A 123,308-nucleotide genomic window follows, 5' to 3' on the forward strand; every position below is an offset into this window, starting at 1 on the left:
GCCCGCGGAGGGAGAGTGGGACGGTGTGGGTGGATGGTTTTAGTAGGAACATGGGCCTCCACGGCGTCAGTAATTACCGTCTGAAGGAAGGACGAGGCGCGGATGATGTCGTCAGGATGGCGATAGGTAAGAGGGTGGCTTTCGACCTGCGTGGAGATGGAGTCCCGGTAGGCATCCCAGTTGGCACGGTGATAGTCATGGACGACCTTGGGAGGGGGTGCAGGTTGCGGAGCCGGAGGGGGGCGGTTTGGAGACGTTATGGTGAGAAGGACAGGGAGGTGATCGCTACCTGTGGGGTCAAGGACGGCGACAGTGATACGCCCAAGGAGGTTGGCGGAGGCAATGACAACATCGGGGGTGGTGTTACTTTCGGGTCGGGTGTGCTGGGGTATGGGAACAAGGTCACCCTGGATTGTGGAGAGGAACTGATGCCACCGCCGAAGGGCAGCAGGAGTGCGGCTATGGATGTTGAGGTCGGCGGCAATCACATAGGTGGAGAAGTTGTGGTCAATGTGTGAGAGGAAGTCATAAGGAATAGGAGCAGTGGAGCGGACATAGGTGGTGGCACAGGTAATGGTGAGGGAGGGGAAGAAGACGCTAAGGATAAGGTGTTCAGTGGGGTCATTGAGGAGAGGTTGTGGCCGGACGGGGATATGCTTAAGGTGGCCAATCGCGACTCCACCCTGCGCACGAGGACCAGGAGCATCAGTGCGGTGGAGGATATAGGGGGAGGTGCGGATAAAATGGTGGGGCTGGAGAAAGTTTTCGTTCAAGAGGAAGGTGTCGACCTGGTGGTGGGAGAGGGTGTGCATGAGGAGGTATTTGTTGGAGCGGAAGGAGCGAATGTTCTGGAAGAGGATGCGAGACTCGTGCCGCGCCATGACGGGAAGGAGGGGGGGAAGACAGGGAAGGGAAGAGACTTAAACGAGGGTGTCGAGGCGGGTGAAGGTGAAGTGGGCTTGGTTGTGGGAGTAAGTGGCAAAGGTGTTCAGGTGGAAAACAGAGCGAGCAGCAGGGGATATTTGTTGGAAGGTGTGCGGGCGCTGAAAAGGGTGAATGTTTTGGAGTACAACGGTAATGAACCGGATGATGTCCTCGGCCGTGGGGGGTGGACGGAGGGAATTGTTAGGATGGACAGGAGGATCGACGGGACGAACTGGGACTGTAAGTTCAGGGGTGGCTGGAGGGGGTTTAGCTTTACACTTGTGGGAGTATGTGGGATGGGGGCCATTGCAGGTATTACAGGAAGGAGGAGCAGCGAGGTTGGGGCAGTTCTTGAGAAAGTGGGAGGCCTTGCAATGGGGACAGGTGGGGGGGGTTTTTGCAGTTGGGAGTCAGGTGGTCATTGTACATCAGGCACCGTTGGCAACGGTAGGATTGGGGGGGGGGGATTTGGAGGATTCAACAGGGTGGCGACGGTGGTATATCAGGGCACCCTGGGTGAGGAGATGGTCTATGGACGGGGCGGACTCTGAAAATACCCGCATGAGGTAGGTGGGACCAGAGGCATTGTGGATACGGCGGGCAGAGCGGATTTCCAAGTCCGGGTGGGAGTTCAGTTCTACCAACACTTCATCCTCTGTGATCACCGGGCTGAGCTTGGTGATCACAGCGGTGTAGGTGGGGGGGGCGACGGGGGGGCTGGGGCTGACGAGGAGTGGAAGCGGAAAGGAAGGGTGTCAGAGAGGTGTGGGGGCCAAACATAACTCGTGGGAGTTTTCGCAGGAGGTCTGCGTGAAATGATGGGGACGGGGACTTGATAAGGACTGAGTCCCTGCGGGGAATGAGTTGGGAGATGGGAGCACCAGGTAAGTACTTTCGTATTTCCTTGGTGAGGGTACGAGCGTCGAGGAACTTAGGATCGGGAGTTGACAGGACAAAGGTGTGGAGGGTGGGGGCCAAGATAGGGGTGGCAGGAGGAGGGGTGGTGTCCATGGTGATGGCAGGGGGAGGGGGAGGTGGCGTTGATTTTTTGTGGGAAGTGGCGGGAGCAGAGTCGGTAAGGACGCGATTTTGGGGTTTTTTGGAGACCGGAGGCTGGGAGGAGGGGAGAGGGACGGGGAGGAGAGGGAGGTGGCGGGTGGCAGATCCCTGTGGCGTAGTGGTGGCACCGGGAGAAGCAGCTGGTTCAGTGGTGGCGATGGTGGCTCGGCGCAACGTGATGCGTGTGGGAGATGCAGAAGACGACGCGATGGGGTCGGTGAGAGAGGGGAAGCCAACCACCTGAGGGGCGGCAGCAGAGGCGGCAACAGAGGCGTACGTGAGGGCGGGGGTAGTAGTGGGAGCTGTTGAGGGTGTGGAGGCTGGAGGAAGGGTGTAGAGGTGTGGGTATACAGCAGGGGAGGAGATAGGGGGGTGGGTAAGTGGAGGAAGGGAAGGGGAGGTGGAAGGAGGGAGGCCAGAGGCGGCACTCCAGGAAGTGACTGTGGGAGAGGGGGAGGGGGAGGTGTAGATGACGGTGGAGGTGGGAGTACTCATTGCAGACGTACGGCGACGGACAGACGGACGTGCAGCAGGCGGCGTCGGCGTCGGCGATGGGCAGCGACGAACAGCAGGCGGCGTCGGCTGCGTCGGCGGCGGCGAACAGACGGACGAACAGCAGGCGGCGGCGGCGGCGGCGGTGGCGGTGGCGGTGGCGGCGGCGGCGGCGGCAGCGGTTGCGACGACGGCGACGGACAGCCAGCAGGCGGACGGACGGACGGACGGACGGACGAACAGCGACAGCAGCGGGCAGACAGACAGACACACACACACACAATCTTCGAAGACGGAGATTCCACCCTGAGAGTAGCCCAGGTTTTGCAATCTGACGCTTTCGAAGGAGGGGATCCAACCCTCTAGATCGGGAATCCGATTTTTTTTTTTTTTTACTTTATTGTAATTTTATAACCTGTACAACAGGCAGGCTGTCAGCAGCACACTACGCTGCTCTTCAGCCATAGAAGACACGAGCAGCAAAAACAGGGAGAAGACACATAAGGCACAGAGCGGTGGGCAATAAAACAGGAGACACATAGAGACAATCACGGAGCCGTTCACACTCGTCGATAATCCACACTGCTAGCTGATGAGACGACGCACAACCACTGAAGATGATGATGGCACTGGTGAACGATGGAGGGGACGGTGAACACTAAACACTAAACACACAAAACACTGATGGCGGCGACCTCTGGCGCGCGAATGTCCACGTAACGTGTGCGAGTCCGGGGACCTGCCAAGAGGGGTAGAAGGGGGAGGTGGGGGAGAGGGGAGAAAAAGGATGCCAATGGCTGAGGAGTCGGGGGCAGGAGGAGGGGAACAGGGGAGGGGAGGCCCGGGGGAGGAGGGGGGGGAGAAAAGGAGGAGGGAGGGAATAGGGAGAGGAGGGAGGGAGGGTGCCCGGAGGAATAAGTACAGGAGGAGGGCGGGAGGATCAAAGTTGGTAGGAGGGGTAGATGGAAGGGAGGAGGGCATCATCAGGGAGGGGGAGCTGGTGGAAGCCACCTTGGGAGAGGGTATGGAGGGTGGAGAGATGGAGACCAGGTGGGACGTGGGAATACAGGCGCGGCAGCGGGCGGGGGTGGGAGAGGATCGGGGAAATGAGCGGGTGAGGAGGATCAAGTTTACGTGAGGTGTACAGGATACGTATCCTTTCAAGGAAAAGGAGGAGGTGGGGGAAGGGGATGAGATCATACAGGATCCGCGTGGGGGAGGGGAGACGGATGCGATAGGCAAGGCGGAGAGCATGGCGTTCAAGGATTTGGAGGGATTTATAGAAGGTAGGGGGGGCGGAGATCCAGGCTGGGTGGGCGTAACAAAGGATAGGGCGGATGAGGGATTTATAGGTGTGGAGGATTGTGGAGGGGTCCAGACCCCACGTGCGGCCGGAAAGGAGCTTGAGGAGACGGAGTCGGGAACGTGCCTTGGCTTGGATTGTCTGGAGATGGGGAGTCCAGGAGAGGCGACGGTCGAGGGTGACGCCAAGGTACTTAATGGTGGGAGTGAGGGCGATAGGACGGCCGTAGACTGTGAGATAGAAATCAAGGAGGCGGAAGGAAGGGGTGGTTTTGCCTACAATGATCGCCTGGGTTTTGGAGGGATTGACCTTGAGCAACCACTGGTTGCACCAAGCGGTGAACCGGTCAAGATGGGATTGGAGAAGGCGTTGGGAGCGTTGCAGGGTGGGGGCAAGGGCGAGGAACGCGGTTTCATCGGCAAACTGGAGGAGGTGGACGGGGGGCGACGGCGGCGGCATGTCCGCCGTGTACAAAAGGTACAGAAGGGGGGAGAGGACGGAGCCTTGGGGCACACCGGCGGAGGGGAAAAAGGTGTAGGAATCGGTGTTATGGATGGTGACATAGGAAGGACGGCGGGAGAGAAAGGAACCGATCAGACGGACGTAGTTAATGGGAAGGGCAAAGGTTTGGAGCTTGAAGAGGAGACCGGAATGCCAGACGCGGTCATAAGCGCGTTCGAGGTCAAGTGAGAGGAAGATGGCGGAGCGACGGGAATTAAGTTGGTCGGAAAGGAGATGAGTGAGGTGAAGGAGAAGATCGTCGGAAGAGAAGGATGGCCGAAAGCCACACTGGGTGACGGGAAGGAGGCGGTGCTGGCGGAGATGCTGGTGGATGCGGCGGGTGAGGATAGATTCTAGGACCTTGCTGAAGACCGAGGTAAGGCTGATGGGACGGTAGGAGGAGACGGCGGACGGCGGTTTGCCAGGTTTAAGGAACATGAGGATATGGGAGGTTTTCCACAGGTCGGGGTAGTAACTGGTGGACAGGACTACATTGTAGAGCCTGGCCAGGGTGGAGAGGAAAGAGACAGGAGCTTCACGAAGGTGACGGTAGGTGGCACGATCGTGACCAGGAGCGGTGTTGCGTTTTGTGCGGAGTGTATCAATGAGATCCTGTGTAGTGATAGGCGCATTGAGTTCTGTGTGTGTAATGTTGTCCAAGTACTGGAAGCCAGGAGCGAGGGGAGGGGAAGAGGTGTCAGTTCGATCGCGGATATCTGGGAAGAGGGAGTAATCGAACTGGGGATCATCGGGGACGGAAAATACATCGGAGAGGTAGGAGGCAAAGTGATTGGCCTTACTAAGGGAGTCAGGGAAAGGGTGATCATCATGGAGAAGAGGATAATAGGGGGAGGGTTTAGTTCCGGTAAGGCGACGGAAGGCCGACCATAACTTGGACGAGTTGATTGGTAGGGTTGCATTTAAACGGGTGCATGTCTGTCGCCAGTCCCGGCGTTTCTTAGCCGCGAGCAAATTACGAACGTGTCGCTGGAGTTGCCGGTGGCGTCGTAGTGTGTCCGGGTCACGCGTGCGGAGGAAGGCATGGTAGAGACGACGGGATTCACGGAGGAGGAGAACGGCCTGTGGGGGTAAGGTAGGACGGTGGGGGTGGATGGCGACAGTAGGAACATGGGCCTCCACGGCCTCAGACAAGGTCCGCTGGAGAAAGGAGGCGGCATGGGTGACATCGTCAGGGTGGTGGTAGGTGAGAGGGTGGCTATCGACCTGGGTGGAAAGCGTATCCCGGTAGGCATTCCAGTCGGCTCGGGAATAGTCGTGGACATACTTAGGGGGAGGGTCAGTACGAGAGTCGGGGCGAGGGCGACGACCGTCTGAAACGGTGAGGAGGACAGGGAGATGGTCGCTACCAATAGGCTCCAGGACATCCACCGTTATGCGGCCAAGGAGGTTGGGGGAGGAGAGGATAACATCAGGAGTGGAGTTGGATTCAGGACGGGTATGCCGGGGGATGGGGACGAGGTCACCTTGAAGGGTGGAGAGGAACTGATGCCATCGCCGTAACTGGGCAGCGGAACGACTATGGATGTTGAGGTCGGCAGCGATCACGTAGGAGGAAAAGGTACGATCGACGTGGGAGAGGAAGTCGAAGGGAATAGGAGCGTTGGGGCGGACATAGATGGTGGCGCAGGTAACGGTAAGGGCGGGGAAGAAGAGACTAAGGATCAGGTGTTCGGTGGGGTCGGGAAGGAGAGGTTGGAGCCGAACGGGGATCTGGCGGTGGTGACCAATGGCAACTCCGCCACGCGCAATCGGGAGGGGATTATCGGAGCGGTGGAGGAGGTAGGGCGAAGTGTGAATGGTGTGGTGGGGTTGGAGGAAGGTTTCATTGAGGAGGAAGGCATCCACGCGGTGGGTGGCAAGGGTGTGCAGGAAGAGGTTCCTGTTGGCGGGTAGGGAGCGGATGTTGTTGAAAAGGATACGTTGCTGTCGCGCCATGACAGGGATTTAGACGAGGGTGTCGAGGCGGGAGAAGGTGAAATGGGCCTGGTTGTTGGAGTAGGTGGCGTACATCTTGAGTTGGAATATGGAACGGGCGGCGAGGGAGATCTGTTAGAGGGTGTGTGGGCGCTGAAAGGGATGAACATTCTGGAGGACGATGGTAAGGAACCTGATGATGTCCTCAGCGGTGGGGGGGGGGGGGGGGGGGGACGAAGGGAATTGCCAGGAGGGGTGGGGGCGTCCAGGGGACGGACAGGGATGGTGAGTTCAGGAGTGGTTGGAGGGGGTCGGGCTTTACACTTTTGGGAGTAGGTGGGATCGGGGAGATTGCATGTATTGCAGGAAGGAGGGGATTGGAGGTTGGGGCACTGCCTGAGGAAGTGCGCTTGCCGACAATGCGGGCAGGTGGGGGCCTCACGGCACTCAGCTGTGGGGTGCGCGTTATAGCGTAGACACCTCTGGCAGCGCAGGGATTGAGGAGGGGAACGGGAGGGGTCGACCTTGTACCGCTGGTTAAAAAGGAGGGCACCCTCCTTCAGGAGACGGTCAATGGAGGGGGCGTGCTCAGAAAAAACCCGCATAAGGCGGGTGGGGCCGGCAGCGTTATGTATGCGGCGAACCGCACGCACCTCCAAATGGGGATGCGCCTGGAGCTCCGCCAACACCTCCTCCTCCGTGATCACTGGACTAAGCCGAGTGATCACGGCGGTGAGAGTTGGCGGGCGACGCGGAGGTTGGGGTTGGCGGGAGGGAGGTGGTGAAGGAGCAGGGGTGAGAGAGGCATGAGGGCCAAAGCGGGTGACAGGGATGCGGGAAAGGAGGTAGGTGTGGAGGGTTGGGCTGGGGGAGGAGATGAGGACCGAATCTCGGCGAGGAGTGAGGAGGGAGATGGGGGCACCAGGACAATGCTGGCGAAGGAAGAGGGTGAGGTTCCGGGCTTCAAGGAGAGAGGGATCAGGACGGGAGAGGAGGTAGCGGTAGGAGGAAGGGGGAGAGGAGGAGGATGAGGGGGCAGGGACAGGCGGGGAGTCTTCCCTGGCATCATGGGTGGGGGAAGGAGGACGAGGCGCATCCTTTTTGGAAGCAGAGGAAGCAGGAGTGCCACCGGGGCGCTTGACGGCGGTGGAGGAGGTGTGGGGGATGGGAAAAACGGGAATGTGGCGGGGAGGGGCAGCTCCCGGGGCCGGAGTCGGCGCCGGAGATGGTGACGGTGACGGTGAAGGCGAAGGCGACGGCGACGATGACGATGACGGTGGCAGTGGCGGCGGTGATGGCGAAGGTGACGGGGAGAGCTGGGCGTGGGCAGTGGCCCGACGGGCCACCACCCGAGCCGGAGCTGCAGTGACAAGCTGGGGGGGGGGAAGGGATCAGAACGAGAGGAGCGGGTGGTAGAAGCAAGAGAGGGGGCGACAAAGATAGAGGGGGAAGGGAGAGTGAGGAGTGGTGGAATGGAAGGAGGGGGGTGGGACTGGGCACACCAAGTTATAGTGGTGAAGGCGGCGGAAGGGGAGGTATAGACAATGGCGGTGGTGGTAGTAGTGACAGTGGTGGTGGGGGCGGACATGACGGGAGAGAGAAACAAGAACGAACAGAACGAAGAGGAGAGGACAGAAACTGGGGACAGACAAAGACGAAGACGGATGAAGACGAAGACGGCCGTAGACCAGGGTCAGGACGCCGGCGATGGCGGCGACCAGGCGGCACCGGATGGCGGCGGCGGCGGCGAGCCCCCGCAGGCGGCGACGGCGGCGGCGTCGGCGGCGATCAGCAGGCGGCGGCGGCGGCGGCGGCGGCGAGCACCGGCAGGCGGCGACGGCGGCGGCGGCGGCGAGGACCGGAAGGCGGCGACCAAGCGGCGGCGGCGGCGGCGGCGGCGGCAAGCAGACGACACGGCAGGAATCTTCCACGTCGAAGGCGCACCCTGAGAGTAGCCCAGGCAGTGAAACTCTTCGATGAAGAAGAGAGGGAATCCAACCCTCGAATGGGGATTCCGATTTTTTTTTTTTTTTTACTTTATTGTTATTTTAAAACCTGTACAACTCAGGTAGGCTGGCAGCGGCACACTACGCCGCTCTTCAGCCATAGCGTTTTACAAGAGTATAAAACATGGTGAATGACAATGAACAAAGTGACGGGCAAAAGAGAGAGGTCACAGAGACATAAAAAACACGGAGTCGTTCACATGTGACGATAGCAACACTGAAAACACGTTGGCACGGCGCACAAAACACTGATGAGTCCGACGGCACAAGTGAACGTAGGAGTGGGACGGCGGACACCAAAAACACTATATGACGTCACACACATGAGACACAAAAGGCGACGATCTCCGGCGCGCGAATGTTCACTATACGTGTGCGAGTCCGGGGACCTGCCAAGAGAGGAGGAGGAGGAAGGGGAGTGGGAGAGCGAGAGGGGAGAGCAGAGATGCCACGGGCAGGGGAGATAGGGGGGAGGGAGGGAGGGGAGAGGAAGCCCGGGGGAAGAGGGGGAAGGGAGGGGACAGGGAGATGGAAAAAGAAGGGAAGAGAAGAGAAGGGAGGGAGGGTGCCGAAAGGAAAGGACACGGGAAGTGGGGGGTGGGGCAGGGTCAAAGTTGATAGGAGGGGTAGATGGAGGGGACGAGGACATCATCAGGGAGAGGGAGCTGGCGGAAGCCACCTTGGGAGAGGGTATGGAGGGTGGAGAGATGGAGACCGGGTGGGACGTGCGAATACAGGCGCGGCAGCGGGCGGGGGTGGGAGAGGAGCGGGGAAATGAGCGGGTGAGGAGGATCAAGTTTACGTGAGGTGTACAGGATACGTATCCTTTCAAGGAAAAGGAGGAGGTGGGGGAAGGGGATGAGATCATACAGGATCCGCGTGGGGGAGGGGAGACGGATGCGATAGGCAAGGCGGAGAGCATGGCGTTCAAGGATGTGGAGGGATTTATAGAAGGTAGGGGGGGCGGAGATCCAGGCTGGATGGGCGTAACAAAGGATAGGGTGGATGAGGGATTTATAGGTGTGGAGGATTGTGGAGGGGTCCAGACCCCACGTGCGGCCGGAAAGGAGCTTGACGAGACGGAGTCGGGAACGTGCCTTGGCTTGGATTGTCTGGAGATGGGGAGTCCAGGAGAGGCGACGGTCGAGGGTGACGCCAAGGTACTTAAGGGTGGGAGTGAGGGCAATAGGACGGCCATAGACAGTGAGATAGAAATCAAGGAGGCGGAAGGAAGGGGTGGTTTTGCCTACAATGATCGCCTGGGTTTTGGAGGGATTGACATTGAGCAACCACTGGTTGCACCAAGCGGTGAACCGGTCAAGATGGGATTGGAGAAGGCGTTGGGAGCGTTGCAGGGTGGGGGCAAGGGCGAGGAAGGCGGTGTCATCGGCAAACTGGAGGAGGTGGACGAAGGGCGACGGCGGCGGCATGTCCGCCGTGTACAAAAGGTACAGAAGGGGGGAGAGGACGGAGCCTTGGGGCACACCGGCGGAGGGGAAAAAAGTGTAGGAATCGGTGTTATGGATGGTGACATAGGAAGGACGGCGGGAGAGAAAGGAACTGATCAGACGGACGTAGTTAATGGGAAGGGCAAAGGTTTGGAGCTTGAAGAGGAGACCGGAATGCCAGACGCGGTCATAAGCGCGTTCGAGGTCAAGTGAGAGGAAGATGGCGGAGCGACGGGAATTAAGCTGTTCGGAAAGGAGATGAGTGAGGTGAAGGAGAAGATCGTCGGAAGAGAAGGATGGCCGAAAGCCACACTGGGTGACGGGAAGGAGGTGGTGCTGGCGGAGATGCTGGTGGATGCGGCGGGTGAGGATAGATTCTAGGACCTTGCTGAAGACCGAGGTAAGGCTGATGGGACGGTAGGAGGAGACGGCGGACGGCGGTTTGCCAGGTTTAAGGAACATGAGGATACGGGAGGTTTTCCACAGGTCGGGGTAGTAACCGGTGGACAGGACTACATTGTAGAGCCTGGCCAGGGTGGAGAGGAAAGAGACAGGAGCTTCACGAAGGTGACGGTAGGTGGCACGATCGTGACCAGGAGCGGTGTTGCGTTTTGTGCGGAGTGTATCAATGAGATCCTGTGTAGTGATAGGGGCATTGAGTTCCGTGTGTGTAATGTTGTCCAAGTACTGGAAGCCAGGAGCGAGGGGAGGGGAAGAGGTGTCAGTTCGATCGCGGATATCTGGGAAGAGGGAGTAATCGAACTGGGGATCATCGGGGACGGAAAATACATCGGAGAGGTAGGAGGCAAAGTGATTGGCCTTACTAAGGGAGTCAGGGAAAGGGTGATCATCATGGAGAAGAGGATAATAGGGGGAGGGTTTAGTTCCGGTAAGGCGACGGAAGGCCGACCAGAACTTGGACGAGTTGATTGGTAGGGTTGCATTTAAACGGGTGCATGTCTGTCGCCAGTCCCGGCGTTTCTTAGCCGCGAGCAAATTACGAACGTGTCGCTGGAGTTGCCGGTGGCGTCGTAGTGTGTCCGGGTCACGCGTGCGGAGGAAGGCACGGTAGAGACGACGGGATTCACGGAGGAGGAGAACGGCCTGTGGGGGTAAGGTAGGACGGTGGGGGTGGATGGCGACAGTAGGAACGTGGGCCTCCACGGCCTCAGACAAGGTCCGCTGGAGAAAGGAGGCGGCATGGGTGACATCGTCAGGGTGGTGGTAGGTGAGAGGGTGGCTATCGACCTGGGTGGAAAGGGTATCCCGGTAGGCATTCCAGTCGGCTCGGGAATAGTCGTGGACATACTTAGGGGGAGGGTCAGTACGAGGGTCGGGGCGAGGGCGACGACCGTCTGAAACGGTGAGGAGGACAGGGAGATGGTCGCTACCAATAGGCTCCAGGACATCCACCGTGACGCGGCCAAGGAGGTTGGGGGAGGAGAGGATAACATCAGGACTGGAGTTGGATTCAGGACGGGTATGCCGGGGGATGGGGACGAGGTCACCTTGAAGGGTGGAGAGGAACCGATGCCATCGCCGTAACTGGGCAGCGGAACGACTATGGATGTTGAGGTCGGCGGCGATCACGTAGGAGGAAATGGTACGATCGACTTGGGAGAGGAAGTCGAAGGGAATAGGAGCGTTGGGGCGGACATAGATGGTGGCGCAGGTAACGGTAAGGCCGGGGAAGAAGAGACTAAGGATCAGGTGTTCGGTGGGGTCGGGAAGGAGAGGTTGGAGCCGAACGGGGATCTGGCGGTGGTGACCAATGGCAACTCCGCCACGCGCAATCGGGAGGGGATTATCGGAGCGGTGGAGGAGGTAGGGCGAAGTGTGGACTGTGTGTTGGGGTTGCAGGAAGGTTTCATTGAGGAGGAAGGCATCCACGCGGTGGGTGGCAAGGGTGTGCAGGAACAGGTTTTTGATGGCGGGAAGGGAGCGTATGTTGTTGAAAAGGATACGTTGCTGTCGCGCCATGACTGGGATTTAAACGAGGGTGTCAAGACGGGAGAAGGTGAAATGGGCCTGGTTGTTGGAGTAGGTGGCGTACATCTTGAGTTGGAAGATGGAACGGGCAGCAAGGGAGATCTGCTGGAGGGTGTGAGGGCGCTGAAAGGGATGAACATTCTGGAGGACGATGGTGAGGAACCTGATGATGTCCTCAGCGGTGGGTGGGGGACGAAGGGAATTGCCAGGAGGGGTGGGGGCGTCCAGAGGACGGACAGGTACGGTGAGTTCAGGAGTGGTTGGAGGGGGTCGGGCTTTACACTTTTGGGAGTAGGTGGGATGAGGGAGATTGCAGGTATTACAGGAGGGAGGGGATTGGAGGTTAGGGCACTGCCGGAGGAAGTGCGCCTGCCGACAATGCGGGCAGGTGGGGGCCTCGCGGCACTCAGCTGTGGGGTGCGCATTATAGCGCAGACACCTCTGGCAGCGCAGGGATTGAGGAGGGGAACGGGAAGGGTCGACCTTGTACCGCTGGTGGAAGAGGAGGGCACCCTCCTTCAGGAGACGGTCAATGGAGGGGGCGTCCTCAGAGAAAACCCGCATAAGGCGGGTGGGGCCGGCCGAGTTGAAAATGCGGCGGACCGCCCGCACCTCCAGCGTGGGATGGGCCTGGAGCTCCGCCAACACCTCCTTCTCCGTGATCGACGGACTGAGCCGCGTGATCACAGCGGTGAGGGTCGGCGGGCGACGCGGGGGTTGGGGTTGGCGGGTAGGAGATGGAGAAGGAGCAGGGGTAAGGGAGGCGTTGGGACCAAAACGGGTGACGGGGAGACGGGAGAGGATGTCAGTATGGAGGGTTGGGCTGGGGGAGGAGATGAGAACAGAATCTCGGCGAGGAGTGAGGAGGGAGATGGGGGCACCAGGACAATGCTGGCGAAGGAAGAGGGTGAGGTTCCGGGCTTCAAGGAGAGAGGGATCAGGACGGGAGAGGAGGTAGCGGTAGGAGGAAGGGGGAGAGGAGGAGGATGAGGGGGCAGGGACAGGCGGGGAGACTTCCATGGCATCATGGGTGGGGGAAGGAGGACGAGGCGCAGCCTTTTTGGAAGCAGAGGAAGCAGGGGTGCCACCGGGGCGCTTGACGGCGGTGGAGGAGGTGTGGGGGATGGGAACAACGGGAATGTGGCGGGGAGGGGCAGGTCCCGGGGCCGGAGTCGGCGCCGGAGATGGTGACGGTGATGGTGAAGGCGACGATGACGATGACGGTGGCAGTGGCGGCGGTGACGGCGAAGGTGACGGGGAGAGCTGGGCGTGGGCAGTGGCCCGACGGGCCACCACCCGAGCTGGAGCTGCAGTGACAGGCTGGGGGAGTGGGGGGAAGGGATCAGAACGAGAGGAGCGGGAGGAAGATGCGGGAGAGGGGGCGACAAAGATAGAGGGTGAAGGGACAGTGAGGAGAGGTGGAATGGAAGGAGGGAGGTGGGACTGGGCACACCAAGTTATAGTGGTGGAGGCGGCGGAAGGGGAGGTATAGACAATGGCGGTGGTGGTAGTAGTGACAGTGGTGGTGGGGGCGGACATGACGGGAGAGAGAAACAAGAACGAACAGAACGAAGAGGAGAGGACAGAAACCGGGGACAGACAAAGACGAAGACGGATGAAGACGAAGACGGCCGTAGACCAGGGTCAGGACGGCGGCGATGGTGGCGACCAGGCGGGACCGGATGGCGGCGGCGGGCACCGGATGGCGGCGGCGGCGGCGAGCCCCGGCAGGCGGCGACGGCAGCGGCGGCGGCGGGGGCGGCGTCGGCGGCGATCAGCAGGCGGCGGCGGCGAGCACCGGCAGGCGGCGACCAGGCGGGGGCGGCGAGCCCCGGCAGGCGGCGACGGCGGCGGCTGCGGCTGCGAGAACCGGAAGGCGGCGACCAAGCGGCGGCGGCGGCGACCAAGCGGCGGCGGCGGCGGCGGCGAGCACCGGCAGGCAGTACGGACGGCAAGCAGACGACACGGCAGGGATCTTCCACGTCGAAAGTGCACCCTGAGAGTAGCCCAGGCAGTGAAACGCTTCGATGAAGAAGAGAGGGAATCCAACCCTCGAATGGGGAATCCGATTTTACGAAAGTGGTACTTGATAGGCGTATTTGTACGTACCCATTGTGAGAACACTCATATTTTTGCCAATTTTGAGGAAAATCATCTACTTTTACGTGTTACGGGTGTAACTTTAAGTAAATTTAATTTGTTTTTAACAGTATAACAATCCTTCGTTTCTGAAATTTATATCCAGAAGTCAAGTAGCGCAGTTCAGGGTGACAGCTGTCGGCAGGTAAGTTAACCGCCAACCTACTCTACCACATGATCGGTAGACGTTTGAAGCTGACATCTATCTGTCTGCAGCTAAGTGTACCGCCAACCTGTTTTACCGCATAATCAGCAGATGGCAGTGTGAACACTTGTTGCATGGTGTCTGCTGCTTTAAACGTGTTCCATTGTGATCAGTGCCGGACAAAGTATCACACTCAGTCTTATTTTAATATGTACTCATCAAATTATTATAAACTGCATTACAGAGCAGGGGGAGAAGAGTGTGTCGGAGAGAAACCGTTGTGTGTTTTAATACTGTTGCAACCCTTAAGTTTGCAAGTGCATAAAATGTTGCTTCGGCATTGAAACTACAATCATCTCCGGCGGTACACCGCAAGGTTACCGCCCTTCGATAGTGCCATTTTCGCGCTAATCGAAGTGCTAGGGGTTACAGGTGCCAGCCAGCCAGCCAGCCAGCCAGCCAGCCAGCCAGCCAGCCAGCAGCAGCAGCAGTTCCCGGTCCCGGCCTGCAGCAGTGGTCCCGCAGCCAGCCAGCCAGCCAGCCAGCCAGCCAGCCAGCCAGCCAGCCAGCCAGCCCTCCGGTGGCAGCAGCAGTCCAGCCAGCAGCAGTCCAGCCAGCAGCAGTCCAACCAGCAGCAGCAGCAGCAGCAGCCGCCGCCGCCCCGGCCCCGTCCGCGGCAGCAGCGTCCCTGCCTCTCGCCGTCGCCGTCGCCGTCGCCGTCGCCGTCGCCGTCGCCGTCGCCGTCGCCGTCGCCGTCGCCGTCCGTCGTCTCCCAGTGTGTGTCCTGTCCTTTTAGTGCTGTGTTTTTCTTTCTTCTTCTTGTCGTCATGTCCGCCCCCACCACCACCGTCACTACTACCACCACCGCCATCGTGTATACGTCCCCTTCCGCCGCCTCCACCACTATCACTTGGTGTGCCCAGTCCCACCCCCCTCCTTCCATCCCTCCCCTCCTCTCTATCCCTTCGCCCTCGCTCTTTGTCGCCCCCTCTCCCGCCTCTTCCTCTCGTTCTGATCCTTTCCCCCCACTCCCCCAGCCTGTCACTGCAGCTCCGGCTAGGGTGGTGGCCCGTCGGGCCACTGCCCACGCCCAGCTCTCCCCATCGCCATCGCCATCACCGCCGCCACCGCCACCGCCACCGCCACCACCGTCATCATCGTTACCATCACCATCACTGCCACATTCGCCTGCACCGTCACAGTCACTATCTCCGGCGCCGACTGCTGCGTCCGTGCCGGGACCTGTCCCTTCCCGCCACCTCCCCATCGTTCCCGTCCCTCATGTCACCACCCGCCCATCTGCCGCTGTCAAACGCCCTAGTGGCGCCTCCACTTCCTCTGCTCCTAAAAAGGCTCCACCCCGCCCCCCATCCCCACCCCAAAATGCCATGGACGTCTCCCCACCAGGCCCCGCTCCCTCCTCCTCCTCCTCCCCACCCGGTCTCTACAAATATCTCCTGTCCCGTCCCGATCCTTCCTTCCTCGAGGCCCGGAATCTCTCCCTCCTCCTCCGCCAACATTTCCCTGGCGCCCCCATCTCTCTCCTTACTCCCAGACGGGATTCTGTTCTTATCTCCTCCCCCAGCCCAACCCTCCATACTGACATCCTCTCCCGCCTCCCCATCACCCGTTTTGGTCCTCAAGCCTCCCTCACCCCTGCTCCCTCCCCATCTCCTACCCGCCAACCCCAACCCCCGCGTCGCCCGCCGACCCTCACCGCCGTGATCACTCGGCTTAGCCCGTCGATCACAGAGGAGGAGGTGCTGGCGGAGCTGAAGGCCCATCCCACCCTGGAGGTGCGGGCAGTCCGCCGCATTTTCAACGCGACCGGCCCCACCCGCCTTATGCGGGTTTTCTCTGAGGACGCCCCCTCCATTGACCGTCTCCTGAAGGAGGGTGCCCTCCTCTTCAATCAACGGTACAAGGTCGACCCCTCCCGTTCCCCCCCTCAATCCCTGCGCTGCCAGAGATGTCTGCGCTACAATGCACATCCAACAGCAGAGTGCCGCGAGGCCCCCACCTGCCCGCATTGTTGGCAAGCGCACTTCCTCCGGCAGTGCCCCAACCTCCAATCCCCTCCCTCCTGTAATACCTGCAGTCTCCCCCACCCCACCTACTCCCAAAAGTGTAAAGCCCGACCCCCTCCCACCACTCCTGAACTCACCGTACCTGTCCGTCCCCTGGACGCCCCCACCCCTCCTGGCAATTCCCTTCGTCCCCCCCCCCACTGCTGAGGACATCATCAGGTTCCTCACCATTGTCCTCCAAAACGTCCATCCCTTTCAGCGTCCCCACACCTTACAACAGATCTCCCTCGCCGCCCGTTCCATATTCCACCTTAAAATGTACGCCACCTTTTCCAATAACCAGGCCCATTTCACCTTCTCCCGCCTTGACACCCTCGTATAAGTCCTTATCATGGCGCGACAGCATCGTATCCTTTTCAACAATATCCGCTCCCTTCCCGCCAAAAAGATCCTCTTCCTGCACACCCTTGCTACCCACCGCGTGGATGCCTTCCTCCTCAATGAAACCTTCCTCCAACCCCACCACTCCATCCTCACCTCCCCCTATCTCCTCCACCGCTCCGATAATCCCCTCCCAGTTGCGCGTGGCGGAGTTGCCATTGGCCACCACCGCCAGATCCCCGTTCGGCTCCAGCCTCTCCTTCCCGACCCCACCGAACACCTGATCCTTAGTCTCTTCTTCCCCGGCCTTACCATTACCTGTGCCACCATCTATGTCCGCCCCAACGCCCCTCTTCCTTTCGACTTCCTCTCCCACATCGACCGTACCTTCTCCTCCTATGTGATCGCCGCCGACCTCAACATCCATAGTCGCTCCGCTGCCCAGTTACGGCGGTGGCATCGGTTCCTCTCCTCCCTTCAAGGCGACCTCATCCCCATCCCCCAGCACACCCGTCCCGAATCCAACTCCACTCCCGATGTTATCCTCTCCTCCCCCAACCTCCTTGGTCGCATTACGGTGGATGTCCTGGAGCCTATTGGTAGCGACCATCTCCCTGTCCTCCTCACCGTTTCAGACGGCCGTCGCCCCCGCCCCGACCCTCGTCATGACCCTCCCCCTAAGTACATCCATGACTATTCCCGTGCCAACTGGAATGCCTACCGGGATACCCTCTCCACTCAGGTCGATAGCCACCCTCTCGCCTACCGCCGTCCCGATGATGTCACCCATGCCGCCTCCTTTCTCCAGCAGACCTTGTCTGAGGCCGTGGAGGCCCACGTCCCTACTGTTGCCATCCACCCCCACCGTCCTACCTTACCCCCACAGGCCGTCATCCTCCTCCGTGAATCCCGTCGTCTCTACCGTGCCTTCCTCCGCACGCGTGACCCGGACACCCTACGACGCCACCGGCAACTACAGCGACACATTCGACATTTGCTCGCGGACAAGAAACGCTGGGACTGGCGACAGACATGCACCCGTTTAAATGCTACCCTCCCTATAAACTCGTCGAAGTTCTGGACCGCCTTCCGTCGCCTTACCGGAACTAAACCCTCCCCCTACTATCCTCTTCTCCACGATGATCACCCCTTCCCTGACGCCCTTAGTAAGGCCAATCACTTTGCCTCCTACCTGTCCGATGTGTTTTCCATCCCTGATGATCCCCAGTTCGATTACTCCCTCTTCCCAGATATCCGCGATCGAACTGACACCTCTGTCCCTCCAATCGCTCCTGGTTTCCAGTACTTGGACAACATTCCACACACGGACCTTAATGCCCCCATCACCACACAGGATCTCATAAATACACTCCGCACCAAACGCAACACCGCTCCTGGTCACGATCGTGTCACCTACCGTCACCTTCGTGAAGCTCCTGTCTCTTTTCTCTCCACCCTGGCCAGGCTCTACAATGTAGTCCTGTCCACCGGTTACTACCCCGACCTGTGGAAAACCTCCCGTATCCTCATGTTCCTCAAACCTGGCAAACCGCCGTCCGCCGCCTCCTCCTACCGTCCCATCAGCCTTACCTCGGTCTTCAGCAAGGTCCTGGAATCTATCCTCAACCGCCGCATCCACCAGCATCTCCGCCAGCACCGCCTCCTCCCCGTTACCCAGTGTGGCTTTCGGCCGTCCTTCTCTTCCGACGATCTCCTCCTTCACCTCACTCATCTCCTTTCCGAACAGCTCAATTCCCGTCGCTCCGCAATCTTCCTCTCTCTTGACCTCGAACGCGCATATGACCGCGTATGGCATTCCGGTCTCCTCTTCAAGCTCCAAACCTTCGCCCTTCCCATTAACTACGTTCGTCTGATCGGTTCCTTTCTCTCCCGCCGTCCTTCCCATGTCACCATCCATAATACCGATTCCTACACCATTTTCCCCTCCGCCGGTGTGCCCCAAGGCTCCGTCCTCTCCCCCCTTCTGTACTTGTTGTACACGGCGGATATGCCGCCGCCGTCACCCCCCGTCCACCTTCTCCAGTTTGCCGATGACACCGCCTTCCTTGCCCTTGCCCCCACCCTGCAACGCTCCCAAAACCTTCTCCAATCCCACCTTGACCGGTTCACCGCTTGGTGCAACCAGTGGTTGCTCAAGGTCAATCCTTCCAAAACCCAGGCGATCATTGTAGGCAAAACCACTCCCTCCTTCCGCCTCCTTGATTTCTATCTCACCGTTTATGGCCGTCCCATCGCTCTCACCCCCACCCTTAAGTACCTTGGCGTCACCCTCGACCGTCGCCTCTCCTGGACTCCCCATCTCCAGACAATCCAAGCCAAGGCACGTTCCCGACTCCGTCTCCTCAAGCTCCTTTCCGGCCGGATGTGGGGTCTGGACCCCTCCACCATCCTCCACACCTATAAGTCCCTTATCCGCCCTATCCTCTGTTACGCCCATCCAGCCTGGATCTCCGCCCCCCCCCTTCCTTTTATAAATCCCTCCAAATCCTTGAACGCCATGCTCTCTGCCTTGCCTATCGCATCCGTCTCCCTTCCCCCACGCGGATCCTGTATGACCTTATCCCCTTCCCCCACCTCCTCCTCTTCCTCGAAAGGATACGAATCCTATACACCTCCCGTAAACTCGATCCACCTCACCCGCTCGTCTCCCCGATCCTCTCCCACCCCCGCCCGCTGCCGCGCCTGTACTCCCATGTCCCACCCGGTCTCCATCTCTCCACCCTCCTTACCCTCTCCCAAGGTGGCTTCCACCAGCTCCCCCTCCCTGATGATGTCCTCCTCCCCTGCATCTACCCCACCTATCAACTTTGATCCTCCCCCCCTCCTGTGTCCTTTCCTTCAGGCACCCTCCCTCCCCCCCCCTTTTCCCTTTTCCCTTCCCTTCTCTTTCCTTTCCCCCCTCCCTCCTACCCTCTCCTCCGGGCTTCACTCCCCCTTCCTCCCTCCCCCTCTCTCCTTTGCCCATGGCATCTCTGCTCTCCCCTCTCCCATTTCCCCTTCCTCCTCCTTCACCTCCTCTCTGTCCGCCCCAGTAGCTGAGTGGTCAGCGTGACGGATTGCCGTCCTCTGGGCCCGGGTTCGATTCCCGGCTGGGTCGGAGATTTTCTCCGCTCAGGGACTGGGTGTTGTGTTGTGTTCATCATCATTTCATCCCCATCCGGCGTGCAGGTCGCCCAATGTGGCGCCGAATGTAATAAGACCTGCCCTATGGCGGCCGGACCTGCCCCGCGAGGGGCCTCCCGGCCAATGACGCCAAACGCTCATTTCCATTTCCACCTCCTCTCTTGGCAGGTCCCCGGACTCGTTCACGCTGAGTGGACATTCGCGCGCCGGAGATCATCGCCATCAGTGTCTCGTGAGTGCCGTCGTGTTTCGTGTTCAGTGTTCCCGTCATACTCCATCGTTCACCTGTGCCATCGCCATCTTCAGTGTTAGTGCGTCGTGACAACAGTTTGTAGTGAATTTTCGTCAAGTGTGAACGGCTCCGTGTTTGTCTTTATGTGTCTACTGTTTTATTACCCACCGTTATGTCACATTTGTGTATTCTTTCTGTTCTATCTTTATCTCCTCAACGGCTGAAGAGCGGCGTACCATGCTGCTGACAGCCTGCCTGTTTGTACGGGTTTGAAAATAACAATAAAGAAAAAAAAAAAAAATGAAACTACAATACGTTTCTGTTACTTCATTTTACTGATTCACGGTGTTCTACATCATCAACGACAATTCACTAACGTTTAAATTCCATATATGAGAGGATCTTTCGTCCTCACACTCAGACTTATTTTACTATGTACTCAGCAAATTATTATAAACTGCATTACAGGGCAGTGGGAGAAGAGTGTGTTGGAGAGAAACCGTTGTGTGTTTTAATACTGATGCAACCGTCGAGTTCGCAAGTGCAATAAAATGTTGCTTCAGCATTGAAACTACAATACGTTTCTGTTACTTCGTTTTACTGATTCACGGTGTTCTACACCATCGACTAGTGATGGGGAGCTCGTGAATGAGTCGTTCAAATGAACGCTTCACTCCAGTGAAGTGTGAATTAACCACTCAATTTCAATGAACTGGTACTTCAAACTCTTCACAAATAGCACACTCCACACTTTTTTCTAGTTCACTCACTCTCTTCCCCTCTCCCTCCCCCAGTACATCGGCGCTACGTCACTCATTCTCCCTTGGTCCCTTCACTTCAGTCCTCCCTCTACTGTCGACTTCGACGAATCGCGCGGTGTTCCTGGGGAACGATAGGGTTAGGAGGGGTACAGTCGAAGAGGGGCGAGGGGAAGGTAGCGTCAGCTGCTTCCTGCAGTGCTGACATCATTACCAGCGACTATTTGTGGAGTTATACTTCGCGTCTACGGGTAAGCTACCGTTGGCAGCACTTGCAGACAAATGAATATTAAAATACAAACGAAGAGGCTGGCTGTGTGAGCACGCACAGCCAACATGAAAATAAAATGCTTACCTTGTGAGTCTGGAACTGAAGCATGCGTGGAATCCACGCTTGAAAGATAATCGTTCATGTAGGAATGATTATCTCGTACACATTATTGAAAAAATTACACTAAATGTCAATTTGAGGATTGTCCTAATTAAATTTTTTAAAAAATACACATATATATTTATGAATAAACATCAACGGATTTGGTGAAACTTCAGAGATTTCCGTTTAAAAACATAATTTGTTCCACTTTTTTCCCTGTCAGGCGATTTCTTCTGTCAGTTATAAGGTGTCCTGCCTTCGAGAACACTCTTTCACATGGCGTGGAGGTTGCGACAATACACAGTCGTATTTTTGCAAGTTCAAAGAGCGAGGGGTATACTGACAGTCGTTCAGACCACCACTGAAGTGGATTGCCTTGTCTCTGTAGCAGGGGCTCTTGTAAATATTTGTCCACTTCCACTATTGCAGCAGCTCTCGGGTGTGGATTACTCTGCAGCCTGGAAAACACTTCATCAAATTCGAGCCAGAGACTGGAAGTTGATTCAGTGGTTGGAACTGAGATTGTTGCAGTAGCAGTGGATGTGTTCGTCACAAATTTCTCACAGTGCCTGATCAGGTTTAATTTCACCTTCTCAGCAGAATTTTTATCAGAAAAACCATGTAATTTGAACCGGGGATCCAATGCAGTTGCTTCCGCGAAAATGGAATTTTCCTCTATATTTCTAAATCGTCGTTTTATGTCTTCAGCTAACTTTTCGGCCATCTGTTGCACGTCTACATGAATTTCAGTGTTATTAACAAAACTGCAACACCATTTTTTCAACGAGCGACTAAGTAGCATAACTTTAGAAGCAGTGACAACATTTTCACTTGACATTTCCTCAGTGCAGTCTTTGAAAACTTTCAACAGGTCACAGGCTTGTGTTACACTTGCAATGTCCTCTGCAGTCAGATTTGGAAGATCTGGATAATTCAGAGTGATAACTATCATTAGGGAATTCTTGACCTCGATTATTCTTCACAGGATATCATAGGTTGAATTCCATCTTGTAACAGTGTCCTGTTTTAGTGTCAGAACTGGCTCTTTTAACTGTTCCTGCATCTTTTTCAGTTTCGTGCAGGCATGCGAACTTCTTTTAAAAAATTCAACATTGTTTTCTACTTTATTCAGAATGGGTTGAATGTGCGGAAGCCCATTCTGAACAATTAAATTGAGTGTGTGCGCAAAGCAGGGGATGTGTTTCCAGGCTGTGAGTCTTATAGCTGCCACAATGTTAGCAGCATTGTTGCTGACAACACAGACGACTTTTTCTTGAATGCCCCATTCCCTTGTGACACGTAGCAGTTCTTCCGAGAGTTTTTCTGACGTGTGCCTTTCGTCGTATTTAAAGCACTCTAGGAGGGAAGACGCCAGCTCCAGGTCTTTAACGTAGTGTGCTGTCACCGACAAATAACTCTCATTTGTAGTTGAGGTACACCCATCCATTGTCAGCACAACCGCTTCCGCAGAATTAATTTTGGCTCTCACAATTTCTTTCATCATGGCGTACTGTTGCTGTAGCAGCGTATTGGAAATGGTCTTCCGAGATGGCATTCTGTAAGCACCATTCAGTTTGCCTAAAAAAAACTTTGGAAATGTTTACTTTCCACTATGTTGAAGGGCAAATAATCCTTTACAACAGTCTGCAGAAGTGCGGAATCTATCTCCTGATTTCTTTTGTTAGAAAGAGGTTTCGGAAAATACATGGGTAATGTTCCGTGATATGGAGGTCTGCTTTCTGATACTGAAGTGGTACTGTTATTTTCTGGCACCAACTGCTGTTCGCTTCTGGCATTTGCTGATGTTAGTTCCGGATTGTGCGGGTTTTTTATCCAAGAAATATCGGAAGATGCAGGAGCAGGGGGCGCTAAGCGTCTGACTGACAATGGCACTGTTGGATGCAGCACTCGAACATGACGCGCTAGATTAAATGTATTTCCTCCTTTATATGAAATACACTTAGAACAATAATTGCACTTTGCTTTCCCATCACCTAAATCGGCGAAGAAACCCCAAATTTCGCTACTTTTACGCGATCGCGAGTTGCTAGCCATTGTATAAGAGTGAACAGACACAAAAACTGCTTTCCAAAGAAAATAAAGAGGGATTTTACCTGAAATCGTACCAATGACTACAGGTGACAGTTTACGTTTTGAATTTGGAGGGTTATTATTCTCAACAAAAATAAAATCTACAGGAAAACTTCTGAATAATTACTTAACGTAGGTATATAGACTATGTAACAGTGGTAAACATACTCATTCTATTTTGGTATAAATTTTAATAGGAACTAAATTGGACTGCATTTCGTTGGTAGCCCTAGTTTTCAGTCCATGAATACAACAAATAAGGTTTCACTTGGCGGATAAAGACTGTTTTGGGCGCTTCATGAGAAAATGTCGAGCAAGATTAAATGTAATCCCTTCTTTATATGTGACAGATTTCTCTGTTTATCTTTCCTTTGACCCCTTCGACCATGCTCTATTTAACTCTCAGACACTGGAAGAGCGTAAAGACGACAATTCACTAATGTTTAAATGCAATGTATGAGAGGATCTTTCATCCTCTCTCCAAAAATTGTATTCCAAATAGCTTTCCCAAACAAAACGTTCGGGTTTAGCTGAAAGCCACCAGCAGGGCCCTCCAACCGCTGAGTCCTGACGAAAGTGGTACTTGATAGGCGTATTTGTACGTACCCATTGTGAGAACACTCATATTTTTGCCAATTTTGAGGAAAATCATCTACTTTTACGTGTTACGGGTGTAACTTTAAGTAAATTTAATTTGTTTTTAACAGTATAACAATCCTTCGTTTCTGAAATTTATATCCAGAAGCCAAATAGCGCAGTTCAGGGTGACAGCTGTCGGCAGGTAAGTTAACCGCCAACCTACTCTACCACGTGATCGGTAGACGTTTGAAGCTGACATCTGTCGGCAGCTAAGTGTACCGCCAACCTGTTTTACCGCATAATCAGCAGATGGCAGTGTGAACACTTGTTGCATGGTGTCTGCTGCTTTAGACGTGTTCCATTGCGATCAGTGCCGGACAAAGTAACACACTCAGACTTATTTTAATATGTACTCATCAAATTATCATAAACTGCATTACAGAGCAGGGGGAGAAGAGTGTGTCGGAGAGAAACCGTTGTGTGTTTTAATACTGATGCAACCCTCGAGTTCGCAAGTGCAATAAAGTGTTGCTTCGGCATTGAAACTACAATATGTTTCTGTTACTTCGTTTTACTGATTCACGGTGTTCTACACCATCGACTAGTGATGGGGAGCTCGTGAATGAGTCGTTCAAATGAACGCTTCACTCCAGTGAAGTGTGAACTAACCACTGAATTTCAATGAACTGGTACTTCAAACTCTTCACAAATAGCACACTCCACACTTGCCGACGTTACTCCTGCTTTGTTATTGTTACAAAGTAGCTTTTTAATTACAATTTTACCCGTCGATAGTACAAGGGAAGTAGAAGATTTAACAGTCGTCGCATGTGCAGCATTTATTTTACTACAGAAAGCTGGTCATCAGAAAAGAAGAAGAAATGACGCCGACGGACGACCTCTCTTTTAAAAAGTAGGGAGCAGTGTGGTGGAACAGAGTAATGTCTACCTTAAAGCTGAATTGGAATATGGACTACTTCATATATATTTTTTTTTTCCAAATGAAGGCTATAGATTTCTAGTAGTTATTGAATTGTGTATGCCCTGAAATTCCCAGAGATAACGCTTCCTTTAGGGAAGCTCTACCTGCAGCAGAAAGATAATAGTCACTCCCAATGTTGCTTATTTCCACAGTCTAACGTAACAGTCGCGATACTCATTGCTGTAAAAGTTGTAAAAGTTGTTACCGTTTGACAGATGAGGCGACACTAGCGCTCCAAGCGGCGAATAAGGTGAACATCAGACGCGTCTTAAGAATAATGTTTGTTTTGCTACCATTTCCTACGTAATTGACGAAATTAGTAGTATCAGAAGGCATATGTATTTCTAAAAATGATTTTAAAATAAGCGCAAGTATGGAGAAAATCCATGAATCGTGTGGCTAGCTACAACACATTCGTGAAGAAACACTTGTGATGTTGGATAGAATTGCAGCTTACCTCGTTGATATCAAAAGAATATAAACACACATATTCACACGTAAGAAGCACAGACATGTACCTCTACATGCAAAAGCGATTGACAACTCATTTATCGTTCGGTAGGCCTACCGTGTTTGTCATTGTCGCCTGCTACCACAAGTACGACCTTCATCTTGGGGACTAGCAACTACCAAATAGCGGATGAAATATGTTGAAAACATTATAATGAGGTGATTACATTACATTTCACGCAAAACCAAATATTTGAATAATTTTCAAACAATCTGTCAGTGAACAAGGTGCTAACAAAATAATGTCATCACACGAAGGAAGCAAAGAAAATTAAGTGACTAACAACAGAAGTGAATGAAATACATACCAAACATTACACTTTTGTAATACACGAATAACTGCACATAATCTAACCACTTCATCGTCAAAGCCGGTCTGTGTTGACGATTCACACGAATCTAGCACTGATACACGGAGAGCTGAACTGGCTGCTTCTGTGTCAAAGGACTGTTTTACAGCTTTAGAGATGGATTGTCGAATCTTTGTGGCAGTTTCCTCTTCATCGTCAGCTGAGGCGGCTTATTGGGGATGTCAAACGGTGTGGGCACTGCATTCCACACGAGTTTATTATTGTCTGCGTTCATGAACTGGTTTTGTTCGAAATGTAACGAACAGAACCTAATATTATTATAAAGGTAAACTGGGTCTTTTTTCATAAGGTCTTCTCGTCTGCTATTAACTATCCATTTTCTGCTCCTAAAACGAAACATTAATCATTAATACACATGTAGTTTGCAAGTGAATCCTGGCGATACAGTTTAGTAACAGGATCCTTAGGAAACGTAAAAAAAGACAGTTATGGTGTCTTCTTCCTGTTGTTGCTGCAATTTATTGTGCTACAAGCTGTCCCGCTTGTAAAAACCATTGTAGAAAGCAAAATAAACAACCACTATTCGCTTTCACGAACGCACCGAACTCACAGTTTAATTTACTGGCCGTCTGGCGCGCTGCTGGCGCGGTAGGCAACAAAATCGAGGCGAAGTGTCGCGACTATTATGTTAGACTGTGTTTATTTCTGCTTATCGTCAATAAAGACAGCTCTTTCTTTTTCACTTTCTAATAGCTGTGTTATGTCCGTCCAAGCGTCTCGCCTTTCCAGTTTGTTCTTATTATCGCAGTTCGTAGGGGGCCATAAACATTCCCGTTCACGATAAAACTTTAGCTTTAATGCTCTCTACATATTCCACTCTATGCTCCAGTATATTCCTTTCAATCCTTGCCACCCTCTACAATGTCATCCATGCCACTGGCTTCTATCCCGACCTGTGGAAAACCTCCCGTATCCTGATGTTCTCCAAACCCAACAAGCCTCCATCTGATGCCTCTTCCTATCGTCCTATCTGTCTCACATCTGTGTTCAGCAAGCTCTTGGAATCCATCCTTTCCCAGCGCATCCATCACCACCTCCACCGCAACCACTTCCTCCCAAACACCCAATGAGGCTTTCGACCTTCCTTCTCTGCTGATGACCAACTCCTCCCCCTCACTCATCTCCTCTCCCTCCAGCTTAACTCCCGTCGCTCCGCCATTTTTGTCTCCCTTGACCTCGAAAAGGCCTACGACCGTGTCTGGCTTCCCGGTATCCCGTTTAAACTCCAAACCTACGCCCTTCCTATCAACTACATCCATCTGGTGGCCTCCTTCCTCTCCCACTGCCCCTCCTATGTTACCATCCATAATGCCAATTCCCACACCTTCTACCCCTCTGCAGGTGTGCCCCAGGGCTCTGTCCTCTCCCCTCTCCTCTACCTCCTGTACACGGCAGATATGCCCCAACCCCCCCTCCTCCAGTACACCTCTTGCAATATGCTGATGACACCCCATTCCTCGCCCTCGCTCCTACCCTCCACCGGTCCCAACGCCTCCTCCAGAATCACCTTGACCTTTTTGCTGCATGGTGTAACCAGTGGATCCTGAAACTCAACCCTTCCAAGACCCAGGCCATCATCGTAGGTCGTACCACTCGCTCCTTCCGGCTCCTGGATTTCTCCCTTACTGTCTGCGCCCGTCCTGTCCACCTTACCCCCACCCTCACCTACCTTGGCCTCACCATTGACCGTCACCTCACCTGGATACCTCATCTCCGCTCCATCCAATCCAAAGCCCACAACCGCCTCCGACTCCTCAAACTCCTCTCTGGCCGGACATGGGGGTTGCACCCCTCTACCATACTCCACACCTACAAATCCTTAATCTGTCCCATCCTTTGTTATGCCAGTCCTGCCTGGATATCTGCCCCCCTCCCCAAATTCTATAAGTCCCTCCAGATCCTTGAGCGTCATGCACTCCACCTCGCCTTCCGTATATGCCTCCCGTCCCCCACGCAGATCCTCTATGATCTCATTCCTTTTCCCCATCTGCTCCTATTCCTCGAACATACCAGCATCCTCTACACCTCCTGCCGACTTGAACCCCCTCACCCCCTGGTTGCTCCTCTCCTCTCCGATCCCCGCCCCCTGTCACGTCTTCACCGTTGTGTCCCCCCTACCCTCCATCTCTACACCCTACATCTCCTTTCCCAAGGTGGCTTCCATCAACTCCCCCTCCCGGATGATGCCCTCTCTCCCTCCATTTATCCGTCCTATCAACTCTGATCCTCACTCCCCCTCCTTTCCTCTGTCCTTTTCCCGGGCTCCCTCTCCCCCCCTTCCATCCTCTTTCTTCCCCCCCCCTCCCCTCTCTCTGCCCCCTTCTCTCCCTCGAGTCCTTTTACATTTCCCTCCTCTGCCTCCTCTCATTCCCTCTCGCGTCTGCCCTTCTCCCCCTTTTATTAGTCCTCTCCCTCCTTGGTTCCCCCCCCCCTCTTCGTTTTTTCCTCTCCTCCCTCCTTGTTTTTCCCCCTTCTCCGAGTCCCCCCCCCCCATCTGCCTTTTGATTGGGAGTGCCATATTTGTGCAGTGTTTTACAGTGTGTTTTTCCAGTGAGTGTTCCGTGTTGTGTCTTTTGGGAAGTGTAGCGAACAGCCATCATACTGTCACTGGGTATGATTTTTTATCTCTTGCGAACAGAAACCAGACTGTCGCCATGTTTTTTTTAATTGTGTGTCTACTATGTTACTTGTCTAATTCCTGTGTATTTTATCAACATTGCCTACCCCTTTTGCTTTCTGTTTTAATTTTCCGCATTTTTACGCCATTTTACACTTTAAATCACCATTTTATCGCCTGTTTTTCCTTGTTTCTTTCTTCTTCCTTTTTTTAAACAAAAGTCTGTAGGCTGTAGAGCAGCGTAGTAAGCTGCTGCCAGCCCGCCCCCTTTGGGGGGAATTGAAAATCAATAAAGAAAAAAAAAACTCCAATATTCACAATACATGCACACCCTTAGCGAGAGCACGCATTGCTTGCAGGGGAGACAGCGCCTGTTGAAATTCAGTTTTTCTGGATAGCCACAAGTCGCGCTCAGTATGTTTTATTGAATGGTTGCGCTCTTTGATTTAATTAGTGTAATTTAATCAGTAAATTCCAGAATTTCTGGTGATGCTCGTGTTAAATTAAAGAACGAAATCGGTCAATAAAACATACTAAGTGCGACTTGTGTGTGCCCTGAAAAATTTAAGTACACACCTGTTGCAAAGACACGACTAATCGCCTACGAACATTCGACCGGGCGTCCACACCAGGAAGGAGTCCCAACGGCAACCAACCGTCAACGCATTGATGTTACCGCCATTAGATCGAAACGCAAACAAGGCCAACAGCGGCTCCAATTTGCCGCCCGTACACACTAACTAGGGAAACTCTCCACCACACTTATCTCAGATTTAGTGGTAACATGACCCAGCGGATAACCCGTCAAAAACTAAACACAGATCAAGCACGAAAACAAGTAGAAGGCATACTGAACTGTGAAAAAAGAAGCAAAATCGAAACACTGAACGGCCCAAGCATTTTCCATAAAAATGTGTAGCATTGAACATATTATATTTTATGGCCATGGCATGTGGACACGGTGTTGGATTGCGAAGGTGGAGAGCCATGTTCCAATCTACCTCGTGCCCTTTTTTTCACAAAATTATGAAATGTGCGTCTGGCCACTGATGTGTCTGTTCTCTGTATCCAAATCTGTGTCGTGGTGTAACGTCCGTTTGCAACAGCGGGATGTAAGGAAGTTACCTCCAAATGTACGTACCTCCTATTTGTTCTACAGAAGTACCATGCGTTATGACTCTTGCGTTCCATGTTGGAAGTTTTTGGTCTTGAACTCCTGTTTTGCTACATAGTTCACACCCGTTTATTTGTTGTTTCCATTCCTGAGAGAGATCTATGCGGCATATCGCCTGCTCTCATTATTCATCGCATTTACTTGCGATGGTAATGTATTCTTACTACATGACTTATATTCTACACTGAAGAGCCTAACTGGTACACCTGCCTAATATCGTGTAGGGCCCCCGCGAGCACGCAGAAGTGCCGCAACACGACGTGGCATAGACTCCACTAACATCTGAAGAAGTGCTGGAGGGAACTGACACCATGAATCCTGCAGGCCTGCCCATCAATCCGTAAGAGTACGAGGGGTGGAGATATCTTCTGAACAGCGCGTTGCAAGGCGACCCAGATATGGTCAACAATGTTCATGTCTGGGGAGTTTGGTGGCCAGCGGAAGAGTTTAAACTCAGAAGAGTGTTCCTGGAGACATGCTGTAGCAATTCTGGACGTGTGGGGTGTCGCATTGTCCTGCTGGAATTGTCCAAGTCCGTCGGAATGCACAATGGACATGAATGGAAGCGGGTGATCAGACAGGGTGCTTACGTACGTGTCGCCTGCCAGAGTCGTATCCAGACGTATCAGAGGTCCCATATCACTCCATCTGCACACGCCCCCCGCCATTACAGAGCCTCCACCAGCTTGAACAGTCCCCTGCTGACATGCAGAGTTCATGGATTCGTGAGGTTGTCTCCACACCCGTATACGTCCATTCGCTCGATACAATTTGAAACGAGACTAGTCCGACCAGGCAACATGATTCCAGTCGTCAACAGTCCAACGTCGGAGATGACGGGCCCAGTCGAGACGTCAGGCTTTGTGTCATGCAGTCATCAAGAGTATGCAAGTGGGCATTCGGCTCCGAAAGCCCATATCGGCGATGTTCCGTAAATGGTTCGCACACTGACACTTTCTGATGGCTCAGCATTGAAATCTGCAGCAATTTGCGGAAGGGTTGCACTTCTGTCACATTGAACGATTCTCTTCAGACGTCGTTGGTCCTGTTCTTGCAGAATCTTTATCCGGCTGCAGCAATGTCAGAGATTTGATATTTTACTGGGATTCCTGATATTCACGGTACACATTTGAAAAGGTCGTGCGGGAAAATCTCCACTTCATCGCTACCTCGGAGATGCTGTGTCTCATCGCTCGTGCTCCAACTATAGCACAACGTTGAAACTCACTTAAATCTTGATAACCTGCCATTGTAGCAGCGGTAACCGATCTAACAATTGCGCCAGACACTTGTCTTATATAGGCGTTGCCGACCGCAGCGCCGTATTCTGTCTGTTTACACATCTCTGTACTTGAATACGCATGGCTATACCAGTTTCTTTGGCCTTTCAGTGTATATTCTTACCACATGAATCATATTGTATAACCAATGTATAGTATGATAACTGACAAAACTACAGAAGGAGAACAGAGCCTGACTGGGAGGAAAGTTGATAATTTTGTGGAAAAAAATGGGACACAAGGGAGATTTGAGTACAGATCTCCAGTATCACAGTCCAACAGTGACCGACAACCACGACGCCATGATACTTGCTATTCGCTTGATGCTGCACATCTTGAGCTTGGATCGATCATTGTTCCGAGCATCGGCAGCCCTGGAGGAAAGTAGTGGAAAGAGGAGAAATCGAACCAGCCGGACGCCTTGGGAGGACGACGTGGATCAGTTGAGCGGAGCAGCGAACAGCCTCGGCGCTGCAGTTGCGCAGTATAGCGCCATACCTAGTGGCGTGCGAAGAGGGGCATAGGAAGCATAGATCCAGAAGGGCATAGCATGCCACAGATTATTTTTCCAGGTAGCTTAATATCTTCATCACATTTCACTCGAAAATAGAATTGTTCAATCCAGTATTTATCATCATTTGGAAACTGCAATGAAAGTACTCCTGCAAATTTTTAAATGTGTCGAAAGTAAATGTCAACCGAGTAATGTTAACAAAACTTTGCGTTTTACTCATGTAAAGGACCATTTGCACAAATTGTCAGCTCGGTATAGTCACTTGAAACTGGCATTTGAGAAAAAAGCTGTTTGGTCGCGTATTTTTAGTAGAAATTCTGCACCTGGCACACAGAAAGGAAATCTCGAAACTGTTCAAATGGTTCAAATGGCTCTGAGCACTATGCGACTTAACTTCTGAGGTCATCAGTCGCCTAGAACTTAGAACTAATTAAACCTAACTAACCTAAGGACATCACACACATCCATGCCCGAGGCAGGATTCGAACCTGCGACCGTAGCGGTCACGCGGTTCCAGACTGCAGCGCCTAGAACCGCACGGCCACTCTGGCCGGCCTCGAAACTGTGTTTATAGGTCAGATTCAATAATCCTTACTAATAAACTAAAGGTATTGGGACAACTTCAGACACACTGATGCAGTTCTTCAATTATATTTGTGATTGGTTGAGAACATGGTGGATACTATGTATTCAATCATTAGTTTTAACAACTGAATTTCTGAAGGTAATTCCCTACTTACGTCGAGTTTAACGTGGACTCCGTACGACGTTGCTACTAGGCGTCAGTTTTCGCATTTAAAAAGAAATATACTGTTGACAGTGCAGATTTTGAGCTCTTTTTTTCTAAATGTTGGCAGGCTCGCATTTTCAAAGAAAATAAAGACATGAATAGCTTCCAAAATAGCAGTGAACATACCAATTGAGGATATAATGAGCTGTTCCTTTAATTCATCTGCAAAAACGACTACTGCAGTTTAGCGTTTCGAACGATTACAAAAGTCGATTCGCCACCATTGTCGTCTTCGATATTGGGTGTACACGTCATAACGACGTCACGCGTGACTTCGCGTGCAATAAGACTCATCAGTGCGAGAAGGTAAGTAAATTGCCAAATTGACAGTGCAGCAATGGTGGCGTGTTCCGTGTGTGTGGCTCCCATAGTAACCGGTAGTGTCTCCCTGCGCATAAAGTTTTCAGTGAAAAGATGTGCTGCTAAATGCACGAAATGGCTGGTGTTTCTTTCTTGAATGTCCTTCCAGCAATACTGAGTTTTTCAAATCCTTTCATGTTGTCAAATCTTGTCTTAAATGTTTGCTTAATATGCAACTATTACACTAAGTAAGGGTGCTTGGAAAGCACCAGACTAATGCCTTTGCACATAAACAGAAATACTTTACTGCTAGTGTGAACTGTTTCTGATGTTTGCTAATTTCATCAGTATCTGCTTTTGAATTTTTATATATGTGTTTAATGTGTTTTTAAAACAATATTCCAAGAGATTTGGAAATGGACTGAATCTAAATACGATTGTAAAATTTATGGTATTTCTTAAAGAGTTTATGTAGTTTATGTCATGTATAAACAAACAGTGTAAGAATTATCAGTTGGTAGGGGTTGATGCGATGTGTGTGCTCTTGCAAGATATTGTCTGTAATTCAAACGACTGATATGAAAACGAGGTGGCCGTTGCAATCCATTATTATATTTCTATTTCTGGAATATTTCCATTACGTTGCCGGACAATTCTGTTGTTTTCTTCTTCTTTTCATTAAGGTGGAGGATTCTCCTTATATTTCCGAAAATCCTTAATTCTTGCAGATTTCGGAAACATGTAGTGAGAAGATGTAAGGGTGCAGATATCGATACTATCCTGAACTAATGGTATCTACCTTTATGCATCTTTGAGCCAGCGAGTTAGAGTCACTGACAGGAAGCACCATCTTATTAGAAGAGTACAGCTTGGCACCCACCGTCCGGTTTGGCGCTAAAGTAGTGAGGCAGTCAGTCGAGCCTGAGTAAGCCTGCAGGGTAGGTGGAAGGTGCTCACGTTACGCGCGTAAATGTGAATTAGCTTTGTGAACAGATTAATTGGTGACATGATATCGCTTCAGGGTTAAGTGAGTTATTTGGAGCCCCGCCTGAGCCTTCTTAAAGAGACAATCGCGAGACTTCGCCGATTTCAGTTTTAACCATCTCAAAACGTATGGAATATTAGTACAACAGAAACCAGCCAATGTTGAAAATGTTACTTTTTTATTTACTTGATGATGAGTTCCGGGGCGGGACCCATTTTCAAATCATCCAGGTAGTCAAACTTGATTTTTCAAAAATACAATGCATGCAGATAACAGTTATCTGTATGCACTGTGACTGTTCATATGCACTTCGTGGCAATAAGGAAGCGTCCGATTCCACGCGTCTGCTTTGCCCCTTGACGTCACCAATATTCTCAACGTTTACAAAATGGCACCTATGACGTCATTACATAAACGACAACAAACACGAAAATGCATATAAAACCAAGACAATCATCTCTCTCCAAAAATACAATCAGACTAACGAGACCAGCGCGGGAAATTGGGGGTTTTTGGGTGGCGACAAACTAAATATAAACACATACAGACACACCACGATCACAAACCACACAAAACGACGACATAAAAACACCACAACATTCCCAAGGTCTGCTACACTTACAATATCGACAGGAATCGGTCACTTCCCTTCACCTACATAGCTCAACCGCAATTGTCGATACCACAAAATAAAAACCAACACCTAAAGCAACCTATATAGGTCAACAGCAACTGACGATACCAAAACACGTCAACAGCAACTCACGATACCAAAACACACAAGGCTACGACCACACATTGGAATCGAACACTTTCCTTGATCTATATAGGTCAACAACAGCTCACAATACCAAAACACACATAGCTACGACAACAAATTGCAGTCGGTCACTTCCCATGACGTATGCAGCTCAAATCCAACTGACGATACCAAAAAAATTGGAATCCAGTACTTCCCTTTAAGATACATAAATCAAACGCAAGTGCCGATACCAAAACATCAACCACCAACACATGCAGTAAATAACACCGACCCAACAACACATAAAAACCCCATCGAACATCATAGCACGCGAACAATAGACCCAAAAAACGACTACTTACCATAAAAAAGTTCTGGCGCCACACACTACCCCCAACCCGCATATTCTGCTTGCATACGCCGCATTTCACTATCTCCGTCACAAGCTCAAAAAGTTACAGAAACTTAGTGTCGGACAACATGTCGTGCCCCATTTCAGCCCGCAGACGCACACTATTAAACTTAGAAGCCATATCCATATCTAACAAAAGAAGCCACAAATTGAATTAAACGACTTACCGCGTGACAAACAGCAAACCAGTAACATCAAACGACACCGCAATAACATAAACGCAACGGAAACTTAATTCTTAACTCACTGAAACTAATTTCCGTTCTTCTATAACAGTCACGACCGATAAATGTACACTGCAAGCTGCTACACCCAAATGAACAAAATACACCACCAGAGGACACCACCAACCGCAAGAAGACGACATCTACAAACATAGCACACTCATAAACTAAACTCCGCACCGTCATGACGTCACACAACACAACACCCTTACGTCACGGCCCAAAGCCGACGGGTAGTATCGGACGCCTGCGTTGACCCCACTTTGAAAATGGATCTCATCTCGAAACTAGTCATCAAGTAAATAAATAAAAAAAGTGAAATTTACGACTTTGGCTGGTTTCAGTTGTACTGATTAATGGAAGTTGCTGACCTGCAATTATTCCAGCATGCTGGAAGTTCGTAAATATGGAATATTGTACTATCGCTTTCACCGGCGGACCACAAGCCATCCACAAAATCCTTTACCGCGAGAATAACAAGAAAGGAATTGTTGTAATTCCTTCCTGAGAAGATTCAGGTAACAGTTATAAGGGCTTCTATCTGTTCCATTTATGTATGCAGCATGGAAGAATGACTGACTGAATGCGTCCGTGCGTGACGCAATTAATCTAGTCTTTTCATCACGATCCCTATGGGAGCAATAGGTAGGGGCTTGTGATATATTCCCAGAGAAATATTTTATAGCCTGTTCTTGAAACTTTGTAAGTAGGCTTTCGCGGAATAGTTTGCATCTGTTTTCAAGTGTCTGCCAGGTCAGTTACTTCAGAGTTTCTGTGACACTCTCCCAAGAGTCAAATAAACCTGTGACCATTGATGCTGCCCTTTTCTGTATAAATTCAGTATCCACTGTTAGTCCCGTTTGTTACAGGTCCCATTCTTTTGAGCAATATTCTGGACTGGGTCGCATGAGTGATTTGTAAGGTATATCCTTTGTAGACTGACTGCATTTCCCTGGTATTCTACAATTAAAGCGAAGTCTGCCACTTGCTTTATCTGTGGGTGAGCTATATTTGATGATTTCGTTTTATATTGCTTCAAATTATTACGTCAAGGTATTTGTACGAGTTGACTGATCCAACCATAACTTGTTGATACCGCAGTCATAGAATACTATGTCTTTTCATTTTGTGAAGAGCACAATTTTACATTTTTGAATACTTAAAGCAAGTTGTTAGTATTTGCATCACTTTGGAATATCATTATAATCTGACTGACTATTTGTGCAGTTTTTTTTCAGACGGTACTTCATTATAGATAACTGCATCATCTGTGAAAAGAGTGAGGTTAGTAGTAATATTGTCTGCAAGATCGTTATTACACGACATGAATGGAAAGGTCCCCAATGCAATTTCCTGGACGACGCTCGAAGTTACTGCTACATCTGTTGTTGACTCACCACCCAACATGACGCACTGTGCCCTCCCTACAAATAAATCATCAAGCCAGTCACAAATTTCGCTTGATACCCCTTACAATCTTACATTTGATAAATAAGCATGAATAGAAAAAATGAGAAGCGTGGTACAATATGCGGCACTTATGCGGTTTAGCAGGTACGGAAAAAATTTATCAATTTTTTTCAAAATTTGATCGATTATAGTCAAATTTGATACGCTGATTACGAATACGATATTTATTTTCGCCCCAGTCAATTATTTACATCAAAAAAATTGTTTCAAATTTTTTTTAAATTTTTTTATTTTTCAATATTTTGTCGATATAGTGAATTCTGATGCGCTGATTTCGAATATAACATCCATTTTCATTTTCCCTTGACCGTCGGCGATATCTTCTGCCCGATAAGCGCGGCGCTGCCGATGACGAAACATTGCGTAATACACTAACTAATCAGTATTTTCAAATCATAGACGGCCGCTGCCGCGGCCGCATTCCAAAAAAAAAAACTCCCAACCTAACCTCAAGTGGGCTACGCTACAGATCACTTTATTTATGAAAATACAAAGTAAAATCACCAACAAACTTTACATATTCACCCACAAAGCTCTCCATGCCAGATACATTTGGAATGAAAAATTTTTTCCGTACCTGCTAAACTGCATAAATTGATCTGTAGCGTAGCCCACTTGAGGTTAGGTTGGGAGTTTTTTTTTTTGGAATGCGGCCGCGGCAGCGGCCGCCTATGATTTGAAAATACTGATTAGTTAGTGTATTACAAAATGAACGTATACTGTAATCGACAAAATATTGAAAAATATAAAAAATAAAAAATTTTAAAAAAATTTAAAACAATTTTTTTGATGTAAATAATTGACTGGGGCGAAAATAAATATCGTATTCGTAATCAGCGTATCAAATTTGACTATAATCGATCAAATTTTGAAAAAAAATGAAAAATTTTTTCCGTACCTGCTAAACTGCACAAGTGCCCAATATGCTTTAAACAAGCACGTTCCAAGCACGGTCTTAAGGGATGGGAAAGACCTACCATATATTGTCTGTAAGATCGTTAATACACAACATGAAAAGCAATGGCCCCAATGCAATCCCCTGGGGCGCATTCGAAGTTATTGTTACATCCGTCGTTGACTCTCCATCCAACATAACATGCTCCCTACCAAGAAACCAATACACTAACAAGGGAACCTCCCCATCGCACCCCCCTCAGATTTAGTTATAACTTGGCACAGTGGATAGGCCTTGATAAACCGAACACAGATCAATTAAGAAAACAAGAAGAAGTTGTGTGAAACTGTGAAAAAATAAGCAAAATATACAAACTGAGTAGTCCATGGGCCACATAGACAACATCAAGGAGCGTGGGAGTTCAGGAACGCCGTGGTCTCGTGGTAGCGTGAGCAGCTGCAGAAGGAGGGGTCCTTGGTTCAAGTCGTCGCACAAGTAAAAATTTTACTTTCTTTATTTTTGCATAGTTATATCTGTCCGTTCGTTCATTGACGTCTCTGTTCACTGTAATAAGTTTAGTGCCTGTGTTTTGCGACCGCATCGCAAAACCGTGCGATTAGTAGACGAAAGGACGTGCTTCTCCAATCGGAACCGAAAACATTTGATCGAAAGGTCAAAGGTCAACCGATTCCTCCACAGGAAAACACATCTGATATATTCTATACGACACTGGTGACGGCATGTGCGTCACATGACAGGAATATGTTGTCGACCCACCTAACTTGTACACTTGGCGAATGGGTAAAAAAGATTCTGCTACCTTGCCCGATTTAGGTTTTCTTGTGGATGTGATAATCACTCCCAAAAAAGTAATGAAAACGTAAGAGTTTGTCACATAAACTGAAAATTCTTCTACCTTGCCCGATTTAGGTTTTCTTGTGGATGTGATAATCACTCCCAAAAAAGTAATGAAAACGTAAGAGTTTGTCACATAAACTGAAAATAAAAAATTAAAGTTCTCACTCGATGGAAGATTTGAACCAAAGACCTTTCGTTCCGCAGCTGCTCACGTTGCCACAAGACCACGGCGCTCCTGCAATCCCTGTGTCCTTGATGTTGCCTATCTTCCTATAAACTACTCAGTTTGTATATTTTGCTTATTTTTTCGCAGTTCCACACAACTTCTTCCTGTTTTCTCAACTGATCTGTGTTCAGTTTTTCAAGGCCTATCCAATGTGCCAACTTATAACTAAATCTGAGGGGGGTGCGATGGGGAGGTTCCCTTGTAAGCAGATTCAGAAGGATGCAGTTTGCAGCAAGTACTGGGAGATGAAGAAGCTTGCAGAGGATAGGGTAGCATGGAGAGCTGCATCAAACCAATCTCAGGACTGAAGACCACAACAACAACAACAACCAAGAAACCCTCAAACCAGTCACAAATTTCGCTTGATACCCCCTCACAATCTTACGTTTGATAAATAAGCATAAACAGAAAAAATTCAGAAACATCGTTCAATATGCCTTAGACAAGCACGTTTCAAGCAAGGTCTTAATGGATGCGAAAGACCCACAATGCTTTAATATCCATGTTACAAGACTGCTACGTAAACAAACAGATTCAAGAGAATTCAAAACCTAGCTGACAAACAAAAGCTGAACGAAATGAAAATGAGCATAATGAGGGCAATGAGAGAAGCATTCGATGACTCTTATTGTAAAATATTGTCACCCAATCTCACTAAAAACCCTAAGAGGTTTTCAAAAATGGTTCAAATGGCTCTGAGCACTATGCGACTTAACTTCTGAGGTCATCAGTCGCCTAGAACTTAGAACTAATTAAACCTAATGACATCACACACATCCATGCCCAAGGCAGGATTCGAACCTGCGACCGTAGCGGTCGCTCGGTTCCAGACTGTAGCGCCTAGAACCACGCGGCCACTCTGGCCGGCCCTAAGAGGTTTTTGTTCTGCCATAACCACAAGTGCGAGAACGAAGAGGAGGAACGCAAGACCAGAGAAGGCGGTGAGGCGATGTCAGCCAATAGCCTGCTGATAAGGACCGTGCCGCACTATGAGCGACCTGGAATTTAAGTGCCGCTCGTGCCAGGCTCGGCCGGACGTTAGTGGAGTATTAGCTCGGCTTAGCCGAGAGTGCCATGAGAACAGTTATCAGTGCTCCACAAACAGTGTGTCAAACTTGCAGGAACACTGCATATAGCCAAGGACTCTGAACTATATTGCCTGTCGCCCATCGCTTGCGACAACATGTAGTACATTCAAGTTAAGTAGTGTCAAATCTGCTTTATAGAAATAAAGCTACTAATGTTATTTGCTTGAAATGTTGTATAGCTTTTCAAGAATGCAGCATCCCTTAGGCACCCTATATGAGACGAAAGGGCAAACCCAACAACTGGCGACGAGTATCCTCCAAACCCAGTGCCCAACGCCCACGGCACTTTTTTTTTTTTTTTTTTTTTTACACTACTGGCCATTAAAATTGCTACACCAAGAAGAAATGCAGATGATAAACGGGTGTTCATTGGCCAAATATATTATACTAGAACTGACATGTGATTACATTTTCACGCAATTTGGGTGCATAGATCCTGAGAAATCAGTACCCAGAACAGCCACCTCTGGCCGTAATAACGGCCTTGATACGCCTGGGTATTGAGTCAAACAGAGCTTGGATGGCATGTACAGGAACAGCTGCCCATGCAGCCTCAACACGATACCACAGTCATCAAGAGAAGTGAGTGGCGGATTGTGACGAGCCAGTTGCTTGGCAACCATTGACCAGACGTTTTCAATTGGTGAGAGATCTGGAGAATGTGCTGGCCAGGGCAGCAGTCGAACATTTTCTGTATCCAGAAAGGCCCGTACAGGACCTGCAACATGTGGTCGTGCATTATCCTGCAGAAATGTAGGGTTTTGCAAGTATCGAATGAAGGGTAGAGCCACGGGTCGTAACACATCTGAAATGTAACGTCCACTGTTCAGATTGCCGTCAATGCGAACAAGAGGTGACCGAGACGTGTAACCAATGGCACCCCATACCATCACGCCGGGTGACGAATACACGCTTACAATGTGCGTTCACCGTGATGTCGCCAAACACGGATGCGACCATCATGATGCTGTCAACAGAACCTGGATTCATCCGAAAAAATTACGTTTTGCTATTCGTGCACCCAGGTTCGTCGTTGAGTACACCATCACAGGCGCTCCTGTCTGTGATGCAGCGTCCAGGGTAACCGCAGCCATGGTCTCCGAGCTGATAGTCCATGCTGTTGCAAACGTCGTCGAACTGTTCGTGCAGATGGTCGTTGTCTTGGGAACGTCCCCACCTGTTGACTCAGGGATCGAGACGTGGCTGCTCGATCCGTTACAGCCATGCGGATAAGATGCCTGTCATCTCGACTGCTAGTGATGCGAGGCCGTTGGGATCCAGCAAGGCGTTCCGTATTACCCTCCTGAACCCACCGATTCCATATTCTGCTAACAGTCACTGGATCTCGACCAACGCGAGCAGCAATGTCGCGATACGATAAACCGCAATCGCGATAGGCTACAATCCGACCTTTATCAAAGTCGGAAACGTGATGGTACGCATTTCTCCTCCTTACACGAGGCATCACAACTACGTTTCACCAGGCAACGTCGGTCAACTGCTGTTTGTGTACGAGAAATCGGTTGCAAACTTTCCTCATGTCAGCACGTTGTAGGTGTCGCCACCGGCGCCAACCTTGTGTGAATGCTCTGAAAAGCTAATCATTTGCATATCACAGCATCTTCTTCCTGTCGGTCAAACTTCGCGTCTGTAGCACGTCATCTTCGTGGTGTAGCTATTTTAATGGCCAACAGTGTATGTGCTGACGCCTTAATTCCCTCTTGTCTTTACATTGCAGGGGCGCTTAATTTCTTTCACAGTTTCTTGTCGTTTTTGCTACTCACGCGCCCTAGCTGCAAGCATTAGATGCCACATAGCTAACGCAGATGTTTCAGTTTCAGACGCAGCAGCTCTGAGCACTACTCAACACGGTGCACCAAATACTCACCAACTCTGCGCGCCCGATGGAACAAGCACCACCTACTACAGCTGCTATATCAAATGTTCAAATGCGTGTGAAATCTTATGGGACTGCTAAGGTCATCAGTCCCTAAGCTTACACACTACTTAACCTAAATTATCGTAAGGACAAACACACATACACCCATGCCCGAAGTAGGACTGGAACCTCCGCCGGGACGCTGCTATATCACCTTTTCGACAGTTTAGTGACCAAGACGAGGAATGGCCCGAGTAGCTGCGCCAGTTCGACGCCCATATGCTAGCCCAAAACATCCCAGGTACTGTAAAACTTCCATATCTATTATCCACGGTAGGAAGTGTAGTGTTCAGATTAATTCAAAATCTCTTTCCTAACGCCACTCTACGTGAACTTGCGTGTGACATTGTTATCACTTCACTGACTAGCTATTATGACCAACAACTGAATGTGGTAGCAGCTAGGTATCAATTCTTTAATTGCAAAAAATGTATATATATATATATATATATATATATATATATATATATATATATATATATATATATATATATAGAGGTGGAGCCCTTCCACGCCCACACCGGCATGATGGCCAACACAAAAGGTCTACTGCCATCTCTGCATAAGGGTTAGTATTCACTAAAGTGAGGTGTCGCAGGATGTGGGTACTGCGATGTTTGCGTACGTCTGGTTAGGATTAACCATTAATACGCGCTCATCTGGAGATAGATTGGTCGAAATCTGACGAAGGGTAGTGGTTTGAAGGGCAGAGGAAAAAAAGTGCCAAGGCAAGGGCCAAGGGAAAAAAACCTCTGCGAAAGTTAGGTTGGGCGGCAAGAGCAGTAGCAGTTGTCTTGCTGCCTGCGATAGGTTGTGTAAGGATAGGCTTTGTTAGTAGTGGGTATCATGCATGTCGATACCTTGACGTTGTGCGTTTGTGCTGCTCGGCGGATGGCGCTGGGTGCTGGTACAGAGTCCTCGTTCAGCGTCAGCATCCTGCAACAGTTAGGTTTGTTATCGATCTTGTGTCCGATAGGTCATATACCGGAGGCACAGTGTGAGGGAATGTTGGCAGATTGTTTGTGCGTCTGTGGGCGAGCTCGTCGGTGTCCCTGCTGTGGCCTGTTGGTCGGCACTAATAGCAGCTGGTAGTTGCCAGTCAGTGTTGCTGATATGCAGGGGCTTGCCGACGTTTGTCGCTGTTTGCGTATGTTAGTTAACCATAGGTGGCTATGCCCTAGCTAGCAGTGTCTTTGGCCGCTTGTGTTTCCACCTGTGGTTGTGATCGTAGTTTCCCAGAGTGAGGATGAAAGGATTGTTCGAGTGTCTCGAGTTCCTGTATAGTCGTGTGGCGTGTTTTTTGAATACTTCCTTGAGGGTATCAAGGCGGTATTCACGGTGAAGATCCACGGTGCGTGTGTAGCGTGGAGCATTGCTAATGATTCGTAGCACCTTGTTCTGTCTGATCTGCAGGCGGCGCAGTCGTGTGGGAGCTGCATATCCCCAGACGGGAGCTGCGTACGTCATCAGAGGTCTAATCAGTGTCATGTATAAGGACCTCGACACCCTCCTATTCAGTGTGCTTTCCCTGTTGAGCATTGGGTAGAGCTGTTTGAGCCTCGCGTGCGCTCGGTTGGCAACGTATTCGATGTGGTCCCCCCATGTAAGTTTCCGGTCCAGCCAGACACCAAGGTACCTGACTTTCTCTCGGAAACGTATTGGGCGTGTATGTAGTGTTATTGGTCTACAGTGTTGGTGTTTGCGCAGTAGTTTCGGTCTGCGTGTGAACAGAACTGCTTCGCACTTGTCGACGTTTACTTTAATACGCCATCGCTCCAACCTAGGCTCAGCTGTTCTGAGTGCTGTCTGTATTCGTGAATTGATGTTCGACGCTTTCCAGTCTTGCGCGAGGATGGCTGTGTCATCTGCGTAGACGGCTAACGTCGTGTTTTGTGTCGCTGGGAAGTCATTAATGTACAGGTTAAACAAGATGGGCCCTAGGATGCTCCCTTGGGGTACTCCAGCTTGGATACCGTGTTGTGTTGATTGTTTATCCTGCACGTTAGTGTTGAAACATCTGTTCGTGAGATATGAGTGTATGATACGTACGAGTCCGTCTGGGAATCCAGCTTCGCTTAGTTTGCGTATGAGTCCGTTGTGCCAGAGACGATCGAAAGCCTTTTCGATGTCTAGGAACACGGCCCCTGTGGCTTTGCTCATGTCGTAGCCGTGTGTTATATGTTCGACTACGCGGAGGAGTTGTTGTGTTGTCGAGTGGTGATTCCTAAAGCCGAATTGCTCCGGTCTTAGGGTGTCGTTGGCGATGCAATGCCTAGTGATACATTTCAGTATTACCTTCTCAACAATCATGCTGAGCGAACACAGCAGACTGATGGGTCGGTAATTTTGTGGGAGGGAGTGGTCTTTCCCTGGCTTCCTGAACATCAGGACCTTGGCCGCCTTCCAAAAGTCAGGGAAGTGTTGGTGTGTCAGGATGGCATTCGTTAAGTGTGTGTGCAAAAAATGGTCAGAACAAATTTATCAGGAGTGGGTAACTGATTTGCAGGGTATGAAAAGGAAATGCAAATTCAAATGTGCTTGCGGTGATATATATTCAGACGTTATGTTGCGTGATGCGATCATGTACAATGTGCCTGACGTCAAAATCAGAGAACGGATTTTGAAACAGTCAGGTCCATCATTTCAGCAGGTAGTGCAAGTACTAGATCAGTACGATTCTGGTGCCTTGTCAGCTCATATATTTGAGCGGCCAGCTACTTGTCAGGTTGAGTTCCTTGCTTGTGATCGCCCCATTACGCACCGACAGCGTGCGTTAGCCGTGCCAACTAAACAACGTTCCACGCCGCATAAGGAGTTTGCTAAACAGACAGCTATACGGGGTAACAAAATTAAGTCTTGCCCTAGGTGTTACGGCACAAACGCCAAGACTGCCCCTCCTGACAAGCTTAGTGTTACGCTTGTGGTAAGAAAGGACATGTACAATCCGTATTTGCAATGGAACAAACATAAGAATTCAGACTACTCACAAAACTCTTGCCACAAGGCCTATGTCATTAATGCAGTATACTCCAAGACTGCAACTAGCAAGCATGCATTTCGTTAGTGATACGCCAGTCAAAAAATGGTTCAAATGGCTCTGAGCACTATGGGACTTAACTTCTGAGGTCATCAGTCCCCTAGAACTTAGAACTACTTAAACCTAACTAACCTAAGGACATCACACACATCCATGCCCGAGGCAGGATTCGAACCTGCGACCGTGATACGCCAGTCAAACGAACTTTTTGTTCATTTACTCATTTGTGGCAAATTTCAATTGGACATGGGTGCCTCTGTCACATTGCTAAATCGTCACACATATGAACTGTTACGCTCCCCAGGCCTGTCTAAAACCAGCACGCAACTGACAGCTTGTAATGGACAAAACCTTCCCGTTCTCAGCACATGTAATTTGCCTGCTATGTATCGCTCGCATACGCAAACAGTGACTTTTACAGAGCTAAAATCACGCAAGTGTGAGAACATATTTGGTCTTGATTCATTTAATTTGTTTGGCTTTAACATTCAGGACAATGTTTTGTCAGTATCCACATGCAGTGCAAAAGACAGTGTAGCTAGCTTGCTAAAAGGATTCCCAGAACTCTTTTCTGAAGGTTTAGGCAGAGCTAACAATTTTGTTGCCCATATTACTATGAAACACAATGATCAGCCGAAATGTTGCCGGGCCATAACTGTTCCCATCGCATTACGGGACGAAGTCGCTGCTGAACTGAAAAGAATAGCAGGTCGCATTCACCTCTGTGTTGACTTCAAGTCTACAGTCAACCCACAAACTGTTATTGATACTTATTCATTGCCACACCCAGAAGATCTCATGGACAAATTAGGCGTTGGACGCTACTTTTCAAAAACTGATTTGCGTGACGCATATCTTCAGATACCACTCGATGAAGAATCTCAAAAAGTGTGTCTAGTAAATACTCATTTGGACTTGTTTAAATATTTGCATTTGCCTTTTGGCAGTGCTTGCACACCCGCCATTTTCCCAATGATATTTGGAACATCTGACTGCACAAGTGCCAAACTGTTCAAACTTGGACGACATTGTAGTAGCAGGTCGGACACCTGAAGAACATATTGCAAATTTATGTGCTTTGTTTCGTGTGTTATCTGATGCCTGACTGAAGTGTAGACTGGACAAGTGCGATTTTTGTAAACCTAAGTTGCAGTATCTTGCTCATGTCATAAACAGTCAAAGTATACATCCTTTTCAGTTGCATTGTTAGCCATACAAGACTTGCCAGTTCCCTGCAATGTCACAGAATTGCAGTCAGTCTTAGGGAAAATGAACAATTATATTCGGTTCATACCGAATGCTGCACAAATCATAGCTCCTCGCTTGCGCGACAAGAATGTCCCCTTTGTTTGGACAGATGAGTGCCAAGTAGCTTTTCAAAAACTTAAAGATACATTTTTCAGTGATCGATGCTTAGTTCACTTTGATCCTGACAAACCTGTTGTATTGCAAGCTGACGCTTCCTCTTAAGGAATCGGTGCAGTGCTTTCGCACAGAATTGGTGATAAAAACATGCCTATTGCTTTCCCATCAAAAGTGTTGTCCAAAGCTCGATGTAACTATTCACAAATTGAAGAAGAGGCTTTGGCTATTGTGTATGGTGTCATCAAATTCCACCACTATTTGTACGGCAGAAAATTCTAGTTAGTAACGGATCACAAGGCTTTGCAGTCCTTGTTTCATCCAACGAAACCGGTTCCTGTACAAACTGTCCAAAAAGTGCAAAGACGGGCTTTCTTCTTGTCTCAATACCAGTGTGATATTGTGTATCGTCCGACAGCTCAACATACTAATGCGGGCGCACTTTCACATCTTTTGATTGGCCCTGTCTTTGACGCTTCTGCTGCATCTTGATGTCACATCGATGCTCAGGATTCTGAATTGCTTCGGTCGTTTCCGCTGAACTATAAGAAAATTGCACAGGCCACGGACGCTGATTCAGATTTGAACATTTTGCTCAATTATAATCGCACATCTTGGCCTCACTCGTTGAATAGCATAAAAAGCTCTGTAGTGCGACTATACTTTGTACGTCAGCACAGCCTCGCTGAACAGAAAGGTGTGAATCTTGTTCAAAATGATAGTGGACAGTCATGTGTGTTGATCCCTAAAGCTTTGCAAAAAGAAGTGTTGCAGTTACTCCACCAAGGACACTGGGGGATTGTTTGTACGAAACAGTTGGTGCGTCGACACTGTACTTGGCACGGTATGGACGTCCAAATAGAACAGATTACGTCACAGTGTCACGCATGTGCGGAAAATCAGTCCGCTCTGCCACAAAAATTCTCTGCTTCACCTAAGTGGCAATCGCCATGGTAACATGTGCACACAGACTTTGTGGGACCTTTTTGGAACACTCGCTGGTTTACTGTGGTTGACTCATATAGCAAGTTTCCTTTCTCTGTCTCAACGAACTCGACAACGTCACGTAGCACAGTTCAGGTGTTATCATCGATTTTTTTTTTTTTTGCCTAGAACGTTTACCTGAAGTAATAGTAACAGGCAACGGCCCTCAGTTCAGGTGCAATGAATTTGAAACATCCTGTGAACGCAATGGCATACAGGATCTCACTAATGCACCATTCCATCCACAGCGAAACGGTGATGCGGATCGTTTTGTTAGATCCTTCAAGCAGCAGATGACCAAACTTCGCTCCGCTCACACTAGGGATCAAGCATTGCAACTGTTTCTTGCCTCATATCGTTCGTACCCATGAGATGGACCATCGCCAGTGGAATTGCTTCACGGCCGCCACCATCGGATACTGCTCCACCCTCCTCAGCATCTGAAGGAAGGTCGCAAGTATTGCTTCGCGCCGCATGATATTGTCTTTCACAGGGTTTTTAGCGGTAGCAGACGGTGGGCGCGAGGCGATATCGCCCGTCGACTTGGCGCTTGCATGTATCTTCTTTCAGGTCCCGATGGCTTGCAGTGCTACCATCAAAATCAACTTCGCCTCTGTCGTATACATGATGGTCTTTCAGTCCATCTTCCTCAAGATTCACAGGTCCAGAGGACAGCGCAGCCACAGCAGGTGCCAGAGGATGTCATCACGACACCGAGGGACGACCACATTGAGATGGGGTATTCTCCTCCTCTGCGTCCTCTCGTCCTACCAATGGAGCCGGACCCACCCACACCGCAGCAGTCGCCGCCATCTTCATCTGCTTCATGGCAGCAGAAGGTGAACGCGTACCCTTCTGGTCGTTTTCCGGGGGACATTTCCGCTAGAGCGCAGGACAGATGGCGGGGTATGGCCGGAAGCTTGACCCCTGAGCCACAGCTTCTGGCCCAACGATGTGTCCACACTCCTGCCTCCTCCACCGTGGTCGCACTCCCTGCACAACGATGGGCCATCGCTTTGGGGGGAAAGAATGTTCTGGCGTAACCACAAGCGCCGGAACGAAGAGGAAGAATGCAAGACCATAGAAGGCGGTGAGGCGACGTCAGCCAATTGCCCACTCACAAAGACCGGCTGTGCCAGGGCCGACCTCTGCAAGAAGTAAATATAAGCGCTGCTCCTGCCAGCCTCAGGCTGACATTAGTGGAGTATTAGCTTCGCCTCGCAGAGAGTGCTATGAGAACAGTTATCAGTGATCCACAAACTGTGTGTCAAACTTGCAGGAACATTGCATATAGCCAGGGACTCTGAATTATATTGCCTGTCGCCCATCGCTTGTGACAACATGTAGTACATTCAAGTTAAGTATTGTCAAATCTGCTGTTTAGAAAAAAAAACTACTAATGGTATTTGCTTGAATTGTGGTATAGCATTCCGAGAATGCAGCATCCCTTAGGCACCCGATACGAGATGAGTGGGCAAGGCCCAACGGTTTTGGTCTTATGTAAAAACAGTAAGCGGTTCAAAACCATCTATTCAGTCACTTAGTGACAATACTGGCGACGAAACGTAATATAACAGACAGAAGGCTGAAATACTTAATTTGGTCTTTCAAAATTTTCACAGTGGGAGATTGTAATACGGGCCATCATACTAAGGCCTATATTGCTGACGTCAGTCTTTGGTTGAATTATGGAACATGTTTTATGCCCAAGAATTATGAAGTTTTTGCAGAACAAAAATCTGCTATATAGGAATCAAGAGAATTGTGCAAACAAAGATTATGTGAAACTCAGTTCGCTCTGTTCCTCCACGAGATACATAGTGCTGCGACATTTGCGACTGGTTTCTACATCTACATCTACATTGATACTCCGCAAGCCACCCAACGGTGTGTGGCGGAGGGCACTTTACGTGCCACTGTCATTACCTCCCTTTCCTGTTCCAGTCACGTATGGTTCGCGGGAAGAACGACTGTCTGAAAGCCTCCGTGCGCGCTCTAATCTCTCTAATTTTACATTCGTGATCTCCTCGGGAAGTATAAGTAGGGGGAAGCAATATATTCGATACCTCATCCAGAAACGCACCCTCTCGAAACCTGGCGAGCAAGCTACACCGCGATGCAGAGCGCCTCTCTTGCAGAGTCTGCCACTTGAGTTTATTAAACATCTCCGTAACGCTATCACGGTTACCAAATAACCCAGTGACGAAACGCGCCGCTCTTCTTTGGATCTTCTCTATCTCCTCCGTCAACCCGACCTGGTACGGATCCCACACTGATGAGCAATACTCAAGTATAGGTCGAACGAGTGTTTTGTAAGCCACCTCCTTTGTTGATGGACTACATTTTCTAAGCACTCTCCCAATGAATCTCAACCTGGTACCCGCCTTACCAACAATTAATTTTATATGATCATTCCACTTCAAATCGTTCCGTACGCATACTCCCAGATATTTTACAGAAGTAACTGCTACCAGTGTTTGTTCTGCTATCATATAATCATACAATAAAGGATCCTTCTTTCTATGTATTCGCAATACATTACATTTGTCTATGTTAAGGGTCAGTTGCCACTCCCTGCACCAAGTGCCTATCCGCTGCAGATCTTCCTGTATTTCTCTACAATTTTCTAATGCTGCAACTTCTCTGTATACTACAGCATCATCCGCGAAAAGCCGCATGGAACTTCCGACACTATCTACTAAGTCATTTATATATATTGTGAAAAGCAATGGTCCCATAACACTCCCCTGTGGCACGCCAGAGGTTACTTTAACGTCTGTAGACGTCTCTCCATTGAGAACAACATGCTGTGTTCTGTTTGCTAAAAACTCTTCAATCCAGCCACACAGCTGGTCTGATATTCCGTAGGCTCTTACTTTGTTTATCAGGCGACAGTGCGGAACTGTATCGAACGCCTTCCGGAAGTCAAGAAAAATAGCATCTACCTGGGAGCCTGTATCTAATATTTTCTGGGTCTCATGAACAAATAAGGCGAGTTGGGTCTCACACGATCGCTTTTTCCTGAATCCATGTTGATTCCTACATAGTAGATTCTGGGTTTCCAGAAATGACATGATACGCGAGCAAAAAACATGTTCTAAAATTCTACAACAGATCGACGTAAGAGATATAGGTCTATAGTTTTGCGCATCTGCTCGACGACCCTTCTTGAAGACTGGGACTATCTGTGCTCTTTTCCAATCATTTGGAACCCTCCGTTCCTCTAGAGACTTGCGGTACACGGCTGTTAGAAGGGGGGCAAGTTCTTTCGCGTACTCTGTGTAGAATCGAATTGGTATCCCGTCAGGTCCAGTGGACTTTCCTCTATTGAGTGATTCCAGTTGCTTTTCTATTCCTTGGACACTTATTTCGATGTCAGCCACTTTTTCGTTTGTGCGAGGATTTAGAGAAGGAACTGCAGTGCGGTCTTCCTCTGTGAAACAGCTTTGGAAAAAGGTGTTTAGTATTTCAGCTTTACGCGTGTCATCCTCTGTTTCAATGCCATCATCATCCCGTAGTGTCTGGATATGCTGTTTCGAGCCACTTACTGATTTAACGTAAGACCAGAACTTCCTAGGATTTTCTGTCAAGTCGGTACATAGAATTTTACTTTCGAATTCAATGAACGCTTCACGCATAGCCCTCCTTACGCTAACTTTGACATCGTTTAGCTTCTGTTTGTCTGAGAGGTTTTGGCTGCGTTTAAACTTGGAGTGGAGCTCTCTTTGCTTTCGCAGTAGTTTCCTAACATTGTTGTTGTACCACGGTGGGTTTTTCCCGTCCCTCACAGTTTTACTCGGCACGTACCTGTCTAAAACGCATTTTACGATTGCCTTGAACTTTTTCCATAAACACTCAACATTGTCAGTGTCGGAACAGAAATTTTCGTTTTGATCTGTTAGGTAGTCTGAAATCTGCCTTCTATTACTCTTGCTAAACAGATAAACCTTCCTCCCTTTTTTTTATAACCGAGCGAGGTGGCGCAGTGGTTAGGACACTGGACTCGCATTCGGGAGGACGACAGTTCAATCCCGTCTCCAGCCATCCTGATTTAGGTTTTCCGTGATTTCCCTAAATCGTTTCAGGCAAATGCCGGGATGGTTCCTTTGAAAGGGCACGGCCGATTTCCTTCCCGATCCTTCCCTAACCCGAGCTTGCGCTCCGTCTCTAATGACCTCGTTGTCGACGGGACGTTAAACACCAACTACCTACCTACCTACCTTTTTTTATATTCCTATTAACTTCCATATTCAGGGATGCTGCAACGGCCTTATGATCACTGATTCCCTGTTCTGTACATACAGATTCGAAAAGTTCGGGTCTGTTTGTTATCAGTATGTCCAATATGTTATCTCCACGAGTCGGTTCTCTGTTTAATTGCTCGAGGTAATTTTCGGATAGTGCACTCAGTATAATGTCACTCGATGCTCTGTCCCTACCACCCATCCTAAACATCTGAGTGTCCCAGTCTATATCTGGTAAATTGAAATCTCCACCTAAGACTATAACATGCTGAGAAAATTTATGTGAAATGTATTCCAAATTTTCTCTCAGTTGTTCTGCCACTAATGCTGCTGAGTCGGGAGGTCGGTAAAAGGAGCCAATTATTAACCTAGTTCGGTTGTTTAGTGTAACCTCCACCCATAATAATTCACAGGAACTATCCACTTCTACTTCACTACAGGATAAACTACTACTAACAGCGATGAACACTCCACCACCGGTTGCATGCAATCTATCCTCTCTAAACACCGTCTGTACCTTTGTAAAAATTTCGGCAGAATTTATCTCTGGCTTAAGCCAGCTTTCTGTACCTATAACGATTTCAGCTTCGGTGCTTTCTATCAGCGCTTGAAGTTCCGGTACTTTACCAACGCAGCTTCGACAGTTGACAATTACAATACCGATTGCTGCTTGGTCCCCGCATGTCCTGACTTTGCCCCGCACCCGTTGAGGCTGTTGCCCTTTCTGTACTTGCCCAAGGCCATCTAACCTAAAAAACCGCCCAGCCCACGCCACACAACCCCTGCTACCCGTGTAGCCGCTTGTTGCGTGTAGTGGACTCCTGACCTATCCAGCGGAACCCGAAACCCCACCACCCTATGGCGCAAGTCGAGGAATCTGCAGCCCACACGGTCGCAGAACCGTCTCAGCCTCTGATTCAGACCCTCCACTCGGCTCTGTACCAAAGGTCCGCAGTCAGTCCTGTCGACGATGCTGCAGATGGTGAGCTCTGCTTTCATCCCGCTAGCGAGACTGGCAGTCTTCACCAAATCAGATAGCCGCCGGAAGCCAGAGAGGATTTCCTCCGATCCATAGCGACACACATCATTGGTGCCGACATGAGCGACCACCTGCAGATGGGTGCACCCTGTACCCTTCATGGCATCCGGAAGGACCCTTTCCACATCTGGAATGACTCCCCCCGGTATGCACACAGAGTGCACATTGGTTTTCTTCCCCTCTCTTGCTGCCATTTCCCTAAGGGGCCCCATTACGTGCCTGACGTTGGAGCTCCCAACTACCAGTAAGCCCACCCTCTGCGACTGCCCGGATCTTGCAGACTGAGGGGCAACCTCTGTAACAGGACAAGCAGCCATGTCAGGCCGAAGATCAGTATCAGCCTGAGACAGAGCCTGAAACCGGTTCGTCAGACAAACTGGAGAGTCTTTCCGTTCAGCCCTCCGGAATGCCTTTCGCCCCCTGCCACACCTTGAAACGACCTCCCACTCTACCACAGGTGAGGGATCAGCCTCAATGCGGGCAGTATCCCGGGCAACCACAGTCGTAGTCCGATCAGGGGATGCGTGGGACGAGCTGGCCGTCCCCGACAAACCCCCATCCCGACCCCCACAGTGATGCCCATTGGCAACAGCCTCAAGCTGTGTGACCGAAGCCAACACTGCCTGAAGCTGGGAGCGAAGGGATGCCAACTCAGCCTGCATCCGAACACAGCAGTTGCAGTCCCTATCCATGCTAAAAACTGTTTTGCAAAGAACGTCTGAACTAATCTACAGAGAGCGCAAACAAATCGACAAAATTTAAACAGTTATTAAAATACAAGATTGCCTAGTAAATGCAGTAATGCTACTACTTGCGCACTGCTGACACTGCTCGGCGACGGAAGGAGACTAAGCGAAATTACACTATTCAGGTACTAAAACACGATGCTACACTCTCAAATACTATAATACGCCTGAAATTTATGAATTAAACAATGCAAGAACCAAAAACACGCAAAGAAATTAACAATTAAACTATGTAACAAATGAGTGAGCTAGGAGTATACGACTTGCTGCTCAGCTGCTTATCCAACGGCGGCAGGGAGCACACTGACTTCCTTGCAGATAGATCTCGACACGTCACTCTTAACGGAAAAAATCGACAGATGTACAAGCATTTTTGGTAGTACCCCAAGGACGTGTGATAGGACCGTTACTATTTACGATGCATGTAAATGATCTATTAAAAAGTGTTTGAAGCTTTTTAAGACCGTTCACAGGTGATGCGGTTGTCAACAAGAATTTAGCAATGCCAGTAGACAGTACCGATTTGTAGAATGACCTATAGATGATTGACAAATGACTCTGAATGTAAATAAATGTAACATATTTTGCATATATAGGAAAATAAATCCACTGCTGTAAAACTACACTATTGATGACAACTTGCTGGAAAAAGTATCTACAGTAACATATCTAGGGGTAAATATCCAGGGCGACTTTAAGTGGAATGACCACATAAAACAAATAGTAGGATCCTGATGCTAGAGTGTGATTCATAGGAAGAATCTATGTAACTCATCCACGATGGGAGTGGCTAACAATGCGCTAGTTTGACTGATTGTAGAGTACTGTTTATCAGTTTGGGATACTTTTCTGATAGGAATGATAGAAGAGATAGAGAAGATCCAACGAAGACTGGTGGGTTTATCATGGGATTGTCTAGTCGGCGGATGCTCAACAAACTCCAGTGCAGATATTAAAAGAGAGGTGGTGTGCATCATGGACAGGTTTACGAGTGAAATTTCGAGACAATACTCTCTGAGAAGAGTCGGACAACATACAATGAGGTGACGAAAGTCATGGACACCTCCTAATATCGTGTTGGGCCTCCCTTTGCCCAGCGTAGGACAGCAACTCGACATGGCATGGACTCAACACGTCATTGATAGTCCCCTGTAGAAATACTGAGCCATCCTGCCTCTATTGTCATCCACAATGCGATAGCGTTGCCGGTGAGAGATTTAGTGCACAAATTGATCTCTCGATTATGTCACAAAAATGTTCGATGGGATTCATGTCAGGCGATCTGGGTGGCCAAACCATTCACTTAAAATTGTCCAGCATGTTGTTCAAACCAATTGCAAACAACTGTGAGCTGGTGACATGGTGGATTGTCATCCATAAAAATTCCCACCATTGTTTGGGAACACGACGTCCATGAATGGCTGCAAATGGTATCCAAGTAGTTGAACAGAACCATTTCCAGTCAACAGTGAGTTCATCTGGATCAGAGGACGCAGTCGATTCCATGTAAACACAGCCCACACCATTATGGAGCCACTATCAGCTTGCGCAGTGCCTTGCTGACAACTTGGGTCCATGGCTTTGTGGGGTCTGTGCCACACTCGAACTCTACAATGAGTTCTTACCAACTGAAATCAGGACTTATCTGACCAGGCCAGGGTCCAACATATATATAGTCACAAGCCTAGGAGAGGCGCTACAGCCGATGTCGCGCTATTACCAAAGGCACTCACATCAATCACCTGCTGCCATACCCCATTAACGCCAAATTTCGCTGCACTGTCCTAAAGGATGCGATCGTCATGTGCCCCATGTTGATTTTTGCTGTTATTGGCGCAGTGTTGATTGTCTGTTTACACTGACAACTCTAGGCAAATGCCGCTACTCTGTCATTAAGTGAAGGCTGTCGGCCACTGCGTTGTCTGTGGTGAAGGGTAATACCTGAAATTTGGTATTCTTGATTCATTCTTGAAACTGTGTATCTCAGAATATTGAATTTGTTAATGAATGTCCCATGTGTCTAGCTCCAACTACCATTTCACGTTCAGAGTCTATTTGTTCCTGTCGTGTGGTCATAGTCATGTCGATAACAATTCACTTGAAGCACTTGAGTACAAATGACAGCTCTGTCAATGCACTACCCTTTAATGCTTTCTGTACACGATACTACTGCCATCTCCATGCAGCTGTCCCATGACTTTAGTCACCTCAGAGTACTACTTCCACTCACATACATGTCACAAATGACCACGAGGAGAAAATTTGAAAAACTAGAGCTAATAATACAGGGGCTTACTGACAATCATTCTTCCCACATGCCATTTGCAAGTGAAATAGGGAAGGAGGCATCACAAGTACCCTCCACCACACACTGTTTTGTGCTGGAGTATGATGTAGATGTGCTATGGAGTCAAATACGTTTCTGAAATATACTGCATTTACTTGACTGCGTTGATAAGTGGGTTTCAGCATGTCATGTTGGAAAAGTGCGAGTTGGGTTTCACATGATTGATGTTTTCGGAATCTATGCTGGTTGGCATGGAGGCAGCCATTCTGTTTGAGGTAGCTCATTATGTTCTAAGAACCTACAGCAAATGGATGATAAGGATACTAGATGGTACCATCACTTTAACTACTACTCTTGTAAGCAGGTGTGACCTGCGCTACCTTCTAACTACTGGGCAGAGTTTTTTTGTTCGAGGGACCTATACTAGATTATAGTTAAAAGAGGAGCTAGATCAGGCACAAATTTGATAGAGGATCCGATAGGGATTCCATTGGGGCCTGGAGCTTTGTTCAATTTTAGCGATTTCAGCTGTTTATCAACACTACTGATACTAACATCTATATCATTTATCTTTGCAGATGAGCGAGAACTAAATTAGGGCAGTACCTATTGATTTTCATTTGCGAAGGAGTATTTGAAATGCGAGTTTCTGCTTTTGCTTTGCTAACCTCTATTTCAATCCCCGTTTCATCCATGAGTATCTAGACATTAACTTTCATACTACTAACAGCCTTTACACATGACCAAAATTTCGTGGGGTTTTGTGACAGATAATAATAAGCTACAGTAGTTGTTCAAGGTTTCACACATTGCCTCTAGAGTGCCAAACATGTATCATTCAGCATCTCCTTACCTCTAACCCTATGGTCTGTTTTATATCTATTGTATAGTAGTCTGTTTCTTTACAGAGACTGTATGCCATGGAGGGTCTCTCGCATCATGAACTATTCTGCTGGGTGCATATCTATCAAATGTACAGTGAACTACTCTTGTAAACCTGTACCATGTTCCTCTTACATGCTCCTCTCTGGAGCTAAATGTTTCAAGTTATTACTGAGGTACTACATTACTGCATGCCCCTTTTACCTAGTTTGTTGAAAATATAACCCTTCTACTTGTGTTAGTTGCCCTGTGTACTTTAGTAATCATTGTAGCTACAGTTGCCTCATGGCCACGGGTACCAGTTTCTGTGTAGACATCCTCAAAGTGTTCAGGTCTATTGGTTGCTGTTAGATATTTCCATCATAAGTGGACTTCCGAGAAATCTGTTCTAGGTAGTTCTCAGAGAATCCATTTTATAGTGTTTTGCAGGATGTCTTGTCACAGCCACAATTGAAGTCTCCTCAATAACAATGTGATTGGGAAACTTATGTACTACTGAAATTTGTTTTTTTTTTCTAAAGTTTTTGGATACATTTGGAGGTGCATCTGGAGGTCATTAGAAGGATCCAATTATGAGTTTATGCCCACTTGAGTGTAAACAAATCATCAGATCCTTTCCGTACTGTTTCTATGGTCAAAAGTATGTTTTTGAAATTATTTATTGTCTGGGAAAAGAAATACAGTCATTGTCAAAATTACACTTCTTTGTCTTTGGCTATCTACCCACTGCAGCCACATTTCTATTATTAATGCAACATGGCACTCTTTTTGTAGTAGGCCTCTTGCAAGACGAGTTTTTAGGTTTCTTGTTTTTTCATTGCTTCTTTTTTATCTTGGCGATGTTTACCATGTGACTGTCGATAGTTACCTATATTACTCACCTGGAAAGCAGATTTCCACGAATAATTACAGTTATTACAGGCAGTTTTTCCATTAATATCATTTCCGTGAACTGACATATATCCTATGTACCAGTGTAAGTCATATTCCTCCATCAACTTTGTTCCCTCATTACCACTACTCCCACATACTGCGAGAGAGAACCTACGGTAGTAGTGTTCTGAAACTAAGAGTGGAATCAACAGTATCAATGAAAATTTGAAAAGCAGCGAACCTGGCTCTGAGTCTCTTCTGACACAAATTTTCATTAGTAATAACATATGCAGTTCTTTTTAGCTTTATCCATTACTAGTGGTAGCAGCTGTGTATGAGGTTAATGGCAATTTTAATATTCAATACAACCAAACCTTTGAGCTACAAAAATATTAAAAATGATGTCTCTCATCCTCAGGTTTACAGTTCAGTACAACTAAGACTCCATGACTACATTACCCTGCATACTGTTGTGGGGCAGATACATAAGTTTCACGCCTGAACATTGCAGATGTAAACCAATTGAATGATGTCACAATCATATTTGGTGACCTCATGAGCAGGTCTTACGTGCTATTCTGCCAAGCCATAGTGCATCATACCACTCTATCAGTTCTGGCTCAAAGCAGACACAGGGACTGGGTGATTTATACTGTCCTGGCATTCAGCTTGCACACAGGGATCATATCAGTGTTAAGAGAATTTTAGCAATGGAGTGGTCGCAGCATTAAATTTTATTCATGAAAATGGATTTTGTACACCCTAACCACATAAAGTGTACGTTTTATTTATTTATTTTCTGATTGAAACAGACATTTGTATTCAATATATGAAACTTTTTTGATAAAGTGAATCTTGATATGGAATCTGATTCAGTCTAATCAGGTGAACGTTCTTGTCTTGTTCCCAGCTTTTGTGAAGGACTGAGACTTTTAAAAAAAAAAAAAACACTGTTTTGACTCGTAACATTTCACTTTTAAGGTGATGTGGAAATTCTAATGAATTGCTAATACCCTGAGGCTTTTATTTTCTTATCGAAGGACCCCCAAGGTTTTATGCTCCATGAAATGCACATTGATATTTCAAAGCTTGTTACCACTTGCAGAGAGTGGCTGCAGGGTGTATACGGGAACAAGGAAAAAAAATTCCCGAATTTCTCCCGGATATCCCGTTTAAAAAATATGCTTTTTCGTGGGCGAAAATACACTTTTTCTGTCCTAAGTAACAGTAGGTTTTCCGTAGATTTTCCCTCGGAACTGTAAAACTTATCAATCCTTTGAATGGTTAACGTTTTATACAATAGCTTAGAACTTCCCGGAAAAAAAGGAAAAGACGGGGCAAAGAAGTTTTGGAGAGACTTAAAAAAAAAAAAGAAGAAGGACAGAAATTTTGGAAAGACCTTTGATTTGCAGCAACATATACGCTGCATATTTTCGTATTACGAAACTATAAATTCAAATTGCACCAAACACTGCGCGTTAGTTTCCGGAGCGTTGAAACCGAGGTTGTGATGTCCTTTTGTAAGCGAGTCATATCTCAAGCCACGAGATCTCGTCAGCCGATGACAGCAGCTATTCAGAGCATAGGACACGTGTTATAGTCAGCCAATAGCAAGATCACTGGTTACATAGCACGAACACGCAAGAGGAAAAGTTAACGGTTTACATTAATGTACACAGTACCGTATATCTACAGGAAAAGCTAAGCTCTAAGATTAACATGCTACAACAGACGCTACGCTTTCACATGTAATATTTATCTTTTTTGCGTGTGTTATACTTTAAGACACATCACACAAATGTGCCAGTAAATTTAAAATTATTACATAAATGTCTCGGCTCGAAATTCTTGTAAGTGGCTGGTCCTCAAACTGTTCAGTTTCGAACACTCTGTGATTTAGATATCCATCCCACTTTCTCACTCGTAACATAACTCATCTTGCGTAAAAAGAAATTTACTTTGAAAGTAACGCTTTTCTAACCACCGTTCGCAATACTATCCGGAGACTGTTAGAAATAGGTTCAATTTACCGGTTGCCAGAGAGAGCCAGAAAACAGGCATTATTGTGCGTGTGCAACTGCAGTGGCGTATGAAGCCCATATGTTCGTGTGTATAAAGCACTAAGATAGCTTACATTACACAATAAAAGGAACAGTGCATCAGAGGATACTCCAAAGAGGATCGGAATTTCGTAAACCATACTAAAATGCATAATTCGGATTGAAGTGCAAATTGGCTTTTTCCAGATTCACAATGAAGTCGGTCCCATCTGATATTAAGCTTTTCAGTGTGGTTTTTGGGATGGACATTTTCTTGGAGTACCAGTACTCTAGGATCTCATTTTTGGTTCTTTATTATGGCATAATGCCATATATGGCAGAAGATGATAACGTGCACTTGAAATTCAGCGAACAGTTGGAACTAGCCAATGCTGTTGAATGAAACACTTCGTTTCAAATAAAATGATTGCCTCGGCGGAAAGATTAATAAAGCCAAATTTCTTTAGCAAACTTGCAAAAATAACTTCACTGTTCTGCAAGGCGATTAATGCTTGACTGCTACTAACTTGGAAATAAAATAAAATCAGAAAACTGAAATTAATAATATATTTTTGCCCTCCGTAATTATGTGGATGTATTTTAATTCACTTGACAGCTCCCGGCCACAGAAATCCGTTTTGTTTTCATTTGACGTGGGAGCTGCACACGAAGAGAAGCAGCGAAATCACTGAACGTAAACACGGGTCACGTGGAGGTTAACCCCCTCCCCACTACAACTCAGACAACTCTGTGCAAGCGTGAATCTGCCAGCTAGGGCGCGCGAGAAAAAATTTTCTCGTTTGCATCTGGCTGCTTGCTGCTACTACCGATACAGCTAACAGCCAAACTTCAAATAGCGGGAGAAGGTACTGCTCATACACGAGTCAAATGCGCATGCACAACAGACCGCTGGCAACTGGTCAAACGAACCTTATGTGAACAGTTGTGACGTCATGCTCATAGCAAGCAGTTTATTGTTACGAAGAATTACAGTCTTCGCCCTAAGACCTTTGACATATTTTTGCTATTTGCAGACGCTTGTGCGTGCACGGTTTTTTGTTGTAAATTGCATATTTCCTTTGCCACTAAAGTTTTATTTTTTTTCCCTCTTATGTATGTTTTATTGCTGCAGTATCATTCTCCACTAGCAGAATACAATAACATTCTTTGCTAGAGAATCAATTCTGCAGTCAAAATTAGAAACATTTAACTGAAAGCTAAAACAATGAAAAATTCCCGGAATTCCGAAAAATTCCCGGGTTTTTCCTGGATGAAACAATTCCCGGTTGTCCTGGGTCGTATGCACCCTGGGCTGTGACAGTTTCAGATTTCCCCATAATACACAATATATGATATGCTTGAACTGAAGGAAAAAAAGGTAGGCTTCAGCCTGTATAAAGGCAGAACTACCACAGCATCATCAAGGTCCACGAACACTGGTCCCAGTAAGTCTACCTAGGTCATTAGCCTCAGGTTACTGACACAAGGCAAAGAGATAAAATATCAAATTCTACAGGGCAACTAGTTTTTGTATGTAGTACGTTTAATATTCATCCCAGAATTTCACAAATAAGACTATGTTGTTATTTGAAATGTATGCCACCAGAAATTCTATCAATGTAACATCAAACTGTTAAATAAATATCTTTTACTAAGTGATTTCCTGTGAGTATTCAATTTCTCAAATGCCTGTTGTCGCAAATATGTGATATACCTGATTATATCTGAGAGGTACAACACATCTTACATTTGACCTTATGTACTCTGTAATATTTCATTACTGGTTACAAAATATGATTTTTGATTTTTCTTTCTGGTAGCAATTTATTCAGGTATTAAGGGGCTGTTTCCAGAACTCAGGAAAAACACTTGTGGTCAAGGAGTGTTTGAAGATATCTGTTATAGTGGACAGTCATGGGTCAATAATAATATTCATCATTTGTACTGTGATGCCATCATGTCCTGTAGATGCTGGTCTGACATGCATGACAGTATTGCAAGAAACATGCTTCAGATAGAATTTTTTGTTGCTACAGTCATTTAACCTCATGAAGTAATCAATGGACCGATGACTGTAGCAGTCTGGTCCCTTAAATCCCACAAAACCACAAGTAATCAACATGTGTCTATTTCGTATGTGGTTCAATTGTGACTGTAGGTAACATGAAGTACTGCTTCAGTTCAACTGCGACAATGGGATCAGCTGCAGCTTTTACTTTGTCTGTACCAAGACCATGCAGGTTTTTCCACAGGACAGCTGGGCTATTTCTGTTCTTGATTAATGTATGGGAATACACTATTGCTTGTAAGCAATATGATTTTCAGATGCGGGACTTAGTTTGTATGTCCAATATGCAGGACCTCTGAGAATCAAAAGCTGGTTTAGTTATTCAGTTAACCAAGGTGCATGTTTCTTTCTTATTTTTCTGCTCGTCAGGGGAGCCTACTTGTCATATAGTTGAGTAAGTTTGTAAGTAGACCCATGGAGTTTTTTGTTTATGACTGAGAAAGGAATAGAGGATGTCCCCCAAACTATTTATTGTACCTTACTTGCAAGAACAGACGAATTAATGAGTCTGAAAACTCTAAAACTAAATTCCTCCCAAACAGGCCATGAAGGCCCAAGGTACTGACCAGCCGCCAAGTCATCCTCAGCTCATAGGCATCACTGGATGCGGATATGGATGATGATGATGATGATTGGTTTGTAGGGCACTCAACTGCTAAGTTATCAGCGCCCATACAAATTCCCAACCTTTGCTCAGTCCAATCTTACCACTTTCATGAATGATAAGGACAACACAAACGTCCAGTCATCTCGAGGCAGGTGAAAATCCCTGACTCCGCCGAGAATTGAACCCGAGACCCACACCGCTCTCCCAGCTGTATGTCAGTTTGAGAGACTGGAACCGCTACTTCTCAATCAAGTAGCTCCTCTGTTTGCCTCACAGTCTGAAATCTTGGTAAGTAGTAAATTGCAGTCTCTTTCTGGACATTCTAGAGAGTATGTCATGGCTGGACATGCCAGGTGCAGATATTTGAGACATATAAATTACTCAGCCTGGGGATTTCATTGCAAATGTATCTATGAGAGCATGACTACTGTTCGTATGATGGATAGGAACAGGCTGAAGTAGCGACACATTTTAAGAAGAAAGCATTGGCTTAAATTTCATACTGAAAGGACTATCGTATAGAAAATTTGTTAGTGTCAACAGGTATAATTCTATGCTCATGCTTCAGTTTGGGACTTGAAAGACCAGTTTTGAACTTTAGGAAGTTTGTAGAGGACACGCATTAGGCACTTCCTATTAAGGGATTTGATCTCTATGAACATATATTCCACTTGCTTATTTTCATTATTGTTGGATGTGTAACACAGTACGTGATAAATCAAGGCATATGTAAACCCCTACTCCACCTCCTCATCTTTCGTGCCTAACAAAGATGTAACCGTCTAGATTTATTGAACTTGTGGGAATACTTGGTTTGAGCCAGGTGTCCGACAGAAGTATTAGATGGCTGTCTATGTCTTGAAATATGTAATGGAACTTGTCGAGATGATTTGCCAGAGACTGGACATTTGGGTGTGTAATATGGAGCTTAGTGTGCTCACTTGCAAAGCTTGCAAGGATGCCACTGTAGGGCTGGGCTGGGCTAGTGAGGGTGGGGGGACACTGCATTGCGGGGCACTCTGCAAAGGGGAACAAAGGTTCCCAGAAGTGAAAGGAGCATGTCTATTAAGGGAGAGGGGAGGCCAAGGCCAGTAGACTTTGGCAGTGGTCATTTAACAGCTGACTGGTATCAGGAACAGAACCTCACTAAACAGAGCTAGAATGATCTGTATGCAACAGTATGGCAAAGACGATAAACAAAATAAAAACAAAGTGTACACTTTGAATGGTTCGAGTGATGAGTAACAACAGTGATATGATAATAAGCTGCTAAATAGAACAGAAATAAGACAGTAAAATTAATCAGCTGAGTTAGAGCCCTGTCAGAAAAGTGAAGTAATTGTGAAATGATGAATTATATTGCTATTGGAAGTATGAAAATTAAACAGAAACTTTATGATTAGTAGTAAAAGTGAACCTGAACAGTCAATGATAACTGTTTAAGGAAAGTATTACAAAAATTTTTTCTTTACAAAATACACAAAAATAAACACACACACTTTAGGCATGTCTTTTAGCCTCTAAGGCACAGGCATTCAAGAGTTCATTGGCAATGCAGACTGAGCTTTATATACTAATTATTATGTTAACATCTGGTTTCCTTATCAGTGAAAATGTAGACAAAACTATGTGTTTTTATTAGCAGAAAAAACTTAGAGCAAAAATAGTTACAAAAAGTATATAAAACAACAATGAATCAAAAATTGAATTTCCAGTATGTTATATCTATGTAATTTTATTAACATATTATGATTTTGTATCAAATAAAAATGTTTTTGGTGAAGTTAACATTTTCATAAAAGCAAGATGATTTACCTAATGAATAAAAAATTACAGTTTGCAACAATGCAAATAGAATTTCAAGATTTTGTAAGTATACATGGTATTTGTTGTTAATTGAGCAACTTAAATTATCAAGCTTACATTATTTTTGGCAACAATTTCTCTTCAAAACTATGTTCCCATTTACCATTCTCTACTTTTAAAGTGAAACTGATAGGATGACTATTTTTCTGGGATTTTATGTTCACAAGTTGTAGCTTACAAAAATGTTCTCATTAGTTTCAAATAAGAAAAATATAATAGCTGAAAATGCTCCAGTGTATCAAATTCTTCCACAAAACCCATACATTGCATATTGTAAAATTAAGATGGCAACAAATACTTCACTAGTAAAAGTGAGATCAAACAGTCCACTTTTTCTAACTGGTCAAAATCTTGGTTCTTTACAAACTCTGATCGTACAGCTTCAGCTTTACCTCTGCCAGTACCTCTCCTCTACTTCCCAAACTTCACAGAAGCTCTCCTGCATACCATTTTGAATGAGCACTAAAGGAAGTAAGAGTTTCAAAAGTTGGGGGGAGGGACTGGAAGTAGTGAAGCTTTGAAGGACAGACTGTGAGTCATGCTCAGATAACTCGACTGGTAAGAACACTGCCTGTAAAAGGAGAGTTTTTGGATTGAGTTCCAGTCTGGTACAGGACTTGAATCTGCCTGGAAGTTACAAATGGCTCTGAGCACTATGGGACTTAACTTCTGAGGTCATCAGTCCTGGAAGTTACAGGTCTAGTCTTACCATCAGACTGCTTTCGTTAGTTAGATACACGTGTATGTCTAGTAGCAGTGTTCCCCTTCATACCATCACTCTCTCCAATCTTTCACACTTCCTAAATGTAATACGGATCCACATCCACTCTTCTGACCGAAGCTGGTATGAGGGCACCTACACTCCTTGTCAGCAGATTTTCACGTCAATATCATTGTTAACAATGGCAGTACATACCTGAATGAAAACTGAATGACTGTGTCATTAACTTCTTCATAATCTACCCCAAGTGAATCATTAATATAATGATCTTGCCTTCTGCTACCATTTACTCATTAACAGTATGCCTTGGAATTTGCGTGTATAACAATCTCCAACAATAATAAAAAATGTACACAGTATCTACGTCAATACAGTTAAATGCACTGCTGTTTTCCAGATGCCAATACTCTCAGTCTACGATTTGAAAAAAAGTCTCTTCCAAAAGAAATGTAGTCACATCACCACTATGTTAAACAGAGAGAAGTGTACAATGAGTGCAGCGAAATACCTGTAATGTTTTGACTAGGTCACTTATACTTCCAAGTTACAACAGAGCAGATTGAAACATTCTCAGGTGAATCATTGCGGCAAACTTTTAAAATATTTGGACTTCAGACCGATTTGTTATCATCAGGTAAGTTGTGGACTGATGCCAGGAGGCTAGCGAAGTTACGAACCAGCATTCTGTCGAAGGTTCATATTCCAGCTCTTGGAGGAGGAGGAGGAGATTAGTGTTTAACGTCCCGTCGACAACGAGGTCATTAGAGACGGAGCGCAAGCTCGAGTGAGGAAAGGATGGGGAAGGAAATCGGCCGTGCCCTTTCAAAGGAACCATCCCGGCATTTGCCTGTAGCAATTTAGGGAAATCACGGAAACCTAAATCAGGATGGCTGGAGACGGGATTGAACCGTCGTCCTCCCGAATGCGAGTCCAGTGTGCTAACCACTGCGCCACCTCGCTCGGTCAGCTCTTGGATCCTAACTGTTTCTATATATGTATTGTTGGTTGAAATTTGCTTTTTTTACTCTCATATTCTGGTATTAAGTTTATTTTTAATTTTTTTTTAAGGAGACCGTGGTCAGCATCACAATCTTTACTGACACTGTCTTTAAATCCTAAACTTACGTGCTGCTCATGTCCAGTGCAATGTTTTTCCACAATTCAGACAGTTTACCATGTGTATGACAGACTGCATTGGCAAGAGATGTAGTAAAATTCTGACTTCCAGAAGCCCAAATCAGTTTTTACATTGCCCTCAAACAATCTAAAGCAGAATATGAGTTCACTGTATCATTTTCCTTAATACAGTCGATCCTAACAGGACACCAGTATATGGAAGAAAGGCTGTTGTTTCTCTGCAAAGGTTAAACAAAGAAATGAACATATGATGCTGGGGGTGTTGGATGGAGTTGTAATGGGCACAGTACTGTCCGCAGGCAGTGAATATCTAGGTATGTAGATATTGCAGGTTTGTTGTGCAATACGAATATCTCGCCCCCCCCCCCCCCCCCCCCGAGATGTTTATTAAGAGCTGGGTGTTCTTTGTTACCAGAATTAATAAAGAAGTTATTCATTTCATCGGGTGTGATACTGGTCATATCATATGCAGTTCTGTTAGTATTACCAAGATGATTTGATAATGTTCCAAGCAGCCTTGCATTTGTTTTGTGATTGCTGCATACAATTATCATTTTCCATCTGTCTCTGTTTTATAATTTCTGATCTGTACCTCTTCTATAGTTGAAAGTACTGAAGTACATCTTCTTCACTGTTCTTTGATCTGTTATAAAGATTAATGACGTGTTCTTAATTTTTTTGGAGGTCAGGTGTGTACCATTGATGTAAACTTCTATGATCACTTTTGATTGGTTTCCCCTTGTATCTTTTTAATATTTTGAATGCACTTATTACATGTAGTGGAAACAAGATTGACAAAGGACATTTTTTAGCTTTAATTAATCCTGCCTAGTCCACCTTTTCCATCAAACACAACATCTAGAGGAGAATGCAAACACTCATATTGGTCATCCCCCCAATAGTACTTCTCTGAAAGAGCTGCCTGGTGCCATGACTTCTTGTAGCATGGTACCTGGCCTGGGAGACTATCTAAAGCAAATAGAGAGTCAAGGGAAATTCCGTAACCCCAAATGAATGTAGTAGGCACAACTTAAGTATGTCCTGTGTAACTCCCCTACATACCACTTTATGCAGATTAGGAAATCCCAACACATCAGGTGCAAGACTCAAAGTAAGCAACTCTATCTGACAAGGCTCTGGGAAACTCAAATGCCGGATTTTGCATTGCAGGACTGTCTATCAGGTAAGACTCAAAAAGCAAATAAAACTCCTGCCCCTACTAAAATCTGAATCTCATAACTATTCCTCTGAACCTTCATTCTAACATGTTCAGAAAAGATATGCTATGAACATTCAAATATTTACTGAAACAAAAAGCAAATTAACTTACAGTATGGTGGTATGACCACCTCTTGCACTTAACACTAAACATTATTTTCAACAGACTCTTCTTGATTAATTTAATATCTTGTTCACAAGCAGTGATATTCATATAAATTTCTGAATAATTGAAAATAGTATCACTCAACATATTTCACCATACAGACTCCTAAGTCACTTGTACAACTTATTATTGAAATTTAATCAGTGTGACACAACAAATTAAGTAAGGTAAACTGTTTCCAGAAGTATTTAGGTAATTACAACCAAACAGTGCACATTAAATTTAAGTAGAATCCAACAATTAATAAACAAGTTTTAATTAGAGCTTTTCTTGTACTTCCTGCTACAAGTACGACACCATTTTTCTTTGGAATATTTTGAGTGTATACTTAATTTTAAATTTCTCACTATTTCTGCATGTTACATAAATTACATGACTTTCAAGTGATGGTGGCTCTACCAAACAAACTCAAGTTCAAATTACAGTTATACCTAATTAACAAATGAAAATAAAACAAAATAATGTACTGGACAATATGTCATTTCATTGCCTGAAAGCACATCAGTTTTGACAAAAATTATCAGTTGATGACTTCTAAATGTGACACTTTACAATGTGAGCATTGTCCAAAACCACTAATATTTTTGGAATTAGATTTTTTTCTTTTTCTTAAAAGCTGATGTCCAATGACAAAACAGTGGAAATATATCATAGAACTGCTGCTAAATTCTCATGTTTCTTCCCTACAACAGAAATGAACCATAAAGATTAAAAAAATTTACGTAAAAAGCATACAAAGTACTAAAAATTCTAAATGCAATGCAGCAAAACAGGTCAACTATCAAAAACCTGAGATGTTGAGAGGCATAAATGTTTCTCTTATCATTTGTAAAATATAACAATGAAACAGAAGACAAATATGTCAAATAATAGTTTAAACATTGAAAAGCTACAGAGAACATAAAACATTCATGGAACTAGGAAGACTATATAATGTAATACTGAAAATAATAAACATGGCCCCACACACACTTGTATTTATAAAACCATGTTCACTGTGCAAGAGCTACTATTTCAGTTTATCTCAAATAGTGATAAACTCACATACGGTACACAATCCTACTTGCTGTCTCACTTGGGGATCCAGAGGGTAAATGCCTGTCCACAGAACTTTAAAGTTTGATCTCTGGTCATTTCTAGAAACACCTCCCAACAATATGAAGGCTAATACAATGTGGCATTAAGAGCAACAATTCACTTCATGCCTATTTTACTTTGAGTTGCTGTCTAAAGCTACATACAACATAGAAAAATAGTAGGGAATCTGCTAGTATTATTGTGTGGTTGTAGAAGGATTATTTGCTAGTATTTACTATGTGCTATAAAAACAGAGATGAGGTCACATAAATCATTTACCCACTTATGATATTTAACTAACTAATGTATAAAATTTCCTTGCCCAACACTTAAAACACAACATATGCTAAAATAAAAATGTAAATAAAGACCATAAAATATTCTGCTTTATGTATTTACATAAGTACAGTTTTCCTAAAAGACTAAAGAGGTCCACCTTAAGTAAACTTAACGCCTGGTATACTTTGCCAGCTACACCAGCATGCACATTTTTTGAAATATAATGACACAGCAACACCAAAATCAAACATATTTGACATGAGAGGGAAAAATTTATTTGGATAAGGAACTATTGAAAATTCTGGTTTGTTTTGCACAAAGGAAAGGAAAGGAAAGGAAAGGCCGAAAAATAAAAATAACAGCAGAAATAGACAAATAATGAACTTCTGATATGTGTAGTTTTTCTCGGCTCACAAGGGGTATTTTTTCCTCTAGGCACGATAATAACATAGATGAGAAAAACATGGGGAGATGTGCTGATATAGAAGCATTTAGAGACATAATATACCGTATAAGAATATTTGGAATAGCACTTATAAGAGCTTTAATTAAAAAAACAGAGAATACATAAATGACAACTTTCAGTACCATAAACCCTATTTTGAATTATGGTTACCAGCTTTATGACATTACAGAATTCCACAATTACATGACCATGTAAATTCCTGAACATAATTATGACTCTTATTCCATATTTCATTATCTCTGCATTTATATGATGCAGAACTGGGCTTGTTCATGTCTCTTGTTGGACTTAGAGGCTCAAAACAGCCATTTATTTCAAATTTTGTGCCACTGACAGTAAATTAAGTCACACTCACAGAATTTCATCATACAGTGCCAGAAATTTAGGTATGAGGAACACTGTCAGGAAAACAAGACTTAGAATGAAATTTTCATTCTACAGCGGAGTGTACGCTGATATGAAACTTCCTGGCACATTAAAACTGTGTGCTGGACCAAGACTCAAACTCGGAACCTTGCCTTTCGCGGGCAAGTGCTCTACCGACTGAGCTACCCAAGCACGACTCAGGCCCCGTCCTCACAGCTTTAATTCCACCAGTACCTCGTCTCCTACCTTCCAAACTTCACAGAAACTCTCCTCTTCCCAGAAAAGCTTCTGTGAAGTTTGGAAGTTAGGAGACGAGGTACTGGTGGAATTAAAGCTGTGAGGATGGGGCGTGAGTCGTGCTTGGGTAGCTCAGTCGGTAGAGCACTTGCCCGCGAAAGGCAAAGGTCCCGAGTTCGAGTCTCGGTCCGGCACACAGTTTTAATCTGCCAGGAAGTTTCATATCAGTGCACACTGCACTGTAGAGTGAAAATTTCATTCTAGAAACATCCCCAGGCTGTGGCTAAGCCATGTCTCCGCAATATCCTTTCTTCCAGGAGTGCTAGTTCTGCAAGGTTCGCAGGAGAGCTTCTGTCAAGTTTGGAAGGTAGGAGATGAGGTACTGGCGGAATTAAAGCTGTGAGGACGGGGTGTAAGTCATGCTTGGGTAGCTCAGTCAGTAGAGCACTTGCCCGCGTAAGGCAAAGGTCCCGAGTTCGAGTCTCGGTCCGGCACACAGTTTTAATCTGCCAGGAAGTCTCAAAACAAGACTTGTTCAGGCAACATCAGGTAAGCAAACAAAATGACTTTTGCATAAAAAATTTAAGCAATTTATCCAGCAATTTATTACGCAGAAAAGGACCCTTGTCAGTGATGGCTGATGCAGTGCACCTCAATTGTCCTACTCACCAATAATGCTGGATGTTACTGAAAAACTCTTCATGCTTTTGTGAAAGACCAATGAGGAAAAGTGTATGGCACTGTCAATTACAAGTACTTCAAATGAATAAGAGCACTATTCCCAGAGTAAAAAAACAGCTGTGTGTGCGGTTGGCATCACACTCACCAACTGCCCAAACAGCAGTGAATAGACACAGAAACAAACTGGGTGATAACTAGTGAAAATTTGCTAGTAAGTCAAGTAAATATTATGCTGAAAGAGAAAATTATTAATACATCCTCAAAGTATTCATTATTACAACAACAATTTATTAACCATTACAGCAAGATCGTACTATGGAACACTGCAAGACAAAGTCAAAGAAAAAACCCTAACACTGGAGCACAAACTGAGCTCTTTCACCAAACATATCATGTGGCTAATCAGCTGTACGGGGGAGGGGCGGAGGGGGAAACTTTACACATGTCCAAATCAAATATCCCAGTAGGTTCCTTGACCACTGAGCTGTTTAGTACATCTGGAAATCACTTGTCAATATTCAAAGAAAAGATAAGTTCACAACGAATCAGGTAGCTAACGATTACCAAACGTAACAAAACAAAATCAGGTATCTCTTCTGTCCTACTCTCTGCAAGTACAACACAGTTTAAGATAACACACTGATGGTAACATGGAGGTCGTCACAACAAAAATGACTGTTCCAGAAACAAATGACAGCAGAGATCGCGAAGTACGTCCAGAGTGTAGCAAAGTTCTCTTAAGTGTATACAACAATCCAGAGAGCAATCCAAATCATGAATGTATATCAGCCAAGGTCAAAAGTCTACTATCCCATGGCACATGACTATAGGTTTCAGTGACTAAGTGAGAGACAGGTCAGCAATAGCCAGGCTGCAGTGTGTGCTGGTTAACACTTGTCAGAGGGTGGCAGCATCTTACATGCTTGCCATTCACGTGGGTGAAATTCATGGCTGCTTTCTGGAGCCCAAGTATATCTGACATGTTCTTCCTATCGATACTCAGGCCAGGTGGGGTATCTGAATCACACCGGATACTAAAGTATCAAATTCTGAAAATGAAAATTGTCTATGAGGATTATAGTGCAAATATTACAGTCTGTTGCAGATAATAATATATTATTGTAAGAGATTAATAATACAATCTAGAGGAGAAGGATTTTTTAATAAATCCTTTTTATGAATTTAAGTTGGAGTGAACAAAATGAACAGTGAGAGGAAAAGTTTAGTGACACAAAGAACAGTATCACTTCCGCAATTTTAGTTAGTTTTATAAACACAAAGTCTTTGGAAATCTGGTTTGAAAACATGTAGAGATTTTATGCAAATCCCTAAACTGATACATACAGACCCGGCAATGCACATATGCATATGAAGTATGCACCACATTACTGCATTGCTCAACATATAAAGCTTGAAAATCACTGTACTATGCATACCATAGAGTACTTTTTATTGTATGTGTATTCAGGTTTCTTTTTGTCCCATTCCTAAGTGGGGGATGGAAAGACTGACTTTTTGTAAACTAGTCTCTACATGACAGAAACATAAGGGGGCAGAATGATATTAACACATCTTAAACAGGTTTTGGTATGCTCCTTCTAAGTGTTGACCAGCACAGATTATTAGCACACACATGAAATTTATCAATTGAAGACATGAAGTTTATAAATGAGGCCACAATCATGTTTGGCACTTTATTCATAAATTATTTACTGGCGATGGTAACTGGTTTTGATCCAAATGTGACCATCTTCAGACCATGTTACACCATTATGGCCTGCGTTGGTGAATGGAGCAGGTATCGTGGATCCACAATCCCTGCTACGTGCACCACCTGCCATCATGGCGTAATATGAATTATTCATAAATGTTCATCTTGATTGCACATTATTATAGAGTCTACAATGACCAGTTTCAGCTTGCTGACATCATCAGATCATTAAATGTATACTGTCATGAGTACCAGTGTCACATAATTTGCACATGCAGGTACATGAGCACTTGCAACTCATAAATAATGTTGTTTCATGTTCTATGATAAAGATAAATTTACATTCTTTGCCATTTAGAGCTCGAGTCAATTTCTGCAATAGATTGATCTTTTCGGGGTGGGGTGGGGGTGGGGTGGGGGAAGGGGTTTTGTAGGGGGGATGTTTAGATGGCACTTCCAAATGCAACGATGAGCCAAAACATTCTGACCACTTGCTTAATAGCATGTTGATCTACTTTTGGATGCAATACAGCAGTGATTATGCATGGTATGGATTTGAAAAGTCCTTGGTAGGTTTTTGGAGGTATGCAGCACTTGATGTCTACACACATCATGCAATTCCAGTAAATTACAGACCAGTGGTTTGTGGACAAGGATCTGGCACTTGATAGTATCCGGGATATGTTCCATAGGGTTCAAGTCAGGTGAAATTGGTGGACAAAACCTAAATGCGTGTTCACTATCTTGCTCCTCAAACCAATGTAGCATAATTCTGGCCTTGTGATGTCAACAATTATACTGATGGAAGACGTCATTGCCATTGGAGAAGACATCATGCATGAAGGGGTGTAGATGGTCCACAATAATGTCTACATAGTCTACAGCCTTCATGATGAAACCAATTAGTACTGCAGGTTCCATGGGAGCCCAAATGAATGTCCCCCATAGTGTAATATTGCCACCTTTGGCCTCTATACATGGCTCTGTATATTGCGAGCACTCATTCACACAGATGACAGTGTATCCATACACAACTGTCAACCTGGAGAAACAATAATGTAATTCATCTTATCAAGCGACACATTTCCACTGATTCATGGTCTCATCTTGATGCTCTCATGCCTACTGTAACCCTAACTGGCAATACCAATGGGTCAACATGGGAAAATGTAGGGGGGTCATCTGCTGTGGAGCCCCATGTTCAAGAATGTGCACTGAATGGTGTGCTCGTGTGCTCTAAAACATTTGCGCTTGCACCAGCATTGTATTCTGTCTTCAGATTTGCAACAGAGCACCATATACCCTGTTTTACAGAGTGGGCAAGCCCCTGATCTCCATGCCTCAGCACAGAACGAGGTGGTCAGAGGCCTGCACATCCTGTGATGAGGTGTGGACGACCAACATCTCGTTACGTAATTGTAGTTTCACTATCAACAACTTCCTGTGCACGTTCACAACAGTAGCAAACTAACAGCTGACAAGCTTTGCCATTACCGAGATGCTCATTCCAAGCTGTTGGGCCATAAAAATTTAGTCTTTGTCAAAGTCGCTTATGTCAGAGGATTTCACCATTTGTCACCATATCATCACAACAAAGATTGCCCATTCATCTCTGCTCCACTTACATAATTTTCTTACCACGTTATGTGCTCGAAACACCAACAGGTGGCATTCACTCTCCCGTTGCGCAGCGGTCACAATAGACTGACTCACCACAGCATCTAATCAAAATAAGTAATAAGAGCTCTTGGAATCTATTCATGTGCAATAAAAGAGGTCATCGGGCACAATACAGTTCCTAAGATATTACTTCAGAAAATGTTCTAGATTCTACTACGGGCAGCAACATAACTGATGATGGCCAAGGTAGGGAGAATATAAAATGCAGACTGGCAATAGCAAGAAGAGCATTTCTGAGAAAGAGAAATCTGTTATTAAAAATAAAATAGAAACAGTCTAGACTCATAAAATATTTTATTTTAAAAACAGAGCAGTTGTTCTTCACACTAGACAAGAGCAGTTAGTGTTCCACACCACCAGCTCCAGCAGTCAGTATGGAGTATGTAACGGTTTGAGTATGGTCAGATATTAGTTGAAACTGGTCACCCTTTTTATAAAATAAAATGTTTTATGTAGTATAGACTGTGTTATGTTTTTAATCATTTTTATGACCACTGACATTTCCTAAAAATATGTTTCATGAAATTTGCTACCATCGAACTTGAATCTAAGTTTCAAATAACTTCCGGGAATTCAGCCAGGTAACACTTTCAGTCGCTGAAAGTGTTACCTGGCTGAATTCCCGGAAGTTATTTGAAAGTTGTATACGCCAGGAGAAACTCAGGTCTTAAGTCTAAGTGTTTGGAAGTCTTTTCTGAAGGAAGAAAGGAGGAAAGATTAGAGTTTAACACACTGTCAAGGTCAAGGTCACTGGGAAAGAAATTGGCCATGCCATTTCAAAGGAACCATGTTGGCATTTACTTGGGGCAATTTGGGGAAATCACCGAAAACCTAAATCTGAATGGCTGGAAACAGATTTGAACCATCATCCTCCTAAATGCAAGTTGTGTGTGCTAACCATTGTGCCACTTCACTCAGTCTTTTCTGAAAGTATTTGTCTGGAGGATAGCCTTGCACTGAAGAGAATTGTGGACAATCAACATTTCAGACAAGAGAACAGAAGCTTTTGAAATGTGGTGCTACAGAAAGATGCTGAAGAATAACTGGTAAATCAAATAACGAACGAGAATAGAGAGAAACTGGACCAACCACAGTATAATTTAAATTTACTGCAGGATCCTTCAATTGTCTTCTTATAAAAGCTGAGATTGAATGAGAAGCTACATCAGACTGATGATACAACAGTGGAAGTAGTGTGTAAGACAATTGTGAGAGCTACTCATGATGCTGCCTTTGAAAGTCTTGGATTACCTGAGAACATGTCTGGCAAATTTGAAATGATTGGTGGGATGATTGTACCGCTGCAAAAGTGAAGGAGTATATGGAGGCCTATAACAGATGGCTTACAAGCAATAAGACTGATTATAGAAGCAGGTATGTAACACTGACATGAGGGGCAAAGAAAGCAGTAATCAGACAAAAAAATGCTGTGTGGGACTTTAAATGTATAGAAATTAATAACTGCACAGGAAGTTAAAAGTACAAATAAGTAAAGAAGATGATAAGACAGCTATGAATAAAGGACAGAAGTAGTATAAACTTACAGCTGATGAGTATAGATAGAGGGAAGACATACTACAAAGAACTGTTTAAGAAGATTGATCCAAATTTCATGATATATGCCCCTTTGCGGGCATTGTACATGACACAGAAATCCAGGAGATAACAACACTGGAAGTACAGGATACAGTTAAACAATTCAAAAATGACAAAGCACCAGGTTCTGGAGCTGTATATATGGAGTTATTGAAGACTAGGCCGAACATGTTGTTTGAACATCTTGCAAAACTATTTAATCTCTGTCTTAGTGGAGAGGAAATCCCTATCAAGTTTAAAGAAGGGTTCATCACAAATGTATTTAAAAAGGGAAGCATCAATGATTGCTTTACTGAGGCATCACAGTTCTCAATTCTATACAGACTCTATATGGTAATACCCTTTAAACTAGAAGTAAGAAAGAAACTGAGGAAGTAGAAGAAAAGAGTGGCTTTCAGGCATGAAGGTTTTGTATCAATAATATCTGCGCCATTAGACAGGTGACTGGCGAGCAACTGGCCCGTGACTTGGAGAGAGATGGTTTTTACAGACTTGCAGAAGGCCTACAACAATGTACCACTTTGTAGAATGTGGGAAGCAAGGAACAACCAGAACATTCATAAATCTTATGTACAATGCTTTAGAAAGCTTACTTGTTGTGTTAAAGTTGGGAAGTTACTCTCACAGAAACTTAAGGTTAGCAAGAGATGCTGCTTAGTGCCTATCCTCTTTAAAATACAGGGTGTACATAAAGTCCAGGAACACTTTCAATTATTTTTTGCACAAGAATTAAACATTGTACAGATGTCATACATATTGCATTTTGAAAAGAAACTCTGAAAGTTTTTTTTACAAACATTCGATATGCAAACCATGAGTGATTCGGCACACGTCAATAAGGTAACCGAATTCTTGCCATAGCCATGCCGGCATGGCATCGTCGACAGTGACAGTCGCTTCCTGTATTCTCTCCTGGAGCTCTGCTACATCATGTGGTAGAGGCAGTACATACACCAGATCTTTAATGTGTCCCCACAGAAAAAAGTCACACAGAGTGAGATCTGGTGATCGGGGAGACCATTTCGTGTAACAGCTGTCCCCTTCTGTAGCACGGCCGATCCATCGATGCGGCAGCTCCGTGTTCAGGTACCCACGAACTTCACATGCAGGACTTTCACACTGTCGTTGGAACCATTTCGAGTTCACAGGATGCACAACACACCGATTTCTTTGGACTCCTTATGAATGTCCCTCCACATTCACTTCACTCAGACTGGGACGTCCACTTCTCTTTGCCAGGCACAAGCAACCTGACGTAATGAATTTGTTGTGCCAGTGGTAAATGGCCTTCCTTGTTGGTGGCTTCTTACCGTACTTGGTTCTCAATATCTGATGAACAGCTGTAGTATACTTTTTTTTGTCGAACTCCAACACACAGAAAGCTCGATCCACACCTGAACTCGCCATGTTTCCGCCAACAGTAAAATTTGGAGGCAGTGGTGTTATGGTGTAGTCGCTCATTATTGGCAAATTACCAAACTAGTCTGTGGCAGTATACATGAAAAAAAAACCTTTCAGGGTTTCTTTTCAAAATGACATATGTATGCTATACGTATAATGTTTGGTTCTTGTGCAATAAATAATTGAAAGTGTTCCCGGTCTTTATGTACTCCCTGTATTTTTGAAAATTGGATAAGAAAGTGCAAAAACATGGGAATTGAGTAGGTGATGACATCCTTTTCTCCCCATATTTTGCCGACAATCATGTCACTTTTGCTAAGGAAGATGAGGATGTGTCATACGTGTTAAGAAAGCTTAAAGAAGAATATGAGCAGTGGGGCATGAAAATTAACTTTACAAAGACAGAATACTTCGTTGTCGGAGGTACAGGAAGGGATCTTGTTATGGATGATGGATCCACAGTAAAGTGTAGTCAATCATATAAATAATTATGGACAATCATTTTGGATAAAGGTGGAATCAATAAAGAAATAAAGCATAGAATAGGAAAGGGAAAGGTGTGAATTAAGCTGCTAAACTCTATTATTTGGAATCAAACAACACCAAATAATTCGAAAAGCGGGATATACAAAACTATAGTTGAGAACATTGCTTTCTATGGTGCTCAACTGTGGAAAGTTTCCAGGATAAATGAGAAGAAATTACAAGAAATGGAAGTGGAGTTTTGGTGATGAAGTTGTGAAGTACACTATGTGATCAAAAGTATCCGGACACACACAAAAACATACGTTTTTCATATTAGGTGCATTGTGCTGCCACCTACTGCCAGGTACTCCATATCAGTGATGTCAGTAGTCATTAGACTTAATGAGAGAGCAGAATGGGGCACTCCGCGGAACTCACAGACTTCGAACGTCGTCACGCGTGATTGGGTGTCACTTGTGTCATACATCTGTATGTGAGATTTCCACACCCCTAAGCATCCCTAGGTCGTTTCCAATGTGATAGTGAAGTGGAAATGAGAAGGGACATGTACAGCACAAAAGCGTACAGGCTGACATCATCTGTTGACTGACAGAGACCGCCGACAGTTGAAGGCGGTCACAATGTGTAATAGGCAGACATCTATCCAGACCATTCACACAGGAATTTCGAACTGCATCAGGATCCTATGACAGTTAGGCAGGAGATGAGAAAACTTGGATTTCATGGTTGAGTGGCTGCTCATAAGGCACACATCATACTGGCAAATGCCAAACAACACCTCACTTGGCGTAAGGAGCGTAAACATTGGATGACTGAACAGTGGAAAAGCATTGTGTGGAGTGACAAATGACAGTACACAATGTGGCGATCTGACAGCAGGGTGTGGGTTTGGCGAATGCTCGGCGAATGTCATCTGCCAGTGTGTGTAGTGCCAACAGTAAAATTTGGAGGCAGTGGTGTTATGATGTAGTTGCATTTTCCATGGAGCGGGCTTCCACCCCTTGTTGTTTTGTGTGGCACTATCACAGCACAGGCCTACATTGATGTTGTAAGTACCTTCTTGCTTCCCACTGTTGAAGAGCAATTCGAGGATGGCAATTGCACCTTTCAACACGATCGAGTACCTGTTCATAATGCACGGCCTGTGGGGGAGTGGTTACACGACCATAACATCCCTGTAATGGACTGGCCTGCAAAGAGTCCAGACCTGAATCCTATTGAACACCTTTGGGATGTTTTGGAATGCCGACTTTGTGCCAAGCCTCACTGACCAACATTGACACCCTCTCCTCAGTGCAGAATTCCATGAAGAATGGGCTGTCATTCCCCAAGAAACCTTCCAGCACCTGATTGAATGTATGCCTGTGACAGTGGAAGCTGTCATCAAGGCTAAGGGTGGGTCAACAGCATATTGAGATCCAGAATTACCGATGGAGGGCACCATGAACTTTTAAGTCATTTTCAGACAGGTGTCCGGATACTTCTGCTCACATAGTGTAACAAGAAGTGGCAAAATAAGAAATGAAGTGTTACCAGAACAGATCAGAGTTACAACGGATATTGTAGAGACAAGTGAAAATAAATGGTTAACATGGTATGGACATCTTATAAGGATGCCCAAGGAAAGATGGCCATCTAAAATATGGCACTGGAGACCTCCATGATGACACTAATGCCCACTTTACTCTTTACTCTCAGTCTGCATTTGGCTCTGTCTGGTTCTGTCTCAGGTTTGTTTTTCTGGCAGTGTTAGTTATACGTGAACAGTGATTCACAGCAGCAGGGATATGTTTACTGAATTTTGTGAATGGGTTCACTGAACAAAATAAAAGAGTGCACGCAGATACTATGCTCAGCTGTTCCTACAGTGATGGCAACCAAATTTTAAAGTTTTTGCATCTTCATGTAGATGCCTATGAGAAACTTGAGTTTTGTATTGTATATTTTAGTGAATTCATACTGTAGGCTTTTTTAATGTTATGAAGTTATTTCTGCAGAAACAAAAGTAAATGGGGTGACAAACAAAATACATCATAATTACATTATTACTCAGTAATGAGCTATCAAACATTGTGGATCCCTTATGAGAAAATGCTCAGAAAATATCCCTTAAGAACTTACAAAATTTTGTTAGTAAAGTTGGGTTCATCATGTACAATTACAATGCTGAGCAATATAGGGTGTAGTTCCACGGGAGTGGTATTTAGTGTTTCCAGTCTCTGCCCAATGGATTTGTGGGTAGTCATAGTTAAGGGCAAAGCTAATAACACACACAAATTTGGTACAGTACGAACTGCTAAGAACACATACAAATCTGGTACAGTATGAACTTAAAGATAGTTGTGAGTGATAACAGGCTGCTGGTTCTGTGGATTTGTTCTGTTGTCTCTATACAATTATTATTATTTCTTTTTCCTGTCTCAGACGTTATGTCTGGTTAAAAATGGAAAGTGACGCAGACCTTGATCAAGTGTGACTTCCTTTTAACTGTACGGTATATGTTACATTGTATTTAGGAACTTTCGGGTTATTGAACACATATCAATAATTACGGATTTCTGTAGTTGTATGTATACGTTTGGATGTAGCTGTATTGCGTTGATGTACTGGTGGATACTGTGTGGTATGACTCCTGTAGTTGATAGTATAATCGGTATAATGTCAACTTTATCCTGATGCCACATGTCCTTGACTTCCTCAGCCAGTTGGATGTATTTTTCAATTTTTTCTACTGTTTTCTTCTGTATGTTTGTTATATCGGATTTGGATATTTCGATTAGTTGTGTTAATTTCTTCTTTTTATTGGTGAGTATGATGTCAGGTTTGTTATGTGGTGTTGTTTTATCTGTTATAATGGTTCTGTTCCAGTATAATTTGTATTCATCATTCTTCAGTACATTTTGTGGTGCATACTTGTATGTGGGAACGTGTTGTTTTATTAGTTTATGTTTTATGGCAAGTTGTTGATGTATTATTTTTGCTACATTGTCATGTCTTCTGGGGTATTCTGTATTTGCTAGTATTGTACATCCACTTGTGATGTGATCTACTGTTTCTATTTGTTGTTTGCAAAGTCTGCATTTATCTGTTGTGGTATTGGGATCTTTAATAATATGCTTGCTGTAATATCTGGTGTTTATTGTTTGATCCTGTATTGCAATCATGAATCCTTCCATCTCACTGTATATACTGCCTTTTCTTAGCCATGTGCTGGATGCGTCTTGATCGCTGTGTGGCTGTGTTAGATGATACGGGTGCTTGCCATGTAGTGTTTTCTTTTTCCAATTTACTTTCTTCGTATCTGTTGATGTTATGTGATCTAAAGGGTTGTAGAAGTGGTTATGAAATTGCAGTGGTGTAGCTGATGTATTTATATGAGTGATTGCTTTGTGTATTTTGCTAGTTTCTGCTCGTTCTAGAAAGAATTTTCTTAAATTGTCTACCTGTCCATAATGTAGGTTTTTTATGTCGATGAATCCCCTTCCTCCTTCCTTTCTGCTTAATGTGAATCTATCTGTTGCTGAATGTATGTGATGTATTCTATATTTGTGGCATTGTGAACGTGTAAGTGTATTGAGTGCTTCTAGGTCTGTGTTACTCCATTTCACTACTCCAAATGAGTAGGTCAATATTGGTATAGCATAAGTATTTATAGTTTTTGTCTTGTTTCTTGCTGTCAATTCTGTTTTCAGTATTTTTGTTAGTCTTTGTCTATATTTTTCTTTTAGTTCTTCTTTAATATTTGTATTATCTATTCCTATTTTTTGTCTGTATCCTAGTTATTTATAGGCATCTGTTTTTTCCATCACTTCTATGGAGCCACTGTGGTTATTCAATATGTAATCTTCTTGTTTAATGTGTTTTCCCTTGATTATGCTATTTTTCATACATTTGTCTGTTCCAAAATCCATATTTATATCATTGCTGAATACTTCTGTTATCTTTAGTAATTGGTTGAGTTGTTGATTTGTTGCTGCCAGTAGTTTTAGATCATCCATGTATAGCAAATGTGTGATTTTGTGTGGGTATGTTCCAGTAATATTATAGCCATAATTTGTATTATTTAGCATGTTGGATAGTGGGTTCAGACAAGACAGAACCAGAAAGGCCTTAATGAGTCTCCTTGGTATATTCCACGCTTAATCTGTATTGGCTGTGACGTGATATTATCTGAATTTGTTTGGATATTAAGTGTGGTTTTCCAGTTTTTCATTACTATGTTTAGGAACTGTATCAATTTAGGATCTACTTTGTATATTTCCAATATCTGTAGTAACCATGAGTGGGGTACACTATCAGAAGCTTTTTGGTAATCAATGTATGCGTAGTGTAGTGACCTTTGTTTAGTTTTAGCTTGATATGTCACCTCTGTATCTATTACCAGTTGCTCTTTACATCCTCGTGCTCCTTTGCAGCAGCCTTTTTGTTCTTCATTTATAATTTTGTTGTGTGTTGTATGTGTCATTAATTTCTGTGTAATGACTGAAGTTAATATTTTGTAGATTGTTGGTAGGCATGTTATGGGGCGATATTTAGCTGGGTTTGCTGTGTTTGCTTGATCTTTAGGTTTCAGATAGGTTATTCCATGTGTAAGTGTATCAGGGAATGTGTATGGGTCTGCAACATAACTGTTAAATAATTTAGTTCGATGTGAATGTGTTGAGGTGAACTTCTTTAGCCAGAAATTTGCTATTTTATCATTTCCAGGGGCTTTCCAATTGTGCGTAGAATGAATTGCTCGGGTGACTTCATGTTGCAAAATTATCACTTCAGGCATTTGTGGTATCATCTTGTATGAGTCTGTTTCTGCTTGTATCCACCGTGCATGCCTGTTATGTTGTACCGGGTTTGACCATATGTTGCTCCAGAAGTGTTCCATGTCTGTTATGTTTGATGGATTGTCTATTTTAATGTGTGTGTTATCTATTGTTTGGTAAAATCTCTTTTGGTTTGTGTTGAATGTTTGGTTTTGTTTCCTTCTATTTTCACTTTTTTTGTATCTTCTAAGTCGTTTGGCCAATGCTTGCAATTTCTGCTTCTTTTCGTCTAATTGCTCAATCGCTTCTTGTTGTGAGGTTTAACCTAACCTTTTTTGTTTCTTTTCTGACATTTCATTTCTTATAAATTGTGTTAGCTGTCCGATGTCTTTTCTCAGTTTTTCTATTCTGATCTGTAGCCTGTGTTGCCGTGCTGGTTTTGTGGGTTTCTTCTGTGTGTTGGTTGGTTCTGATCTCTGCCTAGTGTGTATATTTAGTGTAGTGAGTGCTCCTATATAAACCAGTAGTTGTAACTCTTCCATAGTTGTTTTTTCATTTATTTTGTTGTGTATGATTGTGTTGATAGTTTTTATTGTTGTTTCGACTTGTGGGTTATTTGATGGTCTATGCAAGAATGGTCTAATGTCTGTATTTGTGTCTTTGTATTCTATATATGTCAGCTGAAATATTTTCTTCTATATCGAACATGAGTGTCACTTCGTGTTCTATTTGTGCTTGTTCTGGTGGCTGTCTTAAGATTTTGTTTTCCTCTGGTTGTTTAATTGACGCATTTTGTTCTGTGTTTGTTTTCTCTGGGATGTTTGAGTCCACTACTGTATTTTCTTCTTCTTCTAATTGCACATTATTTTGTTCCACTATTTGTTGTACTGTTTGTTTGATGTTTTCTAATTCTGACTGGGGTATCCCGTTACTTTTTATTATTACACGGATCTGATCAGCTAGTCGTTGTTCTGTTAAAAATTTTAATTCCGGGTATCTGGTAATAAATGTTGTGTATACTTGTGATCTGTATCCAGTTGTGTTGGTTCCTAGGTTTGTTGCTTGGTAATAACAGAACATGAGGTGTCGATTAACTTCATCTGACCATCTCATCCTCTGTCTTTGTTTTCCTTCTAGGGTGGTTGCAGGAAGCATATCCTGCAAAACACCTCTATTTGGATTTAAATCATTTTTCAGTTGGCTAGCAGTGTCGTTACCATTGTGGGCGGGCATAGGGTTCAAGCGTCGTCCCCGACCATGACGGTGCTTGTCCGAGGCTTCTTTAGTTCTGTCCTGAACCAAGTAATCACACTAAAAGAGGGGTTAGCCCTATTAGTAGTTTGTTCTTTTCGTCGCCTTTTACGACTGGCAGAACATACCGGAGGCCTATTCTTTTCCCGGGCCTCCACAGGAATTATTATTATTATTATTATTACTTCTTTCAGTCAGGGTAACACGTCCTCTCTATCAGTCAATGAAAATTACACACAGTATTTGACTTGGATTTGTCTGACTTGAAGACCCTGTCAAGTTTAACCAGAAGCAGAATTCTGTTTTCAACTAATATTTATCTGGTGTCAGTTTTGGACAAGTGTTAAAATATTAGATTTTATAATATAGTCAGACTTAAAAATGCTTTATGGTTTTGTGAGAGACTTGACAATAGAAGTCTGAAGACTAGACATTGCCCTTCTGGTAGCCATTTTTAGATCTGTCTGCAGTTCTACATTTTACTTTACATGGCTTGTGCAAAAGGCATTATTTTATGGTATATCTTCATAATACTGTTTGTATACCTGTGGGATGGGGGATCTACTTAACTGTTTTGCTAGGTGTATGTTTCTGTAGAGTCTCATCAATTTTTACTTCATCCCAAGTTCCTTTACATTACTGACATGGTTAAAATCTCTTCTGATAGTAATATCTCGCCTGTGGAAACTATACATTATTGTACTGAGGTTTTCCTTCAAGTTATCCGTTACTTCTGAAGGTGTGTCTTGTGACTGGTTGAAATATTCAATTAAAACTACTAGTTTTTTTTATTAAAGTTAATTTTGCTCCATTATTATAATTATTATTATTATTAAACAGTGGCATGTGAACAGTAATGAAGAATTCTCAGATCACCAACATTTTATTATTCTTAAATGTTTCAGAAGCCAGAGCCATTCCTTATCAGTGGGCTAAGGACAGAAGACACTGACACTGAGTTTCCAGGTTCCAATCAATTTTATTATGACAGCCAATGGAAGTGAACCTCAATGGTTTCTATCAAACAGCATCATTGCAACTAGCCTCAGAAACCATGTACACAGGTTTTATCCAAAATCCTGGCCACCGGCTGCTAGAGGTGATCACGTAATTCAACAATTAACTTTCACAATTAAGTCCTGCTTCCACATAAGCTGCAGACAGCAGCAGTCTGTACAGTTCTCTAACATCTGAACAGTGCACTGACATGACAAAAGTCATGGGATAGTGATGTGCACATATACAGATGGCAGTAGTATCGCGTACACAAGGTATGAAAGGGTGAAGTAGTCATTTGCACTCAGGTGATTCATATGAAAAGGTTCCGATGTGATTGTAGCCACGCGACAAGACTTAACAGACGCTGAACGTGGAATGGTAGTTGGAGTTAGGTTCATGGGACATTCCATTTTGGAAATCGTTAGAGACTTCAATAGTCTGAAATCCACAGAATCAAGACTGTGTCAAGACTTCCAAATTTCATGCATTACCTATCACCACAGACAACGCAGTGGCCGATGGGCTTCACTTCACGACCATGAGCAGCAAGATATGTGTAGAGCTGTCAGTGTTAACAGATGAGCCACACTGTGTGAAATAAACACAGAAATCAATGTGGGATGCGCGAAGAATGTATCCATTAGGGCAGCACGGCCAAATTTGGCGTTAATGGGCTACGGCAGCAGACTGCCTTAGCTAAGGCAGCAGACTGATGCAAGTGCCTTTGCTAACAGCACATCGCCTGCAGTGCCTCTCCTGGGCTCATTACCATATTTGTTGGACCCAAGATGACTGGAAAGCCATAGCCTGGTCAGATGAGTCCCGAGTGCAGTTGGTACGAGCTGATGGCAGGGTTCAAGTGTGGTGCAGACCCCATGAAGCTATGGACCCAATTTGTCAGCAAGACACTGTGCAAGCTGGTGGTGGCTCCATAATTGGCTATGTTTACATGGAACGAACCAAACATTGACTGGAAATGGTTATTTTCATCTACTTGGAGACCATTTGCAGCCATTCAGAGACTTCATGTTCCCAAACAACGATGGAATTTTTATGGATGACAATGCGCCATGTCACCGGCCCACAACTGTTTGCGATTGGTTTGAAGAAAATTCTGAACAATCTGAGAAAATGGTTTGGCCACCCAGATCACCCGATTTAAATCCCATCAAACATTTATGGGACATCATCGAGGGATCAGTTCTGTGCACAAAATCCTGCACTAGCTGCACTTTGGCTACAAAGGCAGGATGGCTCAATATTACTGCAGGGGATTTCCAGTAACTTTGTGAGTCCATGCCATGTTGAGTTGCTGCACTACATTGGGCAAAAGGACGACCAACACAATATTTGGGTGTACCCCATGACTTTTATCACCTCAGTGTATGCTATTGTGTATGTCAGTGATCTAGCAGTAAATGGAGTGTAGTATTAAACTTTCAAACCCAGTTTTTGAGACTGTTCATTCTTTAATGTTTTTGTGATGCAGTAGATCTGTTTGGAGTATCTCACTAAAGCAATGATATAATTTACTTAACTTTTCGGCATGCTAACACTTCTGTCCAAAAACATTTTTGCAACAAAGGAAATTACTAGCTATCCATCTTGAGACAAGTTATGCACCAGAGCTGTTTGGGACATCCATCGACAATGTCATGCTCTTTGCATCACAGTAAATGCCTCTGATTCCTGCTTTATTGTTGAGTGATTGTCTATGGAAAATCTATACTATAAACAGAATGAAGACTGTGGAGTGGAACACATGCAATAGAAATGATAATACATCATTAACGTTTGAGGTGCATGATTGAGTTCTTAAAGAAGTGGTATACCAGTATTTCAAAAGTGGTATACCAGTATTTTCCCAGAACTGGAAGTTACCTCATGTGGAAATATCCAAGAACTTAGTGGCTGCTAATACCACCAATGTGACAACTTTTTATACAGGGCATGGCAGGAGAGATCTTAAAGTATAAAATCAGTTGTCAGATTCAACTTTACCTGAAATTCTAATGAATTACAGATTAACCATTATTAGCTTATATTGTAAATAACTGCGAAAGAAGCTTACCGCAAATGTCACAATGCAGTGAGATATTGTGCAATTTTTATGTTGAAACAGACTGTGTTCAAGTGCAATTTTGCATCATATATGAGTACCAGTTTAGATCATCTGTGCCAGTGAGGAAACATGGTGGCAGGAGAAAATGTATATTTCAACCTAATTAAAAATTATCTGATGCCACACAGTAATCAATCAAAATGCACATAAAAAAAAAAAAAAAAAAAAAACAAAGAGACAGGTAATTACATCAATTGTTGCAGATATGAGCTAATTTCCACATTTTTTACTGCTTAATCTACTGAAAAGAAGTGATATAAATCAGCCTATTAATTGCTTTTGTAATTTTTATCACACCTTGTTTGTAATTGTCAAAGGAAATCAAAATTCTTGTCACTGATGTTATCGTAAGACTTTATTTTAGCAAACTAGTTTTTACACATGAATCTTCATCTATACTCCACACAATCGCTTTGAAGCACATGGCAGTAGGTACTTTTCATTGTATCGTACATTAAGGTTTCTTCCTGTTTCATTCGTAGATAGAGCATGGGAGGAATGCCTGCTTGTAAACTTCTGTACGAGCTGATAGTTATTTAATTTCATCTGCATAATATCTTAGGGGAGTTTCAGAACATTCATAATTTCTACTCTGAAAGATGGTAGGTGAAGTTTTCTATGCATGGTTTGTAAGAGACCTTTCTTTTTCAAGCGTTTGTCAGTTATGATTTTTCAACAATTGTGTTACACACTCTTCGCAGTCAAATGAGTTGACACAAGGTATAGCAATGTACAATCAGATAAAAATACGTATTTTAGATTAAAGAAACACACTTGGTTTTGCAAAAAGCAGATACCTATGACTATGCCTAGCAGATACTGAATTGAGGTAGCCAGAAGACTTATGAATCATACTGGAAATTGAATGTTACAGTAGGAAAATACTTAGTATAGCACTTAGCTATTCTACTAGTTACTGTACCCAGTAACATGCAGCTAAGAAGAGTCCTCAAACTATAAAAACGAAGAACTTTTCATCTGTCTGCATTATTTCAACAGTTAAATTGACACAACAGTTGATGAAATCCACAGGACACTCAACATTCACAGTAGTTAGGAATTTATTCAGTATGTCATTAGTGGACTAACTGAAATTAATATTAGCATTCCCAATCTAAATCTACATCTAAACTCCACAAGCCTCCTTAAGATGTGTGGCTGAGGGTACTTTGTGTACCAGTGTCACTTCCCCCTTTTCCTGTTCCTGTTGCGTACAGTTTGTGGGAAGATAAATTGGTGGTATGCCTCCGTGTGGACTTGAATCTCTCCAATTTTATCTTGATGGATTTTTCGCGATATATACATAGGAGACAGCAATATGCTGACTGACTCTTCTAAGAATGTATGCTCTCAGTACTTTAACAGCAGACAATACTGTGATGCAGAAAGCCTCACTTGCAGCATCTGCCACTGAAGTTGGCTGAGCATCTCCATGATGTTTCCACACTTGCTAAATGAATATGTAATGAAACATACTGCTCTTCTTTCATTGTGGTAATGGTCATGATGATGATGATGATGATGATGATGATGATGATGAATGGTTTTGGGGCGCTCAACTGCGCGGTCATCAGACCCCGTACAAAGTCCCAATTTTTACACAGTCTGATCTAGCCACTGTCATGAAAGATGATGATGATGATGAAATGATGAGGACAACACAAGGACCCAGTTCCTGGGCAGAGAAAATCCCCAACCCAGCTGGGAATCGAACCCGGGACCCCGTCATTCAGAGGCAGCAACGCTAGCCGCTAGACCACAAACTGCAGATGCCCTTCTTTGGGTCTCCTCTGTTTCCTCTATCAGTCCAATCTGGTACGGGTTGCATACTGATGAGCAATATTGCAGTATTGGTCAAACCAGAGTTATGTAAGCTACTTCCTTTGTTGCTGGACATTTCCTGAGGATTTTTCCAGTGACTCTCATTCTGGCATCTACCTTATGTGTGATTAATTTTATCGTCACTTCCACTTCAAATTGCTCTGTAGCACTCTCCTAGGCTTTTAATGGAAGTAACTGCTTCCAGTGACTGTTCTCCAGTTTTGTAATCACACAATAAAGGATCTTTCTGTCTATGTATTCACAATATGTTACATTTGTTGATGTCGAGGACCAATTTTCTACCATCGTGACTTTTTACACAAGAGTGTCATCTGTGAAAAGCCTCATGGAACTTCCAACATTATATACTAGGTCATTTATATATATTGTGAAAAGCAGTGGTCCTATAACACTGCTTTAGAGCACATCCAAAGTGCTTTTAGGTCTGAAGACTTCTCCCATTCGGAATGACATGATGTGTTCTATTAGTTAGTATTTTATTCATTTGGCAACAGTGTGGAACAGTATTAAATGCCTTCCAGAAGTTGAGGAACACGGCATCTACCTGGATATCTGTGTCTACTGTTTTCTGGGTCTCTTGGATGAACAAAGCAACTTGGGTTTCACTCGATCATTTTTGGAACCCATGTTGGTTCCTATAGAGGAGACTTTGGTTCCCAGAAATTTCACTTGTAGATGGAGTATGTTAGCAGTCAGTTCTAAGAATTACACCTCCTTGATAATTCTATGTAAATGTTCTGATAATCTACAAAACATTATTAATGTGAAACTATCAGAAACTAAATTAAGAATAAACTGAGCCTGCTGTGGGTTGCTGTATAGAAACCACAGGCCTTGTTCAGTTTGGTAAACCACTACCTCTTAATTTATGATGTAGGTTGCCATCAATGCATCTGAACATTATGTCTAGCCAGCTTTAGCCTCTTTTGTTATTTTGACACTCTTTCTTTTTTATGTTTGACTATCCCTCATCTCTGAGGACTGGACAACAATGGGCTATACTTAGCAGCACAAGACTTCTGGATCTGCTCAATTAAAATAGGTTGGCTATGGGAAGACATTCTCACTGCTGTCAATGTAGTCAAGATATGGCAACATCCCACAAAAATTTAGAAACCCAATTGTCATTTCCTGTAGCGAACCTGATTTACCCAGACAAATTCATTTGAAATTTTGTTTGTTAACAATCTGTACTAATAATAAAACTGTAAAACAGTAAAACAGTCATGTCTAACTGTCTGAACACACTTGTTTCCAAAACTATTAACTATACAAATTTTCGTGGGGTAACTTGAATGTAGCTTCGGGCACTTCTATCAAAATCAGATCACAGAAAAAAAAAAAAGATATTGTAATTTAAAATTTTATCCAAAACCATCACATCTGTCCATTTGAACACGCCAATTTCTGAAAGTACTGGACAAATTTTCATGAGTTTTTCACAGGTGACTTGAGCATAGCTTGGGCAACATATAGGCTTTCTTTCATCAAAATCAGATCACAGAAAAACAAAAGATATCATAATTTAACATTTTACATAAAATTGTTGACTCAGCTTAGTAGTACATCATAGATGGCACTGTTAGTTTTTTTTAAACTTAGTGACAGACGCATTGTTGGAAGTTTATGTCAGTGACAGACTTAAGCACTGCAATCTGATCTTTATGAATAAAAGCTAACAGAGAATTTACTCTGTTAGGATATATAGATTTACTGATTTGGCTTTGTGAATTAAAAACTCAATGATATTGCCTTATTTTCTTTGGTAGTTTTATTTGTATTTGACATCTTTCTTAGAGAGGGTTTTTTACTGCCCCGGTTAGCTGAGTGGTCAGTGTGACAGACTGTCAATCCTCAGGGCCCGGGTTCGATTCCCGGATGGGTTGGAGATTTTCTCCGCTCAGGGACTGGGTGTTGTGTTGTCCTAATCATCATCATTTTATCCCCATCGATGCGCAAGTCACCAAAGTGGCATCAAATCGAAAGACTTGCACCTGGCGAACGGTCTACCCAACGGGAGGCCCTAGTCACATGACATTTACATTTACCACAGTGGTAGAAGTATTTTCCGAAGTTTACGTCAGTGGCAGAATTAAGCACTGCAGTCTAATCTTTATGAATACAAACAAATATTGAATTTACTTGTCTAGGATGTACGGATTTACTGATTTCACTTTATATATTAAAAACTTGATGACACTGCTTTGTTTTGTTTGATAGGTTTTATTTATATTTTTTGCTAGAAAAAATGAATTTATTAACTTTGCTCTGTGATTTGGGTGCCTACTCATTACATTTTCATTGCTACGAAAAAATGCCTAGAAAACAGTCAAGTCTCTCTGAATGCCTCAGAACAGCTAAAAGACTGAGGACTATTTGGTCTCAAGAACTCAATGAAGACCCTGAGGCATGACTTTCTGCGGCTCGAGAACATCAGGCTTTAAACTGCTTTGGAAACTCCTTCTGAAATTGAGGCACAACATAACTCTGGTTGAGAGCATAAGGCATTTTTCGCTCCTCAAAACCCTTCACTCAGTGAGCTTATATGATGCCATGACCCTAAACAAAGCAAACGGCCAGATGCTGTGTGGTGTGGGCACAGGTCTTAGGGTCAGCCAGTTGCTGTTCGCATGGTCAGCTCTACATAGCTCTCTCCTCTGTCAGTGAAGCAAACAATTTCTTTGTTCGTGGCCCCACTCATACTACTCCAAATTTCATATACAAAGAAGCTTTACAAATCAAAAACAAATTCCATGCATTTGAAGTCTTGAGCACAACTATAAATAAATACCTGGACAACACTGGATTTCTCAGCTAGTTCACAAATAAGATTTGAAACTGAGCCTATAAATTTTAAATTTCTGACTCTAGGAAGATGGTCACATATGCACATTTCAACTGACTTTAAATCTCAGTTTATGAGCTATCTGCCTTAACCACCATTGCAGTAAAATGAGTATCTGCAACAGCAGTATCCTGTTAGCCATGTGGTACAATGTTTTCTCCACATATGATGGGTACTGTAATAGTCACTTCAAATATTGCTGCAGAAGCAATATACTTAAGTCAGATATTTTCTCTTTCTGTAATCAAGCTGCAAAACGACCGAATGGAATTCAGTAACGAAATCATAGAAAAGAATCTTTTGTGTTATTATTGCTGCTGTTGCATAAACTGAATATCATCTTTTGGAAACCATCAACCTTTTGCTTAAATGTAATGAAATTCATATATTGTTAGTATATTATTCTTATTATAATTTCATTATTTTTTCCATATACTGGAGCCACCTCACATTGGTTGTCTAACAGCAGAAATAGCTGCCAGTGAACTGCTAGACTGTTGCCAGTTTTACAAAAAGCTGTCAACAGAAATGAGCCTCCTCAATTTGTAGCCAACTTACCATTGCCTCTAGTGTTGGAAATTAAGTGTACATTATGGTATAAAAGGAATGTGTTCCACATAATGAGACATATTTGAGAAGCAGGGGCTATCTGCTTATATTTAAATACTGCCACCCCGGAACAAAGTAGAATGAATGCAGTGCTCTCTACCAACTGTTTACAATGTCACAGAAGTCATTGTTTAGATTCAATGGTTATTTGACACAGGGTGAAAGCAAAAAACAATGGCTTCAAAAATTGTTGTTCAAACAAGTTGTGAAATACCGGTGGCAATCTGATTTTTGCATGCAAAAGAAACTACAGACCAAATTCATCCGAAGTTCTGACTACTTTATAGGTCTACAATAATGAATGAAGAAAAGATAAGACAATGGAACTAAGACTTAAAAAGTGGTGGTAAAAATGTGGATCATGAATAGCAGATTGACAGGTTCAGTATCTAGACCGATGAAATCATTCAACACGTGAGCCAAATACTGCAGTTAGATTGATGGGTCACAATTGGTGCTCTGCCTGATGAGTATCCTTGTGTTGCACACACTCCTGTTTACGAGACTGTCAAGGGACTGCCTCAGATATTGCAAATTGCGTGCAGGATTAGTACCAAAAATGTTTAACCGACACAAAGGTCAAAGCATATCACGAGGGCAGGTGTTTTTGGAACACTATTGACAAGATGCAGATGATTTGTTTTCCACACAGTTGTGGGTAACAATATATGGATATCCTAAACCATTGCATAGTTGAAACAACAGGCAATGGAGTGGTGCCATTCAGCTTCACCAAAGCCAAAACACTTAAAGTAATCCGCTTACTCAAGAAATTATGGATAGTGTTTTTGGGATGAAAAGGACACTTCTTTGGTTGATTTCATATAACATGGGTTAATAGTTGTTGACACGTATTGCGAAGTGCTCACAAAGTTGAGATGTGCCATCAAAGATTGATGGCGTGGGAAACTGCCATCTGAGATAGGCCTTCTCCTTGATGAATGTGCACACACTGTCCTTATAACGGTAAAGATCCGGCATTTATGTTGGGGACTTTTCAAACAACCACTCTACAGTTCTGACCCACATCCAGCAATTACTAGCTCTTCTTGCACTTGGAACAATTGTTTGAAGATGATGAGGATCTCAAGATGGATATTGTCAACTGGTTCAATTTCCAGGCAAAGAACTTCTATGCAGAGGAGATGAAGATTATTGTGGAAGATGTCAGAGACACTGGACTGTCAAAAGAAAGGAATGCGTGTCATAAGGAAAAATCAGAGAATCAAAATGGGAGTTGAACCTGCAGCCCAATCAGCAGAAATTAATGATGTTATCCATTTAACTGAAAAGACCACCATCAGTAGCTATGCAGAGTATTTTTCGACAGTGACACTATATTCTGTTTACAGTTTTTTTTTTAAAGAATATACAGGTCTAGAATAGTGACAGGACCAGTTTTCCATAATATTCCAAGTGATTTTTCCTCTTTAGAGTGGCCTCAAAATAAACTGAAATTGAAATGAGGTGACTTTAACCTTTGGAGATGACTAGTGACCTTGATATCAAAATAAATTGTGCAATTCACAGTCTTGGAAACATTTTAATTTTACTATATTTGAACAGATGACAAGTTTTGGAATTCCAGCAACTTGCACATCCTTGATGTCCTCACCTTATAAGATATGCTTCTAAAATATGATCAGTTCTATAATTTATAAAGTGAAAATGTGACATGCTTCATTTTGTTGTGGCAGTATCATACAGGACTTCACCTCTGGCCATAATTTCCTGTGTCCAGTTTTGGTGTCGTTAAGTGTACATGGTCACTCAACCACAGATAGTCCATCTATAAAGGTTATGTTGGATTATGATTTTATTGCCATCTTTTAGTTGTTGTTGTTGTTGTCTTCAGTCTGAATACTGGTTTGTTGCAGCTCTCCATGCTACCCTATACTGTCCGAGGTTCTTCATCCCCAATAACTACTGCAACATACATCCTTCTTAAACTGCTTACTGGGTCTCCCTCTACGATTTTTACTCCCCAAACTTTTGTCCAATTCTAAACTGGTGATCCCTTGATGTCACAGAATGTGTCCTATCAACCAATCCCATCCTTTGGTCAAGTTGTGCTACAAATTTCTTTTCTCATCAACTCCATTCAGTACCTCCTTAGATACATGATTGACCCATCTAATCTTCAACATTCTTCTGCAGCACCACATTTCAAAAGCTTCTATCTCTTTTTGTCTAAAGTGTTTATCGAACATGTTTCATTTCCATACATGGATGCACTCCAGACAAATACCTTTGGAAAAGTCTTTCTAACACTTAAATCTATATTCAATGTTAACACATTTCTCTTCTTCAGGAATGCTTTTCTCACCACTGCCAGTCTATCTTTTATATCCTCTCTACTTCTGACATCATCAGTTACTTTGCTGCACAGGTAGCAAAACTCATCTACTACTTTAAGCGTCCCATTTCCTAATCTAATCCTATTAGCATCATCTGATTTAATTCAACTACTCTCCTTTATCCATTTCGCTTTTGTTGATGTTTACCGTATTTACTCAAATCAAAGCCGCACTCGAATCTAAGACGCACCTGAAAAATGAGACTCGAAATCAAGGGAAAAATAATTTCCAGAAACTAAGCTGCACCTGAAATTTGAGACTCGAAATTCAAGGGGAGAGAAATGTTTTAGACCGCACCTCCAAATTGAAGCAAAGTTGGTCCATTGTAACATGATACACAACTGAAGTCGGAGGGATGAAGATACAGCTACAGTAGTTTGGCTCGAGTCATAAGTTTAACAGTTAAGCTTTACCAAGCAGCCATTGCTATGTGTCAGGCGCTCCGTCCGTATTTATACGGGTACCCTTCCTTTTTGACGTGCTTTGTCTGGTTAGAATCGGTTGCTTATTTTGATCTGATAAGTGCCGTTTTCTTTGTTATAGGTTTTTACATCACTCTAAGCGGAAAATGCATTATTGTACTGTGTCATGCATTGTTTGTTTACGACCTGTCGCTGCTCGTGGCACTGCTTGCTTTCTTTGATAATGAGCAACAAGCACCAAATAATAAACTGCGTATTATAGATGATGTTCTGAACGAGAGTTTAGAGAAAATTTTTCTCCATTTGAAAATCTTTGGAGACGCCTCTTTAGTACATTACATTCTTCACAGAAATCAGATTCATCTTAGATTTAAAAATCTAGTCAATTGCCATGCTTCATTTCTGACTGTATCACTATACAGCATAAGAATAATATAAATATAAACATGACTTGATATGTATATTCTTCTGCTTTTGCTGTTGTCTCGCTCTAGTTTCGTAGTTTATTAGGCAGGCAGGATTTAAATGAGATAGCAGCAAACACGAAAGAATACATGGCATAATGTTTACATTCTTCTACCCTTTCTTTTAATTTATTTACTGACACAGAGGTTTGGTGTGTCAGTACTTATCTTTGTGCCTGGAAAGCATGCCTGTATAGTGCTACATATATTCGATGGCAGAAGTTAGTTGTAGCGGCACCTACCAACATTTTTCAGAACTTCCGCTTACTTTGCACTCGATTCTAAGCCACAGGCGGTTTTCTGCATTACAAAAACCAGAAAAAAAGTGCGGCTTAGATTCGAGTAAATACGTATTACATCCTCCTTTCACGGCACTATCCATTCCATTTAACTGCTTTCCCAAGACCTTTGCTCTCCCTGAGAGAATTATAAAGTCAGCAGGAAACCTCAAAGTTTTTATTTCTTCTCCCTAAAATTTAACTGCTACTCCACATTTTTCTTTGGTTTCTTTTACTGTTTGTTCAATGTACAGATTGAAAACACTGAGGATAGGCTAAAACACTTGTAGCGGTTCCACCTGCTTTTTTTTCTTTGTTTGTTGATTGTCCTTGGTGTTGACGTACTGTGTCGTTACACTGGCTGAAAAATGGGATCTGCAATTTGGATGCTGACTACGGTAAATAATGTAGCTGACAGAGGCACAGTTCCTTTTCACTGACTTTTACTTTCACTTTGCACTATCCCCCAATAACACACAGTTATATATGTATAGCCAGTGCACTACTGTTTAAACTTTCCATAAGCCTCATTAATAGTTTGCAGGCGAACCTCCACATACTGCTACAATAGTTTACTGTTGAACATCTACGAGCAGTAAAAACATAACCACATAATTCACACAGTTCTTGAAGAATAAATAGGTTCATATGGAAAGCAGACACTGTCATTGTTTTTACACAAAGTCTAACTGTTTAACACTTATTCTACAGTTAAGTTGAAGCATTGTTGTCATTCTAACCAACACAGGTTTCTCATCTGAAACTCAGCTGTGGACTGACTGTCTCGTGACCAAAAATGAGGCCCTTATATATCATCACCATAATAGGTACTGAAACTACACATTGTTTAAAGTTAAATTTACAGAAATTGCAATTAAAACTTAACTCATTAAATTAACTGAATACATCAAAAGATTCATTTCTTTTAACAGTTTCTCCTACTACAGGGGTTAAGCCGAACTGTTTAAATCATGAAGACAACAAATATAGTTACACAAACAATACTTTTGATAAAACTGTTAATTACTTTGGAATTAATTCAGGGCTGGATTTGCTAATATGTTTTTGAAGAGAGCCAAATAGATACTTTAAGATTACTCGCATTTTGTCTTCCAAATGTTACATTCATAATTGATATTTGTTTATACGTCAACAATAGAATTTAAGTCACAAAACAATTACTGATTTTTCCCTATAATGAAAGATACTAACTAGGAATAGTCAAAATTAGATCTGGTGTTATATTCTTTAAGACTAAGGGCCAACATTTCTCTTTTATGAAAATGCAATTTTATTCGCTTATGTTAATGGTAACTAGTTAAAAGTGGAAAAATGAATTTAAGTAGGCAGATGGCAAAAAAAGAGGGTAATTAAAATTATCCCAGCTTGCTTTGTTACACCCTGTCTCATTGTCTTCTCAACTACTGGTTCCCTTTCATGCCCCTTGACTATTATAACTGCAGTCTGGTTTCTGGACAAGCTGTAAACAGCCTTTTGCTCCCTGTATTTTATTCCTGTTACCTTCAGAATTTCAAAGAGAGCATTCCAGTCCATTTTTAGTATAAAAGGAAAAACTTGAACACTTACATGAACAATTACCAATAAAAGCATTAATGAAACAAATATACTGTGGTAATAAGAGAAATAATCCAGTGCTTGAATTTCGAAAACAGCAAAATGTGTGTCTCTACCTCTTTAAAAAAGAAGTAGCTTGATGTCAGTGATTCATGTTTTATGCTTGTTAATAAAAGAAAGCAAAATGAAATCTAGCTTAGCATTTGCCTAGGCAAGTTGGAAAAATCTCAAAATGATTAACGTCAAATTTACGTGTGTTCAACTAGATGTGTGTACCAGTTTGACAATGAAACCCTGTAACACCTTCGCAACGTCAAGAAAAGTTGATATATACGAACAAACTGAAAAATGGATGGAGACACAACAGTCTATGACAAGTCACTCACATAACAGCCACAGTGAATAATCCACGTGCTCCAGAGGATAATAAGAAAGATGATAAAAAAAAGGAAGAAATGCAACAACCTCGAGACTTTGACTAAGTGAAACCCCTCTTTTACACAATTCCAGGAACTTGCAAAAAAATTGTGTGAATTGTGGGAAAATGTAAAAGACGGAAATAATATTTTAAATGGTAAAAGTCACATATAGGACCCCCCCCCCCCCCCCCATCCACATTACATTTCCGTAGTTTATGTATATTATATGTACATAATATGCATGAAAATATTCATTGCAGATTTGTTTAATATCTAATAAATGTATTCTGAATTTGGTACTATGTTCAGCTGCTGATGTGACATTTCCCACCACTTCAACACAACAAGCTGTACTAAGAGTGACTCATTTTGGTGAGAGGCAGATGGCAGTAAACCATGAAACCACCATATTTAAGTGTTTGCAAAGCTAAAGCACTGTATTTGGCAATTTTCATATTTATATTTTCATACTACAAAAATATGCACTGCAAGTGTTACATTGGATTAAAGATCTCTCTAAAATGCATCCATTTGTCCTGCTACAATGTTGAGGAAAGTGACACCACTGGCTGTTTTAAATGTTATAATGGAAAGTGTGAAATATTGGAAAGAGCATTAAATATGGTGTGCAAACATAGAGATTAGGCTGCACTACTGATCAGTCTGTCACCACAGCCTTTAATTCATATTCACATTCATTGGCTTCACAAACTCACAACCAAATTGTCATGTTCAAAACTAAGATACACCTTGGGCTACATTACAGATCAGTCTGCCACCACTACCTAGATTCTGGGGGCTGTGGGTGGGTGGGTTACCAAATCTCTCTTTACCCTCTTACGTTGATGCTTTATAAAAGATAAATAAGCCATTTTGTTTATCACACTGACTTTTAATTTGAATGGTCTTACATAAATGTGGCATAATGAAAAAACAGGTTCAGCAGCCCCTACTTTTTAAGGAAAAAAATCTGAAATTGTAGATTGCTTTAATTTTTTGGTGAATTGTTACAATTTTCAGTTCATAAACACAATGAACAGCTCTGACATCTACATCTGCAGCAAAAATCAATTTTTTATTGTCCTCACTGCCGCATTTACATTTCTGATAGAAGGATCCCTATCACAATCGCTGTCACTGTCACTTTTTGCACTATCATCCTTTTCCTCTATATGAAAGTCCATAATATGTTAAACAGACATACTTTCAACAGTGACAAGATTGTCATCAATGTGTTGGAAATCTTGCACTGGATGCTCCAACTGCAGCTTTCCCATGATGAAGCACGTAGAGTTTCAGTGTCACATTTATTACTCACATCTGGTATGTCATATCCATTTCCTTCATCTCCTTGGATGAAACCTGCTTATCGAAAGCCGTTAGAGATGGTAGACTACTTAACCTCTGTCCATGACTTGGCATTATAGTGTGAAACATCTAAAATTGACACTTTAAATGAGCTGGGTCTTTACCAGCTCTCACCAAACTTAATGCCTCTTGCACACTGGCTTTCTAGTGATAAGTTTTGAAGGCATGGGTAATGGCAAAATCCAAGAGCTGCCATTTGTATAAATTTATATTTTTTGGTAGTGAAGGGTGATAGTGCATAAACAGGAGAATTTTCCTGTTATAGGTTCCCATTCTTGCATCAGAGCTATGCAACTGCTTCTTGTCTAGTTCCAACATCATCCATGCTTTGTTACTGAAAATTTAATTTGTGGGAAATGTTTTTCCATTTTTAAAACAATATGATTTTTTTTTTTTATTTTCCAGTCACAAATGGTTTAATTTTTTTCAGAGCCATCAGTTTCTGTGCCTAGCATTCCTGTAAGGCCAACTTCACTATTTTCCCCTCTGTGACAATTTTCCCCTTTAAAGGCAGTGTTTAGTTTGGAAAGACATTGAAAAAGAGATCAGCGTCACATTCCCTCAGTTTATACTGCTTTGTAAGTTCTTATAATCTACCACTCTGCCATTGACTAAAAGTTTTTCTGGTTACGCTGTTTCCTTCACCATCTGCATTTTTTGTACTCCACATTATACCACTTTCTGAACATATCAGTGCACCTTGTTACATGTAGAGAAGTCCTCAATTCCAAGTGCATTAGTCACCTTGAGTACCATTTAGCAAAACATCACACTGTTCATCAGGATGTTGGAGACACACACCTCCTGAAACCAATTCATAATTTCTTTGAGCTCAGCATATTTAGAATAACTGGCATATTCAATCCTTTTTGAATTTGGACCATGGTTACTTGCACTTTCCTAAACAGAGTCTTTGTTTTTGAAGATGATCTGCACCACAGACATAGGTACCACTAAAATCTGGGGTAATGCCACACACGTTCTGTGATGAATTTTAACTCTTTTGAGAATTTTTACTTCCTCTTCCAATGACAGTGTTTTCTTATCTCTTTTGGTAATATTTTCCATTTTAAAACTGGAAAGCATTAAATTTCTACTTGAGAGGAACAACTAACAACACAATACTTTGATTACTTATGCAAGACTTTAAACATCACACGGTACACACAGTCAACTCTTGGTATGGTGGTTGACAGGAGTAACTACGTCAACTGGGCTTTGTTGCTACAGCGAATGTAGTCAGTCTTAGCTAGCAGATGACACTGCATTAGTGCATATACAAACCATAGATGTAACTATAATATTACTAACAAATACTGGGAAGGGAACGTCCTCTGCATACGACCGTAATCATAGGGTGTAGTTAACACTAAACAATATAGATACAATAATGTCCAGCAGGAGATGAAGCACAAGTGTCACAACTTGATCTGACTTCTACCAATTCAGATACACTGAGTAGAGCACCCAGGGCACAAGAAAGTTAACTGTATAATGTCTGTAAACACTATTTGAAAGTCAATGTCATTTTATGTCAATTACATCATTCGTATGTCCACGAATACTGTTTCTTAAAGCTTAAATTGTGGGAAAATTATAAGTATGTTACTGCAAAAAGGGTGTGGATTAGCTTTGTGAACATAAGAAAGCTGATACGAGCAATAAAAAAAGCGTTGTAAATGGAGTGAAAAACATTAAATCTGGGAACGTAAAAGTGGGGTTTATATAGTAGACATTGTGTACATTAGGAAACCATCAGGATAGCCAAGCATGTTAATGTGCTGCTTTCAGGATTAGGAGAGGCGAGCCTGGCCCGGATTGAATGGAACTCACGAATTAATGACGAGGGCTGGTGAACTGGCCAGCCTGGATGTAGTTTTTAGGTGATTTCCCACATTCAATTGGGTAAATGACAGCTGGTACCCATGTCCCACCTCAGATTTGCTACACAAACATTTAGAAAATGTTCTAACACTTGAATATATGACTTACTCTAGAAGCAGACAGATGGAGGCACACACATTCTAACCCCAGGAGAGTTATGGGATCAGGAAGGGCAGCCAGTCACCAACTGCCACTGAATTGTGAAAACCCGTATAACAACGCAGACCCCATACAGAAATGGGAAAGAGGCAAAGAGGAGGAGGAGGAGGAAAAGGAAGGTGTACAGTACGATAGCAAGAAGCAAGGAATTTACATTATTTCAAAACACATAACTTTCAAGAAATAATGGTGTCTGTTCTTTTACACTACAATAGTCATGTGTGTGTGGCCATATATATACATGAAGAGAAATAATGACTTCAGTCACATGACGGAATTAAAACAATTCAATGATGACAAGTGAAAAGTTGTGCCACACTGGGACTTGAATCCAGACTTTCTGCCTTAACTGCTTCAGCAATCTGAGCACACTTCCTGTTCAACACAAACTCCCAACTTTTCTCACACTATTTCCATAGCCATAGCCCCCCCCCCCCCATCCCCTTCCCCACAGTTCATTTTCCTTATTGCTCACAGCACCTTCCCTTATTGTTCACAGCACCTTCCTGCAAGAGGTGAGACCTCGGGTGCATCCACACTGAAGATATCATGAAATGCCATCAGGGTGTAGATATTACTATTATATGTGTGGTGTCTGTTCTTTCACACACGTCCTAGGAAGACGGATAGGGGGGCGTTATGGAAGTAGTGTGTGACAAGTTGGAAATTTGGGCTGAATGGGAGGTGCTTGGATGGTCGAATCGGTTACAGTGACCACTCGCATAAAGTGAGAAATTCAGGTTCAAGTCAGAGTCCAGTACAAATTTTCATTTATTAATAACTTCAGAACATAACTGCCATAAATAACATGCAAGAAACATAAACAAAAATACTTACTCACTACTTGTTGAATGGATAGTAATCCAGAGACGTATTTGGTTTGAACTTTGGTTTTGCATCTTTTTTTGCTATTTCTAACAACTTCTGAACATCTTTCCTGCAAAAATGAGAAAGTATATGATGCAATTAGTGAAAAAATTGAATCTCTAGTTTTAACATACACAAGTGGAACACAAAGAGAGTCCTTAATGTCCCAGAAATTCAATGTGGTACATCACTGAAATCACAATCAAATATTACTACAGAAAAAAGGCTTATTAAAATAGCAGCCAGAAACACACTGCGGATAAAGGTTAGGCATTTATTTCTGCAGAACTGGGAAAAAAAGAACCATGTGATGAGGGATATAATGACACAGACAATAAGTGAGGCAAAATAACATGTGTCAACTTATGTAGTGAGCCAATTATAATATATTAAGCACAAGTTCTTTAATCAACCATGGATTTAAGATATGAAAACTGATAATCCCTACTACATCTCCAATATTTTAAAAAATAAATCATGGTTTCAGTAACACCCTTAACCTCTTAGATTGTATCTAATTGTAGTGAAACAAATGCTAGGATTCCATCCTAATGACTAGCTCTTCACAAATTATAAGGACATCTCCATTTACATTACTTCAAACAGTTATTTCTTCTGTCTCTGACAACATGGATTTATTTCCATACTTCTAAAGAAAGTAAATGATGGTTTGAATGCCACTGTGTTTTATCAGTCATGATAGCATGCAGTTCACGCAGTTTTTTTTATGGGAAAATGATCAGAAAAAGGGAGCAGGCATGAGTTTAAAGTGGGATATGAACCTCACTGAGATTTGGCATCTTTCACTGCCAAAGCTGCCTGTGAGAGAAAAATGCCCTACAATTTAAAGTATTTCAGTTACTATTTTAATACTTAACATCTGGAATTCAGTGTCTGATCAAAAGAATCTGGACACCTAAAAGTGGATATGGGTGTGGCTACCCTTCACCTTTGTAACAGTTTGAACTCTGCTGAGGACAGTTTCAATAAGGTGTCTGAATATCTGTGGGGAAATGGCAGCCTACTCTTCCTCAAGAACCAAAACCAGAGAAAGTAGTGGTACTGGATGCTGGGGCCTGGAGCAAAGTCGACATTCTCACTCATCACCAAAGGAAGGAAAATTAGAGTGTAACCTCCTGTCAACAACAAGGTCCTTAGAGAGGGAGTACAAACTCAAATTACGAAAGGATAGGAAAGGAAATTTGTCGTGCCCTCTTCAAACAAATCATTTCAGCATTTGTCTGGAGTGATTTATGAAAATCACTAATTCATCCCAAAGGTGTTCCATTTGGTTCAGATCATGACCCTGTGCATGACAGTACATTTAAGGAATGTTATTTTCCACAAACCAGTGCCTCACAGATGCTGCTTTATGACAGACTGCATTGTCATGATGGTACAATCAGTCATCCCCTCTGAACTGGTCCTCTGCTGTATACAGTACACAATGCTGTAAAATGTGTTCATATATGTGTAAAAAATAAGGATGGCACACCCTAAACACGGAAAAAAATAATACAATAACACCACCTCCTCTACAATTCACTACTGGCACTACACATGACGGCAAGTAAAGTTCTCCAAGCATTCGCCAAACTCAAACTCTTTCAATAGGTTGGCGCAGGGTATAGCATGATTCATCACTCCAAATCACTCGTTTCACCATCCACTGTCCGATAGTGTCACTCTTTACACCACCTCATGCATCGCTTAGCACTGACTAAAGAAATATGTGGCTTGTGGGCAACTGCTTGACCATTGTATCCCATTCTTTTTCACTCATTATGCTAGATGGACTACTGGTAGCACTTTGGAACTCATGAGCGATTCCTTCTGCTGATTTCATGCAATTTTTTTACAACCACCCTATACAACAACACTCATCAGGTTCCTGTCCATCAGTACATTAGATCTGCCTGGTCTTTGTTTAGCTGTGGTTGTTCCTTCGCATTTCCACTTCACAATCACATTACCACCAATCAACTTGGCAATCGGAAATGTCACTGACGGATTTGTTACTCAGGTGACAGCTAATGGATAATCCATGTTTGGAGTTACTGAACTCCTTTGACCTGTCAATTCTCTGTTACTGCTTCTCTACTGACAGCACAATACCCCCAGTCTCCGTTTATACTGGTGGGTCAGTGATCAGAGAGTGTATTCCAAATGTCAGAGTATTAGTGACAGTGATAAGATGTTACAACAGGTTTACATAAATAGGTACAGCTGTACAAAATTTTGTTTTAAGAAATCAGAGACAAGCATAAAAGAAATATGAATGTGCAAGGCAAAGAAAGAAAAACAGGGAATATTAGGGTTCAATGTCCCATCAATAAAAAGGTCATTAGCAATGGAGCACAATCTCAGACTGAGAAAGAATTGGGAATGAAATGGTCATGTGTTTTCAAAGGAGCCATCCTGGCATTCACCTAATGAGATTTGGGGATTCACCTAATGAGATTTTGGGAAATCACAGAAAAACTAAATTTAGATGACTGAATGGCGATTTGAGCCATCATAATACCAAATATGAGTCCAGTGTATTCTCATTGGGCCAGCTCACCCTGTTCCAAGACATAGGAGCAAATTGACCACAATAAATATAGTAGTGGAAAAAATAAATACATAAAAGTAAATAAGTGACTAAAGATAATGCACCCTAATAAGAATATAAGGTTCAAATTATACATATTTTTCAGTCAAAGTGATCAGCAATGCTGAAATATCTCAGTTGTTAGGCAGTATTGAAAACAAACAACTCAACGACTGACTGCGAAATTCACAGCAGCTGTGGATCCATACACACAAAAGACTTGTTTCATTACCAACAATATAAACATTGATGCTTCATCATACGTACAGCTAAATCTATACTCTGTGAATAAGCATCATTTCCTGAACTGTATTTTTGGCTGAACTTAGCTTATTTATGGGGGGGCCAAAGCAATATACAAAATGATTTACACAGGGTGGAGAGTCAGCTTTTCATTTGGTTATGTTTTACATTCCAGATTACATAGACAGACAAGCATATAATGCATTTACTGAAAACTGAGGAGGAGAGCTACAGTTCGGTACAGATTTTGAAAGTAACTCTGGTATCCCTGCCTGACAAGTTTGAAAGCTTGTCAGAATGCATGGACCTAGACGACAGCTGCTACTCAGTGCTTCTGATATTTGCGGGTGTTGCTGCTGCCGCCCTAGTGCTAGGTGCATTTCACACCCAGGTGCCGGCCTATTGGCACCTGTGGCCACACTGTAAAGGTAGCAGCACAAGGGGCCAGACCTCAGTCATGTTCCGACTGCACTCTCGTATTGTTCATTGTACTCAAAGTCTAGGCTCTCAATTCGGTCTGCTATCCAGGCTTGTCATTCTGTCATGTTATCTTCATTGTTCCTCCATCACTGTTGCTGTCTTTCTGTGACTGTGACAACTGACTCCCTTGGACAGTTGGCCCGTGTCTTCTGGTCGTGCCCGATTTTGGTTACTGTAATTGGCGATAGGGAAAATGGTTAACAGTGTCTTATGGGCGCGAAACTTGTGCAACTTGTGGAACAGCTACAGCAACAGATGCTCCTGCAGAATTGCAACAGCAGTTAAAGCGGTAAACTGGTCAATCTTCCTTCCTTGGAATTCCTCAGAGACATTTTTAATACTAAATAACTTGGCTCCCCTCTTAAATCTGGTTGCACTAGCAATCTAGTAGGCATGTTTATTGCTGTTGAACTATTATTGACAATGTTTCCATGTGGTTGCATCACACATTGAGTTTCATCAATGCTGCAAGCAGCTGAGGCAGTCATATTACTCATGAGTGATGGATTTGTAAGGACTGAGTCGCCGTTGTGATTTCACTGGCGCAAACCCATCTTGTAAAACCTCATAAGCAGATTCCGTGATTCGAGACATGTTGGTTCAATTGGTCCCCAATCTAGAAGTACATACTGCAGCCCTCAGGCAGGACAATCTTTTCTTGAATGATATTTTGAAAATTGTGCACTCTTTTGAGGTCACCCAGGTGGCAAATGAATATCTTATGGCAAGAGTTCAACCACAACCAAGGTGTCGAAATTCTCGCAAGTCCTTTTCCCGACGGCATTGTCATGATTCATCACTTTGAATGGGTTAGTGGCCTGTGAGCAGCCAAGCACACCGCATCAGTGTAAGCAGCAGGGTCTTCCATGTTGTCCTGAGTGTTTCACACTGCACTAACATGCAGACTGACAGATCATTGGACACACTGCACCCATTGTTGAAAGGGCTGAGCATCTCTGAACTGTCTGCTGTCAAGCATCGGGACAGTCAAACCCCACTCCACATTTGTGTCAAGTGACAATGCGTGAACTACACAACATTGTTCCCCAGGGCAATCCTCCCATCACCAAGCTGTCTACTGATCTCACAACTGCACATCAGGATGTTTGTTTGTAAACATGGGAGTGATGGTTTCCCTTGTGAACCTCCCAACATATGCTCACCTGGGTTACTCAGCATTGTCCCCGACCTCCTGCAAGTTGTCTGTATATGGTGACAGATCAACTCTCCTCAGAGGTTAGTTCACAACTACAGCAGCAAACAAGGAGGTGACATGGCTGATAACACTGTTTGTTGCCAACAGTCATTCAGTTGGAAATGTTTTCAGCCTGGATGCCTTCTCACTGTTTGTGTTCTTCATCACGGACAAAGTTCACATTCCAGACACGGTTCTCTTTCAGGAACTTGTCTCTGTTTGGCCCTGGCCTGGGGAGCACCACCATTTTGAGGCATATATTTCTATATGTCCAGATAAAATGCACTGTTTATGTCAGGCATGTGCACTTCCAGTCTCCCTACGGCCAGCCGTTAAGCTCAAATTCGATCGGCTTCATAAAGCTAGGGTAACTGAACCTGTCTAGACTAGTGCTTGGTCCACACCACTGGTAGTGGTTACGAAACAGAATGAATCCTTCCAGCTCTGTGGAGATTTTGGGACAACAAACAAGTACATGTTGAAACCTACTTCATATCTTATCCGGAGAATCTCCTCATGAAGCTTGTCAGTGCTTATTTACAGATCCCACTGGATGAGGAATCACTATGTTTTATTGTCATCAATACACTCTTTGGTTTGTACAAATACAAATGTTTGTCCGTCACATTCTCTTCCATTATCGTAATCTTGAAGAGATATCTGGTAAAGTTAAATATATTCATTCCAGCTTGTACCAATTACCTAGATGATCTATTTCCTATGTTGTTAATGCAGAGCTAAAGTGATGCCTACAAAAATGTCAATTTTTTTAGTAGCAGGTGGAATACCTTGGACACATGCTCAACAAAAATGGGAATCAGCCCACTGGCTGAAACATTAGAGCTGTTGACTCTCTCCCACATCCTCAAAATCTACAGGAGCTGCAGGCTTTTCTGGGTAAAGTGAATTATTATTCTAAGTTCCTCCTGCAAGCACCACACATTGCACACCCTCTCAAGCATCTGCAGAAGAAGCGCATTCAGATACAGAGTTCAACTGTCTATGAACATGCTTTTTCAAGCTGAAGCACAAGATACACTTGGCACCTTTCCTTACACCTTTTTCTCCATCACATCCCCTTGTTTTGGCTGTTGATGATTCCCCATATGGCATTAGCGGTGCTGGGGCATTGTAATGGAGATGGTACTGAGCAACCCATCACCTACGCGTCGAAGACATTGACGCCAGAAACTAATCACAGATCGAGGCAGAGGCTTTGGCAATCATCTATGCCATTAAGAAACTCCATGTGTACCTCTTTGGGACAAAGTTTATCCCCATTACTGGTCACAAACCATTGGTAGCGCTCTTTGGGCCACACTCCCAGCCTGCAGAGCAGATAGCTCAAAGGCTCCAGTGCTGGGCTTTTTTCCTTAGTTCTTAAAATTACACCTTTAAGTACAAGCCAACTGTGCAACATGCAAATGCAGATGTGCTGTCTCAACTACCCTCAGGACCAGAGCCGGTGTTTGACCAACAGGGAATCTTCTGTTTCCACATTGATACAAAATGACAATGCACCTTGGATGGGATTTCCATTACTGCTACTCACATTGCTGCAGACATGCTCTGTGACCCTATCCTATGGTCTGTTGTGCACTATGTGTTACATGGGCGGCCCACTTATTTTTCCAAATCTACTGAGCCAGAACTCGGGGTCTGGGATCACCTTTGTCATTGTTTGTCCGCTGTCTTCGATATTATGCAGCTGGATGAGGAAGCAGATATTCACCGTGTTGTCATGCCAACTACATTACTCCACTTCAGTCTTTTTCGCCCTGCCCCACTCCCCATTGACCCTGGGGCCGCATTCACCTGGGCTTAGCTGATCCCATTCTCCCTACATGGCTCATTGCCGTGGATGCTTATTCCATCTACCCTTATGTGGTTAGCATGGCATCCATCACTAGGACCACCACACTCAATGCAGTTACCTGGATTCTCATCATCAAAGGGCTTCCCCACACTCTTTTGTCTGAGAACGGACCCCAATTCATGGTGATGGCCTTGAACAGTTCTGTAATGTCAATGAAATTAAATACTTGTTTAGCCCACCTTTTCACCCATTCTTCAATGGTGAAGTGGAGAGGGTGGTGTGTACATTTAAACAACAAAAGTTGACAGCATTGGGCACACCCAGCACCACAGCAGCACTAACAATGTTTCTCAGCACCTACAGGACCACTCCTGTGCTTGACTGTAACACAGAAGAGCTCCTCCATGGTTAAACAGCCACACAATTTTCCTCCAACTCCTGGCACGACAGCCCTCAGAATCCCAGATCTGACAAGCTGAATGATACCACCCAGGTTCAGCTGTTTGGGTGCGTTCACATGGAACAAAACCTTTGTGGATGCCAGTTACAGTGGTGGCCATCCATGGCGGTGCCTTATGACAGTTGATACTCTGAGGGGTTTGGACTGTTGGCACACCAATCAACTCCTTCCCTACCAACTGACTGTGCCACCATCGGTGGGTCACTCAGAATTGGAACACCCTTTTGCCAATCCCTCAAGCACACGGGTGCAATTTGTGCTCCAGGCCACCATCAGTGGTTCCCGTGGATGCGGGTATGGAGGTTGAGACCTCACTGTAGCACCCATCCATGCAACAGTCATCTCCCACATCGCCATTCCCAAGCACATTGTCTGACATCCTGTGTTCCTTCTTGCAGCTGGCAGGCTCCTCCATCAGGACGCCAACCGTGCCAGTGGTTCACCTTCCAAAACTTTGTCCACGACGCTTCAAATGCATCAATTTTTGGGGGAGGGGGGGAGGGGGGAATCCTGGTATCCAGTCCCAATGAGTTCAAAAGCCTCGGCCCTCCTCCCTGGAATGCATGGACACAGATGACAGCCGCAGACACTGCTTCTTATATTTGTGAGTGCTGCTGTCGCCACCTCAGTGCTAGGCACAGACCATGTCCCACAACCCAACCTATTGGCACCTGTGGCCATGCTATAAAACTAGCAGTGCAAGGGCCCAGAACTCAGTCGGGTTCCAACTGCACTCTTGTATTGTTCACTGTGCTCAGCATTGGTTGGTTCTTGATATTGCTATGTCTAGGCTCTCAATTCAGTTTGCTCTCCAGACTTGTCATTCTATTGTGTTGTCTTCGTTGTTCCTCCATCACTGTTGTCTTTCCGTGGTTTTTAGCGAATCACCCTTGACTCCCTTGGTCAGTCGGCCAGTGCCTTCTGGTTGTGTCAAATTCTGGTTACTATAGTAACGTATTTGCAAAGGTGTGCAATGCATCTTAACAGCTGTATGACAAAACTGGGGAAATAACAGATCATCGTCTTTTCTACAAAAATGTCTCAGCATATGCTTCAAATGATATAGGGAATACACACAAAATTTAAATCAGGTTGCACCACCATTAACATTGTTTATTTGTTCTGTTCTTATTGGAGACAATGATCTGCCCAACACGAGGAGATAGGCTTATGTATAATATTTATCACAAATAATTTCAGAGGAATTATTTATAAAACATGATTACCTGTATGCTGCAGGCAGGCACTCCTCTTCAAATGTGCACTCAAACTCTTCTTTTTCATGTGACCTGTAAATCCTGGAACGCAGGACGTCTACATCTCTGTGAAATTCGTCAATCAAGTAGTCTATTGTTTTTGGTGAAGTGTCAAACTCAATCAAAAAGTAACTGAAAAAATGACAAAGTAAACATCATAAAGCTACATGGAAAAGCGTGGTCTTCCAATCAAACTGAAAGAAATTTTTTGTCCATAAAACACATAGTGATTTCAAAGGAACAATCAATAAATTACAACAGGATAGCTGGCACTGTACTCACTCTATAATTACCTCTAAAAGCAATCAAGAAAACTTTTAGATATGATGTTTCAACATAATCAACACAACACATAAAAAAATCTGCAGTTAATTACTTACTGACTACATGACTACAATTGATAATAATACAAAACACATGTACTTTTATGTGAGAGATGCAAGGCATATATGGTTTGAGGATGAATCTTTCACCCTGCAGTGGAATGTGCATTATTTTGAAACTTTCTGGCAGATTAAAACTGTGGTGGACTAGGACCTGAACACAGAACCTTGCCTTTCAGCAGCAATGCTCCAAAAAGACAAAGTTCTAGGTTTGAGCCTCAGTCTGGCACACAGTTTTAACATGCCATGAAGCTTCAGAACACATGACTGTTCTTAAATTAACCATTCCAATGATATGGTTTTGTTACATGTAAGATAAAGTGTGCCAAATGTAGTTCTTAACAGCTGAATGACAAAACTGGGGAAATAACAGATCATAGTCCTTCCTACAGAAGTATTGTTGCCTGACCATGTTGAGACTGTTGTTGCCACAGAAGATACGAAATCCAGTTACTTTTGGCATACGCCTCTGTTCATTGTACATGAAAACGGTTGTGGATGGTAGGTTACGTTCGGGGCCTGAAGATGACACCATGTGGAGTCGAAACTGGTAGCATGCTTTAAAAAGAATAAATAACATTAGATCTAAATGCAGCCGTTGGTTTTCTCATCATTATTCAAGTACTACGTGTCCAGCTGCAGTCCCATTTGATGGATTACCAGGATTCTTATAGAAGTGTATTTTCTGATTTTGAAGCAAAGCTATTAACTACATGAACTGAGTGCCTTGTAGACTATATGGGCATCTGAAACTGCATAAGCAGGGTGTACCCATTCATCCAATTGTATCCTCATACACAGATCCACTTCAGAAACTGGCAAGTAAATTGCACACTATGATAAAACATAACATCAAATTCAAATCAAAGCATAGTTTTTCAAACTTTGTGGATCTTGTAAATAAAATAAAACAGTCATACATCTCACACAGTACTAAATTAGTATCATTTAATGCCTACCGTTTATTTTCCAACATACCAGTAAAAGACTGTGTTGATATTCTGACAGAGATGATGTACTGGTCTGATGTTAAGCCTGTGGAAGTGGATGACTTGAGACTGACACACAGACACGCTTAGCATAAAAACTTCCTAGATCTAACTACTGCCATCTGTACAAAAACACATTGTTTCAAAATCTTTGGAAACACTACAGCTACAGACATGGCAATACCTTCTTGCTCGCAACACCCAGTTACACTCAAACATGCACTTTCTATTCAACAGCGCACTGTCTCTTATCCTTCCCTGTCCAAAGAAGATTTCAAAGCAGAATTAGACACAATAAAATTTATTGCCTCAACCGAAGGCTGTAAACCTGCCCTGATTGACCAAGCTTTGCATAGGAAATAAACACTGATAATTATACCCCTCCTCTATGCACCGTCTGTTGTTCCTCCCAATGCCTGCAGGGTGTGGAGTACAATCCCATACCTCACCACATCTTGTATAGGAAACAAAAATCAAAAAGGATTCCACAGTAAATGTGCCAAGGAAATCAGATACTTTTTTGGTAGTGGTGGGGCCTGAGGATGGCTGCAATGTGCTGCCAAAACTAGTCGTATGATAGAATAAAGACATTCTCAAGATACAACTGTAATGGTACTTTTTCTTACAAAAATTATACTCCTCCTCTATGTGCCCAATGCTGTTTCTTCCACTTTTGCAAGAAATGATATACAATCCCATATCTGGGAAGGGGGTCACACAGTCTAGCCAATACACTGAAATTCAGCAAATATAGGACACCACATCACAGTTTATTTTCAGTAGTGAAGATAAGACCCAACTACTAGCCAAGAGTGGTGTATATACAATTGATTGTGGTAAGTTTTTTATTGGTCAATGAGGCAGAGTCATAGTAATTAGGCTGGTAGATCATGGACAGAGCTGGAATTGCAGAATTATGATTCTATATTTTCTAAGCACGTACTGACTGAGGGCCACAGCTAACAGCCACAGTCCCATGTCCTCCGCTTAGCAATGGACAAATACTGAGTATGTCTGAATTCCTGGAAATCAAAAATATCTTGTCCACAGTCCTGATTTAATATCAGATGACCAAACACAGCTCCAATATATCCCCCTCTTCTAAACTTAACTCTCACAATTTTCCAATGTTTCCCATGCTGTCTGTTCCTTTCCATCCTTCCATTTCCCTGTATTTTTTATTTATGTTATTATGAATGCCTATGTGCTCCATATATTGTGTTTTTATAACTAATGATTCCAGGTTCTGTATCACTTCCCACGTGTAATACATGTTCAAGCTACTCTTTAATAATCTTGTCAAGTACTAAATTTATTTTATTGTGATTGTCCATACATATTCTGTTGTTACAATTGTCAATTCTATATTTTGCTCTGTTTCTGTATCACCTTCTATATGTAATACCTCTTCGAACTATCCTTCAGTGTTCTTGTGAAGTACTAATTTTATTGAGTCAACTGAAATATGCAGCACTGGTCACTGGCTTTGATTTATAAATGTGCTGTGTTATGTGAAATCATGGTCATCCAGCATATTTGAAATGGATGGTTTGAAGAGAACATTTTGCTGTATGTTGTGGCAACTTCTAGTGTAGAATGCCGATTTATCGAAGTTGCTTTCGAGTGCTACCAGTGTGTTGGAGAGGTGGCAAGTTGTTTGCCAAGCATTGTATACTATTTCTCTGCTTCATACTGAAATTGTAATTTTTGAGCTTTGTTAATGACTTACTGAAGTGTGGGTAGTTACTAGGCACAGATTTGGTTTTGGCTTTGGAACTGTTAGTTTAGCATGTTGTTAATGGTCAGAGATCTAATTTTTGCTTAGAATCTGTTATTAGTTATGGATGTAGTGAGGACATTCACTACTAGATCATCGCACGCCACAGTGGGTGATTTATGGCCACCAATGAAAAAATTTGTCCAGTGTAATTTTTTAAAATGAGGTATGGTATGTGTGTTTCATTTATGTGCATGATTGTGTTTTCAGTGTATATCGAACTGGATGTACATGGAATTTTTATGAATTTGTGAGTTCTATTATTAGTTGCAGTTAATAATGTTAAATTAGGACTGGAGGGTATAGTGGATTTTATTCTAGCAGTCAAGTTAGCTTTAAGAAAATACTTTGATCTGCAATTTTAGTTTTTTGGTATCGTGGAATTTGTCCTAGACATTTTAGTTAAGTCAGATTTTTTATAGCGGTCAATGCAGCGAATAATAGGTTTTTCTGTACTGTGCAGTATGCTCTGTGCACACAGGTCAAGCTAAGTCTTCAACACTAGTTTTTGAAATGAGCTGTGGTTTCTTGACATCATGGACTATGTTATAGCAGTGTAGGTCAAGTGATATTTTTTATATTAGTTTTTGAGTTTAATGTTAATGTTTTTCTGATTTGTTCCCTTTAACTTTTATATTTTTAACTGTATTACAACTGCACTGCCAAAGATTAAATTTACTCTGCGTTATGTACCCCACTCTTCATGTGTAACATCTTTTTCAATGTTGGTCATGAATATTGTCCTATTTCTCACAACATCAGTCAGTTAAAATTTGATGATGGCCTCTGTAATCTGAGAAGCAATTAACAAAATAAATTAATACTGTAAAACACACACGACATTGTACTTTTCATTCACAATTACAATTCTTTTATGTATTACACCAGTACATCATTGGTGCATGACTTTTCTATATATACCGGGTGTTTCTCCTATGAGTTTTTTGGTGTATTTTCTCTGGTGTTTTGTCAGATACTACAATTTCATTTTTGCAACATGCAGCCGGTGTCAGCACAGACAAATTCTACTCATCATGTCTTTCATACGACACTCAAAGTTGACAGAATGTGTGTGTGTGTTCCCCGTTTCAAACAAAATGATTTCTAAATCAGCATTTTACATGCTCATTCAACAGAGCACTACCAGGTTAGTCTAGTGCAATAACTGTTCTACTGATGTGTATTAATAGGAACAGTAAAACACAAAGAATAATCAGTACTCCTACAGAGATTGAGTAGCGCATTTCTACATGGTGGTAGCAGTGAGTGTGGGTCAGGGCTGTGCTTGTCACTGCAGGAGTACTCGTCATTCTGCATTTTACTGTCCTGTTAATTCATACCAGTAAAACGGATATCACACTAGACTACTTTGAGACTGCTCTGTTGAATGGGCATATAAAATTCCACTTTATGAGTAAATATCATTTTGTTTGCAATGAGGAACAAACTGACACTTTCCATCAATGCTGGGTGGTGCATGAAAGACATGATGAGAATACTTGTTTGGGCTGACTGCAGCTACATGTCATAAAAACAAAATTTTGAATATCTGTGAGACACCAGAGGAGATGTGTCAGGTGACTCTTAGGAGACACACACTGTGTTTGTGAGGATTCCCAATAGACCATGTAACAATTTCATACCCAGTCAAGAAAGAGAGCCATGACATTCAAATTCACAGAGGTGTGAATGTTGATTCAAACCACTACCTAACTTGAATCAAAATCAAATTCAAACCAAAGAAAATCCTTCAGAAATGAACACACATAATGAAGTTAGACACAAAAAAAGATCATAAAATCCAACATAAAGCAGGAATGGAAAATACAACAACCACACATGGGAAGAATTCTATAGAAAGATCACACAAAATGCAAAACAACAGACACCATGGAAAAAGAACACTAAATATCCATGATGGTACTCAGAATGTGAAAATGCACTAGAAAGATGCAAACAAGCCTTCCCAGAATACAACAATAAAAAATCTCCTGAAAGCGTATATCATTTTAACAAGTACAGAAAACAGGCTGCAAAACTCATTAGGCAAACCAAGAGAAAGTATATGAAGGAACAACTGGATGCTATTGAAGAAAACTTCTGCAAACACAATGTGAGAAAATTCTACACAACTTTAACAAGGGAGGTCTGAGGGTATACATCTCAAAACTCATGCTTCAGAAAACAAGATGGAAACCTCGCATTAACTAATCAAGAGTACTGTCAGGAGCAGGTACATCATTTCTCTGATGTCCTTAACTCTCCTGAACCTGAAACAATATTCACAATGCAGGACCGCATCTCCACTCACCCAGAATCACTCCCACTAACAGGAAATACGGAAGTGTCCGATCCCACCCATCTGCTTTGACCCATGACGTCAAAAATATGGCGGAAATGACCATAAACCACCATTCCAATATGGCACATATAAAGTCAGTACGTACACATTATGAGGACGAAAATACATCGAAAAACACACACACACACACTTTCCACAAAAAGCCTAATGACACTAACGGGACAAGTGCGGGAAATGGGGTGTTTTTAGGTGGGGGCAAACTAAATATAAACAAATTTAGACATCCATCCCCAATACAAAACCACCAAAAATGACGAAAAAAACCAACATCATAAAACTCCCCAAATACCACTAAATACAATATGTGGAATCGGACACTTCCCTTGACCTATATAGCTCAACAGCAGCTCCCGATCCCATAAATTAGGATCAAACACTTCCCTTGGCCTATATAGCTCAAACACATCTCCCGATACCAATATCATCATACATAGCCACACATTGAGATCGAACACTTCCCTTGACCTGCACACTGTTAATTTTATCAGTCATATCCATTCCTGAACAAAAACAACAGCCAATTAATTTTACTAAAATTACCACACAATATACAGCGAACAACACTAAATTAACCTTCACACAAAATCGTTATCTCACTGAAACGAATTCCACTACAAACACAGCCGACACTTGAATAATTCTGGATAATGAGCAAAAGCAAACTGAGCCCATAACACCACACAAACGAAGACCCTGAACATACCACCAGAGAGCACAACAAACCACAACACGACGACATCTACAAACACGTCACACTCACAAACCAAACTCCGCGCCGTCATGACGTCACACACGACAACACCCTTACGTCAGAGGTCAAAGCCGACGCGTGGGATCAGACGCTTCTGTCGACCCAACAAACACACAATGAGATCAACAAACATATAACTAAATGAAGAAACAATAGGATATCTGGTGAAGACATTATCATTGCAGAACTACTATAAAACTTTGGAAGAAAATCGTTACAGGTACTTACATAACAATCACAACCATCTGACAAACAGAAAAACTTCCTGACAACAGGAAATGTGCACTTATCTATCCACTGCCCCAGAAATGGTATAGGGCAATCAAAATTTTCTCAGTGTGCTTACTTGAGAGAACAGTTGGAACACAAAATTGGTGAATACCAGGCAGGTGAATACCTGGTAGGTAAAACTTTAGGTAAATTGTTGCCATCACATGTTGTTTCAACATTTGAGTGCTAGAGATGCTGACAGCATTTTCCCCAAACTTAGTCATTATTGATTTCTACATCTTCTGAGAGGAGGAGGAGGAGGAAAGCTTACACACACTAATAGGTGAAAGTTATGAATTTCATTTATTTGTTCTCTGGTAGTGCGATACCTGCTTAATGCTGAAAAGTGGAACCAGGAAGCTCTCACCTAATTGGATGTGAGAAACAACATAAAAACTATGACAGGGCAAACAAGAATGTTGCATGTCCTTTAATCCAAAAGTATTTACATTCTACAAGCCCTTTAATTCAAAAGTATTTACACTTTGGTTAATATTGTAAAGCAACACTCAAATGGTATGAATCATATTCCTGACCTAAGAACCAAATAATCACCAAATTCTGTCATCATGTGAGTACTATAAAACACTCCCAGAGTAAGGGCAATTGCATAACAGTGGATGGATCATCACAGCCATTATTACTGGTTGCCTTGAGAAGAAAGAAGCTCAACATCAACTTCTCTGCACCGATTATCTGTGTGGTAAAGAGAAAATTGTAATACTTTATATGGTGCCATCCATGTGCTCAGTTTGAAGTGTATGTTGGTAATGTCTGTTGCGAGTAACAATGTTGTAACAGCTGATTCGTGTAACCAACGATGTAACAATTTATTTTCATTTTGATCACGAGAGGAGACATATTAACTACTTAACATAACAACCTAGGTCTTTTGATATAACATCGCAGGACTCTGCACACAACACCACAGTGAATAATGTAAACCAAATTACCTGCTTTCAAGCTAATATGGGGCACTGGCTGCACTACAGATTAGTCTGTCACCACAATCAAGATTTCACATCGACAACTGTAGGTTCACGAACTCGGAAGCAAGCTGTTGCCTTCTGACATTAACATATGGCTCTGAGCACTATGGGACTCAACTGCTGTGGTCATAAGTCCCCTAGAACTTAGAACTACTTAAACCTAACTAACCTAAGGACAGCACACAACACCCAGCCATCACGAGGCAGAGAAAATCTCTGACCCCGCCGGGAATCGAACCCGGGAACCCGGGCGTGGGAAGCGAGAACGCTACCGCACGACCACGAGATGCGGGCTCTGACATTAACAAAACTGTCACATGCCAACCTAACCTAGACACTGGTTTCTGCTACAGCTCAGTCTAGACAAAATCATTAATGTGGCGTGCTATGATACCTCTAACACTGGAGAAAGTTTATATAAAATAAAATGCCAATGAAGCTTTTAAGTACAGAGAGAAATGTGTATGAAACATGCGACAGCGAAGTTCACAGCTTCTTTGGATACTACTGAGATTTTACAGCAAAAAAGTCAGAGTGGAAAGTGTTTGGACATAAAGTTCAGTTACAAATTTTGCTTCCTACAAATTGTTTATGCCAAAAGTACATTTGTCAGTTATCATATGACAGACTCTGTTATGAACCACATACAAAAATTTTAAAATACACCTCGTGTAGAAGTATGAGGCAGCACAAAAATTCTCAATATAAAGCATTTAGTTTACAGTAACAGTCAGGATGAAAAATGGAAAAATAACATTACCTGGCTTTTTTCTCAACAAGACCATGCTTTCTAATTTTGAAAGGCAACTGGCGTGTCCCAAGATTTTCAATCTTTCGTATGACACCACCTTTATCAAATATTGTTTGACTTGCACGTTTCAGTACAACAAATGTTTCTGGCTGAAATGAAGAACAATACATTTAATATCCAAATGTAGTGCCTCAGAGTGAGAAGCACAGCACAAGAACAAAGCAGTCTACCATAACTATCCAAATATTTAATACAAATTATTTGATATTTGTCAGTGACAATAGCTGTGCTGAGAAAAAATAAGAATGAAACAAGGGAAAAATTGTGATAACAGAAATCTTGTCTCTTCTTTCTTAAACATTTTTTAATAGGCTGTAACAATTTCTGAAGACTTTCAAATCTTAGAGTGTCAAACAATGGAAACTCCAGGTTGGAATAACAATATATGGAACAGGACAAATTGCTACTCAGTGTAAAGATGATGAGTTGAGTTGTAGACAGGTGCAATGAAAACACACACACACACACACACACACACACACACACACACACACACACACACACACACACACATGGATGAAAGCTGCATGTGTATCAGTCTTTTTTTGGTGTCTGTTTGCAACTCAACAGGTCACCTTTATGGTGAGTAGCAGTCTATCCTATTCCTTGTATAAATCTTTTAGTGTTTCGTCACACAGACAGCACACACAATCAGATCTTTATTTTTTTTTCATTAATTCACAAATTCTTCATGAGCACTGATCATTATGCAGTCTGCTTTAATTGAATAATTTATTTTCTCAGCCTTGGTGGTCCTTAGTAAATTCCTTTCCACATTTACACTTATATCTTAATTTGTATTTCCAGCTACTTCTCCTCTGGGTCCATACTGCAAAGGCCTCAAAACAATTGCTCTTGATATCTTTACAGTTTTTACATTTTAGCACCACATTATGATACAAGCTACTTTATCTTGTCTGCTTATTCATTGCTCCACAGAATATTTTATTTTCTAGATTAAAAGGTCTCTGCAATTACAGTGCTTTTATTACTTCTTTGCATGTTTGTTACTGATTATTCTGCATTACAAACAAATTCCCACACTTATCTTTTTCCCACCACATTAATCTTTTTAAAAACTTGCCTTCAGACAAATTTCTTCTCCAATTTCTACTAAATGTCATTTCAATTTGAGCCAATAATGCCATACTATAAACAAATCTCATACATCTTACTTTCTTTTTCACATTTTGATGTCTCCTTCACCTTCATGAAGACATTTTTTTAACACTGTTCACCTTCTCTTTCTCAACATGCTGACTAACCTTCCAATTGAAAGTTTCCAAGAGATTTTGCACTGTCGTTGTTCCAAGGCTTGTCTGTAAGGCTCAGCAACAATCTCTGTGATTCGTGCACACACAAAGACAAGTTACACACTTGAGACACAAAGGATTATATTGCAGGCAGAAAATAAAATCAAATTACTATTGATCCTTTTGTCAGCTCATATTGTGAAATGTATTACAGCAAAATGGCTCAGCTTCTGTGTCACAACACTTCCTCCTTAGTAGTTCTACAGTAATTTTATGATACGCTATTGATGTTACGGATATTTATCATTTCAGAGTGATCTGGTAATGTCTATGGGCGAGAAATGCAGGTGAGGGCAAAATGAATGTGGTCTGAATGAGATTACTGTCACTCAGAAGCATACTGAACTGCTAATTTTAAAATACACCAGAGGATTCAATCATTTACACTTAATGGTTGTCCACATTCTGTATTGTATCTATTGCATTACGATCCATTCATATTTGACATTAATATCAAACTTCTAAACAACATAGGCAAAAGCCAGAATGTTACCGGTGTCTAGTTTTTTTCTCACATCTCTCTTAATCATACCCTGAAAAAGTGGCTAGAGCGACAACCAGAGCAATTATAACGATCAGAAAGAATGGCTGTTGTTTGATGCGGTTGATTATACTTTACAGAGGCATTTCTACCATGAAAAAGACTGGCTTACACAAATTACATTATACTACAAATTACAGTAGTTCCGTGACTTGCAGATTAACACTGTCAATTCAACAGTTTTACGTTTCCTTATCTGAGCAATAAAGTTCTTACCCGACTAAGTGTTTTAATTAATAATGGCATTTCATAAGTCGGCATGTTTGAGAGAATGTTTTCTTCGGTTGTAAACAAACAAAACTTCCCAAGTACACACCAAAGAACTTCGCAGTACAAGACGAAACATGCAGAACCTGTTTCGACAGCAAAGATCGTAAACACGTATCGTTGGGTGATCCAAAGGGGGGCTGAATTCTTTAGCATGTGTGTGTGAGACAGTGTGGAAAAGAACTTAAATTATGACGTCACTTATTTTATAAAATGTCACCTGTTTTATTTCTCAGAAAGTAGGCAGGAAAATGTAGGTAAAATGCAACAGAGAGTTGAAGTACGAAAATGTAATACTAATTTTAAAAAAATAATCATAAAATAAAGCTAAAAATCGAGATAATTTAGTGCACGTCAATGGGCTAAAGACTCTGATATTAATAATATGAAGAAAACCCATTGTGTTACGAAGGACGGGGTGCACTACTGTCATTTTTGCTATTGTCCATTGTTAGTTATTTATGTGTTTCACATGTGTCAATAGATTTACACAAATATTACATTTATATTCTAAATATAAGGCAACGCACTGACTAAATGTAATTGGAGAGTTGTAATACCACTTACTTTTAGAAAAGCTTTAAATTTCAGTTATTACTGTGTGATTTGCTTCTTCCGACCGCAGGGTAAGGACACATTGTGAAAAAACGTCGATTCATACTTGACGGGACGGAACGAAACAGAATGAGATATAACGGTAAATCGGAACTTTCGTCAATGAATTTCGTACAGTGGCGTTTACATAGGCTATCAACGGAATGGGAAGCGATGGAACAGGATGTCAAGGTCAAGCTTTCTCCAGAGGAAAGTTCTGACGTTGAAAGTAGTGGGAAGAGTTATGTCGTCGTCTGCTAACATTGGAAATCAACCTATTTTCAACAGGCTCTCAATGCAGGCGTACTGAATCTTGTGCTTCTGCCTTTGTAGAGTCTTCAATATTTGGCCTTGTTTTCGTGACACACTGTAAATGTTCCATGAGGACATGGACAATTTTTACATTGGGTGTTTTTCCACTAGAGATGAAAGATATCTCAAAACGAAAAATGATTTAGGTTTTATAATAACTGAATAGAGCTGAGCCTACACTGTGTATCATTAAGCACAAACAGTAGTGAATATGCAGTATTGTCATTTATTGGGATTCCTTCTAATTTTCCAACGATTTCCCTGTATATGTGTTACTGTGAAAGCCCGTTTTCAGTTAGAACATGTACTTACTAGTTAAAACTAGAGTATACTAAATACCATTGTTGCAACTATAATTTACTGGTGGTACAAAATAAATGCCAGTCAAAACTGGTTTTAACTAAACAAAATGTGTTTTGACAAAATTACTCAGATTTGTTTTGACCCAGGTCAAGGTTCATTTAGCTTAAACAAGGCTCAGTCTTATCAACTGAGCAGCATTTTCTGACTCTGGCTGGTTGAGTCGGTCACATGATACTCACCTGTGCACACAGTTAGTATTCAACTAACCACATATAGATTAACTCATATGCATTTCTCATGATAGATCTAAATCAAGAAATGCAATGGAAAGAAGAATTTTAAAAAAGAACATTACAAATTGGTGAACATAAAAAAGAAAACCACTACAATGTGACGACATTAAAAACTTATGGTAAATTTGTGGATGAAACTGAAGAAGCACAATCAGTTAAAAAAACCTCACAGAAACAGTATAGAGTATTAAATGGATTCAAGGTTATTAATATTTGTGTGGCCTTTTTAATTAATACTGTCAACATATCCATGGAGTTCTTTGAAAATATTCGTTTAGTGCATGATTATACCATACTAAACAACCCAAATGTTTTTTTAATCCCAGTCAAAACTTTATTGCTTTTTCTTGAATTATTTCCTCCAAACAAGCTTCTCTGGCTAAAACTAGTTTTATCCAATCTTCAGAGTTAAAACTAATTTTATCAAAAATTCAAATATGTATAACAGTAAATTCTGATTATAACTAGGAAATTCTAATTGTAATGAAGGCATTCAGTATAAAATAGTTTTAATTAGAGAAAATGTAGTCCAACTAAAAACTGGTTTTGACTACAACGTACGTTTTATAAAGTCAGTGACAGGTTGCAGCTCTCACATTATCTCTTTGTAGCTTTAAATCTTGAGCTGCTTTATTTATCATAAGATTAATTTTATATGATAACTTTCCACAAACCACACAAAAGTGTATTATCATACGATTTTTCTGCATCTATAAATACTTAGTAAAGAGGCTGATTTCGAATGTTTTCTTCAGGTATTTATTAAAAACAAAATACATGGTCTATAGTTAATCTTCCTGCTCTGAAGCCAACATGTTATTCTGAGCCAAAGCCCCCATTCATTGGAGAACAAAAATGTGAAAAGACCTAAAAGAATACATCTTATCGTTTTCACTTCAAATTGCTTTTGACATATTAAAGATATCTGTAATCTGTTTTCATTTAGGTTAACAGTGGGACCAGGGACCCATGGAACAAACAGATTTGCATTCTCACAACTCCATTAATAAATGTGATACAAGCATCATTTTTTAATAGAAATATGCCATTTTTTGCTGCCAGAATAGCATACTTCGATGAGACGCATTCAGTGATATAACTTTTTTATAGAGCTAGCAGAAAGTCATAGAGCAAAAATATACTGAATACAAAGATTTCTGTGCTGTTGTTGCAGCTGCTGAATGGCCTGTCAGCTGGAAGTGTACATCGCTCTGCAAGGAAAGTTGCCCTGCTGTTTTAAGACACAATTTTATGCCTGTGGATTGAATTTTACAAAGGTTTAAACGTGTTTTGTACCAAAGAAATTTTTATACTGCTGAAAGGTCACTCCAATGACATAAATACAAGTCAGTTAACTTTTTTGCCTTATACAGTGTTGAAAAAATAATCAAACATATGTGAGATGATGTTCACAAAGGAATGCTTGTTAGTAACGAAGTTATTAGAATCTGCAGAGTGAAATTTATAATTTCAAAATAAATTAAAATTATGTTTCTGTTTTTTTTTCATATGCTGTGTCATTAGTGCACCAGTAAAACTCTTACTTTAAAATAATTCATTGAGTCAAAGATGATGACCAAACAACTGCAATAACAATATTTGCTGTCACATTTCTGTAGGCGTTTATTTCTAGTGTAGTGTATTCAAAGTGAGAACCATTTGTATCACTATTCATTCTTGCACGCTAAATCACTGATAAACTTACTTCTATCAACATATCTGGAGTAATCGCTTTACATGCAGCAGTAACTCGCTCTCCCATGTCCTCTGTAGTTGTTGGAGCCTCCTTGTAGTTCAAATGCCTTATATGTGGCCTGAGAGGAAGAAATCTATCAGTGACAGGTTCTGTGATCATGGTGGATGCCTCTGAATAGGACTGTTTCTTCCCACACACTGGTTGGGAAGAAAGCAGTCTATTCATCTCTTACTACTGAAGAATTATGGGCAGGTTATCAATCATGCTGGAACCATATCATCTGATGAGTTCTCAGGGTCAGATTTTCTAAAAAGTGAGATAAATTAGTTATCTAAAAACATGTGTGTGCTTTTCCCTGTACAACGTGTCATCCACAAAATATGGGCCAGTCACGTGCTGTCTGACTATGCCTCAGTGATGTTGATTGAACACCCGACGAAGCCAACATAGGTTTTCCATTCACAAATAGTGCATATTTCTCAAATTTACATTAATTTGTGAACGTCGCCTCATCAATAAAAAATTCTTCATCCACAACCACAAATCAGAGACTGCCATCCAGGTAGCTAAGTATGTGTAAGGTGCACACAATTATTTTTTTTACAGTAGGTGCCCCTCTACGTCAGTATAAGATCCAAATAAATACCACTATGGGCGAGAGTACCAAAATCCCAATGATTAACTGCTGAACCATTCACAATAATGCCCCAGTGCTCCTAAATAGCTCTGGGGCTCACATTAAACTAGGTACAGAAAGCTGGTTAAAACCAATTTAAGCGAATGTCTTAACGTTAGGCTAATGGTAAATGGAGATGGTGTATGTGTGAAAGTACACAAGAAACTCAGGAGACTCAAATGCACTGAAACAGAATCCGAAAATTCATGTGATACTGTCTGGGCGAGACTCGGGAGCAAAGATAGGGACAAACCTATAATCAGATCCCTCTACTGGCTACCAGATTCAGCTCCAGATGTTAATGAAAAACTCAGTTCACTGGTACGTAAACTCCCAAATAATACTGTCATCACTGCCAACCTATCGGTTCAGTAAGTCATGGCTGCAAAATACTAACACAAACGCCTTATAGCAGAATGGAAAAACTGGTAGAAGCCAACCTTTAGGAAATCGTTTGTTTTCTGGAGAAAGGTAGGAACACGCAAGGCAATATTGGCACTAAAACCTACCTTGGAAGATAGGTTAAGGAAAGGCAAACCTTCGTTTATAGCTTTTGAAAAT

At 43.5% G+C, this 123,308-nt stretch overlaps 1 protein-coding gene across 1 annotated transcript; it reads right to left on the reverse strand.

Moving 5' to 3' along the window:
- Nucleotides 1-66,643: 66,643 nt before the first annotated feature.
- Nucleotides 66,644-118,939, reverse strand: LOC124554870 (probable 28S ribosomal protein S6, mitochondrial). Its single transcript, XM_047128539.1, has 5 exons — nt 118,823-118,939; nt 116,702-116,841; nt 108,391-108,552; nt 100,348-100,447; nt 66,644-66,862 (listed from the first exon to the last, which is right to left on the reverse strand). The coding sequence occupies exons 1-4, from the start codon at nt 118,865-118,867 to the stop codon at nt 100,351-100,353; spliced, it is 444 nt and encodes a 147-aa protein (XP_046984495.1). The 5' UTR covers nt 118,868-118,939; the 3' UTR covers nt 66,644-66,862; nt 100,348-100,350.
- Nucleotides 118,940-123,308: the final 4,369 nt, after the last annotated feature.

The sequence above is a fragment of the Schistocerca americana genome, chromosome X, assembly GCF_021461395.2.
Source record: "Schistocerca americana isolate TAMUIC-IGC-003095 chromosome X, iqSchAmer2.1, whole genome shotgun sequence".
NCBI classification, from domain to species: domain Eukaryota; kingdom Metazoa; phylum Arthropoda; class Insecta; order Orthoptera; family Acrididae; genus Schistocerca; species Schistocerca americana.

What these genes read in the sequence shown, in the direction of transcription:
- LOC124554870 (XM_047128539.1), bottom strand. Translation starts at nt 118,867, where the DNA reads ATGCCGACTTATGAAATGCCATTATTAATTAAAACACTTAGTCGG. An exon ending in TAATTAAAACACTTAGTCGG is followed by an intron (nt 116,842 to 118,822) that starts GTAAGAACTTTA and finishes TCTTCATTTCAG; the next exon opens with CCAGAAACATTTGTTGTACT. An exon ending in TGCCTGCCTGCAGCATACAG is followed by an intron (nt 100,448 to 108,390) that starts GTAATCATGTTT and finishes TCATTTTTGCAG; the next exon opens with GAAAGATGTTCAGAAGTTGT.